Source organism: Ictalurus furcatus, chromosome 12, assembly GCF_023375685.1.
Source record: "Ictalurus furcatus strain D&B chromosome 12, Billie_1.0, whole genome shotgun sequence".
NCBI lineage: Eukaryota > Metazoa > Chordata > Actinopteri > Siluriformes > Ictaluridae > Ictalurus > Ictalurus furcatus.
This window is the reverse complement of record NC_071266.1, coordinates 25,290,653-25,434,831: the sequence shown is the minus strand read 5'-3', so window position 1 is coordinate 25,434,831 and position 144,179 is coordinate 25,290,653. Positions and strand designations below refer to the sequence as shown.

General features: G+C 40.9%; 6 protein-coding genes and 1 non-coding gene across 9 annotated transcripts in view; 3 read left to right on the top strand and 4 right to left on the bottom strand.

The window, feature by feature from the left end:
• Positions 1-5,741, top strand: part of kansl1b (KAT8 regulatory NSL complex subunit 1b) — a 61,616-nt gene extending 55,875 nt beyond the window's left edge. For all 3 annotated transcript variants that reach the window (XM_053638389.1, XM_053638390.1, XM_053638387.1), the window contains 4 exons: positions 81-138; positions 248-360; positions 2,605-2,869; positions 3,059-5,741. In XM_053638389.1, the coding sequence (XP_053494364.1) occupies positions 81-138; positions 248-360; positions 2,605-2,869; positions 3,059-3,283 (661 nt within the window). In that variant the 3' untranslated portion in view covers positions 3,284-5,741. The remainder of the gene's footprint in view (positions 1-80; positions 139-247; positions 361-2,604; positions 2,870-3,058) is intronic.
• Positions 5,742-12,810: 7,069 nt separating this feature from the next.
• On the bottom strand, positions 12,811-47,987 carry maptb (microtubule-associated protein tau b). Its single transcript, XM_053638392.1, has 15 exons — positions 47,687-47,987; positions 36,496-36,553; positions 32,256-32,426; positions 30,542-30,640; positions 28,335-28,364; positions 25,641-26,843; positions 24,020-24,051; positions 22,790-22,981; positions 22,488-22,542; positions 21,646-21,899; positions 21,298-21,390; positions 19,669-19,750; positions 18,799-18,905; positions 14,491-14,608; positions 12,811-13,293 (listed from the first exon to the last, which is right to left on the bottom strand). The coding sequence occupies exons 3-15, from the start codon at positions 32,407-32,409 to the stop codon at positions 13,289-13,291; spliced, it is 2,424 nt and encodes an 807-aa protein (XP_053494367.1). The 5' UTR covers positions 32,410-32,426; positions 36,496-36,553; positions 47,687-47,987; the 3' UTR covers positions 12,811-13,288.
• A 1,889-nt stretch (positions 47,988-49,876) lies between these two features.
• On the bottom strand, positions 49,877-55,575 carry myl4 (myosin, light chain 4, alkali; atrial, embryonic). Its single transcript, XM_053638701.1, has 7 exons — positions 55,173-55,575; positions 52,294-52,321; positions 51,312-51,461; positions 50,965-51,138; positions 50,362-50,439; positions 50,015-50,057; positions 49,877-49,908 (listed from the first exon to the last, which is right to left on the bottom strand). The coding sequence occupies exons 1-6, from the start codon at positions 55,272-55,274 to the stop codon at positions 50,029-50,031; spliced, it is 561 nt and encodes a 186-aa protein (XP_053494676.1). The 5' UTR covers positions 55,275-55,575; the 3' UTR covers positions 49,877-49,908; positions 50,015-50,028.
• Positions 55,576-86,378: 30,803 nt separating this feature from the next.
• Positions 86,379-119,245, top strand: scn4ab (sodium channel, voltage-gated, type IV, alpha, b). The gene is made up of 26 exons (XM_053637241.1): positions 86,379-86,737; positions 88,061-88,385; positions 90,751-90,871; positions 92,698-92,785; positions 92,945-93,073; positions 94,192-94,283; positions 94,791-95,009; positions 95,186-95,249; positions 96,950-97,091; positions 97,747-97,944; positions 98,367-98,486; positions 98,939-99,053; positions 99,226-99,464; positions 99,573-99,746; positions 103,130-103,486; positions 104,792-105,181; positions 106,588-106,705; positions 107,915-108,069; positions 108,181-108,354; positions 108,997-109,119; positions 109,754-110,038; positions 110,167-110,220; positions 110,464-110,601; positions 111,834-111,938; positions 112,090-112,360; positions 112,927-119,245. The coding sequence occupies exons 1-26, from the start codon at positions 86,637-86,639 to the stop codon at positions 114,015-114,017; spliced, it is 5,388 nt and encodes a 1,795-aa protein (XP_053493216.1). The 5' UTR covers positions 86,379-86,636; the 3' UTR covers positions 114,018-119,245.
• Positions 119,246-121,103: 1,858 nt separating this feature from the next.
• On the top strand, positions 121,104-121,265 carry LOC128616376 (U1 spliceosomal RNA). The gene has a single exon (XR_008387427.1). It is a non-coding gene; the product is annotated as a U1 spliceosomal RNA (small nuclear RNA).
• Positions 121,266-126,571: 5,306 nt separating this feature from the next.
• On the bottom strand, positions 126,572-132,133 carry LOC128616145 (C-type lectin domain family 4 member E). Its single transcript, XM_053638677.1, has 5 exons — positions 131,678-132,133; positions 129,409-129,615; positions 127,070-127,194; positions 126,843-126,949; positions 126,572-126,760 (listed from the first exon to the last, which is right to left on the bottom strand). Exons 1-5 carry the CDS (start codon positions 131,805-131,807, stop codon positions 126,610-126,612), a joined length of 720 nt encoding a protein of 239 aa, XP_053494652.1. The 5' UTR covers positions 131,808-132,133; the 3' UTR covers positions 126,572-126,609.
• Positions 132,134-135,580: 3,447 nt separating this feature from the next.
• The window catches only part of zfpm2b (zinc finger protein, FOG family member 2b), a 59,239-nt gene continuing 50,640 nt past the window's right edge, over positions 135,581-144,179 (bottom strand). The window contains exons 9-11 of the mRNA XM_053638857.1: positions 140,073-140,225; positions 138,437-138,661; positions 135,581-137,778 (exon numbers count right to left, since the gene is read on the bottom strand). Of these exons, the coding sequence (XP_053494832.1) occupies positions 135,581-137,778; positions 138,437-138,661; positions 140,073-140,225 (2,576 nt within the window). The remainder of the gene's footprint in view (positions 137,779-138,436; positions 138,662-140,072; positions 140,226-144,179) is intronic.

Sequence of the window (144,179 nt, the reverse complement as noted above, 5' to 3'; positions counted from 1 at the left end):
CACACACACACACACACTTCTCACAGATGTGATGTAGATGGATCCGTGTATTTAACGCGTGTGTGTGTGTGTGTGTGTAGTTGGAGGGAGGTGAACGTCACAGCCAGTCACATTTCTGAGGAGGACGATGCAGTGGAGGTGAGCAGTGCTCTAACACACACATTCTCACCCTAACCTATGGTCCATATGGTACATTTACACCTGTGTAACCTTTCTCTCTCTCTCTCTCTCTCTCTCTCTCTCTAAGATTGAGGATTTATCGGATGCGGCGTTCTCTCAGCTTCATCTCCCGTGTGAAGAGCAGGAACGTTCTCGCTGGAGTTGGACGTCCAGTTCGGTTGCCAAGAGGAGGGGCAGCCGGTCAGTGTCTCTCACTCATGCTCTCTCTCTCTCTCTCTCTCACACAAACACAGCTTTATGTAGAGTACTGTGAGATGGAGACTGTATTTGAAAGGTCCTGTGTGTGTGTATGTATATATGTGTATATGTATATGTATGTATGTATGTATGTATAAGTCCTGTATATAATGATTGAAGATGAATCGATTCTTCACCATGTGTTTCAAACATCATACAGAGTCGGAGATTAGTCCGAACAGAGTCTCAGCATTCCCAGAGTTTTCATTTCTATTCCAGCAGTTTCTTTAAACCAGTAATTAACGCAAGAAATCATTGTATGTTGCGGAGAGGAAATGGAGGAGCACCTTGTGATACTGTGCCAGTCACTCTGCTGATTCTCCTTCCTTTCACTGTTTCCTGTGTCACTGCTCAACATTAACCACTACACCGACCGCTACACTGACCGCTACAGTGTATATACAGTGGGAAAATACTGACTTGAGTTTTATAGTTCACACAGCGTCGGAGACGCACATTCACGTGACTGGTTCCGATTGGTGCTTTTGTAGCATTGCGGTTACTTCTCCCGGATATAGTTCTATAGCCCCGCCCACCTCAAACCATTCAGAAGAAAACATCAGAAAGTCTCTCAGCTGGGAAAAAGCCCCAGCAGTGTTCTTTCTTTTGCAGTCGGTGGTAAATTCAGCGCAGTAAGAAGATCATTATGAAAATCAGTTGCCCGAGGCTGTTCGTCCGGGCTATTGGGTTTAAAAATAACTTCTGTCTGCTGGTTTTAGTGGTGCTGTTACTATGGTTACAGCATGAACCATGCATGCAATGATTTCCCAGAAACACTTCTATTGTTCCAGCCCAAATTAAATCCAACACCCCCTACCACTACTTTCGCTCTGTCTGTCTCCCTCTCTCTCCTTCTGTCTGTCTGTCTCCCTCTCTCTTCTTCTGTCTGTCTGTCTCCCTCTCTCTCCTTCTGTCTGTCTCCCTCTCTCTCCTTCTGTCTGTCTGTGTCCCTCTCTCTCCTTCTGTCTGTCTGTGTCCCTCTCTCTCCTTCTGTCTGTCTGTCTCCCTCTCTCTCCTTCTGTCTGTCTGTCTCCCTCTCTCTCCTTCTGTCTGTCTGTGTCCCTCTCTCTCCTTCTGTCTGTCTGTGTCCCTCTCTCTCCTTCTGTCTGTCTCCCTCTCTCTCCTTCTGTCTGTCTGTGTCCCTCTCTCTCCTTCTGTCTGTCTGTCTGTCTCCCTCTCTCTCCTTCTGTCTGTCTGTCTGTCTCCCTCTCTCTCCTTCTGTCTGTCTGTGTCCCTCTCTCTCCTTCTGTCTGTCTGTGTCCCTCTCTCTCCTTCTGTCTGTCTCCCTCTCTCTCCTTCTGTCTGTCTGTGTCCCTCTCTCTCCTTCTGTCTGTCTGTCTGTCTCCCTCTCTCTCCTTCTGTCTGTCTGTCTCCCTCTCTCTCCTTCTGTCTGTCTCCCTCTCTCTCCTTCTGTCTGTCTGTGTCCCTCTCTCTCCTTCTGTCTGTCTGTGTCCCTCTCTCTCCTTCTGTCTGTCTCCCTCTCTCTCCTTCTGTCTGTCTGTGTCCCTCTCTCTCCTTCTGTCTGTCTGTCTGTGTCCCTCTCTCTCCTTCTGTCTGTCTGTGTCCCTCTCTCTCCTTCTGTCTGTCTGTGTCCCTCTCTCTCCTTCTGTCTGTCTGTGTCCCTCTCTCTCCTTCTGTCTGTCTGTCTGTCTCCCTCTCTCTCCTTCTGTCTGTCTGTCTGTCTCCCTCTCTCTCCTTCTGTCTCTATCTCCCTCTTTCTCTCCCTCCCTCTGTCTCTCTGTGTGTGTGTGTGTGTGTGTGTGTGTGTGTGTGTGTGTGTGTGTGTGTGTGTGTGTGTGTGGTGATTTAGTGAGTCGATGTCGTGGTTATAAATCAGGATTTTAGCAGAGCAGCAGTTTGGAGGTGAGCGCCGGTGAAGGTGTCGTCTCTTAACGCGCCGCGGTTCAGTCACTCGTTCAGAAGCAGAAAAATATGTAAAGAAGAACCGCTTTAAAATCCATCATGTGAGCAGAGAGAGTAGGAGAGAAGCAGACGGAAACAGCTGACACGAGGCAGAATGCAAATACCACGCATAGTGAATATGATAATGTTGAGCATGACATCATTTAGCGACTTTCCACTGGAAGTTGTTGGTAACAGTGCTCCTGTCACTCACCTGGAGTATTCTCTCTCTCTCTCTCTCTCTCTCTCTCTCTCTCTCTCTCCCCCTCTCTCTCTCTCCCCCAGGTCGTATAAGTCAGTGGATGGACGCAGCACTCCACTGCTGGGTGGAACGAATCCCTCCACACCTCAGCCTTCGTCTCCCGACCCGTCTCACTTTTCACTGCTGCAGGACTACAGCTCGGCCCCTTCGCCCTCGCCCTCCAGCCCTGCCAGCCCTGAGCTGCTCGCGCTCTCTCACACACACACGCCCAGCTCCAGAGACTCCCACCGGCTCCTGTCTAACGAGGACACGCGCTGCTCCACCCCTGACACCAGCTACGACGAGACGGTAGGAGCACACACAGCAACACTGCTAATATAGATATGTTTTATTACAGTAAACATGTCATTTACTCCTGCTGGTGCGAGTGTGTGTGTGTGTGTGTGTGTGTGTGTGTGTGTGTGTGAGAGAGAGACCGTGTACGTATTGCGCTGTAGCGTAAGCTCAGTTGCTCATTCCTCCTTCGCTGTTCTTCAGCCCGTGCAGCCGTGGGAGCGGCGATCGTTCCCCCTGGACGCAGATCCGGCGCAGGATCACGAGCAGCACGCGAGTCCGGGCGGCGAACGCACGTTTCGAACCGCGCGGCGAATCTCTGGCTGCAGGAGCGGCTCCAGGTCCGAGTGTGAGGGCGAGCCTCCGTCACCGCTGGCTGAAGACATGGGCCGGCACAGGAGCAACTCATACAGACATACACACTGCTGAAACGTTCTCCACACACACACACACACACACACACACACACACACACACCCCTCCAGCTCCAGCGCCGCCGTACAGAGCAGATTAAACCTCCTGCTGTTTGATATTCAAACATCACTTAGTTCTTTCACAGTTTTCAGTGAATTTGATGAGTTGAAGATTGGAAACAAGTAGACGACTTCTGTTTGTTTTTGTTTTTGTTTTGTTTCGTTTCATTTTGTTTTTGGGTCACTGGATATTAAACGTTGGTGGCCGGCCGTTCAGAGACAGAAAGCAGGAAACCGAGACTCGGTGGTGTCCTAAATCGCTCATGTGCACTTGCTTCGCATTGGAACGTATTGAATAGATTGTAAACCAGCGGGTTGACCACAAGCTCCCTATTGTTCTGATTTAGGTCCAACCCAAACACGCACATAAACGTCTGACCATCAGGCACGTCCTTATTACTATTACTATTATTATTATTATTATTATTATTCATTCATTATTTTTCTCAGCACTTCTCTTTTCATTCTCAGCGTCTTTAATCTGCGGGGCCAGCTTTAACAGAAATCCGTTTTAATCAGCTTCCTGTCCGGTCGATCGCTCTATCGTGTGAAAGTGCCCTGGTTCCGCGAGGTTTAGTAGAAAGCGGTAGGTCGCACGTTCGTGTACACGCCGGACGAGCGGCGTGTGATCGCGGGTCAGCGCTCGGGGGGTTTACGTCGTGCGTGTTAACTCGTACGAGCGGTTTCTTTACCTGAGAACGAATCGGACGCAGCACTCGATTCGAGCCGCTTTTGTTTAGTCCTGCTGTCTGAACGCTCGAAATGAGAAATCCCCCTTACGCGGGAGAACGTTTGCGCAGCTCCTCTTCTCGGTATTTGCACTCCGAAGCCCGGCACCGTTCTGTCCTCTTTCGTTGCGTCGCGTTTTCGTATTCCCTTTCTCGACTCACGCCACTCGAATCGTTTTGACGTGGACGCTGATCTGAGAATTTCTTTCCTCCGCGCCCTTTCTCTTCTTTTGCGAGAGATTATTATTCGGACCGAGGCAGGATCGCGGGATTGTTTTCCCCAGCAGAGAGATTTCATACGTTACAATCATACTACGTTCATAGCTACTTTATTGGATGATTATTTTTCATTTAATCATGATCCGAGTCCTCATTATGACTCCTATAATCGAATCTTGACTCTTAGCGTTTGTGTTGCGGTTAGCGATCAGTTTGTGTACAGCTGCCAAGCTGAAACGGCTCACGTCGCCGAGGGGCGTGGCCTCCACGAGCGTGGGACTCCAGAGAGACGAGGGGGCGGGACTAAAGCTTTTAACAGTGCGCAAAATGTCTACCTGTGTGAAAAAACCTACAGGTGTGATGGCGATCCACACGACAAGCGAGTGTCGAGATGCAGGTTTACCGTTTATAATCAAGTTTTGATTTTTGGACAAAGTCGTGATGAATTTTGACGTATTCGTGTACAGTATAATTAGGTCCGATCTAATCCAGTGGGGTTAAGATCTCTACACCGGCTCTCTAGCAGCGTTAGGATTTGAGATTCCAGCTTTTTTAGCTAATTTAGCACCGCGCCGCAGTTTTGTTTGTTTTCTTCCCCCTCGTGGAGCCGCACTGCGTCTCACGTCCCCGTCAGTCACGTCCAAGCTTCTGCTTTCAGTTTATTCAGCTCCCATACCTGCGCTTTCTCGCCTCCGGCACTCTCACGTCTGTCTGCCTTTGACACGCACAAAGCCCTTGTACCCTCGCCTTTCTCACGTTCTTGCCTCGTTTCTGTTTCTCGACCCACTGGACAGTCTGTAATTCCGCCTGTTACGCCATGAGAGTATTTTACGCTCGGGTCAGTGTCTACACGTTATTATACGCTCTCGTTAACCAGCAGGTTTTTGTTTAACCCTTTAAAATCATCACCCCTGAGTGAGTGTGTGTGTGTGTGTGTGTGTGTGTGATGTGTGGTGTAATAAAAAATGTTTGTTTTTTTTTTAAAACACCGTGAAGAATGAATCTCAGCTACTTGGCCCGTTTTATCCGTTCTCTTCCCCTGATTAATAAACACACCTCCTGGATGGCGATGGTCTGCTCTGCGCGCTCGTACAGTTCGATTAGCGTTCAGGATCCGATGTCGTGCTGTGCGAGAGATTTTCCTACGCTCCGTGTCCAACATGGTGAATTTGATTGGTGTTGTGGGGAGGGAGGGAGGGAGGGATTTGAGTAGGAGGAGTCTGGTGTATCATTTAGCATGTAATAGTTTGTATTATAAAAAAAAAAAGAATATATTTTGTAAATACATTGTTTGATTCTTTACCGTGTTCTGATTTTTGAGGCTGTAGCTGTCCTGATTGTATAGCGAGAAGACGCGTACAAAAAAAAAATATTTAACAACTTTCTTTACGGAAATAAAGGTGTATGGATCATTGGCAAATCTGACAGCGTTTGTGCTTCTCCAAATTAAAAGTGAATTATATTGTATCATTCTTGTGTGTGATGGTTTTTATTTCGTGTTTAAATAACCAGGGTCAGATTAAACCCTGTGTCAAGTGATCAGGTTCTTCAGATAAGTGCGATCTAGACGAGACCGGGAAGTTAAAACGCACCATCTTGCCCAGTGCCAGCTGTGATGGAACGGGAAGTGTTCATGTGATTACTATCCGAGACCATCGATTCAAGCATCTAATCAACCGTGTGCTAATAAACATGATCTAATAACCTTTAATAAAGTTATCCTGAGGGTCCGACTCTATGTATTTATTTATTTATTTAGAGACGGTGCACTGCATCTGACCACTAGAGGGCGTCAGACATTTAAGGTTTTGAGGATTTTTTGGGGTGGGGATGTGGGGGAGAGGAACTGCACTGCACTGCACCTCACTACCAGAGGGTGCCAAGTATTTGTTGTGGGAAAGTACATCTCATCACTATAGCGCACAAGACATTTATTTGTTTGTTGGTGTTGAGAATGTGTGCTGAATCTAACCATTAGAGGGAGCCAGACATTTGTTTGTTTTTGGAGGGTGTGCTACATCTAACCACTAGAGGGCGTCAGACTTTTGTTTTTGTTTTGTTTGTTGCATTTGTTTGTTTTTGGAGTGTGTGCTGCATCTAATCACTAGAGGGTGCCAGAAGTTTGTTTTTACATTTGTCTGTTTGTTTTTGGAACGTGTGCTGCATCTAATCACTGGAGGGCACCAGACATTTGTTTGTTTGTTTGTTTTTGGAACGTGTGCTGTATCTAATCACTAGAGGGCGGCAGAAGTTTGTTTGTTTTTGGAACGTGTGCTGAGTCTAATCACTAGATGGTGACAGACTTTTTTTTTTTGCTTTTGTTGCTACATTTGTTTGTTTATTTGTTTAGATGCAGCACAAGCTCCAAAAACAATCACTAGAGTGTGCCAGTCATTTGATTGTTTTCACATTTGTTTGTTTGTGGAACGTGTGCTGTGTAAACACTAGAGGGTACCATCCATCCATCCATCCATCCATCCATCTAATTCTGTTCAGAAAGGGTGCTGTATAGAGGCCGCATATATTTGGAAAGTACGAGTGAACTGGATAGGTCAAAATTCCTTCGGAGAGTGCTCAGGAACGGGATAAAAAAAAATTAAAATTTTTAATTCGCACGCCTCTAGCGTTGTCGGATGAAGGCCAGAAGACAATTTACTCACCCTGCGAGTGTCAGGAAACTGTACGCCTACAAGGAGGATCAGTGAGGTAAGAGTGTAATAAAGTGATGTTCAGCACCGTGTTTAAAGACTGAAGCAGTGATGTAGTGACCCAAAACTTGCATACTATTAATAGAATCTGTGAAAGATTTCACTTTTTAAAAAAATCTGTTCGAATATATCCTGTATATAATCCTGTACCGAACATAAATAAATAAAGATATTTACACACAAAACAGAAACTCATCAGAAATCCCATCACGATGAGATCATTTAGGCAGCTTTGGGATTTCTGAGTCTGAAATTATTACTGACTATCAGCATCAATCATAAATCTGTTATTATTCAACATAAAAGCTAGACGTGTAGAGCGAGGACCGACGGAGCGACAGTGCTGGTACCTGTGGGGAACCCTGTGTAATTACGTGTCTTGATGGATGTGTCATTTGAGAGAAATGTGTCGGTCTGGAGAGGGTTAAAAACACACACACACACACACACACACACACACACACACACACACACACAGAGCACTGAGGACACGTGAGAGAGGGGGTTTAATACCGACTTTATTTCCAAATCCAGGATCACAGCAGCGAGAATGAGTGTAAATTAACTGATAAAACACACAACTACAGTGAGGACAATCACAACCGTTAAACTCAGAGTGGACTGGAAAACTGCAGCGCAGGTTCTGGGTGAGAGAGAGAGAGAGAGAGAGAGCGCGAGCTTTCCCTGTCACGTTCACACGATCAAATCAATCAGCTTGCTTTACACAACTTGTACACATGCTTTTTTCACATACGGAAAAGGACCACAGTTTCCTCCCGTGTTCTGAGGACTCACGGGCATCATCAATCATGGGGAAAGCTTTAGACGGTGTATATATGTGTTTTTCCCCCCCCTCTATCATCTCTTTTTGTTCTCATTTATAAACATGAGATTGTGTCTGAACAGTTAGAGGAACAGCTCGATCAGCTGAAGGCTTCGGCGTACACCCTGCGGCTTATGAACAATACGACGTGACTGCGGCGCAAACGGGCAAACGCCCAAACCGGTTCAGTTCATTCCAAGATGGATGACTATGTGGCGTAGCAATGTTCTTCCTGTTGTCATGGAAATTTTAATTATCATATTTTAACAGCGCCGCCTGCAGGATTGGCGCTCTCATACACGACGACCAATAAGAAACCGCCGAGGTTTAAGTACGCTGAGACCTTAAAGCGCACCTATTATGGTTCTGAAACGTGCCTAATATTGTTTTAAACTCTCATACGATAGATTTACGTGCATCCGAGGCCAAAAAACACTTTAACGTGCTCATAATTTAAACTGCAGCATTACCCCCCCCCAGCTCCCACCCCCCACCCCCCAGGTTTCACAAACGACTCGTTAAATGATTCGTTCTAAAGGATTCGTTCTAAACTCCTCCATTCAGAGAGAATACTCCGTTCTGATTGGTCGGATGTCCCAGTCTGTCGTGATTGGTCTACCGCTGTCAGCGAGCAGCTGATGAAGACCAGAGGCGGGGCTTTTTGTTACGAACCTACGTAGGTTAGTACAGGAAGTAAAGTCCGGAATCACTAACGACTTGATTCAGCTGTTCAGAATCGGTTCCTTCTTTTGGGAGTGGATAACTCCGTTTATCGTGCGCTTTGATCTTTGAAACTTTGCAGACGTTTTACATTCACAAACCGCTCCGTATATAACACACTACATGAACGGGAATATTTGAAAAACCGTAATAGGTGCGCTTTAAGACATGTTCAGTGTCTCAGGTTTGCTTCTTAGGTTTTTTGTGTGTGTGTGTGTGTGTGTGCGTGTGTGTGTGTCGACACCGGTCTATCACTCACCTCAAAACACGAAGCAAACTTAATACACCGAACACATCCTGTCTGACCGGAGTTTATTGGATATTCACCCGATTGCATCACCTTTATTTTTGCCCGTGTGGTCACTTTAATCACATGACTCCTCAGAGGGAAAGAAGCGTCTCACGGTAACGTAGATACTCATTCACATCCATATTATTATTATTATTATTATTTATTATTTTAATATCAAAAAGGAATAAAGCTGAGGTGCATTGGAGATATAAAAAAGGTAATAAATATCAGGAAAAACAGGAACGATGCATTCTTTTCTAACACGTCTCACATCTACAAGAACACTATTAACAAATGCTTAGTTTGGATTTATTTAGAATTTTTTTTGTTTTGTTTTTTTTTGCATGATTTTGTTGTTCTTTTGTTCCCAGGTTGGTTTCTCGTGTGTAGGAGGAGTTCATCTCCGTGTGTAAGCTCTAGTTAAACTGTAGGTGATGAGTTGATGCAGATAAATCCGGACCGTTTAAACCAGATTTGTCTTTAATCAAGGCATCTTATCAGAACAGGTTTATAGCAGCTCCGCATGTTTTCTGTTGCGTTTTCTTTTCCCGAATCAAATCCTCAGCGTTCACTAATTTATCAGAGCGTTTTAGTGAGCGAGGAAAAGGGAGGCACTTTCTTCTTCTTTTTTTTTTTTTCTTTTTTTTTAAACTGTCACTCACATTTACTCCGTGTATCACTACCTTTATCACTACTGATTATTTATTACGACTTGAAATATTAATCTAGAACATGATCAAATATGGTGAAACTGGACCGGTTTTATATTCACACACACACACACACACACACACACGTCGGAGCCGGACTAGACGCGAAGACGGTTAATGAGACGGAGCGATGCGTTGTCATAAATATATCAGTTTAAAGAGTAAAGTTGTTCAACAGCATAACATCTACCCCCAATATAATATATTTTTTTTTTACTTTAAAGGAGTATTTGCATCCGCTGCTGTAATCGTAAAGACCGTCCTGAAGCTCATCCCAGGACTCTTCTTCACAATCCGCTCATACCGACCCTCCTGTAAACGCACTCAGTTCTGTACATACTGTAATGACTTCTACTCCACCTTTGGATTTCTGCACAGCTGCTTTCTAACAAATAAAATCGGACAAAACGCGACGTGTACACAAGGTTTCCTCTTCATTCCGAATGTAAACGATCAGCTAGGACATGTCTGGTGTCTGGAGACATCTACTGGAGCTACAAAGGGGAATCTTCCGGCCAGTCGAATTAATCCCCACGTGGTTTGGCGCAGGGATATTATTTGTACGGGTTATAATCGCAGAACGCATCTCTAAATGTCAGACAGGAGCTAAAAGATCAGAAGGCCACACCTCCTACCTGACGCTGAGGTGAAGCAGCATAGAACCATGCTGAGGAAGAAACTCGGGTTTCGTTTCCTTTTTTATAAAGTGTCAGAAACGCATCCGTGGCTGGGAGACCAGGAGAGTAATATCAGCCACGCTCTTTGCTTGATAGGCGCATTAACACTTCCCTGTCAATCACGGTGACAGTAACCAATCACCTACACCTGTGCGCTCGGGTATGCGGAAGAGGGCAGTCAGCGCTTTGCTCCGAGTGTGTTACGCCGTGCTGTGGCGCTGCATGAGCATCAGTTCGGAAAGACGCGTTTGGCTGACTGTCTCTTGGAGAAAGCGCCTGATCGATAACCTTCACTCTCCAAACTGGTAGCTGTCATGTGACAGCGGAGAGCTTCCTGCTTCCTGGGTGGGAATTAGCAGGAGGGGAGAAGAAAAAAAAAACGCCACATAAATGAACGAGTACGAGATACTAAACAACTCCGCAAAGCCGAAAGTGGCGTGTGGTGATTCTGATTTCGAATCGGATGGGGGTTCCGCTACTTAAAAATAAAGGGGGAAAGATTGAAGAAGAAACCTTTGTTTACGTTTCGTATTTGGTCGATGATTTCCCTAACGATTGATCTTAAACCCTGTGATCTACTCGGGTATTATTTGTCACATTCCCTCGCAGGGGAATAACGTATCCATTAGCGCAGCTCATCGGCAGCAAACAGGCGATCACTAATGTCTAGCATGTGGACGTTACTCAGCGTGTAGTCCTCCTAAAAGGATGAAAATGAGTTCTTATTTGTTTGTAATTCATCTTAATGGATTCCTGGTTGGCTGAACTGTACACTGAACATGTGAAGTATAAAGCTGTGTGTGTGTGTGTGTGTGTAATAAGTTTTTACATTACAGTACAGCAAAATGCACGAGTGCACATTTGAGGCTGAAGACCGGTAACTACTCACACACTGGGTAATCTTTCTCTGCAGTGAATTGTAATAAGGTTGTAAGCGGTACGGAGATCGCATGGAACGTTTATCTGTTGGAGTATTCTGTAGAGTAAGAAGCAGGGCTGCATGCTGTATGCTGTTTAATCGCGATCGCAGACCTGCCAACCCTGAAGAACAGCGTGTAGTCCTCCATTTTACAAATCGTTTTTGTCCGAACGAAACCGGGACGACGTTTTCGCCGCTGAACTCCTGAAACTGTTCGCCGTCACCAATAAAATCACTTCTAAAATGTCAGATTGAACAGTTTAACGTTAACCTTTTACTTATTTATTTATTTCCCCCAGTAAAAACGTTCATCCATTTATTTATTTATTTATTTTCCCTATTCCTGTGGTTCATTTTTAACCCACGTTCGGTGGAAGTCGTTGGGCGCGTCTTTACACCGCGAACATGCAACGCAAACAAGTGAAGATATCTCGAATATAGCGGAATCTAACTCGTCTTTCCTATTATAAGGACAGTATATCGAACACATGATTATTATTTCTAGACGTTTCAAGCTTGTTCTATTGGCAGATATTTGTCCTAATAATGGCTGGATAATCTTATATTTATATTTATAAATAATCTCATAACAGGAAATATTCCATCCGTTTGTCTATATTGAAGATATTTTCACTGGCTAAGAATTTTTGCCGGAATAAGACCGAATTGAGTCGAGAGGACCAATCAAAACAGGACTAACCTGACACGGGGGAAGGGGGCGGGGGATATCAGCGAGTTCAAAACTGCCGGTCGTTCCAGATTCACATGTCGATTTGTTTCCTGCGTATATTATTTGAGTGATAGCTCGTACTCCGAACGTAAATACGGCACTCCTACACAAAACTACGACAAGGCTGGCAGGTCTGCTATCACCATACCCGCCTGCAACATGGAAAAGATCCACGACGTTGTATTTTGACTTATTTATTTATTGGGATCTGTGAGCACTGTGACAAATCGCCGGTTCATCGGTTTAATATATCGCAAGGTTGTATCATAATCATCATAATCACGAAATGACGTTTTTTTTTATCTATATCACGCAGCCCTAGTAATAATAATCACAGCATCCATTGTGCACGAATGCAAATCTCACACATTGTTACTTTTTTGCTAGCTTAGTTTACGCACTAATGACGTTAGTATATCATTGTAACTAATTTAATCCCTAACGATGTTCCCGTGGGATTGCAAAGCTTCTGCTATATAAAAACACAGAGCGCGGTGTGTGTCTGTAGCCTGGTTTGTATATTTTATTGTCGGACAGTATAATAATGTGCATGAATTCCGCAGTGAACATGTGGATAATTGTCAGGATGCCAACAAAACGCTTAGTCATTCTCAAAGTCGGCGTTAAATACAGTCTCGATGCTTCCTGGTAGCTCATTTTGTTTTGTTTTGTTTTTGGCTTGTTTTCTCCCTCACAGTCCAATTTCAGGTAGTATCAATTAATAATTTAAAAAAAAAAATTGTACAAATTTCTACTAGTCAAGGTGAAATGAATTAATAAAGGGTAATGATGGGGCAGGCTTTCACAATAAGGCAATTAAGCAGAGAGAGAGAGAGAGATAGAGAGAGAGAGAGAGATGGAAAAGTCGGCTTACGGTATAAAGAGGACGTTCTAGGATTGTAGATGGGCTTCTACGTGCTGTGACTGACCGAACAGATCAATACAGCACCGCATGAGTTCAATTAATCAGACAGGACAGTACAATAACATTATTAATGATCAGTCCCTTGCAGTCAAAAACCAAAATTTATGAAGAAATCCAGCAAGCACCTTTTTTTTTTTTTTTCTTTTTCTTTTGAACAGACTGAGGTGAAATGCTTGTTATTTATGATTTTTTTTTTTAAACCTTTTTTTTGTTTGTTTGTTTGTTTTTTTTAAGTTGCCACGTTACAGCGTTGCATTTGTCTTGGTGTGGAGGTGGTTGAGGCGCAGTGGGAGGTCGAATCACAGGCCCTGTTTAGCCAGTGAGGCGGTCACCTGGTCTGCAAGCGTGGACAGTTGTGGTGATTCGTTCATGTTGATGCTGCCGGAGGAGGAGACTTTGCTGAGGGGGCGGGGTGAACCCTCTGCAGACATGCAGGGGGATTTAACCACAATGTCAGCGCCGTGGTCAGTGCGGGCCTTCGCCTGCTCACGGAACATCAGCTTGTGAGACTCAATCTGTGAAGAGGAGAAGAGGAGAAGAGGACGAAACAAAATTACAAAGAAAAACATCAGGAAAATCAGCGGTCTTTGATTCAGAAACTCGGTTCTGGTTCTCAGGACTTTAAAAAAAAAAGTATAGCTATGTTTAATAATGTGGCAGGGATGGGATGGGTGGGAGGGGAATATTGCTATGACAGGAGATAAGTCAATCTTAAATATCTGTACCAATAACATTCTGCTTTTCTGCAAGAAAAACAAAAACAAGAACGATAGTTTCCAGACTTCTTATGTACGACAACGAGACCTGCCCTTTAATTATATTAAAATCAGAGTTTCTACACTGTTCTGTAATGACTATTCTAGCACTTTCCATTACTACGCACTTAAACTCTGACACCGATGCTGCGCTGTTTATGGCACTTAATCTCATTCCCTCCGGAAAGTTGACTGACAATATATTTGTGGTCAAATGTGTGTGTTTTTTTAATCGTTTGTGCGCAGTGCTACCAGTGAAACGATAGCAGATCATAAATTAAATATAAGACTGCCCACTATCAACCAGCAAAAAGCGATTTGAGGGGCATGAGATGAAAAACTGTCGATGTGAGTCCCTCTTTTTTTCTCTCTCTCTCATTTTGTTGAGACTTTCCCAGGTCAAAAAACCTAAAGTTACAGCTCTGACTGTTAGGAAGCACTGACCCTGGAGACTCCTTCCGTAAAATGTTAAATAAACGTCTCCTTACAGAAAACTTCAATATACCAGTGATTATGGGGTTTTTTTTGTATTCGTTTAAGTCCCTGTAAATGAGTTGTTACTATAGAAACGATAATGTGCTAGAACAAGCGCATTAATATTAATATAAACCTGTGATTTGAAGCAGGAGTAGTGTCACAGACAATTAATTAACACCTTGTGACCAATCAGACTCAAGAACTCAACATCGCTACGGTATTAATCATAGTCGTTCCTATGTTGTAAATGTCAGTGAGTGTGTTCTGCATTAGATTATTAGGAACGTAGGCTTGCGAAGTGAAAGAAACGTCTGTTTTCTGTTTATATAATATACCCTGAATTATTCACAGAATTTCGATATTGGGAAAAAAATCGTGAGTCTTAATAATCGTGGTTTTAGCGGTTATCTTGCAGCGCTAGGTTTTTTGCGGCTGATAGAGTTTAATGAGGAGAAGTGCCTCAGTGGCTCGTACACTTACTGGAGTGGTTTGGGTTTAGGGCACTGACTTCCCCACACAGGGGGTCAGAGGGCGTGTCCCCATTTGGGTGGACGGAGGCACCTGAAGGCCCCGACTCTGCTTCCTTCCCCTTCTCTTTCTACGGCCATGAGAACATTCACAACAGGGGGCGGGATTACAAACAAAGTTAAACACAATATCAGTAAAATGAGTCCGAACAGAAACAAACTGATGAGCAAGAAAAAGCTAAAGAAATTTAATTGCGGAGTGCTGAAGCAGGAAATTAACGACAAAAAAGCAGGTAATGAAGCAGGGCACCATTGAATAGGAACAAAAAACAAAACAAAACGCAACAAATAATGATGAAACCAAAGCAGAACAGAAATGAAGGAAGCTACAGATGGTGTGTGTGTGTGTGTGTGTGTGTGTGTGTGTGTGTGTGTGTGTGTGTGTGTGTGTGTGAGAGAGAGAGAGAGAGAGAGAGATGGAGAGAAGAGGAAGGAAAGCAAGACACCACACAGCTCATCGCTCCAATAAACACCACTGCAGGTTTGGCTCAGTGTGTGTGTACATCTCTCTGAACTATACAACATGATTAAAATCTTTTTTTAATTTACCTGAAATGGTGCATTTCATAGTCTTTTATGTCTGTTAATATCTGTTTTTAGGGCCTAGCTGACAAGCTGGTTGTGGGGATATTTGTTGTGGGAGGATTTGGTTGTAGGGGTATTTGGTTGTGGGAAAATTTAGTTGTGAGGGGACTTGATTGTGGGGATATTTGTTTGTGGGGGTTGTGGGTGGACTTGATTGTGGGGGTATTTGGTTGTGGGTGGACTTGATTGTGGGGGTATTTGGTTGTGAGGGGATTTGGTTGTTGGGGTGATTTGGTTGTTGGGGGACACGGTTGTGGGAAGAGTTAGTTATGGCGGGATTTGGTTGTGGAGGGATTTGGTAATGGGGATTATGGTAGAGGGGGGTTTTGGTTGTTGGGGAGACAGTTGTGGGGGATTTGGTAGTGGGGGGATTTGGTAGTGGGGGATTCAGTTGTGGAGGATTTGGTAGTGGAGGGATTATGTTAGGAGGGTTTTGGTTGTTGGGGGATTTGGTTGTGGGGGACATGGTTGTGGGGGATTTGGTTGAGTGGGATTTGGTTGTGGGAAGATTTAGTTGTGGGGGATTTGGTTATGGCGGGTTTTGGTGGGGGGGGGGTTGGTTGTGTGGGATTTGATTGTGGGGGGGTTGGTTTTGAAGAGATTTGGTTTTTGGTAGATTTGTTTGTGGGGGGGGGGGGTTGTTTGTGGGGGGATTTTGGTTGTGGGGGGATTTGGTTGTGGGGAGATTAGCTTGTGGGGAGATTTGGTTGTGAGGGGAATTTGGTTGTGAGGAGATTTGGTTGTGGGGAGATTTGGTTGTGGGGGGATTTGGTTGTGGGGAGATTTGGTTGTGGAGGATTTGGTTGTGGAGGATTTGTTAGTGGAGGAATTATGTTAGGGGGGTTTTGGTGGGGGGATTTGGTTGTGTGGGATTTGATTGTGGGGGGGGTTGGTTTTGAAGAGATTTGGTTTTGGGTAGATTTGTTTGTGGGGGGATTATGGTAGAGGGGGGTTTTGGTTGTTGGGGGATTTGGTTGTGGGGGACATGGTTGTGGGGGATTTGGTAGTGGGGGATTTGGTTGTGGAGGATTTGGTAGTGGAGGGATTATGTTAGGGGGGTTTTGATTGTTGGGGGATTTGGTTGTGGGGGACATGGGTGTGGGGGAATTGGTAGTGGGGGGATTTGGTTGTGTGGTATTTGGTTGTGGGGGACACAGTTGTGGAAAGATTTAGTTGTGGGGGATTTGGTTATGGCGGGTTTTGGTGAGGGGGGTTTGGTTGTGTGGGATTTGATTGTGGGGGGGGGGTTGGTTTTGAAGAGATTTGGTTTTGGGTAGATTTGTTTGTGGGGGGTTGTTTGTGGGGGGATTTTGGTTGTGGGGAGATTATATTGTGGGGAGATTTGTTTGTGGGGGGATTTGGTTGTGGGGAGATTTGGTTGTGGGGGGATTTGATTGTGGAGGGATTTGGTAATGGGGATTATGGTAGAGGGGGGTTTTGGTTGTTGGGGGATTTGGCTGTAGGGGACACGGTTTTTGGTTGTGGAGGATTTGTTAGTGGAGGGATTATGTTAGGGGGGGATTTGGTTGTGGGGGATTTGGTAGTGGGGGATTTGATTGTGGGGGGGTTGGTTTTGAAGAAATTTGGTTTTGGGTAGATTTGTTTGTGAGGGGATTTGGTTGTGGGGGGATTTGGTTGTGGGGAACACGGTTGTGGGGGGGTTTGGTAATAGGGGATTATGGTAGAGGGGGGTTTTGGTTGTTGGGGGATTTGGTTGTGGGGGACACGGTTGTGGGAAGATTTAGTTGTGGGGGATTTGGTTATGGCGGGATTTGGTTGTGGGGGGGTTGGTTTTGAAGAGATTTGGTTTTGGGGAGATATGGTTGTGGGGGGGGTTGTTTGTGGGGGGATTTGGTTGTGAGGAGATTAGCTGGTTTGGTTGGTTGTGGGGGATTTGGTTGTGGGGAGAATTTGGTTGTGAGGAGATTTGGTTGTGGCGGACTTGGTTGTGGGGGACTTGGTTGTAGGGGGATTTGGTAATAGGGGATTATGGTAGAGGGGAGTTTTGGTTGTGGGGGACACGGTTGTGGGGGATTTGGTAGTGGGGGGATTTGGTTGTGGGGGATTTGGTTGTGGGGGACACGGTTGTGGGAAGATTTAGTTGTGGGGGTTTTGGTTGTGGGGGACAAGGTTGTGGGAAGATTTAGATGTGGGGGATTTGGTTATGGCAGGATTTGGTTGTGGGGGGGGTTTGGTTGTGTGGGATTTGGTTGTGGGGGGGTTGGTTTTGAAGAGATTTGGTTGTGGGGGGAATTTGGTTGTGAGGAGATTTGATTGTGGGGGGATTTGGTTGTGGGGGATTTGGTTGTGGGGGGATTTGGTTGTGAGGAGACTTGCTTGGGGAGAAATCGTTATCATCTTCAAACCTTAGCTAATGAGAAACGTTCTTTTACCAATTTTCTTTATATAAATATTGTGTTCAAATATTTTCAGAAGTATTACATTAATATTAATTAACACAATAATAATAATAACAATAATAATAATAATAACAATAATAATAATAATATGAATATGAATAGTAATAACCTTATTATTAATGCCTTTCATTTTGAGTCAAAATCTCAAAGTGCTTTACATAAAAGGTGAAAATAAAGACAAAGAATTAAACAATAAACAATACTTACAAGGATAGAAGAAATTAAATCAAAACAATTCTGTTTTTGTTCCTATTGTGGTGACATCGGCTGTGTCGTGTGTTTCAGCACAGTTACTTGGATCATAAGGGAAGGAGTGTGTAAATTCTAAGAAATAAAAATATGTAAGTAAATTTTACATCACAGGACCTTAAATGTTTTTTGTCCCTTTGGTCGAAACCTTACACAATCCATTTGATTTATTTATTCATTTAATTTACGATTTATATAGCACCTTTCTAACACCAAATGTGGCTTTACAAGAACACTAGTTAACACCATTGAGAGAAAAAAAAGTGTAAAGGAACAGAAAGAATAGTAATAGAATTTAAAAAAATAAAGGACCATAACTATCCCATGAGAAACCCCGTAGTGGATTTGTACAGAATCACACCTGTCCGTAGTAACACTATCAATCTAGCTGATTTATTCTGTCTACTGTTATTTGATCCACTGTATATACACTCACCTGTGCTTGCTAACAAGCTCGCAGAAAATATAACGTCACCTGTACATAAGGTAACTGTTGCAATTTCAAGTGTTATTTTTTTCTCCATCTTTAAAAGAAAGCTCCCAGTGCATTCTGGGTAATGTCTGATCCTGTGGTCTACACATTGATCCCTGTCGTGATCTCTCAGGCCTCCTCTGAACTTCACCGGAGTTAATAAACTACTCGGACGGCCCTTAAGACGACTGCGGGGATTTAAACCAAGGGGAAGTGGAGAGGGAAAGTGGATGTCAGAACAATCTGGACCGGAGCCCAAAAGGCACAAAAGACGAGGACGAGGTTTAGAAAGCTGATGCACTTAGAGGAGGACACAGAGACGCCTGTAATCAGGAGGAGATATGATGTGAAGTAATAGCGTTAACACACAATTAGTGCGTAGCTTTTGTTAGTTACAGCTGGCAACGATACCATGGGAATAACATCAGGGAATCAAAAACATAAAATACTATTCCCGTGTCGTTAATCTGCGCACGAGTCTTGTTTATTTTCTTCATTAGTTAAGTGTGTAGCCTGTAAACACGAGCGAGCCTACCTTCCTGTTCCCGCCTCCGGCCACGTGGCCAATGTTCTCCAGAGAGCCCACTTTCGGCTGAGCTTTAAACTCCAGCTTCTCTGATTTGATCTCCACGTTTCCGCCGCCTGCAGTCAAAAGTGTACATCGGTTTAAAACAAACAAACAAACACACACACACACACACACACACACACAAACACCTCACACGAATCTGATCATGTAAATATCTGTTTTATTTTATCTTATACACCATGTGTGTATGAAGTAAAACGTCCAGATCATAACATGTAAATGCAGGCTATATTTAATTCTGCAGCTGTTGCACTGTAAAAACAACAAACAACAACAACCATGTTTGCTGATAAAGAAAGTGTTCATGCATGGTTCACGAGGAGCCGAACTACTATTTACATACTGCATATAAATATGATTAAAATTTCTGTCACCAATGATTTATGAACGTCGCTGTAAAAGTTAGAACGATGTCCATTTGAACAAAGTCAGGCTTTGATGATCATAGTTTGAATATTTATTTTTATTTATATAAACAACAACAACAACAACAACAACAAACCCCAACAGGCTGATTTGTATGGGTGCTTTCACACTATGCTTTTTTCTTTTAAAAAAAAAAAACATAGACCTGTAGCTATTGTCCTGGGAAAGAAACGACTCACACGATGTGCACACTGTAACCATAACAACACTCATAGCAGTCCTAACTGATATTCAGTCCAGGTTTATAAAAAGGTCTGGAGTGAATTTATTAATTAAGCTAATAAAAAATAAAATAATAATAATAATAATAATAATAATAATAATAATAAACTCCTCTAGTGGTGTGTTCATTTCTAAGCTAAAATGACCGCCAGCATCTGGCTCGTTTACCTGGTTTATGGTGGATGTTGGCCTTCGAGCCGCACTTTGACTGCACGTTGCTCAGATCCATCTTTTTGTGCACAATTTGAACCTGGACATAACGAGAGACAGACAGAGCAGAACGTAGAGAGAGTCAGACACAGTCACAAGGAGGCTGCCAGGACACAAACAAACACATCAGCAGATGCAACATATCAACACAGGCTAACGTGCAGGAAAATGTTTGGTTCATTCCACACACTAAAATCCTGATGATGCTTGAGCGAGAGAGAGACAGACAGAGTGAGAGAGAGCGAGAGAGACAGAGACAGAGAGAGAGAGAGAGAGAAGTATTTTATGGTTCTCATCATCACACCCAAAACCGCAAAGACAATACTTTTCTAAAAAGTCTTTTACTCCATGATGAGTCATATTGATCGGTAAGGGGGGAAACTATGAAAATTTCATCTAAAGTAACGTCAAGTCGAAGAATTCCAGAAGATGAATTCATTCAGTCACCTAAAATTCTCACATTCACCATTTTACCTCTCGCATGCAGATGAGATCGGCCGTGCAAAAAGGAGTAGCCCAGGAAACTGACGAAACCCAGCAAAATAAAGTGCACACAGTCACCTTAAACATAAACCATAATAACTCCGATAATAACTCCTATCTCCGTTAGACAGAGCACGATAGCTCATCTCCATCACAGAGGTAAGACTTGCTGACGTAACATGCTTTAGAAACGTCATCAGAAGACGACTGTGGTTACACCTGTCTTCGACCCAGGAATTTACAGTATATACTCATTCACTAAACTCCACTTAACAGCTTCCTGTAGGGGTGTGTGATAGGACAAAAATAACATTTCTGAATAACATTTAAAAAAAAATTTCCCAGACTGGATCATGATCCACGATATAATCACAATTACCTTCGTGTTGGTTTTAAAGACTGTTTTCAACGATACTGAACAGAGCGACCAAACTAATTTCCTTATTGGTGTAAATACAGGTCTACAAGGAAACACAACAGAGACACCTTAGGCCTGAGTACCTATTATAACAAATTTTATTAAAAACAAAATGATTTCTAAAATGAAAACATGAAGCATCGTGAGCATATTTAAAAATGTTACATCACCACTACGAACGTGTTCGGTAAACGGAAAGGTGATTGACAGGAGAGTGAGTATTTAGACATGTTTAAACACCGAATACATTAGCTGAGTTGGTTTTTGTGTTTGTTTTTTTAAGTCACTTAAAACCCTTGTTTTTGACCGTTTTGATGTGTAGAGGTAAAACATCACAGCATCAGTGATGTCTTTCCAGTGCTTCCTTGTTTTCTCATAGCGAGTGCCTTGTTTCAAACACACTTGTTATTGTTGTTTATTGTTATAGGGAGGGAAAGGAGGTTAAACCCCAAAAAGAACTGGTCAGGAATGTTCTTGATATTGTCTCTGGAGCTGCACCTGGACTACAGAACAGTCACCCAGAGAGAGGCAGAGGAAATGCGTTAAGGGAGCGTTAAGCCCACAGCCAGAGGTGTGGTTGTGGAGCTGCTGCTCTAAGGATGGAGGCTGGTGTTTGAAACACACGTCCGAGGCACCCTGGCCTGCTGTGTATACACTTTTACAAAGGAGGGAGCTTGGTTACTCACATTGCCACCTCCTGGAGTGTACTTGATGTTGGCTTTGGAGCCACACTTTGCCTGCACGCTGCTCAGATCCATCTTCTTCTCCAGGATTTGCACCTAGGAATTGAAGTGAGAAGATTGACAGAGGCCTGGCTCAGACGTTCCCAGCCTGGGATGAGCATGTGGGCCGGTTCTCAGATTGACAGGTTGTGGAATGGGGCTGCATTCAGGGACGTAACTGGTAGAATTCACTACCGTTTTATAACTATACGGAGCATTCAGACATTTCCTCTGCCACTCTTTTCCAGGTGCGCAGAACATCGTTTTTTTTAATTGGAACCTTGGGTTAAAATCCGGTCTCGTTAAACTCACCTTTCCACCCCCAGGCTGATGTTTGATGTTCTCAGTGGAACCGATCTTGGATTTGACGTTCTTCAGGTCAGGCAAGGGCGCAACAGGGGCAATGGGAGCGCGGGATCTGAGAGAGCCGGGAGATTTGGGTGGAGTGCGCACCACGGCCACCTTCTTCACCTGCTGCCCAGGTGTGCTGCAGCGACTGGCTGGAGATTTCGGAGTGGCAGGGCTGCTGCAGCCGCTACGATCAGGAGTTTTAGGAGATTCGGCTGCTGGAAAGCCATGTTAATGCAAATTGTAAGCATCATAGATATTATATAATATGATACACAGTAAAAAAAAAAATTAAATAAAAAAAAAAAAAAAATTTGTTATTGATGATGAAGAAAAACTTACATACTAAATGTTTTAAAGGTAAGAAATGAAATCTCCTAGCCTTCATTTCGTCCTCAGGATACAAACGTGAACGGCCGATTAGCAGACCTCAAATTTTTTCTTATTTATTTATTAAAGTTTTCAAGTTTGATTTAATCAATCAGTGACATCAGTGTACAGCACTTTGTCCATAAACTGACTTGACTACATTACAGCTAACATGACACACTACAAACTCTAAAATACGTACGTACACTGGCACTATTTTAACATTTTATTGTGATTTCCCCCTTTTGTGTTATCAGCTATCTGTGCCATAATGACGTTTACAGACATATATAGTGCGTGCATGAGGCGGTGTCGCTAGGAACCCAAATGAAGTCACTAGTAATACAGTACAACATAACAGAAACTGGGTGGAGTCTACGTTTATGGCTGTCTAGAGTAAATCAAGTGAAAACAGAAACTCTAATGAAGCAACTCACCAGGGATTTTGGTGCCAATACCCTGAGGTTTAGTCTTCGTCTTAGCATCCCCGGCCTACATATGAAATAAATATGAAACTACAATTAGCATGCAGTAGGACTTGTGGCTAGAATTGTTTTTTTTTTTTTTTTTTTTTGAAAAAATATATATTTGTGATTCCCGGCTTACTTTATAGAACATCCTTTAAATAAACTCTTGGGGAAATCGGGAACAGCGTCAACGTGCCATTCAAATCTCCAAACTCAAACAGAGTTGAGAGGCGGACAGGGCAGTGAAAGGTCACAGGGTTCTGATTACTCACTGTGGCTCTGGACTCCTTGGCTCCTACAGTGTGTGGTTTAGAGATTAGAGAACTGGCTCTGGCTGAGGCACAAACTGGGGCAGAGGGCGAAGCGGAGGTGGAGGTATGTTTGGATGGGGGCACTGGGATTGACGAGGCTCTTTTAGTGCTGGAGGTGAGTCTAGCTTTGCCTGGTGTGGATTTGGAAGGGGTCTTTTTGTGTCATTGAGAACGAGAGGGAACACAAAAGAAGTGTTAAAATAAAGGGAATATAAAAGAGCATAATCAGAAAACTCAAAGATTGAAATGTTATGAGACAGTGAGAAAATGATACATAAAGTCAGTAAATTAAGATTAAAACAGAAAACAATGAACGACAGAAGTTACGAGTGGTCAACTTATAAAGAATAAATGACAATAAATAAAAAGATGAGTTCTCTCATTCTCAGATCTTAACATTTCAACCGTCATGTTTTACGACAGGTTTTAAGGTACCAGGTCTGACCCACACCACTGTCAGCTCTCTCTCTCGGCACGGCGAGCAGCGGTCACACTTGTTCGTTGTTCTTTATGTGCTTTTATTTATGTTTTGCCTTGCATCTTTGTTTCAGTTCTAGTCCTGTCATTGGTTGGTTGCTCTATTGTGCTCGCCAGTTCTGTGTCTATTTGTACACTGTTGTGTTTTAGTATCTTCGTGAAGCCTTGTTCATTGTATTGTGAAGTTCTGAGCCTTGTTCCATATTTATTCTGGCTTTCCAAACTGTGTCTGTGACATCGTTATTGATCATGGATTATCCATATTCGATGCTAGCGCTGCTATATGTACTGACTACGATTCTTGGATTTGTCCAAATAAAGCCCACGCTCACTACACTCCCACTGCGTCCTACCTCATTCGCCAGCGTGTTACATCAAAGTCCCAAGCTCTACAATCCAAGTACAGTTTTGAGTCCCAAGGATACTTTTGAGTCAGCCAAAATACAACTAGATGTTACAGTGGTAGTGGAAAATTGTTAGATAAGATGACAAATCTAAGAATCCAGTTCCCATCCTACGAATTTCCATCCAGGATTTGATGCCATATGACTTGTGACACCAACTGAAAGATTAAATATTTAATGGGCTAAAGATTTTTTTTTTTTTAATGTGAAATTGTAATATAAATACATTATTCCAAACAGTAATGTGATTGTGAAACCTGCATCATTTATTACATTTAAACACACCATACACAGACCACCTGTACTCTACCTTTTTATCAGCTGCTGCTGCTCCGGGCTTGGCTGTTTATAGAGAGAATGAGCATATTAATAAGTTCATTTTTATTACCACTGTACACAGGTTAAAGATCATGTTTTAGCAAAAGGATGCAAAATGACTTGAGCTCTGCAAGGCCAAAAGAGTGAAGTTTGTCTGTCTTTAACGTTTTAAATAACGCCCTTTTATGTACAGTACGTCTGATCAGATTTGATTAAATGTAAGTTTAATCAGATTCACTTTGGAAGAGTCGTAACGAAAACTCCCCTCTCATTTTAAAGGTGCTGTTTGTTATTTTGAAACCTATTTCTAGACCTATGATAATTACATCATTTCATAGACTCCTTAGAAAAACTGTGATTCGCAATATCGTTATGCAATGGATCTGGCTACTTTCTTCGTTTCAGACTTACGTTCATATTTTTCTGGACCAGAAATGAGCTCCACACAGAAGTACACACAACTCTGCCCTTTTTTTTTTTTTTTACTTATAAGGGAACATTAGACATACATAATTTCAACTGAAGAGGTACGAGTGGGGTCATCTGTGGGAAAGCGAGGACTTAATGTTTCTATTACAATTGCAGTTCGCCTCATAGGTGGCCGAAGACGCAAAAAATTACAGACTGCTTCTTTAAAATGACCAATATTTTTTCCACAATACACATGGATGGTCTCTCCCACCTAAACATATTGGGTATACATTTTGCTTAGACAAGAGGCAAGGTGTAATTTTGGAGAAAATGAACAACCGCAAACGACGTCATGCAAGTTAGGAAAATACGCTACGTGACAAAGCATATACATCTAACGGTATTCCGAGGCCTTAACAGAAAACCTTCTGGAAATACTGGTTTGCTTAACAATACTCTTAGGAGGTTACTTCCAACTCCACAAAAACTAACATTATAAAAACTTTGTGCTAATGTCCTACAAGTAAAAATGTTGCAGAAAGGGTTGTAGAAATTGTTTACAAATGTTAAAGGTAAAAAAAAAAAAAAAAAACATCCTCAGAACACAAATTTTGAAACTGGCCTGATTGAGATTACGCTTGCGTAGTAACGAGATCAATTTAAAGTCGGATAAACTGCTAAGCATGTCACTGACGTCTGTAAAACTGTGGACAATTTGTTGGAAGTAAAACAATCAACTTAGACAAGATAATGTGTGTGTGTGTGTGTGTGTGTGTGTGTGTGTGTGTGTGTGTGTGTGGTGAGGGAAGGATGTGACCCACACATAATACATTAACGATAGTCAGTAATGCACCACAGTCAACAATCATGCACAAGTGACATGCAAAAAGGAGGGTACGGTGAAAACAGTGCCAGCAACACAAATAATGCTCATAGTTAGTCACAGACACCGACGACAGTCACAGAAGGGAAGGAAAGACAGATCACAAAGAGTCACAAAGACAGAGAGAGAGAGAGAGATTTAGTGGCTACAAGCAGTCCGTTTCTTCAACCGAACACTCGTTTTGACTGGCGGTGTACGCTTATCAGAAAGGGCGCTGCTTAGCTTAGCTTAGCTTAGCTACTTGACAATAAAAAAGATCTGTGGAAGAAAGAAAGAAGGTGGTTTAGAGGGGGGTTGAGGAAAGGAAGGAAAAACAGACCTTTGGACGGTACACTTGTTTTTCGCACTGGCGAGGCGTCTTTTGAGGGGACTTTCTCGAGTTTTGGGGTGGATTTGGGGGCAGTGGTTGCATCGACCGCAGCAATGGGCTTCTTTGCTTTTTTAATGGCAGCATCTTTAACAGGTACTGTTTTTGTTGGTGCTGCTTTAATTGGTTCTGGAGGACAGGGTTCACCAACATCAGCTTCAACATCAGCAACAGCTGCTACTTCTGGTTGGGCAGCGGGCTCAGCGCTTTGTGCTGCCTCAACAGTAGCAATGAGAGCTTCCTCAGTTGTATCCAGGTACTTCTCTGGTTTGTCATCTTTGAAATCCTCAGGTTTGGTGTCTACTTCTGGCTCCATCTTGGGTACTATGACCTCCTGATGAGCTGTAGGAATACTGATCACTTCCAGGTCCTGTTCTTCCACTGGTTCGTACTCTTGGGCTTCAGTCTGGTGTTCAGTGATGGGTGACTCTTGGGTGTGATCAGGAGCAGTACTAGGGGAGAAAGGGGAACCAGGGTCAGCCCTGCAGGAATCAGGACTTTTGCTCTCTGGGGGAGTCTTGTCAGAGCCATTTTCCCAGCGGTCAGGGGTTCTCTGATGAACAAGCTCGGATTCGGTGTAGTCAAATGACAATCCTCGTTTCTTTGCTTCATCTGGAGTCATTTGCAGTTGGGATAGCATTTCGCAGGGCTTAATATCAAAGCTTTCATCTTTCTGTGGTGACACATCTGGGACAACAGTGCTGTGGACTGGAGGAACTACTTCTGGTTCATCTTGTTCTTCTTCTTCCTCTCCTTCTTGCTCCTCCTGTTGATCTTCTATGTTAGAACGACTATCAGGGATGGCAGGACTCTCTACTAACTCTTCCTCATGATCCGATCCGAAACCCTTGCTCTCGTCCTTCTTACCATGCTTCACGACTTCCTCTTCCTCTCTCTCATCTTGAAAACCACTGGGACCGTGTTTCCCAACCATCTCCTCTAAAGGACTCGTCTTCACCTGGCTGTCAAAGCTCAGCACTGCCGACTCTAAACCGTCAGCTGGGGCAGCTTGTGATGCTTGTGGGGACATAGGTGACTGCTGTGGGCTAACTGACCCAGCCAAGGCCCCGTTCAAACGCTCCTCTTCCCTGTCCATAGACGCCGCACTGCTTCTACCGCTGTGTGGCGGAGAGAGCCCCTCTGGTGTTAAAGCATCTGATGAGCAGGAGGTAGAGCGATAGGAACAGCCACAGACAACACTGCGGGATTAGCAACACACCAAGACGGAAAACAAAGGCACCAAGAAACCAAGGATTCAAAAATCATACCAAACAGATAAAAAAGACTGAATATAAAACAAAGGAGAAAGAAAGATATTCTTGCCAATAAAACAGTAAGGACTGAATTCAACATTCATTTCTTAGAAACGTAGCACAGGTCTGAGCTGCGGGCACTTTTATAATAAGCAATGCTTTCTCAATTTTTGGCGTGACTTAAAGCACCAGTAGGGAATAGCTGAAACAGCCTCAGGGCTTCGAACTTAAATGGATACTTCAGTTTGAAATACTACTAGGTAACCGATGTACTCAGATATCTGCAATATCCAACACATAATTAGAGCTACTCCATGACAGATGATGATATCGCTCATTTTGGAAATGAGTGCTAAATAAAGTGCTATAGAGGTGCAGTTTTAAATTCCTTGCAAAAAAAAAACCCAGTTCAGTATAACCTAAATATTTCCATTTACTTACCCTACAGATAACAAAAACTAATCACAGCTTACCAAAAATACTCAGAATTATTTAGTCCGTCTGGTGGCAGTGGACTCGGTTATTATGATATTATTATTATTACTACTATTATTTCTTTTTTTCTTTTTTTTACAAAAAGATCTCAAGCAAGGCACAAATGTCAGCCATTAGCAGGACTGACTTGCAATTTGTTCCTCAAAGGCCACTCAGAGCTGTTCCTGGCTGGGACTTTAAGTGCAAATAGCAAATGCAAAGCCGCAGCATGGACAGCAAGAGAACGAGAGAACACTGTAGTGGCAGAAATGTGGTTTAATGGCTTATAAAAGTACCTCACAACTCGTTCACAGAATCCGGATTTCAAACCAAAGAAATAAGTCAAAAACACAACAGAGAGAACAAAAAGCATAGCCGACATAAACAATACACCCACAATGACCCAGCGGCATTTCTGCCCCTTGCACCACGTGAAAAGCTTTGCGGGAACATGATTTGAGATGGTTGATGAATTGGCCACTGTGCTCAGTGATGCATTGTCCATTTGCAAATAGGCTTTGGTGCAGGGGATATGTGTGGGGGTTTATTTTTTTTAAAATTAGTGGACAGCTTGGTACAGAACAGATGATTTTTCATCCTGTCTGAAGTTATCCTGCATTTTTCGACTTGTACTCAACATGGTACAGTGCATATGTACAGGAAGAATCATTAAGGACATAATTAAACATAGCAATGAAATCTTCGAATCAACATCTGTCCCTTTTAAAGCCTGCCAATCGTGGCCCATTGACTAGAGACAAGCGCGAATAGTAAATTCCAGAGTGTATGCAGTAGCAGTTGAGATGGAGTAGCTGAGAATGAATGCTAGCGGCAGACTTGAAGTATGTGTCATATAGACATCTGTTTCCTCCAAAGCTAATCACTGAGGAGGGAAAATGAGGCTGTAAGCCCAGCATACCTTCACCTGCTCCTGCTGTCCCTGGTGCAGCTATCCGTCAGGTCACGATTGAATGACACGGGGGGGAAAAAGAAAAGACAGGAAAGGAACAGAAGTGAAACTAGGTTACAATCTTGGCAGGGTTGATTAGTCACAATTCTTGATTGGGATCGGAGAGTAGTTCCAGGTACAAGACAAATCACGGATTTATATTAACGCCCTCAATTGATCGTATACAAGAACTGCTATGTAGATGCTCCACATAAACAGATTAAAAACTCATGTAAGGAGACGTTTAATTAATGTTTTTGGAAGGAGTCTCCAGTGTCAGTGCTTTGTAACGGTCACAGGTAAAGCTGTAGTTTGAAGTTTTCCAACACAGGCTTATTTCATTTCATTTAAAATAATATCCATTCCACCCACATGTATACTCCGAGCCAGGATTCATTAAGGTCATAGACCTGCAAGCATCAGCAACAAGCTCTGTAACATTAAATATTTAAATCTCGCCTAATGGCACTCTAATTTTTCTCTTTCTGCTTCCAACAACCTCCAGTCATAGGATGTGAGGGGTCTAATGGGCTGAAGTCCATTATCTTTAACAGACTTGATTACTAGCCTTACCAAGATTGATGAGATTGCTTTAACAAAAGACACACCGAGTTTCCTACCACATCAAGACTTTCCCCCTTTACATTATGACAACAGGTTTTAACGGTCATTGATCACCGTGTCAGATGATCACTCAACCAATACCTCATGTGCTCCAGAAAGTCATTACTCTGACCCATTAGCCATTATCACCATTAAATTAACCTCTGTGGACTGACCAGGAAACCACTAGACATTAACAGTACCCTAAACCTGTATTAGAGACAGAAAGAAAAGAATAAATAGGGCGGCTTCTTCTAGTCACTTAACTAAGAATCATTTTCTTACCTTCAGATATACGAAGAGCTAATGCACTAGATGGAACAATAATGGCTATGTCTACACGGACAGCGGTAATCTAATTATTGACCTTATTCTGAATAAGACGTATAATATTGTGATTAAGGTGTGTACATGAGTCGCTTTTAGAATACTCCTTTCATGTTCAGGTTTTACATGTTATAGAACATAGATGGATTAACGTCGCACGTCATTACGTCACCACGCCACGCCGTCCGACGTTCAATCCAGAATTTCACGTATCGACGTACAGTTGGTCTTCGTTATGGGACCGTATACAGTTTCGGGTGTTTCATGTTTAATGTTATGAACGCTTCAAGTGCAGTTAATCATTTGTTGTGCTGTACGTGCAAATAGACGACTGCTTAAAGCTACGGGCTGCGTCCCAAACCGCGTACTTGCCTACTATATAGTATATAGAGATACATGTCTCTCTCTCTCTCTCTCTCCAGTATTGTACAATATAGTTACAGCTTTATTTACTTCTGACTATTACAAAGTGCTGACACTGGAAACTCCTTCCAAAAATGTTTAATAATGAGTGCATTTACATAAACCTGTGACTTGCCTTGCAGCCTGAACTACTGCCAATTAGCTGCCAATAAAATACGACAAAGCTTGAAATCTGAAAATAAATAAATAAATAGACAGGATGAATAATCTCATAATTACATATTAAATCAAATCGGCCATTTGCACTTGAGATATAAATCTTTGCAGTGATTAAGGAGTCACCATTCCAATTCAAATGAAAAGCTTTGTAGGAAACACAGCAGAAATCAATGCAGAATGTGATTACTAGGAAGGCGTAAGCGATTCCAGAGGGAAAACCTCTGTAGTCTCGGCAAGCAGCAGTGATCATCCCATTAAAAATGGAAGAAAACCGGTGTTCACATACAGATACTGCGATAAAACAGTGGGAGGATATGTTAAGAGTACTCTTTATCTGCGTTCCAGCCGTGGTCAAAAAGCCTGGATGGACAAAGGAGACAAACTGGGAGTACCATTTCTTTCATTTCACCTTTTACAGCTTTTTTTTTTTAAGTCCCGGGAACCACTGTCAGTGCTCTATACCCAGTAACAATAACACCTTCATGAATTGAATTCATTTGTCCATCCTCCACAAGGAAAAAGCTGGGTTAACACAGACGTGAACCCGAAAAGAAAGCTGAAGCAGCAGGGTTTAAGGAGGATGCTGGTGATGAAGCCAATTAAAGGGAGCAGCTCAGAAAAAGAGACGGCTGGACAAAGCAGTGATGTAATTCACAATGGCATACCAGACACCACATCCTCATGATCGGAGGCAGCTTTAGGCTCTGTACCCTCCGTCACATCGTCTTGAGAGGTCGAGTCAGGCTTTGACCCCGCTGTCTCCTCTTTGAAAGAAAGGCCGTCGTGGAAATTTGCAGATGAAAAGAAGATCCGGTTACATTTACTCATTTGGAAGCTACTTTTATCCATTTTTTAAATTTAAAAAAAAAAATTTTTACAGAAAAAGTGCTGATTGGAGCACCTGACTGGGTGTACGACCTCTCTTCCTTACTTTCTCCTCGTTATATTCTTTCCCCACTTTTATCCTTTCTTTTCTACTCGCTCATCTCATCGTTCGTTCGTTTCTTCTCTTTTTTTTTTTCTTCCCTGTCTTTTTTCTCTCATGGCTCGTCTCTCACGTTCTCCCTCTCGTCCTCTCCTTTTCTTTCTGCTTCTCTTACACTTTCTTACTCCGTGTTTCTTTCTTTCCCTTTCGTTCAAGAAACGCGAATCTAATTTCTGTTAATAATAAAAACAAGAGGTTCCTCGGTTGAGCACGGGGTGTCGGTTTTTATACGAAACTAAATGAAAAAGCAGATCCGATTATAATCTCCTCCCAGTGTTAACGAGGTTAATTATACAGGCCTACATGTCTGTATAGCACAGTAATACAGTAGTATAGTATAGTATAATACATCGTATAAAACAGTGTAGAAATCTTTCAGAAGTAATGTTTAAATGCTTTAAACCCATCTGTGAAGTCATTCAGTTGAAATAAATGAATGTTATGCAACGCCAGCAATCAAGCTGTTACTCATTTCTTCATTTTTAGAATTACACACAGATTATATTGTGTGGCTTTAGATTTTTCTCTCCGTCTGGCCTCCAATAAGAAAAGTGGTTGAAGTATGCGTATTATTTTAAAGCGATGACTTTTATACGTCTTCATGTCAAGACTTTTACACTAAAACACCCCGTGCTTTTCTAATCACCTTCACGCTGAACTGGCCCACAAAACTGATCTCAAATCAGCAGTAAAAAGAGAAGGAAATAAATAATAATAATCTACTGTTTGAGCGTCACAGGAACCCAGATATATTGTGTTGATTACAGTAAACACACTGGCATCATGTTTTGTGTTTTTAACGATGAGCTTGATGAGCCGATGGTGTTGTTGACGTCTTGGAGAACAGGTTTCCGAGACATCTTTCGATCGCATTACATGTGCACCCACCACAAACACCAAGCGCATCGCGGAGGATATATATTATAAACTGAATCTTGGTATATTTCGTTTTAAACGTACACAATGGACGTTACGGCGTTTTCTCCTTTTCAGCCAAACATTCCTGATGTCTGAAGTAGAAGTCTACGTCTTAGATTTGCACTAGTGCTATTCAAATCATTTTTACCAGAAGTGTCTATTAAGAAAAACAAGATTCGACAAAGTTATACATAAATAGTAGATGATTTTAAGGAAAACATAATATTTTTTTTTTCAAAATATTCTGGGATGCACAGGGAAGCCTCGTCTCCGTATTTATGACATTAATTTCACGTGGACTGTCCTGCTGTCTGATTGTTTTCTGCCTATTATCTATAAAATGTCTTACGTGAATAATCTGTATATGTTTTACATTATATATTCACACGTACAATAAATATATACACACACAATAAATTAAAGGAATAAGTGGTGCGTGTTAGCATTAAATAGGAAAGCCATGTCCTCTTACTGACCTTTTCCCGGGCCATGCCCGGGCCTCATGTGTGCCGCCGTCCCGTTCTTCATGTCCTCCCGAGGGCTGTCGTCGAGGGTCACGTCAGCCATGGCGGACACCACGACCTCCCCAGAGCCGTACTGTCCGGAATTCATCATGTCCTGGTGCTCCATTTCGAGGTGGATTCAGTCTGTGAGGATACAGGACGAGTGAAACGGTGACGATTCAGTTATCCAAGAATAGTCTCGACCTCCAATGTCTTCCCAATAACTCATTCAACATGGCTCCTCATTAGGTGACTCAAGCGAGGAAAATAAAATGGAAAACAATTTCCCCTTACACCTCAAATGTACAAGTTTGCTTCTTTGGGTTTCGCACTGGAGCAATTAGGCTAATGTAGCTAACAAATAAAGTTACAGCCACCAGTTTAACATCACACGCTCACCGCAAAAGACGTCATTTGTCTCAGTAACACTATTTGCACATAAATAGCTTCATGTTTCCATCATCTGCATCACCTTTAAATCATAACCGCACCTTCAATCTATAGAAATCCGCATGCCACGCCTCCTACCAAGGTGGTCACATGAGATTTTGGCTTCGACACGCTTCTGGTGTAATATTTTCTAATAAACACTAGCCACAATTAAGAAACAGAGCTGACTGAAGAAAAGGGGAAGGACGGCGTTTCCGGAGAGCTTCCTGTATGAAACCCAGACGCATGTGTGTTGTTTTTATTGCTCGAGCCAATCGGTAACTGACATATTTAGTGGTGTTGTCATAACAAGCTTTTTTTTACTCTGTTTTAAGAAATCAGCACTTCTGCTTATTCACTGGAGTTGTGCTGTGTGTGATGCATAGAGATTTACTCCAGTGTCCTCTAAAGGAAGCTGCTCAAAACACACATCAAGCATGACCATTTTCTGCTTGTGTAAACCAGCGAGTTTAAGTGTACCTCATGTGTGTGTGTGTGTGTGTGTGCTGCATAACGAACTTCCTCTTCTCTATACAGTGATACCGTATTCCCAGCAACAGTCACATCATGTTATTTACACACAAACACACTTTCTCTTCCTTTACCATACCAAAGCCAAGTTCCAATCTCAAAAAATTTGGGACTCTAAAAGCAGAAACTGCAGATAAGAGCAGAAACTAGCTGATCATACATAACCTGAAATTCTAAAAATATATCATCCAAAATTGACCTAGATATTGCTCATCTAAAAATGTTAATTATTAATTTACTATATATGTTGACTATATATGTTTACATTTTTAGATATAGTACCGAAACCAAAAATCCTCTGGTCTATATACTATGGTCTAAACCCTTCCCAGACTGATGTATTTCAATCCCGTTCTTCCTCATCATTTCTGGAATTTCTTTCAACTTTGGCGTAGTGTGTTATTGTGTAAGATCTTTTAACCGACCTCATACTGTTGATAAAGTTCTATTTAAGTGCTGATTTGATTGAACAGAGTTTGCAGTAATCAGGCCTGGTTGCGTCTAGTCCAGCTGAACCCCATAGATTTAGGAATAATAACTACTCCAAAAAATTTTCACACGGGCTCATGTGCTATTGGATAACCTTTTTTTTGCTTCGAAAAATAACATTATCATTAAAAACGTGTATTATGTGTTTACTCGGGTTGCCTTTGTTTTATCTTAGATTTTGTTTTAATTTCTGAAACTATTTAGTATGAGATATATACACACAAAAACAGAAGAAATCAGGATATCGGGGCAAATACTTTTTCACAGCACTGTATCTTAATTTTTTAAAAAGTTGCGTATATGTAAAAAAAAAAAAAAAAAATTAGTTGCATATACCTAAATAAAAAAAAATTAACTGAACACATTACATAATTGAAAAAAAATAAATAGTTGTATATATCTAAACCAAAAAAGGTTATACATATCTAAATCAGTAAATATCTAATAATATTGAAGCTATGTATTTTTATTGATGTATGTATTATCAGTAGTATATCAAATAGCAAACCATGAAAATCTCAATAGGTAGATAGATAGATGAATTGCAGTATATGAAGAAGTTGCAATAGAACAGTATTAATAGTAATAACATATATACACAATAAACACAAACAAAAATCAAAAGAAGATCCATTAAGCTCAGTTCCCAGAGACTGCAATGTAATTGTGATGTATGTTGTCATGTATAATGTATAGTACACTAAACAACCATCTGCTGCTCATTAGCCACTAATCAGTGTTCACTAGTGGACATGCTGCACTGCTGATTACTTCCTGAATTAAGGAAGTCTCATGCCACTGGATGATTTGGTTGCTGCTATGCAAAATATGGCCTCTGGAAGTCTGTGACCCTGATATGTCAGTTTTTCTGTTTGTCTCTCACTCTGTGCATGTGTGTTGATGTGTATACATGTCAGTGTGTATAACATGTCTTGCCATTTTGTCTGCATGCCCTTAGTCACTGTATATGAGGGAGTGTTTGTGTAAAAACTGTTTGTCCCCTACATGTCCTGCTTCAATCAGCTAAGGCACTTTTCCACATAAACGTACTGCGGAATAAATGAGTCTCCCCACAGAACCATACTGTACCCTTGATGGCCTGAATGTACACTCGAAGGCCAGACTGTATCCTCATTGGCCAGAATGTATCCTTGATGGCCAGAAAGTATCCTTGTGGGCCAGACTGTATCCTCATGGACAAGACTGTTTCCTCGAAGGCCAGACTGTATCCTCGATGGCCAGACTGTTTCCTTGATGGCCAGAATGTATCCTCAATGGCCAGAATATATCCTCGATGGCCAGAATGTATCCTTGATGGCCAGAATGTATCTTCGATGGCCCGACTATATGCTCGTGGGCCAGACTGTACCCTCATTGGCCAGACTGTTTCTTCGATGGCCTGACTGTATGCTTGTGGGCCAGACTGTATCCTCATTGGCCAGACTGTTTCCTTGATGGCCAGAATGTATCCTTGATGGCCAGACTGTTTCCTTGATGGCCAGAATATATCTTCGATGGCCTGACTGTATGCTCGTGGGCCAGACTGTATCCTCATTGGCCAGACTGTTTCCTTGTTGGCCAGACACAAAGTCTGAATGTATGATCGAAGGGCAGAATGTTTGCTCAGTGTATGAAACCTATGAATGTGTGTTGTTTTTAATTGCTTGAGCCAATCACTAACTGATGTGTTTGGTGAATGAAAATCACTTGCCACTGCTGAGGATGGCCCCTCATGTATTGCCTACAGCGTTTACTGTGGGTTTATTTTTGGTGCCCAGAATGTATGCTCAATGGCCAAACTGTATCTTCAATGGCCAGAATGTACTCTCGATGGCCAGAATGTACTTTCGATGGCCAAACTGTACCCTCGATGGCCAGAATATATTCTTAATGCCCAAGCTGCATGCTCAATGGGCAAAATGTATCCTCAATAGCCAGAATGTACTCTCGATGGCCAGAATGTACTTTCGATGGCCAAACTGTACCCTCGATGGCCAGAATCTATTCTTAATGCCCAAGCTGCATGCTCAATGGCCAAAATGTATCCTCGATGGACAGAATGTACTCTCGATGGCCAAACTGTATCCTCGATGGCCAGAATGTATTCTTAATGCCCAAGCTGCATGCCTAATGGCCAAAATGTATCCTCCATGGGTAGCTAGCACGTATCCTCAATGACCAGAACGTATCCATTGCTAGAATGTATCCTTAAATAATTGCCCTGCAAATATCAATAGGGTGTTTTGTAAGGCTGGGTAAAAAAATATCGATTCTCAGATTTTAATCGATCTTCAATTTATCGAAACGATACTGATTCGAGAAATCCCCGAATCGATTCTTGATGTGCGTGCTTTACTTGAGAGGATGCTTATATTATCTGTACTTCACCTCTCCTCCTGAAGATGTCGCCATCTTTCGAGTTGTTCCACAAAACAATTGAAGCCAGCACCAGCGAAATTAAAGCCTGATGTGTGGAAGTATTTCATGTTCAAAGGCAGTGACGGGGTAAACATGAGGTCGACAAAGTTGTTAATGAATTTCACTGTTGCACATTTACAATGTTTTTTTTATTTTTATTTTACAGTAATGTGCATTGTGCAGATTCCATGTGTGCAAAACTAACATTTTAAATGAAACACTGATAACTAATCCATATCGAATCAAAAACATATAAATAAGAATCGAATTGAATCGCCAAATTGGTCGCAATACCCATCCCTAATGTTTTGCTCTCGTTGGTGGACTATTAAAAATTGGAGCTTACCTCTATATCAGCAGCCTAACTGAATCTACTTGTCCGCCAGCCAACTATAAAGAAAGATCTGAAAAATTTGTAACGAATAAATTAGAAGAAAATTGTTAAATAACTAATAATTCAAATTTATAAAAAATCTGCTCTATGAAACCCTAGTGTTTAGGGGTGTTATAAATCCAATCCAGTCCCTCCACTGCATCCGTAATTCACATGGAGCCATGATTAGCAGATTCACTCAGCCATCTGTACACAAGGCTCTATGTTAGACCAGCCACAGCCCCTACAAAACCCCCAACACACATGTTTAATTACTGAATATTCCACTGATAGACCAGGCGGCATGTCAGACAGAGCGAAGATGGAACCAATAGCAACTCCCTCACCACCACTACCAGTCATACATGCTTAACTAGAAGTGCTAATAGATGAAGAATTTATTTCCTCTTAAAAATTGGTGATGAATAGCCATCTCACAGGTTTAATGTCTGTGTGAAGTTTCACATCTTCTCCCCATTTCCATGTGGATTTCCTCTGGTTCTCCGGTTGCCTCCCAACTCCCAAAAACATGCCGGTAGGCGGACTGACTACGGGGTGTGAATGTGTGTGTGTGATGCACGTTAATGAATAGGAGTCCAATCTAGGGTGTATTTCCATTTCACACCTAGTGTTCCCGGGATACGCTCAGGACCCTGACCAGGATAAAGCCCTTTATCTGAAGAATGAATGAAAATCAAATGGACAAACATGACTAGGAATAAGAGTCACATTACCTAACAATGAATAAATAAATCAACAAATTAGTTCAGAAACAATTAAAAAGGCTTTGTCTTCTGAGCTGTAGGTTGCTGTAGCTTTCTAGCAACCTAAACACGATACTGGCCCTTTAAGAGCCTCGGTCTGTCTGCGGGGTGGCTGAGAGCCTCTTCTCTTTGTGTGGCTAGCGGAACAGAAATGACTGATGAAAAGGAAAAAAAAAAGGGAAGGAACGCCGACATATGTTGAATGTTCTTACACCGATTTTGCAAGTCAAATCCTTGTGAACATTAACATTTTATGAATTACAGCGTTTCTGTTCTCAATTCAGACATTCACAGGGAAGGGTGTGGGGGCGAAGGTTTGAAGTGAGACGCATGAGGAGGAAAAAAACGGAGAGGTGGGAAGGATCTACGTGGCTAGAAGCCAGTGACCGAAACAGCCTCCTCCCTAATACATCAATATTTTGAACAGACATCACTGCAGCAAGAGAGAGAGAGAGAGAATGAGAGAGAGGATGGAAAAAGAGGGTGGAGGTGTTACAGCAATAATACACAGGAACAGCTTGACCCTGTATCCAGAAAATTTCAGCTGAGGAGGAAGTGCTGGAGAGGAAAAAGGGAAAGGGAAAGGGAGAAATAAAAAAGCGAGAGAGGATGGAAGGAATGTGTGAAGGGAGGCATGTGGGGGAGGAGAGACGCGAGTAATCAATAGAGACAAAGAAAACACTGAGGTAAAAGAATTCAGATGCTGAGACAGAGAACGCGCGAGAGATAGCAGAATGACAGAGCAAATTTCCGGAGAGGACACAAAGCGAGGAAAGAAAGGGACTAAAGCCGGTTTTACACCGAGCTCTCTTTTAAGATTATTACTCGTGACACTGTACGAGAGCCCAAATAAACTCTCGGCCGAATTCTACAACAGACCGTGTGATAGAGTGTGAAGATCCTCGAGAGGTAAACCTGCGATTAAAGAAAAATGACTACGTTCTCCTTACGTCATCCATCAGTGTGCAGAATGCAGAGTCTCATAAGAACAAATAAATTCTTTAACGTGAGCTTGAAGTAATAAGTATGTTCGGTCTGCCCATTAGCATGTTTGTTTTATGTTTCGCCGACGTCCATGTGGGTTTTTCCATCATCCGATGCCGTCCTTACTGTTGGCGGCTTTTAGACGAGGTGAGAGAAAAACCGGGCCAAACGTCACACGGTGTAAAGCCAACTTAAGGCAGGAAGGAGGCGAGACAGATACAGGATGACACAGGGGCCACAGTGAAACCATGCAGCAAATTCCCACCGCGGTCGTGTCCTCGATCATTACGCCTCGGGAGCGTACAAAGATTACATAGTGAACCACAGACCGTCATTTTCTTCAATCGATCAGGCATGGAGAAAAAAAAGCTCCAGTCTGAGAACACCCTAATAGATAACGGATTGCTGAGATATCCTTATCGGTTGTCATGGTAACAACACAAGCCCGGATACACTGTGTAGTATGAGGCGGGCGGACGCTGTCGGCTTAGCTTGCTCTACGTAGCTAGACAAGGTGAAGATAGTGAACAAGGTGGCGTGTGCATGTGTTTGCTGCTACTACATGGACCACAGTTCGACGATCTAATATAATAATATTATTTGTTTTTGCATATATTTATTAAAGAAATTGTGTCGTACTTTCATATTGGGGAAAAAATGTAAATATTGTTCCACTACTCATTTGGACCAAAACAGAAAAAGACGGTTAAGAAACCAGAAAATTGATTATCTACGCTGGTGTTATTTAAAGTGGCGGATGAGTGAGTCTGTGTGTGTGTGTGTGTGTGTGTGTACACTTTCAGCTCTCACTCCACCAGCGCCTGCTCTCTGTGTGCCTATTCAGTCAGAAAAACGACCATCTGTCCTGCCCTGCCCCGGGGCAGTGTGTGTGCGTTTGTGTGCGCGTGTGTGCGTATGTGTGTGCGTGTGTATGTGTGTGTGTGTGCGTATGTGCGAGTGTGTACATGCCTGAGGGGATCTAACAGGTTACGCTCATGAGGATTTTTTTATTATATCAGAAAGCGTATCCGTGTACGTTGATGGGAGCCGTCCATGAACCTCTCGATGAAAACAACGACTGTGATTTATTCTTTCAATGGATGCCAAAAAGTGTAGACACGCCCTTAGACAGAAGAAAAAAAATCATGTTGTAATAAAAAAATAATAATAATAATAGGAAAAAGAAAAGAAAAAGGACACCCTATAGTGCAGTTTACTTAAACCACTGACTAACTTGTGAACCTGCTTCAGAATTATCCAGGATAAAACACAGAAATGCACCAATATGAGCAAAATACAAAAAATGAAACACTTGGTGTCGTGCTGTAATTTACACAGATGAACAACTTCTTTCAGGGATGGGATGGTGCGACACTGCTATGATCACTGCTTCCTCCATCTTGGATTTTCGTGCCGTGACGTGTCGAGCTTCTATTGGTCACACGTCTTCACGTTCACCAGGCTTCTTCGCATGAAGCGTTCGCAACATTGGTAACAGCGTCTGGTCCGGGCACTGTAAATCGCTAGGGCGCACTGGAAATGTACGACTGTTTAAAAAAAAAAAAAAAAAAAAAAGGAAATGATGCGAGTACGTAGCCGAGCGTTGACTTGAGGCTACGTGTAGAAGATGAATTGGTAATGTCCTGATTGCTGAGTGTTCACTGAGCGAGTATTCCAGGCCAGACTCCCTCAGTCCACCTGACAGACTGCTTACATAACCAAGCCTCGGTGTGACGGTGCTGAAATGTCATGGAGGCATTCGTGGAGTTCAAACACACTCAACACAAACAAGTCCAGCTTCCTGACACTGGATTAACCACGACATGATCACGTAAATACCGAGAACAGCTACAGCTTCATTATAAAGACTGTAACATGAGAAAACACACACCATTATAACAGGCTGGGCAGCTACGGTCACATGACTTATCGTTTAACCGATCAGAATTTATAATCTGCCGTGTGTGTGTGTGTGTGTGTGTGTGTGTGTGTGTGTGTGTGTGTGGAAACAGTTCAAACCTCCCCTTCGAGACACAACTCACTGGTTCTGACCTAGTTTACAGTGTCACACCTATCAGAGAGCATCAACTGCAACATCACTGTTCTGACTTTCTCTAACCACCTCTCTCTCTCTCTCTCTCTCTCTCTCACACACACACACATTTGGTGCTGTCTTCTTCATCCACTCCCATTTTCCCATAATGCAATGCACCACCCGTGCACCAGATCAGCTAAAACCTAAGCTTCAGAAATGCGAACTGTCCCACTTACTGTAACACACATGCACAAAATTCTCTTCTTTGTTTTTCTCTTTCCCCTTCTCTGTTACCCCTCCGCATGTCTCCCTTTTTCTCATGTGTCCTTTCTCCTTTTGTCTCGTTTTCTATTTGTGTCTCTCTCTTTCTCTCTGTCTTTTTTATCTGTTTTCTGTATCTCTTTTCCCTCTGTATGCATCTCTTTTTCCCTTCGTCTCTCTTTTCTCCTCTGTATGTCTCTCATTTCCCCTTTGTCTCTCTTTTCCCCTCTGTATGCATCTCTTTTCCCCCTTTGTCTCTCTTTTCCCGCTGTATGCATCTCTTTTTCCCTTCATCTCTCTTTTCCCTCTGTATATGTCTCTTTTCTCCTCTGTATCTCATTTCCCCTTTGTCTCTCTTTTCCGCTCTGTATGCATCTCTTTTTCCCTTTGTCTCTCTTTTTTCCATCTGTATGTATCTCTTTTTTCCTCTGTATGTCTCTCATTTCCCCTTTGTCTCTCTTTTCCCCTCTCTATGCATCTCTTTTTCCCTTTGTCTCTCTCTTTTCCCGCCGTATGCATCTCTTTTTCCCTTCATCTCTCTTTTCCCTCTGTATATCTCTTTTCTCTCTGTATGTCTCTCTTTTCTGCCTGTATGTCTCTCATTTCCCCTTTGTCTCTCTTTTCCCTCTGTATATGCCTCTATACAGTTTCCCTCTGTATATCTCTTTTATTCTCTCTGTATATTTTTCTCTGTCTTCTTTTCTCTTATGTCTCCCTCTCTTTTATTCTCTCTTTCTCAGTTTTTCTTTTCATACTCAGTAAAAGGTCGTCTGACTTGTCTGATGTCATGTGACCGTATAAATCAGGTTTTGTTTTAAAGAGATAAACTTGCCTCATTTTCAGTGCAGATTTGAGACTCATATTTGACCTTGCAGTATCACAGACATGTCCCTGACTCCCACAGTGAGAGAGTGTGTGTGGTGTCTCCTCCATCTGTGTGTCCTGCTGAAATGAGTCCAAATTCCCAGCATGCTAACACCTCACACCTCGATACAGATGATGCACTGAGCATTTTTAAACATTAAAACTAAACGTGTGAGTTGGTAATCAGTTACGATACAAAGGACAAGAAGTCCAACTAAAAACTTGGAACCAAATCTAAATCTCAGTTTCTAACTGTGTATAGTTTCTAATACACAACTGTTGCTATGGTTACCTCCTATCTCTCTGTATCACTTCGAATTTAAAATCCTGCAACGGCACTTTAACTTATGAATAACTTCTTGAACTTAAACCTGTTGTCATGGTTACACATTGATTTGGTGCACTGATTAAGAATTATGATTACATTTTTAAACAATAGCAGCATCCCCATATAAGAAAAATCACCTGCAACCTGTGTAGCATCAGGTAGTAAGCTAGCTACGTTAGTTATATCCCTCTGTGATACAAGTCGAGTAAAAACACTAATGAGTAATGGTCCATGGTCGAAACAGCACAGCGGAAATGCCCTCTAGGCTGCCCGTACAGTAAATGAAAAATCACAGAATGCCCTCGAGGTGCCCTTACAGTGGAGAAAGTGTGATGAAGTGCCCTAATAGCTGCACTTCAAATAGAAAACAAAAATATGATGAAATGCCCTCTAGGGTGCTGAAACATACTAGGAAATGTGATAAAGTTCCCTTTAGATGAGATGGGCTCCACTTTGTGTGTGAAAAATGGGATGCAATGCCTTATAGGCACCCCTACATGAAAGAAAAAGAGAGCCCTCTAGATGTTCATATGTGCACCCTACGGTGCTGCTATGTGTGAGAAAATGTGAAGTGCCCTTAATGAGTGCCCTTCTAGTAAAGAAAACGAGAGATGCAGCACCCTGTAGGGTGTGTAGAAACGTGATGAATGCCCCAATGGCAGCCCATCAAATGAAAAAAAAGTGATGAAATGCCCTTCAAGAATGCCCTAGGGTGCCCTTCCAGTGGAGAAAATGAGATGCAGTGCCCTATAGGCTCCCCTACATGAGAGAACATGAAAGTGCCTAGCTGCTCCTACTGCAGGAAAATGTGCACTCTAGGGTAGGAAAAAAACCACAAGTTAATGCCCTCCAGTTTACCTACTGCATGTAGGTGGTTTCCTTTTTATTTTTCGCCCCTGGCCTGTTTACTAAGAATACAGATAAGGACACCAGTGTAATATATATATATATATATATATATATATATATATATATATATATATATATATATTTATACCCCCGCACCCCCCTCAGCGTCTTTTCCCAGGTGTGTGTTTCCGTTGTGTCTGTCTGATATTCCACTCAGATGCATTAATCCCTGGATTCTCCTTTCCTGTTTCTCTTTTTTTTAAACGACGTCTCCACACGTAAAAACGTCAATAAAACTGTCAGATCATAACTACAGGACTGTTCAAGAAGCGGTCCGTGCAGATTTATTAACTCAGCCACTAAAATCCCACGATCAATATTCATCCCCCATCGCTCCTCACATATCACTCCATGGGAGTCTCTCTCCTGCTCCTCCTGTAAGAGCTGCTCTCTGTTATCATCGATAGTTGTTGCTATGGCGGCGATGAACCTGAAACAAAAAAAAAACCTCACACATACTTTTATTATTACTGAAATGGTTTAAGACGACTTTAAAAGCACTTTATACACATGGCAGGGTTGCCAGATTGTGTCTCACATCATAACTGGGACCTTCTTAATCCACTCAGCCTGGAAACAAACAGCCTTGAGCTTGTGCTAGACAATGATTAAATGTGAAATCGTATCTAAATCAACTACAACTATCAAACCAAATCAACAGTAACACATCTGTGATGTGTCAATCACTGATCAAGACTGTTTCCCAACAACCAATCACTGATCAAGACTGTTTCCCAACAACCAATCACCCATTACCACTGTTTCCCAACAACCAATCACCCATTACCACTGTTTCCCAACAACCAATCACTGATCACCGTTGTTTCCCAATGACCAATCACCAGTTTCCCAACAACCAACCTCTGATCGGCGTTGTTTCCCAATGACCAATCGCTGATCGGCGTCGTTTCCCAACGACCAATCACTGATCGCCGTCGTTTCCCAACCACCAATCACTGATCACCACTGATTGTCCTACCCTTTCCCTTCTTCATTCTTTGTTTTATTCTCTCTTCTTGAAAAGATTTACAAGTAATAAAAGTAACCGTGTCCTTCACGACTCCTCACCTTTCATGACTGTTCACCGTCACTGCTTCTTTTTGTCTGTTTCTGATCGAAGGTATAGTATTTTGTAAATGTAAACTACATCAAGAAATACGTTATTTAAGACCTACAGTATACTGTATTATTTCCTATTCTGAAAAAAACTATTCTATTGTATTATACTCTAACTTTGTAATTTGCTATGCCAACGATTGTGACAAAAAAATTTACATGCAAATGAGTCTATGATGTCATCTAGTGACTTGTAAAGACCTTCTGAGCCTGCTTTAGCAGCTGGCGACACTGAATTAAATTACCAGTCACAGTTACGCGAATGAAAGTTGCTCGTCAGCCGAGTATTAGCATCTTTAACCTTCTACTTCATCATGAAGCACAGGGAACGCCGCGGCTCATTTACAGCCAACACAAGAAGCAGGAAGAAGAGAAATAATTACCCGGAGAATGCATTTGGTACAGAAACGTCTAACGAGCAGCGTGGTCGGTAAACTGAAATGTACTCCTCGACCTGTACTCTTTAATCAGCGTGGATAACCGCATTATGTACAGGGGAAATTAGGAAATGGAACAGAGCCAGAGCCTGATTTTAGGAAAAAATAATAAACTGCGTGCGTGGCTAAAGTTAAATCCGGCTGCGTCTCATTCAGGAAGGCCAAACTGATCTCAAACATATTACTGCAGATCATTAACCCAATATCCTATATATATCCTACATTGTATAATCAATTACGGAGCCAATCGTTTACCTTCACATACAACATCTAGTGGTTTAGATAAGATATAATGTCTAGGTATGAACCTGACATGTCAATGACCATATATCTAGACCACACTCGAGATGTCCAGTCCAAATACTCACTTAATCCACCGTGATTACAAAACAAGCAGTGTTCGTTTATAACTTACGAGAAGCTGTGAGGAGCTCGGTTTATATGGGAAGCTCCTTCATGAAGCTTGAGGTTGAGGAATACTCAGCAATACTGTTTAGAATGTTATATATATATATATTTAAAATCGTTTAGATTTCTTTACCGTCGTCTTCACTGCTGCACAACCCCATGTTATTGGGAGTTATCCCAATATGTTATCCCATGTTATCATGGGTGTTAATGTCTCCTCGATTATTATTATTTTAATGGTAAAAATGAAGACATATTCAAGAAGTTGGACATGTGTATACATCATGATTGATAATCCCACAATCTGCTGTAAGAGCCATTGGCAACATCCCAAACCGCACAACACCAAGCTAAACACTGGGTCAATACAGCAGGTCATCATTTATGCAGTCAATTCTTCATATTCAAGGGTAAAGTGTGGTGCGTTAGACATCGACAATCAGCATGTGGGCAAATACATGCAAGCTGAACTTCTACATCTATTAAGGCGCAGGTTTGTGAGGACAGGAACAAAATTATTTATAAATGCAGGCATGATGTTCTCTTTGGGTGCGTCTCAATCAGCTCCTAGTTCCCTAGGTGGTGAATCTGTATATGGTGTACACGAGTTGGGGCACTGGTAAGGAAAAATCCAGTGACTCAAAAATATTCAAATAAAGAATTTATAATACAGAAATGTCAACTTGAGAAGAGCTCTAATCAGATAATTAACTCAAAACACCTTTTAATTAAAAACACTGCTGCTTTGAAATTGAAATCAAGGTTCCAGAGAATGGAGGAAGAGTGGAACAGAATCCAAGCTGCTTGAAGTCCAGTGTGAAGTTTCCACAGTCAGTGATGATTTGGGTTGCCATGTCATCTGCTGGTGTTGGTCCACTGTGGTTTCTCAAGTTGAGAGTCGATGCAGCATCTACCAGGAGATTTTAGAGCATGTCATGCTTCATCTGCTGACGAGCTTTATGGACATGCTGATTTCCTTTTCCAGCAGGACTCGGCACCTGCCCACAGTGCCAAAACTTCTAGTAACTGGTTTGTGACCATGGTATTACTGTGCTTGATCGTCCAGCCGACTCGCCTGACCTGAACTCCATAGAGAATCTCTGAGAGACACCAGACCCGACAATACAGACGATCTGAAGGCCGATATCAACGCAACCTGGACTTCCAGAACACCTCAGCAGTGCCACAGGCTGATCGCCTCCATGCCACTCCACATCGATGCAGTGATTCATTCAAAAGGATTAAATCCCTGACCGAGTATCAGCGTATAAATGAACATACTTTTCACAAGGTCGACATTTCTGTATTATAAATTCTTTATTCTGATATTTTGAGATACTGGATTGTTGATTTCTGTGAGCTGTAAGCCATAATCATCGAGATTAAAACAAAAACAAAAAAAGGCTTGAAATATTTCACTTCATGTGTACTGAATCTAGAATATATGAAAGTTCCATTTTTTGAATTAAATTATGGAAAAAAAAATTCACTTTTCCCACGATATTTAAAAAACATTTTTTTTGAGATGCACCTGTATACGTCATGTAAATTCACGAGCTTAATCACACGCATTTCTGTCACTGTACTTCCAGCAGGATCGTAGGCTAGCTAGGAGATTTTTTTTTAAAATCATTAAACACTTAAAAGTCAACGGTTAAAAATCGCGAATGTAAGTACGCTTTTGAAAGCCACAACAACGATAACAAGCTACTTACACTTGACATTTGTAGACAAACTTGCCGAGGGTTTGTCCGCCTATTTTTTTTTTTTTTTCGAGCTGAGAGGCTTCAGAAAATATGACATCACTCCTAGTAAGGGACCATAGTGAGCATCGACGAGCCCTGGTTTTTGCGGTGCATTGTGGGAGCCCTTAAAATGGCCGACTCCCTGAGGAGTGCCCTAACTACTGAACTAGGGAGCTGACTGAGACGCATCATTTCTCTCTCTCTTCTCTGTCAATCACAGAGACACTAGCCAATCGTGGGCGTCTGTGAGCTCGTGGATGGCGAAGAGGGTGGATAACGCTTTCCTCCGAGCGTGTTACGCCGCCCCGTGACGTTGCTGGAAAAGATTCGGCGGCTTCACGTGTCTCAGAGGAAGCACGTGTTAGCTGTTGTCTGATGGGCAGAGTTAGCGGATGGGTGGAGAATATGAAGAAAAATGATGTCTACTAGGACTACCATCAGACACTGTGAAGAGTTAGGGAGGGGCAAAATTTTTGCTACTGATCTCGTTTTCAATCGCGCAGATCTCACCGATCTTCACATGCAGAAATATTATTTGAGACCCAGTCATGTAGTGTGTTTATCTAAGGAGTACGAAGCGTTTAGGACTCAGCCGAAAGGATGGGCGTGGAGGTGGAGGAAGTGACAAAGATGCCGAAATGCTCTCATCTCTTTATCCTTTACTCCCCCCTCACCCCTTCTCCTCTTTCTCCTTCTCTTTAAAATTGCTAGTTAACAACGACGGAAATGCTGAGACGCGCTAAAATTAGTCATGTAATCACTGACAAAATGGCGCATTTTTAAGGCGTAAAGTTGAGGCGGGTGCAGGAACAGGGCGCTCGCTCGCGCGCATCACCGCCAAGCCGCCTCGTGGAGAGCGCGCGCACGGCGCAGGAGGGTGTGTCCGTTGGAGGAAAAAAAAAAAAGAGAGAGAGAGGGAGAGAGAATACACTAACGACGACCCTCTACACATCTAGAAAGCATCTAAAAGACAAAAAGACATGAATATTGAACAGAATTGTGTCGTTTGGTGAGGTTTTAAAGCGCGCGAGGAAGCTTAAAACCAGAGGGAAATGTTTGTTTAGCTTAAAGCTAACCCAGCAGCACAAAGCACAGCGCGTGGAATAACCGCCAGCGTTTCAAATTACCTCTCAGATAGGTTATTACTTACTACACTGGGCGTTTTTGGACAGTTAAACCTTCACCAGAGGTCATAAATGGGATTTTATCGCATGTGAAGGGGGGAAAGGGATGAAAATCCACCTGCTCCGGGTGATCTAATCACATTTCCTGCAGTATAAAAGTCATATGAATGAATAAATATGGACACTGACCTGTTCCGAAGAATGAAAGGAAAGAGATTGTTCAGAAACTCCTCGATGACGGAAAACTTACAGCGTTAATACCTCAGCATTACAACCGGCAACCGCAGCATCAGCACCACCAGAAAAAACCCACCCCGTTACACCGACTGAGGCAGCGGCTCGCGCTCAATCCACTCCGCGTGCACCTCTCAGGGACACTGCATAGGGTGTGACGTCACAGGCTTCTAGAAGCGGTGTAGTGCGCACTATGTATTAGAAGGGGGGCGTTTGAGATACGAGCAGCCCCCCCCACCCTTTTTCTTTTTTTTTTCTTCTTTTTTTTTTTCCTGTGAACCAGGAGACTTGGCGTGGAACAAAAGCCAGAAATAAAATACAGTTTAAATAAAATAAATGATCATATATAAGTGCGTATGATGTGCAATTGCAACTATATAAATATATATATATTTTTTAATAAATATTTGACACGGGTTTGGCAGGCTGCTTGCTAATGACATCCTGCACCTGCCGATGTTTCTGTTAAAAAAATTAAAATTAAAAATAAAACTGAAAAAAAAGCACGATTGCTACCAAAAACTGAGATATTATGAATCTACACCGTACCTCTTAAAAAAAGGTTTGCCCGCTAGATTAGCTCAACATTTAGAGAAGTAACTAGAAGCAGCCCATCCTCTTTCTCTCTCTCTCTGTCTCTCTCTCTCTCACACACACACACAAACACGCCCAGCAACAGCAAATCCAGGTGCGCAGACAGTCAAGACACAGTTTCTTAGTCATAAAGGATACCTGTTTTTGTAAATGGTTAAACCGGACAGTGTTGCATGATTTGAAAGATATTTAACTCACCTGCGCGACACACACAGTTATTGTCTGTCTAACTGCAGCAGCGTGCATTGATCAGCGGTAATCAACTAAAATGCACTTCCTCTTATGGCCTGAGAAAGGTCGGGGCGCGAAAGAGACTGAATTACAAAAGAGTGCAGTTCCTCCTTTTGGCCTGAAGAATCGAGGGGGCGCTAAAGAGACTGAATTACAACAGACTGCAGTTCCGACTTTTGGCCTGAAGAATCGAGGGGGCGCTAAAGAGACTGAATTACAACAGACTGCAGTTCCGACTTTTGGCCTTGAAAAATAGAGGGGGAGCTAAAGAGACTGAAGTACAACAGAATGCAGTTCCTCCTTTGGCCTGTAGAATCGAGGGGGCGCTAAAGAAACTGAATTTCAACAGAGTGCAGTTCCTACTTTCTTCTGAAGAACCGAGGGGGCGCGAAAGAGACTGATACAGCAGAGTGCAGTTCCTCCTTTGGCCTTGAAGAAGAGGGGGAGCTAAAGAAACTGAATACGTCCCTTACTCACCCCGCTTCTGCTCAGCAGTGCTGTACTGCCATGAATGTTCCATTTCACATTATTGCCAAGCAGGTAATTCGCGTAAATAAATAAATAGATTGTAACTGGATCTGTGCGCACAGAGAAAGAAAGAGAAGGAGAGAGAGAGAACGAGAAGAGAGAAAGAGAACTATATTTAATAAAGTGCAAACTAAAAATTAGTTCTTGTAGTTGTGTCTCTCTCCTACGTTGATATCCAGTTCCTTATCTTCGGTTAATTGGCAGAAATAAGAAGTTTTTCTTGTTTTTTCCCCCAAAGTAAATCTTTCTTTTATTTTTATATGTTTGGCAATGGATATAAAAGTGCACAACATGGGATATAAAATATATTGTAGTTCCTGCTCTGGCCTGAGAAAGAGGGGGTGCTAAAGAGACTGAACATATTCAGAAAATATCAGAAAAGAGCTACAGGAAACTGGAGGAAACCCACACAGACTACATTACACAATTTATAATGAGTCTTTATTGGTCACATATACATTACAACACAGTGAAATTATTTTTCTTCACATACCCCAGCTTGTTAGGAAGTTGGGGTCAGAGCACAGGGTCAGCCTTGATACAGCACCTATGTAACAGAGAGGGTTAAGGGCCTTGCTCAAGGGCCCAACAGTGGCAGCTTGGCAGTGCTGGGGCTTGAACCCCCAACCTTCTGATCAGTAACCCAAAGTCTTAACCGCCAAGCCACCACTGCCTCCGTTTGAATAATTTATTCAAGACATCAAGAACATAACATAAATATATAATTTTAAAAGATTATGGGGAAAAAATACATTTGTATGCATAGATTTGTCCTCCAATTTTTTGGGGGGGGGGGGTTCCAGACACTGCAGGACTGATAAATCCTGAAAGAGAGACAGAATTGTGTAAGTTTTCTTTATTTATATGAGATATATGCACGACTGCTTTGCAGACAATCAGTGCTAACACACTGTAACTCCAGTGACTCACCTCTGATATCAAGTTTATCCAGACATGATGTATTTAACAAAAGCTGTGAGAAAATAAACAGACAGTAATATTAAATTAATAACCTGCAATAAGATGCCTGGGAATTATACAGATGTGCAGATCCTCCACATAATCTACGACTAACAGTATACTGATTAAAAATCCTTTTTATATAAAGAAGAAAAACATCATCCTTGATAGGATGAAGTTTTCTGCGAGGAAATCTTTGTTTAGAGATGATGGAAGGCGTCTTCAGTGTCAGCGATTGTAATAGTCAGAGATGTAAGTTTAAAGGGAGTTTTTTTTTAAGGATGTGATTCAGAGTATGGTTAAAACACTGATATTACCTTCGTAGTTGATGCAGCCGTTAGCGTCCTCTTGTCCTGCCAACACTTGTTCAACCTCACGTTCTGACATTTTCTCCCCTACAGGATTTATCCAGGACTCAGTGATTGGATTCACTACATCACAGAATTCACACCAACTACAACCTTTTTATTAAGCCTGCATAATGTTGCTGCAAGTAAAGGACGTCTGTCTCCCAGAATAATGTTAAAGAATAGATGGGGGGGATTAAAAGAAATGTTGGCTCAAATGAATGCTAATATTAATATCTGCATACATTTCAGCTTTTTGGAGCAATTCCACCTTCACTCATTTTTGGCAAGGGCTGGGGGGGGGGGGTGGCGGGGGTCGAAGGACACCAAATTGCGTTAAAAGAAAAACATGCAAGTCTGTATGAAATCAGTGAAGAACCTATGCACAACAAGAAAACAGCCACTTGGTAGCTGCATTAACCTTGTATCTTCAATTTAAAGCAAAAAAAGAACAAATGTTTTGGTTGATCGTCACATTTGGGGTAATCACCAATGTAGACGTCTCACTTGTAAATCATACTGGATAACAGCATCTGCCAAAAGAAATTGTAAATGTAAATGTATTTTGTTTACCTAATGTCTGTAGAACATGCCGAAGCTCTGCTCCCATTATGGTGCCATTTCCTTCTTTGTCAAAGACCCGCAACCCTTCCACGAAGTCCTCAAACGTGCCGCGGTCCTTTGACTTGGACACGTGCTGGAACATGGGCAGGAAGGTCTCAAAGTCCATGAGCTTGGTGTTCAGTTCTGAAGAAGATCAGGTGACAATCAGAAACACTGATCGCTTTAAACACAAGACCCTAAACGTGGATTATTTTATGCTGGATTAAATAATGTAGCAGACAATTAGATCATTATGTAAATAAAAGAATAACAAAATAAACCAAACAGTGGTATTGCAGCAGCTTTGAACCTCTGACCTTCAGGTTTTGGTTTACCCAGCACCCTCATGACTTCAGAGTTGGTAGGATTTTGGCCCAAAGCCCTCATCACATCTCCACACTGAGAGTAAGAGATCTTCATTTCTCCATTAGGTGTTCTATCAAACAGCATGAAGGCCTCTTTGAACTCTGTTAGGACAGAGAATAAACTCGTTATAAAATCCTATGGAATTTATAAAAGTTATAAGGACATTATTTCATCTATATTGGAGCATATGAGGTAGGACTGAGTGATATGATAATATGATATTAATACAGCAGTATATTAGGAGTAGTGTGGATATCATCAGATAGTACCTCTATGCTGTAAGTACGTAAGTGGAACTCACAGTACCAAGTGAACATAAACACATCATTTCATTTTGTTTTCCTCAATAAATATGAAATTTTTTTGTCATTTTAAAAATAAAACTTAGAAATCATAATTTCTTATAATATCATTCCACTGTTACGCAACCTCAGCAAAAGGAAATTTTGAGACCTTGGAATTGTGGGGGTGTTTTGCTTATATTCAGTGACATGTAATTAATTCACTTTCTTTGGTTTTTATATTTTGAAGGTTCTTTTGATTGTCCCTCTAAACTTGTTTACTTGTAAACTGTAAACCAAACCAAATTTAATTAAATTAATTAAATGAAATGTAGACTAATACTTTATAGTATAATATTTAGTACACATGACTTGGCCCAATATGTATGTTGACATCATGTTGACTACGGCTCCATTTGTTCAGGTTTAAATCACTGAAAAATTATACGCTATTTTTGTCTGGTGACCTTTTTTCTGACTGGAACGCCAAAATGAAAGAATGCTCCACATTCTGGCTGTTAATATTAATACATTACTTATATAGTGTATTCTGCTTTACTCCTGAACAAACTCACAGATGATTGAATCAAAACAGTATAATGTGTACTTGAGTTTGGCAAGATGAACCACAATTAAATAAATAAATCCTTACCTTCAATCTGATCTGTGGTGAACTCAATCTAGGACGAGAGGCAACAGATAGTGACGTGTCATTTACAAAGCACCTTACACCATAGCACAGCACACCACATATAATCTGTCTATATTGGTTTTCCTCTTGTGTGCCCCCTGTGGATTATTTGGTCATGTATGCTTTTAACATTGGTGATATTTTATGCTTTTTGATTTTGAATATAACATGATATTGTTAATTATAGCACTGGATCCATCCTGTCTTCATGTTACAACACATTGTTTATATTTGTTCTGACATTGAATTGTGTTTTTGAAAGGATTGCACGGTGGTTAGAATTGCCATGGGTCCCAGTTTGGGTCCTGCACTCTGGTTACTGTCTGCACAGAGTTTTACATGTTCTTCCTGTGTCTGTGTGGCTCCTTCCAGGTTCTCCAGTGTCCTCCCACCTCCCAAAAACATACCAATAAATTATCCCAGGTGTGAATGAATTTGTGTTTGCATGGTGCAGTTGACTGGCGTTCCATCCAGGTTGTATTCCTGCCTCACCACAGTGTCTCCAGGAGGGACTTTGGATCCACCAGAACCCTGAAAGTGCTTACCGAAGATGAATGAATGAAAACCATGCAATTGATAATTACTTAGAGAAGGCTGTGAAAAAAACAAGGTTTCATTTAGCATCCTAAAGGAAACTCTTAAAGGATGTATGCAGAAACCTACAACATAGGGTTTCCTTTTCAGAAAATATTCCAAGCAGAACCATTCACCATTCAAAGAACCCCAGAGGAACCCATTCTAGAAGACAGCAGCATTAATATAGAGTGTGAAATCACTGAGGTTCATATTACCTCCTGCTAACCTATCTTTTGTAGCTATCTCTTAATCTGTTGACTTTCATCCTCTTTCTAAACCATTGATAGTCCCTATAGCATTTCTTTATTCCCTAAATAGTAACAAAAGTTACCAAAGCTCTAAGGATTATAAAGTTGGTATAACCTTTGTCTTGATGAAAAATAAGACCTGGAATTCTTTTAATCGGCAGACACATTTATTAAAGTTTCTTCAGCTTATCCCTTGAAGGGCACCTTACCTGTTCTATGTAGAACACCACACCCGATTTTTTTTGCTAACATTCACTATCCATAGAAATCTTGAAGAAGCTTCAGTTTCGAGACGCAGACTACTATTGAAGCATAGAACTTTGCAGTTGAGGTTTAAAAGACCAAAAGTGGGTTTCTAACAGTTTTGAGATTTGAACTCACAGCCTCCCGGTCACTAGAAAGGAACTCTGAGTAACCCCTGAGTTTCAACAAGAGCAGCAAAGGAAGGACCACCCACACTAAGTTTGTACCAAATGTTACCCAACTGTCTGCACTCCACTCATCGGTGCTACAGATGCTCACCATACCCTCGAGAAGAAGCAGCCTGTTCGAGGTCATTCCTCTATTTCCACCACCAATTACAAGATCTAAGAATAACAGACAGCTGTTTCAGAACCAGGGTAGCAATGTGGAAACTCCATCCTTCTGTCCCATCCCTGGGGTAAAGGTTGGGTTAAGACTAGATCACAGGCATGTTGGGCTCCAACAAGGGAGCTCTAATGTAGAACGGCAATTGTGTAGAAGGATGTGAACATGGACTGGAAAGACATGAGGACTGCAGTGAGCATATTTAACGAAATGCTCATGATGTTATTTGGACTTGGTTGATATTTTTCACTTTCTGGAAAAGTAGACCTGTGGAAGCAGATCTCAAGATCGTACATTATTGGAGAGGAAAACTATTTCATTGTTTCATGGATTTCTGATGAAGAGGAGGTTTTTATGAGAAACAAATGGCCTCTGGCCACCACTACCTCAAGATATTACTGATGAGATACCTCAATAAAGAAATACCTCCTGTGTTACACACTATCTTTTCCAAGAAACAAAATGGGTACATATGTTGGAAAGAATGGAAATTCATTACCACGTCCCCAACTGTAATAGGAAAAATAATCAATAAACCAATGGGGTGGTGTGATGCGGCCCAAGGTAAAGTGGAATTACCATTACCATCATTATGCGATATTCCTCTTATACCACAGCAATTGACCAGCCATTTCATTTTTTTTTCTTCATTATTTAAATAATAAAACATCATACTTTTTTTTTTTTATCCATTTAGAGTTACATTTAATGTTGTGGAACATCTGCAAAACAAGTATGTTCCTGTTATCTCTTACTTTATATAATATCGATTTACAGTCATTCCTTAACCTGTGTCTCTTTTTTCTGTCTCTTGAAACCTAAATTTACAGCTTTACGTCTGACAGGTACAAAGCGCTGAAACCGGAGATTCCTTCCAAAAATTCTAAATAAAATCTTCACTGAAATCTTCACAACATCAATACACAATAATACATCTTATTTGTTGAATAACAAAATGATTTGTAGTCCATTTATGATTAATTTTATACTATGTGGAACATCCACCATAAAAGTCCCTGTGAAGGAGCTGTTAGTATAAATGTGATAACGTATTAGAACATACGATTGACCTTGCAGCCAAAACTGTCAGAGCAACCAGTCAGATTTGAGAATTTAGCAGCGCTGTGGTATATATACTAACATACACTGATGACCATGATTAAAATACAATCAGTACTATGGATGTGACATCATATCATGAAAAATAAATCTGAAAAAATTTTAATGTTACCCATATACTAGACTGGTAAATTTAATGATGTTACAAAAATATTATTTCCTTTCTGGTTGAAAGAAAAGAAAACAGCATTTTAATATCATTTTGGGAAAAGACACACAAATAAAGGCATAGAATAAAGTTCTATCTCTTTTCCTTAGTTCTTTAATAATTATTCTTTAATTTATCGCACAAATGCCTGAATTACTCACTGCAATGCTCTTTGGGTCAAAGTCAGGCTCCTTGGGCTTCTCTGGTTCAGATGCAACTGCTTTATTTGCCTCCTTCTTGGGCTCTACTTTCTTTGGTGCCATGTTAAAGGCAGTAGGAGAGAGAGAGAGAATTAGAAGGAAGCTTTGAAATGAGGCAGAGAAGAATGAGCTCCAGTGGGTTTTATATCCCCATCCAGAACCCCCAGCCTAAAACTAGAGGGACAGCCTGAACCATATGAGACACCATGATGAACCATACAAGGCCTGGAGGCTGGAGACTGAGAGCAATTAAAGCGGAGCCTCGTCACTGAGTGATGAGCGATTACTGAGTGATGAGGCTCCGCTTTAATCGCTCTCGGAGGAGAGTATCAGTATGTCCAAACATTGTTCTCACTATGAGGAGCACGGGTTAATGGCAGGGGTATTAGAGGTATTTTGTGGGATGGTGAGATGGTGAGTTAGAAAGACTGGAATAGGCAGATAGTGCTTGTGTTTGAGGATAGGCATCCTTTAGAGTTTATGAGAAGTAAACGTAGTCAAACATACATAGTTTGTGTCCAATACCAAGAGCTGGCTTTAATGAAATTATATCACAGCGCTTTTGAATTCTGGATACTGATTGGTCAGAAGGTGTTGACTAATTTTCAGGAACAGGGGAATCGAACCGCCAACACTACGATTAGTGGATAACCCACTCTACCACCTGATCCACAGCCACCCCAAGTACAATATACATACTTTAATTAATAAAATTTGGTTAGCGCTGGCAAATGTGGTATGAGAGGAATAAATCAATTCAGGAAGTGTTGTAATTAGAAAATTTGGGACTCCACAATAACTCCAATTCATCACACCACCCTGTCATTGGTGATTTTACTGTAACAGCATGCCCCCAAGTGTTTCATTCCTTACTCGATCAGGTAAACAATAATATATGTTTAAGAAATATTAATCAGTGTATGAATGCACACCAAAGTTTTTTTGTTTTTTTTTCCACCAAAGACTTATTTATGATGTCGCTACATCATTTATTATTTAAACAGTAACTTTGGTCATCTTATAACGATCACCATTTGGTACTGACACTCTGTGCAAACGTGTTAATGTCCCTGCTGCTTTCGTTTCATTCGAACACAATGACACAATCTTATTTGAATGATATAAAATTTCAGAAGTGTTTACATTTCTATAGCTGGAAATCTGAAAAGAATTCTCAGTGTCGGTTTCTTGAACCCTACTGTAGATGACATGTTCATTCCCATCAGCGTTCTTTTTTAAGACCACGGTGTGGCTTGTTTCGACCGCTGAACTCTCCAACAGGCTTCAGGAGGAATGCGCTCTGGGATCTGTTCTTATGGAGGAGAAGAGGACGGATGGACCACTAAGGAATTAAGCAGGATGTGAGTGGATCTTTCTCAGTACAGGAAGATGCTATAAAGAAAGGAATGGCATTTATAGACAACGTTGTATGGAGGATGTTGGCGACCTTCAAGCTTTTTAGCCAACATGGCTGATACACAGCTGACCTGATCACTACGTGTGGTCCATTTTGAGTTCAGTTTTTGCTTTTTTGTTTTTTTAATATTATGAAGATTTTGACTCCTGCATTGCAGTCAGTGCAGCTAGACTGTGTCTTGACAGCGACTGTGGCTTGATAATGCAGCCATTATTTTTATGGAAATAGATACCGTGCTGTGAAAAAGTATTTGCCTGATTCCTTCTGTTTTGTGTATATCTCATACAAATTAGTTTTAGATCTTCAAACGAAATACAACAAAGACAACCCGAGTAAAAACACAATAAAGTTTTTAATTTATATATTTTTTAATTGAAGCAAAAATAAAAAGTTATCCAACACCTGTCACCCATGTGAAAAACAAATTGCCCCCTTAAATTTAAAATCTGGTTGTGCCACCTTTATCAGCAATAACTGCTATCAAACGCTTCCGATAACTGGAAATCAGACTTTCACTTACTTCTACGGCTAGGTTTTACTCCTGTGCTTTGGATCATTGTATTGCTGCATAATCCAGTTCCGCTTGAGTTTCAGCTTATGGACTGAAGACCGGACATTCTCCTTTAGGATTTTCTGGTAGAGAGCAGAATTCATGTTTCCCTCAATTATTGTAAGTTGCCCAGACTCTGAAGCAGCAAAGCATCCCCACACCATCACACTTCCTCCACCATGCTTGACTGTAGGAATGATGTTCTTTTTGTGGAATTCTGTGTTTGGTTTAGGCCAGGTGTAACAGGACTCCTGTCTTCCAACCAGTTCCACTTTCAACTCATCAATCCACAGAACATTCTCCCCTAAAAAAACTAGGCTAAAGCTACAGTTATGTTTACTATGTACCACTGCGATATAGTGAAGGACAGATTTCAGAATGGCCTCAGATATTAAAAAGACAGATAAAAGAGCTGCTTATCTTCAGTGATTCATGTGAATAATAGTTTTACGTTCAACATTACGCTTCAAGTTAAATCTAAATATAAATGTAAATATTAGACATTAATCTAAATGTTAAACATAAATACTGAATGTAAATTTTTTTTAAATTGATATTTAACACTACATATAATTTTTAATATAAATTGTAAATGTAAATGTAACATTTACATATAATACCAATTACAATATTATAATACCAATTACAATATTTACATGTAACATTTATATTTGTATTTAACACTTACATGTATTTACATAATTTTGTTTTTATCATGTAAATCAAAACTTAAAACAGTTATTTTATATGACTCGCTATCTAAACATATCTGAATGGTCTCAGATGTTTTTTTAAAAATAGTCAGATAGAAAAGAGTAAACTGTTTACATTTGAAGACCAGCCATTTGCAGCTTCAAATATGAGACTCGTCTCTCTCTTTCTTTTTGTCTCCTTATGAAAATGACAGTCACTCTGTCTCCACCATACAGTCATATATACATCGATCAGCCATAACATTAAACCCACCTGCCTAATATTGTGTAGATCCTCCTTGGGTCACCAAAACAGCTCTGACCCTCTGAAGGCGTGCTGTGGTATCTGGCACCAAGACGTTAGCAGCAGATCCTTTAAGTCCTGTAAGTTGCGAGGTCGGGCCTCCATGGATCTGACTTGTTTGTACAGAACGTCCCACAGACGCTCGATCGGATTGAGATCTGGGGAATTCGGAGGCCGAGTCAACACCTTGAACTCTTTGTCATGTTCCTCAAACCATTCCTGAACAATGTTTGCAGTGTGTCAGGACGCATTATCCTGTTGAAAGAAGCCACTGCCGTTAGGGAATACCATTGCCATGAAGGCGTGTACTTGGTCTGCAACAATGTTTAGGTAGGTGGGACGTGCCAAAGTAACATCCACATGAATGCCAGGACCCAAGGTTTCCCAGCAGAACAGTGAACATGGTTCAGTTCTGATGCTCAGCATAGGCACTCTGACCGGTCTGCGGCTGCCCAGCCCCGTACGAAGCTGCCATGACCATGTCACCGGTTCACCAATTGTTCTTCCTTGGACCACTTTTGGTAGGTACTAACCACTGCATACCAGGAACACCCAAAAAGACCTGCTGTTTTAGAGATGCTCTGATCCAGTCATCTACCCATCAAATCTGGCCCTTGTCAACGTTGCTCAGACCCTTACGCTTGCCCATTTTTCCTGCTTCCAACACGTCAACATTGAGAATTGACGGTTCACTTGCTGCCTAATATATCCCACCTCTTTACAGGTGCCACTGTAATGAAATTATCAATGTTATTCACTTCACATGTCAGTGATTTTAATGTCATGGCTGATCGGTGTATATATGAGGAGTAAGGTCATGCATTGTAATTTTACAACAAAGTGTTTCCCTTATCCCTGAGGGTTCCAAGTAGTGATGAGAAATCTGCCTTTTCATTGAGTTAGTTTATTTGGTTCAGTTCACCAATAAGAGTCAACTCCTTCGGCTCCCAAATGACTCATTGCCATTTTTTTTTTTTTGTGTGTAAAACCAGACAATAAAGACCAAAATTTGATTTTCTGTTCCAAACTATGGCTGATTATTATTATTATTTTTTAAATTGAGGCATTTGTATGGGTGTGGTATTATATTATCTATCAAGCTGATCTGATCTGCATGGCCTATTATCTATCAACCTGATTTATTTTAATGCACAATAAATGACATTTCTGGAGGATGTAACACTTTTGTATAGTTAGGACTGTTGTTTGACCATTTTAAACCACTGTAGAAGCCCATAGTTGAAGCTCATTTCATTGCCGTATTTTAAAGTCACACACAAAAAAAGCACCACAATTGCAGTAAACATGCATTAACCAACCCAATTTATTTGAATAATCTGATAATATTGTCACGGGTGGCATTTCTGTGTGATGCACTACACGCAGTGACCAGCAGGTGGAGCTCTCATGCCACACACAGAAGCTGAACTCACGACATGAAATTGAGGTATAGCGGGAATGAAAGTTGCGGTGTGACAGGTGTGTTTGGAGCAGGTGGAATTGACAGCATATTTCTTGAACAGAGTAGCATTTCACACTTGCAAATACCACAAATACCGCTGACTAATATTAGGCTCCATGTCTATGAAACAAGTGTGCGATGATTCACACAACCAAACTGGAGGCTATAAGCGTCCCTTTCTTGTTAGCTGCATTAGCTTTAAAGCACCAGTCTATTACTAAATCAAAATTCAGACACCAAACATGTTGCTGATCGACTATGTTTAGTGTAAAGAGGAAATTATAGACATTTTATTTTAGATAATTGTGAACCTGTCCACGGTTAATGGGTGGCTGATCACTAAAAGAGTGAACTTAATGATTAATATGGATTTTAAAAAATGTGTGTGTGTGTGTGTGTGTGTGTGTGTGTGTGTGAGGGGACATGAGTTATAGGAAAATAATCAACATGGCTACCCCAGAGTAAATTATTTTCCCAAGAAAGCCTATTCTGAAGAGTTCTATTCCTCTTAAACCACAGGAATTTTCGATTGTTAAAGAACACCTTTATTTTTTATCCATTTATAGTTACATTTAATATGGTGGAATGTCAGTCTCACCTTAATTCCAGTTATCACTTTGGCTCCCTATAAACAGATGTCCTTTCACTACTCTCTCTCTCTCTCTCTCTCTCTCTCTCTAAAAAAAAAAAAAAAACGAGTTGTTGAACGAGTTATTACTATAGAAACGATAACATATTAGCACATTATGAATGCTTAAATATAAACCTGTGTTTTGCCGGTGCACTATTGTAAGAGCTGCTGTTATAGCAAACTAATCAACCCCATCTGACCAATCAGAATCGAGAATTCAACAGCGCTGTTGTATAAGAGGAAAATAAGGCATTACATCGAGCGATTGCAGCAGAAAACATCGTTTCAAGGGTGACATTCATCAGATTAATAAGCTCTTGAGTTAAACCGTTCAGACTGGGTGATCTGATTTGTAAAAATTTTTTAGAAGCGTCTGAGAGAACACATTCAGGGCATGAAACGGCTTCTTGGAAATCCATTTGTACATGAAAGCACTCTATTCATTACGCATCCTGTTTTTGTCCTCCGACAGTCAAAAGCAAAAAGCTCTGATCTGCACTTGTGCATTCAGCATTGTCTCATATTCACCAAAAATAGCGTTCAGAATGTGTTTGTTAGTTTCAGACCAGTCCAGTGGGGCAAAGGAAGCATGGAGGATGATCAACGGCACATGTCGCAGCTTTAGAACGCAGACTATTATGCTGACCTGTGATAACACGGACGGATTTTTTAAACGTGTGTAATTGTTGGCATGGTGAAATTTTCTGTAAGGAAATGTTGATTTAACATTTACGTATGGAAGGAGTCTCCAGTGTCGGCGCTTTTTAACAGCCAGACCTGTAGCTTTAAGTTTTCTGACATCTCCAGGACAGAAGAGTTTACACCTTGCAGTTTCTCTGTAACACAACAAGCTGCGATTATTATTATTATTATTATTATTATTATTATTATTATTATTATTATTGCCTTACTGACTTCAAAATAGAGAAAGAAGAGAGTCTGGTGAGCGAAAGGCTGTTTGTAGCTGCTATAACATACGTGAGATCAGGAACTAATTAACTAATGTTCAACAGTTGGAATCGCTGTGGTATAAGAGGAATAAAGCATGCTTTTTATTGGTTAATTAATGATTTGGATATGGAATTTTATTTTATTTACTTATTTTATTTGTCTGTCGAAAGACGTCTCACCATTCAGTAGATGGATCGATAGAGCAGATAAAGAATTACATAAACCATTTCCTGTTAAACATTTCCCCCCTGTTTGATGAGAACATCAGGCTTTTAAAATGATGAATTATTGCTATTTTATTTCATGTATACTTGTTGACAGTGTATCTAAACGGTCTAGAAAATACTCTAGCCCGAAACCTGCACGCAGACCGAACAACATTTGCTCGAGTTCCACATGTCCGCTCCGTCATGCCCGTGTTCTCAGCGTGTGCTGTAAGCTGCCATGCCACATAAATTAACACACACATTAACACGCTGGGAAGTGTACTGATGATCCTGCAATAGAAGCCGTAAGGCGCCATGTCTGTGCAAGTGTCTGCAGAATCACCATACACCTCCCAAACAGAGAAGTGCCTGACATGTGACAACACACACACACACACACACTTTCCTGTTTGGGAGGTGTATAATATTCCCTGTGGGCATGGTGACTTAGTGGTTAGTACATTTGTGTAGCCCCTCAAGTGTTGGGGATTTGAGTCCCACCTCCACCCTGTGTATGTGTGTGTGTGTGTGTGTGTGTGTGTGTGCATGTTCTCCCTGTGCTTTGAGGGTTTCCTCAAAGTACTCCGGTTTCCTCCCCCAGTCCAAAGACATGCACTGTAGGCCGACTGGCATTTCCAAATTGTCCGTAGTGTGTGAGCGTGTATGTGATTGTGCCCTGCGATGGGTTGTTACCCCATCCAGGTTGTCCCCCGCCTTGTTCCCCGAGTTCTCCAGGATAGGCTCCAGGCTCCTCGTGAGGATACGTGTTGGATAAGTTGTACAGAAAATGGATGGATATATCCTACACCGTGATACTGCACACTTAGGTCTGAAGGCACACGTAGAAGACACTTAGGAATAAAACAAAGCTACTGTAAGAAAATAATCACCTGGAGTGGTGTGATGAAGCGAACTACCATGAAGTTGATTCTTTTCCAATAACAGCATGCCATGAACTGCTTTATTCCTCTTATACCAACGCAACGTGTAGGAGATTCATATTTTAAATGTATTAAATGACACGTTGCACTTTTCATACATCTAGAGTTACGTTTAAGGATCTGCAAAGGTTCAGCGCAGATTCAGCTTGTCACGTAACCAAGAAACCGTGGCGGGGGAAAAAAACTTTCTGACACTGGAGACTCCTTCCATTAACGTGAAACACATGCCTCTGTGCATCTTGTTTTTCTTTGTTAAACACTTCTAAAAAAATAAAATAAAATAATAAGGGGTTATCTAGATCGTCGTCCATACAGGTGCCTTAAGTGGTTACTATAACAACTTTTAGAACCATTAAAACTAGCGCAGTCGTATGAACCGGTGATTTGCCCTGCAGCCAGAACTACTTTCAGAGCTGCTGTTATAGAAAAGTCATCAACACATTCTGACCAATCAGAATCGAGAATAATTCAACAGCAAAGTCTTCAGGGCCCCAAAGGTTTGAAGGAGGCATCCTTTCTCTTCTCTTTTAAACCGCGTGCCTCATTGTTGACATCCATTAAGCCTGGCGGTGTGTGTGTGTGTGTGCGCGTGTGTGTGTTTGCTGATGCTTGCCGAAAGCATGGTGGAGCACATGCGTGTGTGTGTGTGTGTGTTATCCCTGAAGGTTATCCCAAATGGACACGTTCCTAGATAAAGTGTTCCTAACAGCAATCTAACCTTCCCGTTAAGGGTTTGCGCGCGCGCATCTGTTTGTGTGTGTATGTGTGTGTGTGTGTGTGTGTGGGTGTGGGTGGGTGGGTGGGTGGGTGTGTGTTTGCGCGCGTGTAAGATGGTGATGGTACCTGAAGTAAACTCTCAGGTTTCGCGCGCGCGTGTGTATGTGTGTGTATGTGTGTGTGTGTAGAGCAACCGCGCGCGCACTCGGTGTAAGCTCAGCGCGAGCGTGTAGACACGGAGATTTGAAGAAGCCTGGGCCTTAAACACCGCTGTTTAACGGAAACTACGGGTTTAACGGACAAGGTAAAGAACGAGAGGAGTTTCATTTATCTAAAGAGCGCGCTGAGGTTCAGCATGGAGCTGCTGTGTGTGTGTGTGTGTGTGAGTGTGTGTGTGTGTGTGAGTGTGTGTGTGTGTGTGTGTGTGTGTTGAGGACACTATAATAACCCCTTTATCACCAAATTACACATTACCCCCTTTAGAGCAGATGGGATCTGAAAGTATTGGCACCCTTGAGCTCCCTAATGATTAATTTTGCACTGGCAGTTAGGAGAGATTCAGTATCAGGACTGGCATGATTCTTGAATTAATAGCCTACAGCTTTATTAATACACTCGCAGACACAACCCCCCCTCCTCTCCTCCCCCCAAAAAATCATGTGTATCTTATGTGTATCTTTTACCTGGAAATGTGCATTGGGGGTTCTTTTAACCCAATTAACTGTTTAAAAAAAAAAAAAAAAAATCACAGACCCATTCAGTACAGATTAAATTAACAACCAGGATCCTTCATATAAACTCTCCAAGTGTTAGATTAATTGATTAAACGTGTACAGAGATATCGTGGACATATTTTGGAGCGTTTTATTCACGGACTTTCTTTGTTTCTTTACTTTTGAGTTATTGAGCTTTGGATTAAACTTATTCGCGTCACGTCACCAGTTAAATAGGGCGATAACTATAAAAAGTCAACAAATATAGCTGGCATAAAGGCGGGTTGTGATTTTCACCACCACCAGGCTACACTTCACGGACCCCTGGGGGGGTTTTCAGACCCCATATTGATAACCATGGACTGTAAAAGCAGTACGCTAAGAATTAATTAAGCGATGCTTGAGCGCCAATAACTTACCTTAAATCGATTTAAAGGTGCACTGTTTCTACATTTCCAAGTGTTAAAGTTAAATACATGTTAAAGGAACAAAAGAGGCACTCTTGATCGACAGAATCACCTCAAGGTACAGTTTAGTACCCTTTTTATTCTGAGAGCGTATACTATATGTAATCAAATAGTAAATAATTGTACTCTTTAGTCTTTTATCCTTAAAGAGCTACACAGAAAAAGCACACAGAAATATTCCCTACGCACAGATCGCTTTACGTAATTAACACCTGCGCTATTAAATGAACTGTTGCACTGAATTATACAGTGTTCATTAACACGATTGGCATAACTTAATTATTTAAGTGTTCAATGAACCTCACTGTGTCCCACAGCATTAACTCACAACTAATACAGTGTTAGTCTAATTCCTAAGTCATGGCTTACATTGTTCAAATAATACCAAATGATCTACTACAGTGTTTATTCAACGCTTACATTGTTCAAATAATACCAAATGATCTACTACAGTGTTTATTCAACGCTTACATTGTTCAAATAATACCAAATGATCTACTACAGTGTTTATTCAACGCTTACATTGTTCAAATAATACCAAATGATCTACTACAGTGTTTATTCAACGCTTACATTGTTCAAATAATACCAAATGATCTACTACAGTGTTTATTCAATGCTTACATTGTTCAAATAATACCAAATGATCTACTACAGTGTTTATTCAACACTTTAGTTCAAATAATACCAAATGATCTACTACAGAGTTTATTCAACGCTTACATTGTTCAAATAATACCAAATGATCTACTACAGTGTTTATTCAACGCTTACATTGTTCAAATAATACCAAATGATCTACTACAGTGTTTATTCAACGTTTACATTGTTCAAATAATACCAAATGATCTACTACAGTGTTTATTCAGCGCTTTCGTTGTTCAAATAATACCAAATGATCTACTACAGTGTTTATTCAACGCTTTCGTTGTTCAAATAATACCAAATGATCTACTACAGTGTTTATTCAGTACTTTTGTTGTTCAAATAATACCAAATGATCTTCTACAGTGTTTATTCAACACTTGCATTGTTCAAATAATACCAAATGATCTACTACAGTGTTTATTCAGTACTTTTGTTGTTCAAATAATACCAAATGATCTACTACAGTGTTTATTCAATACTTTAGTTGTTCAAATAATACCAAATGATCTACTACAGTGTTTATTCAACACTTACATTGTTCAAATAATACCAAATGATCTACTAAAGTGTTTATTCAATACTTTAGTTGTTCAGATAATACCAAATGATCTACTACAGTGTTTATTCAACGCTTACATTGTTCAAATAATACCAAATGATCTACTACAGTGTTTATTCAATACTTTAGTTGTTCAGATAATACCAAATGATCTACTACAGTGTTGAACAGCGCTGTATTTTAAGTGTTGTAATTAAAATAATTGACCCTGATATTGCTGATTTCACTTGTACAGCTGATGTTTATACTGTACGTGTTTTTATTTGGACTAATGCATGTATTATATGTCTTAATTAAACACTAGAGTTTTCGCTGTGTATGTATTACAGGTAGTGCTGAATAAAATCAGATTGTGTTGTATTATCAGCTGCGGTATTAAATGTACCATTACAGTGTTTAGTGTTTAGGTAACGGTTGTGTTGAATTAACACCTACTTACTGTGCTTACCGGGTTAACTTTCCTAGAGATAACGAGAAATCAAAACAGAAATCGAAATGAGTGTTTCAGAGAGTTCTGTAACCGTCCCTTAGTGCTACGGACACTCATACAATACTATAATATATCAAGGAAAAAAGGTTTTGGAGAAGTGCGTGTTTTAATTTGACAGGTTGCCACTTCCAGAAAAACAATACCTTTCTTTTGATGATTCATATTTGTCCAAATCTTCATAATTATCCAATTAAAATGCCCTCTAGAACACTATATGCCCCGCCTCCAGAGGTGTGCCTTGCTCTACAGTAGCAACTTACTAACAACAAACATGGTTTATCTGTGTTTTTTGGCTGCACACTATTCCCTTCTCCAACCATCGCTTGTTTGAGGGAAAAAACCCCCCCAAAAACCCTTGAAGTTCATCGTTTGTATTTTGAAGAGTGTGGAATTTGGAGGAGGTCTTGATTACGTGACCGATGGTTTTCAGAGGTGTTCTACTGACTTGGGGCTTGGGTGGAATATGTTGCTTTCTCAGACTGTGCAAGAACGTGATTATACACCGTTGAGGATTCTCTCGGTAAACACTCGTTGAACTGTTCTCCAGATTTAGCTAGCCCGCCAAGCTACTGTCAGGTTTGTTTAGATTCAGAAGGGGTGTGTCATGGTGTATCTTGAAGACTACCGGAGGTTGTGTAAGTTACTCAAGCACTTCAACAGGATACCGCTCTGACTTCCTGTTCAGAAGGACTAACACAAGCACTATAGGTTGTTTATTATAATTATGACACTGACGATTTTTGCTGCGTTTTGCCATTTGTGCAGCTGCATGCAGTATTTCTACAGACGTTTGCTCATTTGAAGGATTTCTGAATGATTTTCAAACGTAATCAGACGGAGAAATGAAAACATACGGTCACAGGCGTGTTTATTTGCAGACGGGGGGTTAAATCTGTATCATTTCCTCAGAGCTTCTCGGTATCTTTAAGACATGATGTCATGTCCTGGTTGCTGTGTTCTTTGGTATATTATAATTGCTTTAAATATTACACTCTTGTCCAAACCACAGGGAAAGATGTGTGAAATGGAGTCACGGAGTGCGCACTGGTACATGACCTCCTTTTAAAGGTCTCACATGCATAAGATGTCTCACACATTCCCGCCGTCCGTTTCACCCCGTCTGTAACTTTCACTTGTTTCACTGTAGATTCACGGACAGGTGATCCTGAGCGACAACTTTATCCAGGGCTGTGTGTGATTTTAAGGTGTCAGCCTCTTATTTCCCCCCCGCCATGTGAGATATGAATACGTGATCTGGTAGCCTGGCATGCAACGGAGCTTGGCATCATTAGAACCGGAGATCTACAGTAACATAAGACACACAAGGCACAGAGGCACTCGCACATGGTAAAGACATTCACCTGTTGCAAAATCGAGCCCTGCTGAGAAAGACGCTGCTATTTAGGCGTATTCAGTAGCTCTTAATCGGGAAATGCAGATTGTCTAGGAAGGAGTGCTGATGCGATGAAATGTGAGCTGTGATTTCTTTTAAGAGCAGGTTTGGGACAGTTTTTACTCTTAGCCCTTAGAGGTCTCTCTCACACAGCACACACCCTGTGGTCCAATGGGATTGTTTTTTTTTTTTTTTTTTTTTACAGATATCACAGAGCAGAATGTATGACCTGTTTACATCAGGTATCTTCATTAAATATTTCAAGTTTTGTTCAGATACTTACTTAAAATTCCTTTAAAAAAAACCCTTCATGCTTGCATGTTAAAGCTTTGAAATGGACTCAATTTGAAGTAAATCACCGGAGAATACGTCAATCATAAAGATCCGGCAGTACAATCAATGAAATGCATAAAGATTTATCTTCATATCTTATCGTAATGTAAAAAGCCTTTCATAGATATCACAGATTAGAAAGTTTCCATCAGGTTTATTTATTAAAGGCGCATTAAAGGTGAATTCAGTAAGATTAGGTGTGTAATGGTTAAGTCTCGATTTTTCACTCCGACATTCCCGCACATGCTCACAAAGCTCCGCCCCCAGGATCTATGGGGACCCGTCGAGTAAAGTGTCTATGACATGACTTACAGGAGGCGCATCCAAACACAAACAAGCATTTCAAACAGTAAGTCAAGTTAAGATTTCTAAACATGTTTTCTCAGCCACTTAATATACGTTTGCTGAGGTCACGGCTTAAACGGGTTTTTTTTTAAAAAAAAAAAAACAAAAAAAACACATTCTACATATTTTCCAGTTATTTTCCAGTAATCAATCAGTCAGTCAGTCAATCAATCAATCGACCAATCAATGTTGCACCTTTAAGTATTTGTATTGAAGTATTTGTTCAGGTATTGTTTCAAATTCTTAAAAATAGCTGATTTCTAAATTCAAAGTGGAAGTGTTTACGCTTTGAAATGGGCTTTAAATAAATGACGTCCTAATTCCTAATTTCCTTCAGGATTAATTAAGATCAAGTTTTGTTCTCTTATCTGATCTTATCTCGAGATAAGAAGCACTGGACCAGTTTTTACAGTTATCACAGAGCATTTGTATTTGTATTTAGGTATTTAGGTATTTGTACATATACTTGTCCTTAAAAATGGCTGATTTTCTGTATTAAAGACTTCATCTTAATGGGCTTAAGTGTGCTCAATTTTAAATAAATGACCGGAGAACAATTAATACTCAAATCTTCCTTCATTCTTGCAGTAAACTGATGTAGATTACACCACCTAACTGTGTGAAGGTGTAGTTTAAAGGTGTATAGATACAGGACTCCTTCTAGATAAAAATTTCGCTACTTCCTGTTTTTTCTTCTTCTACGTTATCCACCTTAAAAGTGCAGGGGAAAAATGGCCAAGTTTCAATTTAGAAAAATCAATCATGCGCCTTCGCTTGCTAACTTGTTGCTAAGGATTATATTTGATCCACAAGCCAGAAAAGTGACATCACTGATATGACTGGAAAAACTGACCGTTTAAATTTAGGTCTCGGAGACCGAATTATCTTTCACTTGGATCTCGGTCCGAATTATTTTTAATCGCGTCGCCCTTCAGACGTCCCAACAAGCTATTTATAATCTCGCACATGATTTCGAATAACGAATAATTTTGATATCCTTGCAAAAAAAAAAATGTTAAGAAGTCTTTGTATTCAAAGACGTGTTCATTGTCCTCTGTCAGACTCTACTCTTATTACGGTGAGTGTAGGCTACTTGTTGGATGAAGTGGCCTTATCCAGTTACATCACGACAAACATTTCACAAGAAGTGTGACGTGATGGAGACAAGGAAGCTTTTCACTTATTTTAAGATTAGATTAGATTAGATTAGATTAGAATATAGGCAGAATAATGGCGCAGCTCTAGTTACTGTCTGAATGGAATTTCTCTGTGCACGTTCTCCCCGTGTTCACGTGGGTTTCCTCCAGGTCTCTCCGGATTCCTCTCACCTTCCCAAAAACAAACCGACGTACCAACAGACCAGGATACAACACTGACTTTAAGATGACCATGAATGAAAACAAATAGACTAGATTAAGCGCAATGTATAGAACATAAAAAAGGAATAGATAGATAGATAGATAGATATACTGTAGATAGATACTGTAGATAGGCCAAGATTGATTGATAGATAGATAGATACTGTAGATAGGCCTAGATAGATAGATAGATAGATAGATAGATAGATATACTGTAGATAGATACTGTAGATAGGCCAAGACTGATTGATCGATAGATAGATAAATAGATAGATAGATCACTTTATTTATCCCAGAGGGAAATTCACCTATTACAGCAGCACAGAGAGTTAAAAGTATATTAAAGGTAATTTAAGGGGGGGGGAGAGAAAAGGTAAATGAATCACATGAATATGAATCACATGAAAATGAATCACATGAAAATGAATCACATGTAAATGAATCATATGAAAATGAATAAATACATTAAAACATAAAGGTAATTTAAAACAAAATAAGAATGCATATATATAAAAAGAATACAGTGTAAGAGTGTGATGTGGTATTGCGGTGTAGTGCGGTGTAATGCGGTGTAGTACGGTGTAGTGCGGTGGGGTGTAAACACTGTAGATATAAGCAGCAGACTTATGTGGAATTCAAATGGCAGAGCACTGCAAACATTGTAAACGACAATAAAATGAACAGGATATACAGTATTGTACCGTGTGAAGATGAGAAAAGGAAAGAAGGTGGAAAGTGGCTCCGCTTATGGATATGAATAGTGGAATGGTGGTAAAGTTCAGCTATTGCCCAATGAGCTTATCTTAAGAAAAAAAGAGGATAAGGGAACAGTTCAGGACTTCAGCGGAATAGACTTCATGTTGAGACTGTGGTGAATTTCCTGATTACACACTTGCACTTTTTGTTTTATCGTGTAGCACACAGTTATAGAAGGGAATTATTTATAATCACACTATCCGGTGTCACCCAGATGAGGACGGGTTCCCTTCTGAGTCTGGTTTCTCTCAAGATTTCTTCCTCATATCATCAGAGGGAGTCTTTCCTTGCCACTGTTGCCTCTGGCTTGCACACTAGAGATACATTTATCAATTTAAAATTTAGATCTGAAATTTATATGTTTCTGTAAAGCTGCTTTGTGACATTGTCCATTGTGAAAAGCGCTATAGAAATAAAACTGAATTGAATTGAAAACCAGAATGAAATGGATGACAGGTGTGTATAGGAAATAGTATTAATGAAACAGAATGGAATAGACTATAGGCTATAATAGAATATAGTAACGGAGTAGTAGTTTTTTTTATTCAGATCGCCTTTTTATTAAGAACGCCTTTGACAAACGAAGAACGTATTCGAATCATTCTCATGGCAGTGAGAATCAGGAAGCAGTCGCAAGGTTGCGATGGATCATGCGATGACATGAATCATTTCAGACGTGTTAACACGAGTTCATCATGAGTGTGAGAGATGACGCCGTACGCTTTTACAAAGAAATGGCATAGAATCACGTAGATGTTTTGTAAATAAAGTTACATTTTGCCCAAAAGTCTTCGTTTATATATTTATATTTACATTTAAGCAAACAAAACAAGACAGAATCGAATAAAAGAACATTATAGAACATTCCTTAATGAAATAGAGTAGACTAGAATAGAGTAACAGAACGGTGCATTCATTGAATCGACTATGAATTCTGCATCATATCAACGAGCGCTTGAAAATATTGTGAGGCCGTCTGTCCGAAAGTTGGAATGGAGAAAAAGAAGGAACGGAGGGTTATGGAACGGCCTAGTACAAAGCCCGGATTTGAATCCCATTGTAATGTTGTGGGGGGGGGGGGGGGTTTGAAACGGGCAGTACATGCAAGAAAACCCTCAAAAAAGAATATTGCATGGAAGAGTGATCGGAAATTCCAGTGAGACCGGTGGACAATTATGCAAAACGTTATTTTTGCTGAAGGGGGCGATACTAGCTTCTGAGGCCAAGGGTGTACTTACTTTTTCCACAGAAGAGTATCGTACCTGTTGATATTTCTGTTGAATAAATGATCAGGGAAAAAAAAAGCTTTTTCGATCATTTATTCAACAGAAATATCAACAGATGTGATATTCTTCTCTGGAAAAAGTAAGTACACGCGGTGCTTCTCCGACTTCATTAATAGGCACTGTTTCAGAGATGATCAAATGTTTTTCCAAATATATCAGAAAAAGCCGTAGCTCCGGCTCCCCTTTACCGAGGCATGGAATCCTGTCCTAATTGCTGCCCTAATTACAACTTCAAAGAAAATTCCTCTGGCTCTCACTCTGTGTGTGTGTGTGTGAGAGAGAGAGAGAAGAGAGAGATGAAGGGAGAGAACGACTGAACTCACTTTCTCCTTCTCTCTCTGTGTCCAATCTGAGTACGAGGTTTTCAGAGATAATCAGACTCAACCTTTCAGCTCATGTTACGCGTGTGGCTCTCCTTCACATGTGTGTGAGGTCAGTGTTTGGAGCAGTGCAGTGGGGATTCGCTCTCAGGCTCACATTCTGTAACTGTGTACATGACAGTAGTGTTGTAGTGTTTTACTGTCACTGTGTTACCCACTGCGCTACACCATCTCCCTCAAAGCGTCAACATTTCATACAGCTGTATATGCGTACATACTTCGTGTGTGTGTGTGTATATTTATATATGTCTTATGTGTTTAGGTCTATACTACAAATCTGCAGCATGGTCATTATGATGTATCTCTCATTATTATACACTATATCGCTAAAGGTTTGTGGACACCTGACTGTCTCTGTGCGCTGTAGCGTTACAGTTTCCCTTCACTGGAACTAAGAGGTGCGAACCTGTTCCAGCATGACGATGCGCCTGTACACAAAGCGAGCTCCATGAAGACGCGGCGTGTTAAGTGTTAAGGTTAGAAGAAGGTGGAAGATCTGGAGTGTCCTGCACAGATCCCTGACCTCAGCCCCACTGAACACCTTTGGGATGAACTGGAACTGGAGTCTCCTCGACATCCCAACATCAGCACCTGTCCTCATCCTCACTTACACTCTTGAAGCTGCACTCTTAACAGCGCAGCCCTCCACCTGTCCCCACCCCCTCTTAACAGTGCAGCCCTCCACCTGTCCCCGCCCCCTCTTAACAGCGCAGCCCTCCACCTGTCCCCACCCCCTCTTAACAGTGCAGCCCTCCACCTGTCCCCGCCCCCTCTTAACAGCGCAGCCCTCCACCTGTCCCCACCCCCTCTTAACAGTGCAGCCCTCCACCTGTCCCCGCCCCCTCTTAACAGCGCAGCCCTCCACCTGTCCCCACCCCCTCTTAACAGTGCAGCCCTCCACCTGTCCCCGCCCCCTCTTAACAGCGCAGCCCTCCACCTGTCCCCACCCCCTCTTAACAGTGCAGCCCTCCACCTGTCCCCGACCCCTCTTAACAGTGCAGCCCTCCACCTGTCCCCGCCCCCTCTTAACAGTGCAGCCCTCCACCTGTCCCCACCCCCTCTTAACAGTGCAGCCCTCCACCTGTCCCCACCCCCTCTTAACAGTGCAGCCCTCCACCTGTCCCCACCCCCTCCTAACAGCGCAGCCCTCCACCTGTCCCCACCCCTTCTTAACAGTGCAGCCCTCCACCTGTCCCCGCCCCCTCTTAACAGCGCAGCCCTCCACCTGTCCCCGCCCCCTCTTAACAGCGCAGCCCTCCACCTGTCCCCGCCCCCTCTTAACAGTGCAGCCCTCCACCTGTCCCCGCCCCCTCTTAACAGCGCAGCCCTCCACCTGTCCCCGCCCCCTCTTAACAGCGCAGCCCTCCACCTGTCCCATAAAATGTACGAGTTCTTGTAGTCAGAAGCCTTTTGTGATCATATGATTATGGCAGTGAAATCAGTCATTTTTGTAATATTGTAATATTTTGTACTTTGTAATATTACATTTACTTGCAGAATTGCAGATCTGATTTATCTAGGATTATTTTTTTAGAAAAATGATTGCCATATTTTTGCTATTAGACAGCATGTACTGGTAGAATGCAGCAGCCTGGACGAGTGTGTGAGGTGTGTGAGATGCGCGTGCACATCAATCCCTTGGGTCCTCATTAGACTGAGAGATCAGGTTGGAGCTTCTTACTCATATTAGCTTCTGTCAGCAGAACGACTGCTTTAATTTACTGTCCTCAGGATGACTCTTCTCCAAGAACAGGGTGAAAAATAACAACAAGAAGAAAGGACTTGTGTTATACGAGTGTATCGTTCTCGTCTCAGATGCCAGTGACTTCATGTGTACAAAAGTGGAGAAAACAAAATGGATGCTGTGTGCGTGAGAGACATTCTTGCGCTTTATCTCAGTGTGATCGCTGGTCAGACGGACGACGTTCACAATGGTGTGTCTGTTGGACGAGTGTTTTTTCTTCTTGGCTCCCGGATTGTGACATTTAAGAAAGGAACAGCGTTCATTGTGCATGAGTCGGGTTCTGGCAATTCTTACGGAAACTCTGAGGAAGGGTCAGTCGGTCTCATTGTAGTACTAGATGATCTTCAGACATGATCTGGAACATTGTATATTAGGAATTCAGAGATAAATGAAGGTGCTCAACCATTAAGAGGTTTAACAACTGGACTAATTTGATCTTGTTTTCTAGTGCATGTTAATAGCCTCACTCCTGCATTTTGCTTGAGTTGTAGCGTGTTCGTTGTAGTAGTGGGGAGTCCGGTGAGCAGTGCATTACCGCAGTCAAGATGAGAGAATAAAGATGAGTGTGATGTGAGTGAAGGTAGAGTTAGTGGGGAAAATAAGGACAGCGAGTCAGACACATGCTTGAATGCAGGAGGCAGGAGATACAGAGAACACGAGAGACAGACAGAGAGGTGAGTGCGATGTGAGTGAGACAGGCAGATTGAATAAAGGAAAGAGAAACATAGAGAGAAAAGCAGAGAAGGAAAGTCCTCTCTCTATCCTCGGCCTCTTCACATGGCGTCGCGCTATCAGCACCGAGTGATTCTCCGACTGCTAATGGAAGGTTCTGGACGGAGCTCATATCTGTGAGAAGCAGTTCAGAGCAGGAAAACATCTTCAGCTTGGATGCGTATGCAATAACTATGGCTTAGTGGTCTAAAAGATTAGGATGAATTATTATCACTTCCCTTAAAAACCTTTTAAAATCCCAGCTTACTGTTCACTTATTCATTACGCATATTATTCAGTAACTACTGTGAAGCTAATAAGAAAAAAAAAAATACACAATGTATACAATGCCTCCTGTATTTGTTCAGTGCTCAGAATAATCACGTTTGTCTTCATGCTCAGATTTAAAACGCAAGTGGGTGTGGTCTGTATGTCAACCCTACCACAATCCCTTAGAAACACTGGAAAACGCTGAAAATTAAAATAGGGCTGGATCATTACTCCTTGACAAATTCTAAGAACAAATAGCAGAACTTTTCTTGTTCATCTCCTGAACCTGATGCCCAGTGGAACCTTCTGTAAAGCTTTCTATATTCTGTCTAATGTGACTGAGTAAGCAATCTATCCGTGTTACAAAACAACAACGTACTCTTTATGTATTTCTACACTTGACAAAAGTAGCCGTCTAACTTGTGCAGGTTCTGAAATGTAGTTGGAGGGAATTTCCTGAAACATGGCAACTCTGACCATAAGCTTCCGTGAGCTGTTCTTTAAAGCACACCTATTATGATTTTAAAACATGCCTAATTTTGTTTTAAATGTCTCACACCAAAGATTTACGTGCATCCAGAGTAAAAAAAACACTTTAACATGCTCATAATTTAAATTACAGCATTAACTCTTTCCCAACAGTCACAAACGACTCGTTAAATGATTCATCCTAAAGGATTCGTTCTAAACTCCTCCTTTCAGAGCGCATACTCTGTTCTGATTGCTCAGACGTCCCAGTCTGTCGTGATTGGTCTACCGCTGTCAGCGAGCTGCCGATGAAGACCGGAGGCGGGGCTTTTTGTTACGAACCTACGTAGGTTAGTACAGGAAGTAAAGACTGGAATCACTAAAGACTCGATTCAGCTGTTCAGAATCGATTCCTTCTTTTGGGAGTCGATAACTCCGTTCGTCGTGCGCTTTGATTTTTTAAACTTTGCACGTTTTTACATTCACAAACCGCTCCGTATATAACACACTACATGGAAGGGAATATTTGAAAAACCGTAACAGGTGCACTTTAAATCTCAATATTAAAGTAGAAACTTTCTTCCCCTGCTTTGTCGTCCTTGAAGTTGGCATGCTTTCTAAAAAAATAAACAAAACAAACAAACAAAAAATCTGAATACTCCGCCTATTTTTAAAAATATTTTTCCACATCTGTATAGTTTTAAAGTATTTTCCTTATGAGTGTACAGTACGTTCATTCCAGTGTTCAGTGCATTTTCCCCCCAAAGATTATCCACATGTTTAACTTCCACAGTTAGCATGAAGTAAGAAACAAAACAGTTGGGGGTGTGCCGCTACAGGAAAACAATCAGTGACCAGTGTGATGAAGTGGAGTTACTGTTGCAACACTGACGGTAATTATTTTCCAACAGCAGCACGTTACGAAGTGGTTTTTTTGTTTGTTTGTTATTAAAGAATGAATTATTTTTTATCCATTTATCGTTATAAAGTTAATGAAAAAAGCTACTTCCTGTTATCCCTTACGCTATAGCAGCTATAAACAGTTGTTTCCTCAGCTTTCTCACTTTTTCTCTCTCTTGAACTTAATAAGACAAAAATAAACTCAGCTGACACTGGAGACTCCTTCCCTAAATGTGTAACATATTGACTGAAAGCGGCTTGTGTGGATGTTGATGTGGAGTACAACCGTGTTTATCTGATTTTGCTGAGCTTCAACACTATAACACTTCAGTACATATTATCAGCTGGGAAAAAAAAGACTTGTTCCTGTGCAGACCCTTGGTGTGAAGGCAACAGCATTTCCACAGCATGATAGGGTTTATGATGTGCGGAAATAGCAATACCATAGTTTATTTCAATCACAACACACACCGTAACACTACCCACACTCTCTATTCCTTCTCTAGTGACCAGCGTTTCCACAACAAACCCTTAACCTTTCCTAAAAATGCTGTTTTTTTTTTTTTGCATACTGTGTGAACGTTTCTATAAGATTTCTGCTTTCGGCAACATTTATAGTTATAGCGACGTTACCGTACACAAACTTGCAGGACACAAGTGCGTAAAATCGGCGCGTTGTTTATTTTGAGCAATCCATGAATCATTATCCAAGTCTGTAGCATGGGTCGAATGTCAGACAGACAAGATTAGACTAGAGCAATTCATGTTCACGAAATTTGAAAACAGGCGAGGTCTATAACCAGGAAGTACAATTTTGAAAACAAGGAACTGGGGGAAAACAGGCTCGGTAACAGCAACGCTTCGGTCTTCGTAAAGAGACAAGATACAGGTAAACAAACTAATCAGGAACTAATACGAAACAGGTGCACACAATCAGGACACAATTAGGAGATAAATCAGTGCAATGAATAGGACACGGGTGGAATGAAAACAAAGAACACGTGGCTATATATACAATACGTGACAGGAACTCGAAACAAATCATCAACTGCGCGTGCCGTGCTGAGGAGCGTGATGTGTACAGGGAGAGGGAATTCGACGCTCAGTAAAGTCATGAACATTCTGATGACATTCTCTGCTAACTGGGATCAGGGGTGGAATAGTACCGAAAGACTGTAATGAAGTGAAAGTTTGGGTATTGTGTCAACATCTTATCATTAAAACTGTAAGAATCTAGTTCAAATTATACTGTTGTGAATGTTGCATTGCATATCTTTTGTGCAGTGCTCTAGTGAAGATGTGATAAACCTGACGAAAGCTTCAAGTGCGGTTAATTATTTGTCGTGCTGTACGTGCAAATAGACGACTGCTTGAAGCCGTGGGCTGCGTCCCAAACCGCGTACTTGCCGTCTATATAGTATATAGAGATACATGTATTTCGCCTACTAAATACTGTAGCAGGTAAGTACGCGGTTTGGGACGCAGCCGTGCTCTCTTGTTTGCCGTCAAACGGTTGAGCGCTGCCGTGTGTGATCGTGTCCTGTCTCACAAAACTCTCACACGAGGTTAATAGTGTGATTAAGGTGTGTACATGTCTGTAACGCACGTCGATAATGCGACTAAAACAGGAATACTCCACACGTCTTAATTCTGTCTGTGTTTACTTCGAGTATGACTTTAATCAGATTAAGGTCATCAATAATCTCTGTTTACATGCTAGTTTCTTAATCAGAGTATCGTCTTAATCGGGTTCATATCGGATTATTGTTGTCCATGTAAACGTCCTGATTGTTTCATTAATTATTGTTTACTTTACTTAACCAAATGCACATGCTTTCATTTATACAGTATTGTATTTTGAGCTGTTTTTTTAACCTGACTCACTGCCTTTAGTCGAGTTTATAAACTGTTTTGTCACTTTGCAGATGACGTCATTCCCACAATTCTTCCGTGTATATTTGTCCCACTGCACATGCAAATTTGCCTTTGTGAAATATGATCTTATAAATTGTTCAGTGACAAACTGATTTCTTTTTCTAATCCTGTGATTTGTGATCTTTTTTGATTACACCTCTGGTCGCCTCTCTTCCTCTGTATGTCCATGGAAGTGTGTGGACTGAGGGGTCATGCTACGTGGCACGTTGGTCGGCAGTTACTGACCTTGCGACCTCCTGCCTTCTTCGGAGGGTGACATTGTCAGCACAATGGGGTTCTCTAACTGTCACCTCTGATGCATTTCCTCTTCTCAAGTGACTGGAGTGAAAACACGCTGTGAGCATGCTGCCATCTGGCCTATTACTCATCTGTTTATTGTCAGGCTGGATGGATCAGATTTTTCCAGTTTTTAATGGCATGCTTTGGATTTCACTTGGCAAACATCACACTTTGGGCCCAGGCTAAACAAGGTGACGGGCTCCAACAGTATATAACACAGATACACAGAGCGCAGCTCCTGTGTCCTCGCAGAGTGCTAGCAAAAATGAGCTAACACTTCGGCTAATAGGAGTAGCGATTAGTGCTTAACTCTAATTTTGACGTCATTGGTCTATGCGTGTTACAGCCTCTCTGTCTGGTCAGTAGAGTAGAAAGATTCCTGGAGATGACATGAAGATTAATGAGGAGAGCATTAAGCACACAGATAAACATAAATATCTACACCAAAATACACAGGAAGTGTATAATGTGGAAAGCATTGTGACAGCACATGGAGAGAGAGAGAGAGGGAGAGAGAGAGCGAGAGAGAGAGAGAGAGAGAGAGAGAGAGAGAGAGAGACAGACAGAAATAACTTGAAGATTAGCAAAGTTAGCATTTATCAAATAGTTAGCCACAAGCTAGCTAGGTAAATAGATAGAGATATAGATAGATAGACAGATAGATAGATAGATAGATAGATAGAGAGATATACAAACAGACAGAAAGATATATGTACTGTAGATAGATTGATAGATAGACAGACAGATAGACTGATAGAGTGATATATGTACTGTAGATAGATTGATAGATAGACAGACAGATAGACTGAAAGAGAGATATGTACTGTAGATAGATAGATAGATAGATAGATATAAAGATAGATAGAGAGATATACAAACAGACAGAAAGATATATGTACTGTAGATAGATTGATAGATAGACAGACAGACAGATAGAGAGATATATGTACTGTAGATAGATAAATTGATAGATAGATACCGTAGACAGACAGATAGACCGATAGAGAGAGAGAAAGATGAACGGATGGACAGATGGATGGATGGAGTGGGATGGTAGTAGAGCGTGTGGCTCAATGAAGCCCAATAGTTGTGGGAATCTGGTCAGTCTTCTATCTTTGGCAGACAGGATGAAAGACGATCCAACACTGATGTTTTTAGAGGAAGGGGGTGAACTCTATGTGTCACTCTACCTCACTCACTCCTCACACTCCTCGCAGTAAACCCTCCTGACTAGAGTGATTCCATAACACTTTTTAATGGCGTGAGAGTAAAGTGAAGGGAAGTGCTCCTTTACTACAGAAATATATTTGAACCAAGCTAACTGAGAGGAAGAGCTGCTGAGGAACAGTTAGCGTGCTACAAGCTGCATAATGCTACATAATGACCACATTCCTCTTCAGTTTGGTTCTTCTCTGGTTCCTCTCATGTTTTTTTTTCCTCCCCACTGCCATCTCTGGCTTGCTCATTAGGGATCTACGTCTACACCTGGAATTCTGTAAAGCTGCTTTGTGACAATGTCTCCGATGCTAAAACTGCTAAACAAAATAAAAAACTAGAACTAAATGATCCTTAATAAAACCTCTTCCTGGTTAGAACTTTATATATATTTTTAAATATTAGCTTAAGGTGTGTTCTCAAGGCGTCACTTATGGACATAATGTACTAGGTGCTTAATGATTACGATATCCTCATGAAAAAAATGTAAAGCTTCATAGAGTTTGTATTAGCAGCAGTGCTGAAAAACATCAGCGTACCTTTAAAGTCTCTTCCTGATGTACAGTAGGACCAGTACTTACTTCTAAAACACATTTTTACTGACAAATAAAATTCTATATTTTTAAATACCACTACTAATACTACTACTATAGTAGTAGTAGTAATAATAATAATAATAATAGTAATAATAACTATTTTATTGTTATGCATATTATTATTATTATTATTATTATTATTATTATTATTAATAATAATAAATAAGAATTGTATAACAAATGAATAGTTGCATATAGTATATAATAAATATAATATAATGATATATTTTATAATAAAATAATATTATAATTAAGGCTGCACGATTATGGCCAAAATGATAATCCCAATTATTTTGATCAATATTGAGATGACGATTATTTATCACGATTAATCATCGATTTTAGGGACAACATATTTTTATCGCGCTTTCACATTTAAATAAACAGACCGCTGCTTTCACCTCCATGTTCTGCTACATTCCTGCTAATGTACAAATCTTTGCATCAAATCAGACTGATCCTTAAAGTGCATCATCTCGTAGATTGTACCCAAAATATAGGATAAGTAAAAATAAAAATGCCATCAACCAAATGAAAATATGCATCAAATATAACAATATGCAACCAAATCAAAACAATTCAGACGAATGCAGGAAAGTCAATAACAGTGTTTACAGGAGGAGAGACGCAAGACAATTTCTTTTATAATAATTACAAAAAGTTGAGGGTTTTTATTTATTTATTTTTTTTAGAGATGGTAACATTAATGTGCCACATTATAACACACAAGTAGGCATGAGAAAACTTGAGCTGGTCAATTATAACAGAATTTAAGAACATAGTGTGAGCCATGACACATTAATTTACCTTCTGATAAACTACATTTAATATTTTCTGTTAATTTTACAGACTGTGGAAAAAACAACCGTTAACCTGTTCCACCTTGTAGACAAATGCAATAAACCTCAATGTTCAGTGTTTGAAGTCTGCTCTTATTAAATATATTTAAAGCTACACTATGAGACATTTCCCGCTGTCATGGTTCTGGGCTGGAGTCAGTTCTCGAACCGCTCTGTGTATATTGTGTAGATATCGGAATAATCTCATATAGGATGTGATTGGGTGATTTCATTTATCCGTCAGATGCAAAGCGCTTTAGTTTAATGGTGTTCATTAGGGATGCTCCGATCAGGATTTTAAGACCGATACCAATCCAGATACCAGTCTTTTTTTTAAGCTTTAATCAGGAGGTCATAAACAGTGAAATGTAAACTCTCTGCTCATGGTCACTGTTATTCGAATTAAAATAATAGCAATGAGAAATACTGTTGGTTAATTGATAAATAAACAAGCATAAAATATTTATTTTTAAATATCTTAAACAATAGAGAGTCCTAATTAAAAGTAGATTAACACAAGCATGATCCATATTAGGAAAAATGCTAATAGCCTTCTAAGGAAATAGTGAACTAAGCTTAATGTCAGATTGATATTAAATGCAACCCATAGTAAGTAAACATTATTTCATTTCTCATTTTATTTATATTTTGTGAAGTTATTATAATATCTGTTTTTTATATTAAATGATTTATTTGTAACGAAGCACATTTTCTGTCTTTACATTTTATTAGTTTTCTGTTTGTTTGTTTATCAGTTTGTTCCTTTTAGATCGGTTCCCCAGTACGTCTGCTGATAATATTGTTTTTTGGGGGACTAAATCAAAACATGGAAACTGAAGTTGACTTTTCTGATGATATCTGGCAACCTGATGACGTGACTACACCATGTATTTGAGTTAGTGAAGGACAGCAGCAGCGTACTCCTTCTGAACAGTTGCTAATCTTGATTATTAAATAATTCCTCACCAATCATAAAGAAGTTTGAATTAAACCCACGTGGAGCGTTAGCATTATTATTAATTTACTCCGCCCGACACCGCTGTGTCTACACGAGCAGGTGAAAGTTCAGGTCATTTTGCGGGATCACTAAAAGATGGCGGTTTGTGAGATTGGGAAGTTGAGAGAAGCAGATGATGTTCAGTGTTACTCTTGTCATCATAATGGCTTCTCTGCAGTATTTCCAGTGTGAAAGTAACTGTTGCGCGGTGTAGATGCATTTTGGACTTCCTGTAGTTTTTATTCCGCTTGTATTATACAACTCCGAACAGGTCACTCGCACCGGTGCGAATAAATATTTATTCACAGTCACACAAAGTACTTTTCAGTCGTAAATGCGAGTGAAATGGTCGCACTGTAGAGCCCTGAGTTTATCTGCAAAGTTTTTTCCTGTTTGGCGTGATGATGTTTAATGTCCCCGACAACCTCTGTAGTGCCATTTAGCATCATGTTAATGTCATGATTTCTCCTCGCGCAAGTGCTGGAGCTCGCAGCGAAAGTGGCCGCTCGAGCGCAAAAATGCTAACTCCATTTCCGGGTTTTGGCATTACAAAATGACGTCATCCCTGCGCCGCTCTATGGTGATTGGCTGCAAATTTAAGAAGCGCTTGATTTGATCTGTAGTGGAGTTTTCTATGACCGGAGGACGAACTTTAAACGGCAATATCGCAGTCGATCATGTTCATTTAATCGTGGGCCGTCAAAATCGTAATCGCGATCGATATTCCATTAATTGTGCAGCCCTAATTATAATGCTATATTATTTTTAAAAAAAATATATTTACTTTTTATTTGTATCTAAATCTAGTTTATATTTTGATATACTATTATATATTTTGGAATTTACACCTACACACGTCTACAGAATAATCTTCAGGTGTTTATTTTGTCAGCTGTTATTTGTTTGTATGTTTGTTTTTGCAATTTTGGCTTTGTAATATTGGTACATTAAAAAAAAAAGAATTATAGAAAAATATAGAATAAAAAAAGTATTTCTTTCTTTCATTCTTTCTTTCTTTCTGTATAATATTTCCTTCTTGTCACATGACCCTCATCAAGAATTGCGCCCTTGTAATCTCTCTATGGAAAAGAAAGGCATTTTTGTGTCCAGATCTCTGCATTTTATCATTATTACACCATATTTCATTTTTATTTCATTTTATAACATTTTTATTTTATAAACAATGATTTAATCTTAAATTCCACTAATTTTAGTGAAAGATGGTGATCGTCCCGCAGCATCCTGATAGTGGGTGGGAATATACTGTTATAGGCCAGTGAGAGAGTGACAGCGAAGCGGGAATGAGCCGAGTCATCTGTAGAGGTGTAACTGAACACCGTGCCGGAGTGTGATAGCCCGCAGCAGCTGCTCCTGCTCCAGCAGATGCCTTGATTGTCACTACACGATCGCTTAGTCTTAATCTAAATTTAGTTTGAGACTATTCAAGACTATTTCCTAAAGATTCACATTTTACGATTTCCAACAGCACTGGGACATTCTCTGAAACGTTCTCAGTTATACTGTCCTCATGAAGCCAGCACACACTATCCATATCTATACTTTCTTTTGATTTGATATGATTTTTTTCAAGACATCTCACCACCATTAAATCAGCGTTATACCATACTTGACGAGTACTTATGTAAAAACGAACCCACTGAACGGCTTTCAGAAACAATTAACACACATAAAAACCTCAACATTGAACTCATCTGCGTCATAATCTGGTTTATACGACAAAGGGATTATTACTAAACATTAGTGCAAAGCAGGTTATGCGCAGAGACGATGGCAAGCATAAGGACTAAAAAAAATGACTTCCCATTCCCTCCGTCTCTTATTCACCTCTTCAATCAGGATGATCGCTGAGTATGGGAAAAGCTTTTACTTATGTCAGATATATTTAAAAAATATGTATATATAGTAAAGATATATAACTAAATAGGGAAAAGTGATGCAGATTCAACTAAGCAGGGTTGAGCCTGGCCAGAAGCTGGATGGATGGGAGACCTCCTGGGGAAAACTAAGGTTGCTGCTGGAAGTGGTATTAGTGAGGCCAGCAGGGGGCGCTCACCCTGTGGTCTGTGTGGGGTCTAATGCTCCAGTATAGTGACAGGGACACTACACTGTAAAAAACAGCACCGTCTTTCGGATGAGACGTTAAAGCGAGGTCCTGACTCTCTGTGGTCATTAAAACTCCCAGGACACTTATCGTAAAAGAGTAGGGGTGTAACCCCAGTGTCCTGGAGAAATTCCCCCATTGGTCCTTCTCTATCATGGTCTCCTCTCCACTAATAGCTGGTGTGTGATGGGCGTTCTGGCGCACTTTGGCTGCCATCACATCATCCAGGTGGATGCTACACAGTAGTAGTGGTTGAGGAGACCCCCCCCACCCCCACCCACACGTTATAAAGTGTCGTGTTTGAGTGTCTAGAAAATATACGTAACTGTAATTATATGATATTTACAGTATATATAATGCAATGCATAATATGCAATCAAGCGGTTGAAACTGGATCTGAGAGTTTTCTGACCGTGCTTAAAGGTTGTGTGTGCAGTGCCACATGCGGTGGGATTTACTGCATGGAGAAAAAACACACTCAGAGACAAAAAGCAACAGAAGAGCTGCTAAATTGCATTGATTTAATGCGTATTTAATATAGACAAGCTGCAATGAAATTTGGAAGCACAAGGATCCCAGAGGGAAGAAATTATGAAAAGGACATGAGCAAATATTTGGAAGGCAGTTATAAAAGAAACAAATGGTGCCCTTTGTGATAGTAAAATCAGCTTAATCAGCTTAAACTAAGCTTAGCCTTAGTAGTGACTAATTAATAACGATCCAAATATCTCCACAACAACAAAACTGCCTTGTAATCTTGTACTTCTATCATTATGGGGACTTTTTAAATCCTTTCTCACACCAGATAAACTCGATGTTTGGACATAAACATTTACTATAACTTATAACTTACTATATCCTATAATAGTTTTACCCTAACAGCTTACTGTAACATATAGTGAATAGTAATTTACTATAACTCTGACGTGTTGTTTGTCGAGGATCTGTAGAGGCGTCGGATACAAACGCAGAAATGTAGCTCAGCGTCCCTTTGGTGTTACCATGACATTGTTACTCAGAGTGGGAATTTCTGTCCCCCTCTGGTTCTCGGATTATCTGCTCCTACAGCATGCATTCGCAGTAAGTCGTGAGCTCAATGAGAGAGATTCAGAACATTGACTGTCCTGAAACGCCTTTCTCAAGGAACAGAAATAAAGACCCCCATTGATCCAGTCCCGGGAACTTGAGTTGTAAGAATTTACCATTGTCAAACAACAAGGAAAGGGATTGAAGTAAAAAAAAAATCTCTTAATCTCACCAAAATGTCACAATTGAAGTATTTGATTCTATCTATCTATCTATCTATCTATCTATCTAGCTGATCTCATGAATCAGAAGAAATGTTTTTTTAAGATCTTTAGATTTGTATTGTTTGCACTGATCAACCCATTATTTTAGAAGAATATCTAGATTTATAGTTTACATACTAGAACCACTGTCATCATATACCAAGCGTCGTGTACACAGCTGTATACTTAATGACATGCAGCACAGTATTTGCCTGTATGAACATACAGGATTGCATGTATGGTTAACTGTAACGCTGGGGACTCAGCTGGAGGTCAATGTCGAGGATTTGCAGAGGTCTCTATAAAAAAAACAAAAAAACCAATAACATCAAATTCAAACCAAACAAGGCTAGACTTGGCCAGAATCGACGGCAGGTGATCATGGGAATACTTGGTGTGAGGCGGGAATATAACCTGGGTGAGATGCCAGTCCATCACAGGGCAACATGCCCTCACACATTCATGGTGTTTTCACACCTAGTTCGCTTGAGTCCTCCAAACGCTCTCGGAGAGGTTCAGCGTGTATATGTGAACAAACCAAGTGATCTCAGACCCCCCTAACAGGATCCAAAAGTGCGGGTCCGTTTGTGGTTCGATTTCTTCGTGATATGTGAAAGCAACGAGGTCCCGGTCCACTTTTCATTTCTTTTAGACATTTGTACCTGGAGGTTTGCCGTACCTGCAACCATGTTCCGTCACTGCTGAAAACAACACAAACCCGAACCCTAACCCTAACTAACCCCGAGTACCCGTGACAAAATGCGTCGAAGTGGAGAGTCCACTGAAATGGAGGATCCCTGGCCCTTCTATGATGACGACTTGGATGAAATTTTTGGTGCAAGCTCGGGTCTGAGTACTTATGAAGTTGTAGTGTGAACAAGAAAGGCTCTTGAGATCGCTTCATTGCTGAAGAGGACCAAAAAAAGAACCGGGTTCTCTTTTGAGTCCACTATACTCTGAACACCAAAAAGGACTGAGGACTAAGGCCGCTTCCCTTTCCGGTTCACTTTAAGTCAGCTGGGTTTCATTCTTTTAAAACGAACTACATGTGAAAACACCCTCATGCTCTCTATAGGTGCAATTTAGATGATTCTGTTAGATGGTGATGTTTTTGGGAGGTGGGGGGAAACCAGAGAACCCTCAGGAAATCTGCGCAAACACAGGGATAAGGAGATGGAACCGGGTACCCTGGAACATCCTCTAAACATACCAAATAAAAAATAAGGCTATTGGAGGCATTTAATTCCCCACTAGTGCACGTCCCAGACTTTGCATTAAAAGAAAAGAAAAGACCAATAGAGTCATTGTCCTCGGGACAGTGTTCTGACTTTGTAAGTCGGGGGAGGGTGGAGGTTCAGCAGTACAGGCAGGCTAAGCATGTGTGTCAGACACGACAGGGTCGTATAGTTCTCCAGCCTTCCTCATCAGTGCAGGGCAGTTCACCGCAATCGAGCAGCGACTATGGCTAAAACGCGGAAGATCTCACTGTTGGAGGCATGGCTCCGGAATCGGGCCGCGCAACCGAAGAAAGCAGAAAAGCTGAAACTATGGCCGCAACAATCGTAAGTGAGACAAACCTGTGCTGTGGCAGGAGTAGGGTTTTTAATGTGTTGGCAATTGATCGACTGTGTATCATTTACTGCTTTCTTGAGATAGCAATAGCAGCAGTGTTTATGTATTTGTATGATTTGGACAGTTATTTCGGATCTATCTATCTATCTGTCATTGATCTATCTGTTAGTTGTCAGTGCTTTCATTTGTAAGGGATAAGGAATAAAACACCTGTGTTGATTAATCAATGTGGAGTTACACGCACAACACCGAAGTTGATTATTTTCCAATAACAGCACATCCGGAGGTGTTTTATTGCTCATGCAACACAGCGGTTTGCCAGCAGTTACATTGTTTTATTTACCGGGCGGCTGTGGATCAGGTGGTAGAGCGGGTTGTTCACTAATCATAGGGTTGGCGGTGTGATTCTCGGCCCACGTGACTCCACATGCCGAAGTGTCCTTGGGCAAGACACTGAACCCCAAGGTGCTCCTGATGGCAGGCTAGCACCTTGTGTGAGAGTGTGTGTGTGAATGAGAAACAGTGTAAAGCGCTTTGTAGTCCTGTTAAGATTAAAAGGCGCTTTATAAGTGCAGACCATTTACCTTTTTATTTATTAACGATTGACATGTCTTCCTTTTCTTTTTATTATCATTTAATCTTGTGGGACGTCAGGGAGCTTTCCTGAAGTTGATAAATATTTAAAAAACTGCAGCTTGTCATGTTACCGAGAAAGCGCAAAGTGCAACCTCGTGTCATGAAGACGTCAGAAAACGTAACCTTACAGCTTACTTAACTGTTACGAAGTGCTGACACTGGAGACTCATTCCGTAAATGTTTAAATAAACGTCTCCTTAAACAAAACAGCTCCATGGCTACAGTTGTACACATTTTAACATAAATTTGATGTTGAGTGTCAATAATACAAGTCCTTTGTGTAAGTTGTTACTATAGAAACGATAATGTATTGGAAAGCGTGTGTTAATATAGACCTGTGATTTGATAAATCATATACTCTGTTAATCTAATCAAAGGGGTCATAACATGATCAGTCATGTACATTTTAATGCAATTACATTGCTGTTTTTTAATCCATGATTTCCTTTGTTAGTTGTAAATATATATTTCTATGATGCAGTGTCAAAAAATATCGAGAGTGCAAAAAAATCTTGTGTTTTAGATGAAGAACTACAAAACTGTAAAAAAAAAAAAAAATTAAAAAGTTAACACTGGGAAAATATGTATGAAGAGACTTTTCTCTTCTCTTCTCTACTTTTCTTTCCTTCCTTCCTTCACTCACTCACTCACCTCTGCTCTCTCTCCTCTCTCGGCAGGGCGTTGCTGAGAGACCCCGAGCTGGTTTCGTCTCTCGTCCAGCAGAATGTGAAGATGGCATGTTTGCTTCTCCCCGCAGGCACCGATGTGTTCCGCCGCTTCACGCCGGAGTCGCTGGCCGAGTGTGAGCGACTCAAGGCCGAGGCAGATGCCGAAGAGGCTCAGAGGAAAGCCCAGAACATTGAGATCCTTGAAGAGGACCTGCCCAAACCCTCCAAAGACCTGGAAGTTGGAAAATCCTTACCGTTTATCTATGGAGACCCTCCACCTGAGCTCCTTAACATCCCTCTGGAAGAGCTCGATCCCTACTACAAATCCAAGAAAGTCAGTCCTGGCTCCTCTGTGCACAATGCGTTTTCACAAAGCATGAGAAATAGCATATGAAGTGGTTTTTACGGTTCCTTTTCTTCAGTACGTCCCTGTGAAAAAATCATTTTAGTGGGTGATTGACATGCGAGGGCCCTACATCCCCTGTGACAGCGGGACCCCTCGTTATTATTATTTTTTACAGTTAAAGGTTGTTTCTTTATTTAGTTACTTGTTTTTGTTTGTTTGTATATCTATCTATCTATCTATCTATCTATCTAGGCCTATTTACAGTATCTATCTATCTATCTATCTATCTATCTATCTATCTACAGTGCCCTCCACTAATATTGGCACCCTTGGTAAATATGAGCAAAGAAGGCTGTGAAAAATTGTCATAAGTATTGACTAAAAGGGTGCCAATAATTGTTGCACACCTATATTTAACAAAGGTATATTTTTTTTGTGATAAACCTGTGTTTTGTTTGCAATTGTTTGAGATCCATGAGAGCAGAGTGTTTTTGTGAAAGATCGAAAGGTTAAACAATAAAGACAATTTTTCATAGCCGCCTTTGCTCATATTTACCAAGGGTGCCAATATTTGTGGAGGACACTCTATCTATCTATCTATCTATCTATCTATCTATAATATATTTATTTACTTTTGTGTGTTTGCTTGATTATTTATTAATCTATACTTACTTACCTATTTATGCATTTTTGTTTGCTTGCTTGCGTACTTATTTATTTATTTATTTATTTATTTACTCATTTACATGTTTTTGTGTCCTTCCTTCTTTCCTTACTTGGAATGTGTTTCTGAAATTCCCCCTGCCCTGTGCTGTAGTGTTGTACACAGAAACATTCCCACGTTTTGTGTCCCCAGAGGGACTAACTGAAGAACACTTAGGGGTGCTAGATGTAACCTGTGTAAGGGCGCGTACTGCGTTAAGAAAACCTTTGTGTTAAACCTTTATGCAAATATCAGAGAAGCCTGGACAAATCGTATCATGTCATCATGACATCGTATCCACTGGTCACAGTCAGTTCCTCATGTCCCAGCGTCTTGCAAGTCTGAAAAAGAAAACCACTGTTCACGAAGTGTCTCATGTCTAATAGAAGCAGGCAGCAGTCATTCACAGGCCTTTTACTGTTCCGACTTTTCCGGGAATCATGGTCAAAGTCTATAGCAGGGGTGTGACATCAGACAGCCAAGTCAAACACAGGCAGATCTGTTACTCAAGGTCATAAACAAACAGAGCGTCCCAAACAAAATGTCAACATACCGTAATATCAGTCTGGAAAAACAATAAACATGGAGCCAAAAATGAAATGTCATGAGGCTTAGCGAGGAAGTATTCAATATACAGACGTAAGATTTATACATAAACCTATACCACAGTGCCACAGAAGATTTTATAACGTAAACTAAATCACAGGTTTATATTCCTGTGCTTGCTCTAATATCGTATTGTTTCTATAATAAAGATGAACTCAAAGAAACGTGTACGGTGGACATTCCATATAAAATAATCATCGCTATAGCTTTCTGAAGTTTTCTGTACGGAGTCTCCGGTGTCAGCGTTTTGTAACAATCAGAGATAAAGCTGTAAATTGACGATTTTACGCTTTTTTCCCACAGGTTTCTCAGTGATATGACAAGCTGCGTGTTCTTTTGTATTATTAGCTTCAAGGGAGAGAAGAAATTTTGCACCAATACGTTATGAATACGAAATGTTTTGCACCAGTACGGTAGCGACGGTCTTGGGAGAGCTCTTTGCTTTTACCCATCGTGAGATGATTCTTGTGTGACACCTCGGTAACGAAAAGCCTTTTTATAGACCATCGATTTACTAACCCAGCTGATATTAATCTGCACAGATAGGGGGTATAATTACTTACGGATTCCTTGCCTTACCTTACCTTGGAGAACTGCTTTTTCTTAACGTGTTCAGTACTTTTTTCCTGTGTCATTCCACTTTATTACACATAACTTTATTTACAGACTTTAATGTTGTGAATTCTTTATAGGTCCAGATTTCTTGAGTTAATACCAATGTCTCCATGTAAATAGCCTCATTGGAAATATATGTGTTTCAGTGTGTTTCATTGGTTGGCGAATCGCTGCGGCGTAAGAAAAATAAAACGCTTCAGGACATGCTGTTATAGGAAATGAATCAACCTCGAGGTGGTAAAATGAATGCAGCTTCCTCACGCAACCCAGTAAAAACATAAAAAGTGTTCAGGACAGTTATGGCATGGTGAATGTCAGTCCATTTGAAATAAAAGACAGTTCCTTATCATGCTACGGTACGTGTTGCTGATTGTGTTAGATCTTTAGATTTTCATTTGCTTTGATTAATGCTTTTTTTGCGTTTTGCAGACTTTCATCGTGATCAGCAAAGGGAATACAATCAACAGGTTCAACGTGGATCCAGCCTGTTACGTTCTCACCCCCTTCAACCCCATCCGCAGGGTTGCCATCCGAGTACTCATACACTCATATCCTTTGGATGCACACAAGGTTTTAAGGGGTTATAAAGACATCCCATTCACTTAGACAAATAAAATTATGAGTAGAAACATTTCTAAATGGGTTCAGATAGTTGATAAATGTGTGTCTGTGAGATGGTGACTGATCAGCGAAGCTTGTCAGAGGTTCATGATCTATATCAGTGTCGGTACCCTGATATTATGTGCGAAAGAAAGTTAATCCTATTGAATTGGGGTTTTTTTTAAAAATAAGTAATGTTAGCTAAGTTGAACATACAGTACACTGATAGATTTGGTTTCACATTACCTTGCCAGAAAGCGCGAGCGCACTATCTGTGTATTTTCCGTTGTTTTTTCATAGAGATGGGAAACCATCTACTACATCTTTTGGAATTTCTGCTCATTCTGCATCACATATCACACTCGCAGGAAAGTGCTGTCTGGCATCTTTCGCGTACATGAGCTTTTCACATCTTTACTGAACACATTGAGCAATCATTCGCAGTACAGGTTGGAAAAAGTAAGTGGACCCTTGAATTGAGTAACTTGTAGACCCTCTTCTACCGGCGGTAGCCGCCTGGCACAATGACGAGGAGGAATCTGGGAGCGTTTCTCGCTAGAAAACCGTTTCAGTTCATCAATATATTGGGCTTTCTTGATTGAACAGCCCTCTTCAGGTCATGCCATAGCATCTCAATTGGGATAAGGTCAGGACTCCGACTCAGCCATTCCTAAACATGATTTACTTGTGTGCGTCGGGTCATTGTCATGTTGCATCATCTAACCTCTATTAAGCTTGCGATCATGCGCGGTTGCCCTGACATTCTCCCATAAGACATCGTGGTTTTGAATTGTTCCCTCAATGATTGCACGGTCTTGAGGCAGCAAAGCAGCTCTAAACCACGATGCTCCCTTCACCATGCTTCACAGTCGCATTGAGGTTTTTGTGTTAGCGTGCAGTGTTTGTTTTCCCTCCAAACATAGCGTTGTGCATTCTTGCCAAAAAATGAACCTTTTGTCTCATCTGTCCACAAAACTTTTCCCATCACTGTTGTGGAACATCCCCATGCCACAGTGTTTTTTGTTGGGTTTTTTTTTATTTTTGGACAGCTGTGGCTTCCTTTATGGTGTTCGTCCATTAGCGTTTTCTGCAGGTCTTTTTCTGTTACCCTTGGGTTCTTTTTCTTTGCAGACCGCCGACTCCTAGGGAGAGTTTCAACAGCCTGAATTTCCTCCGTTTATAGACAGTGGATCTGATTTTGGATCGATGAACACGCAGGTCTTCAGAAATGCTTCTGTAGTCTTTTCCAGCTTTGTGCATTTCTCAGGTCCCGTGAAAGCTGTTGGGCTCAAAGCATGGCTCACGCTAATCAGTAGCCCTTGAGTTGAACAGATATGTCAGTAACTAGACTTTGCGTGTCTTTATTTATTTAAAGGGCAAATCACCTGTTCAACCCACACGTCCGATCTCATCTCCTTAATGTAAACGCCCGACTCCAATTAGCACAGCGGTTTACTTACTTTCCCAGCCTGTACTGTGAATGATTACTCAGTATGTTCGATAAAGACCCGAACACTGCGACTGCACGTGGGTTATCCGTTTAGTCAAATCGCGTTTGTCTATAATTGTGACTTTGATTGAGACCACATTTTACGAGTGATCAATAAACCCCGGACATTCCAAAGTTCGCAAAGGTCACAAACTTTTTCTTGCAACTGTATCTAACTTCCCAGACAGCAAGACTTTGGTACAGTGAGTGATTGGAGCTGTGGACATAACTTTATTGAGATAGCACACACACACACACCCACAGAGCTCCTTGACTGTTCAGTAAATTATTCAGCATGTTCATCATGGTGACGATCCTGTCCAACTGTGTGTTCATGACGATGAGCCACCCGCCAGACTGGAGCAAAATTATGGAGTGAGTCTCAACACGAACAGCAACGAGCCTCCTTTATGATCATATTTATACAGACAGACAATAACTACATCATAATGTATAGCACTGTTACCTTGGTAACTCATACACGACTGTGTTTTCTCACATGCTCAGTACACTCGCGTGACTCTTGTGTGTCAGGTACGTGTTTACGGGGATCTACACCTTCGAGGCTCTGATTAAAGTCTTGTCCAGAGGGTTCTGTATCGGAGACTTCACATTCCTTCGAGATCCATGGAACTGGCTGGATTTCATGGTGATCAGCATGGCGTGAGTATGAGATGTCATACATGGTACTGAAATAGTTTTGCAGGGCATACACACACACACACACACACACACACACACACACAACGGACACGCCAATCAGCCTACATTGCATGTCTTTGGACTGGGGGAGTACCCAGAGGAAATCCCCACAGCATGGGGAGAACATGCAAACTCCACACACACACACACACACACACACACACACACACACACACACACACACAGGGCCGCAGCGAGAATCGACCCTCAACCCTGGAGGTGTGAGACAAACGTGCTGACCACTAAACCACTGTGCCCCCATTTTTATAAATATATTTATACTACCATGATGACACACACACACACACACACACACACACACACACACACACACACACACACTGTTTGTTTGTTTGCTTGCTTCTTTCATTCATTATTTTTTCTTTCTTTCTTTCTCACTTTTTCTTTCATTCTCCCTTTCACACTCTCTCCATATCAGCCTTTGTTTGTTTGTTTGTTTGTTTGTTTGTTTGTTTGTTTGCTCGGTTGCTTCTTTCTTTCTTTCTTTCCTACTTTTTAATCACTTTTTTCTTTCATTCTCCGTCACACTCTCTCCCTATTAACTTTTGTTTGTTTGCTTCTTCCTTTCTTTCTTTCTTTCTTTCTTTCTGCTTATTTAATATTTTTCATCTTTTTTCTTTCTGTTTTCTTCCTACAGTTCTCACGTTTTTCTTTCTTGTGATCAATTGTTTTTTTTGTCACATTCTTTCTCATCTCTCTCACTTACCAACCTTGATTTCTCTTTCTCTGTCCGTTTCTTTTTCTTGAAAACATCCCGATATTCACTATTAGAGTTACTCTCTCTCTCTCTCTCTCTCTCTCTCTCTCTCTCTCTCTCCTAATTTTATGAGTCCATATTATACACTCCACAGTCCACTTTATTAGGAACACCTGCTGATTCGTGCAAGTATCCTCTTAGGCGTTCTTAGTAACGTTGACAGTGTGTGTAAATATTCAGTATTTTCGTCGCAGTAGGAACACGTAGAGCAAGTTTACACTCTGAATTGGAATAAGCGGTTGAAGGCTGTGATGAATGAGTTTGGATGTCCTGAGTGATTCTGGATCATGTGTGTCTGCAGGTACATCACTGAGTTTGTGGACTTGGGAAATGTCTCAGCTCTGAGGACCTTCCGTGTGCTTCGAGCCCTGAAAACAATCACCGTAATTCCTGGTGCGTCCTGGACCACAGTCCACATCACATCCCGAGCGCTATCATGAACGACCATGTCTAAGCATGTACAGCTGATGATTACCACAGAACTGTTCTCAGTTCTCAATTCTGATTGGTCAGAAGGCTTTCTCTAACAGCAGCTCTGACAGTAATGTAGCTGCGAATCACAGATTTCTATTAATGTGTATTAATATAAAGGCTAATACGTAGAAAGGCTTTGAAACGGATTAACAACATGCGTCATCGTTGATATGGTGAAGTTTTCTGTGCAGAGATGTTTATTTAACATTTATGGAAGGGGTCTCCAGTGTCAGCACTTTGTACGGGCCAGAGGTAAAGCTTACCTTTAAGTTTTCAGACATGAGAAGAGAGAAATCAAGGCAGGAAAAAAAAAAACAGAGAGAACGACTGTTTCTAGCTGCTATAATGCACGCGAGAGCAAACGAATAAAATGACAACGTTAGTAACAGTCGCATGATGGTCAGAACCCCCGTGTGTGCCGTGCAGGTCTGAAAACCATCGTCGGTGCGCTGATTCAGTCTGTGAAGAAGCTGGGAGACGTCATGATCCTCACCGTCTTCTGTCTCAGCGTTTTCGCCCTCATTGGCCTGCAGCTGTTCATGGGAATTCTGCGCAACAAGTGCATCCAGTGGCCTCCTGCAAGCATCAATGACACCATGGATACCAACAGCACTTTCGACTTTGAACAGTACTTCGACAATCAGGGTAATTGGAGATCTAGATCTATTGATCTAAACAAGTTTAACATCAACGGTCCGCTTGTCCAGGCCATGTTTCGATAGAAGTATATTATTAAGTATAATATTATATTAATCTGACAGGTTTACCACGCGCTCATTTGTCACTTTCGAGAAGCTGATTGCGAGTTCTTTGTTTTGCAGAGAATTACTACCACCTGGATGGTAGCGCAGATCCACTGCTGTGTGGAAACAGTTCGGATGCTGGGTGGGTTGGCCAGCCACGTATTTCCCCCTTCACTGGTTATTAAATGATACATAACAATGGGACAATGATCTGGGAAAACCTACACTGTAAAACCGGATAAGTTCATTTAACTCAAAAAAGTCGAGGAAACTAATTACCTCAAAATTTTTAAGTCGATAAATGAATTTCTTTAAGCCAAACACACTTCAATAGAGTTAATTGAGTTCATTTTTTGTTATATTGAAGTGTATTTGGATTAAAGAAATTGATTTATAAACGTAAAATTTCTGAGGTAATTAGTTTCCTCAAATTTTTTGAGTTAGATGAACATATCCGGTTTTACAGTGGATTAACGTTGGCATTTTCTGATATATATATATATATATATATACACACACACACACAGTACTGTGCAGAGGTTTTATGTGCATACAAAGAAACACTGTAGAGCAATAATGACTTCAAAATAATGAAATTTTTCTACATTAAAAAAATAAGATAAAGTGCAGTAAACAGTAGTAAATGAAACAAAGTCAATATTTGGTAGGACAAAACAATAAAAATAAAAATAGTAGCCTCCGGAGCAGTTTGTATAGTTTGTATTTATAATGAAACGAGCTGTAAGTGTTATTGAGAGTCTTACAGAACCAGACACGGTCCTTCTGGAGACTTCGACCATCGTACTCGCGTCTTATTTCTGCACAGAAACCCGGCAGCCTTCATTGTGTTTTTTTTTTCTCTGAAAAGTCTCTTACCTCTTAATACTCTGCTTTCTTTACTGGACTTGACAAGCTGGACCATCCATGTTGGAGCGAATCCGGTTCAGAGTGTCGTCTGAACACGTGCTTCAGCTGAGATGAGGAAAATCGGACATTTTGTGGTCAATATCGCATATGTGCTTAAATTTAAATAGTGACCTGGAAATAGCTGAATGATAGTTGAATCCTGAATATTTCTTCGTTATTTAACTCTTCGTCACCATTTTTTTAAAATTCCAAAATGCTAAACCTTTCTGTTTATTTCCAGTTTAAATAAATAAATAAATAAATAAATAAACAACAACGACCTCCTCTTAGACTTTCGCACTCCACTGTAGTTGTGAAAACTGCAGTCTTCCCTGAACTGAAATATCTTCGTCTTTTTACGCAGATACAGCATTTTTTAACCCCGCTAAAAGAGAAAACAGAGAAAACCTAAAGAAAACGCACTTCTCGTTTTTCACCAGCTTGATCAAAGTGTGTGAGGAAATCCTACTTAGCTAATGAGGTTTCAGACATCTTTAGGTAGACTGAGTGGTTTTAACAGTTAAACTGCATCTGTACCTGATGTTATCTTTGCAGGAATGTAGCCTAGATGATTATTCCCAAAATGGAAATAATAATAATAATAAAAAAAACATTTCCACGATATTTAAAATACATTTGTTGCAGGAAAAATACCGATTTAACTGATTTCATATCAGCCACAGCGACAGATGATGGGTTTTCCCAGACCGCCACACGTACATGATGCTTTACAGAGGTGTGCGTAAACAGAAACTGTTGTACTTTGTGGATTAAAGTACTGAAATAATAATAAATAACTTAAAAAAAAACGTAATAAGAGTACTGAAAGTATCTAAAGAAATAAAATCCTGAGTGTGTACAGTATTTATTTATTCATTGTTAAATCCCCATGGCGGCCTTTGTGTGTAACTGAGCTGTTGACTATAATACTGACAGGCGATGTCCCGAGGGATACGTGTGTATGAAAGCAGGGAGGAATCCGAATTATGGATACACCAGCTATGACACCTTCGGGTGGGCCTTCCTTGCCCTCTTCCGCCTCATGACACAAGACTTCTGGGAAAACCTGTTCCAGTTGGTTTGTACATTCACGATTTTTTGAGTCTTATACGCTAATATGCACACATTATTCAGCTCACCTGTATCTTTTCTGTCGCCTTGTCATGCTTCACTAATGGAGCTGTGCGGTTACTAAGTAAGTACCGGACCATTTTCACATTTACTGTAAAAGCCTGGGCACATGAGTGAAAACTCACGTCAGACAACAGATAGAGATAGTCACCCTTAAGGAAGAATCACGTCCATTTCACGTGTGATTATGTGAGCAATATGTACTCACACATGGAAAAATAACCTGAACATCTGAGTATTTGACTCTGTTATGCCCTAAAATTGGGAATAATGTGGATATAAATAAATCCTGATAAAAAAAATAAATAAATAAAAATCTGTAAACCAACATGCCCCACATGTAAAAAAAATAAATAAATAAATAAATAAACTAACGTGTGAAAAAAGAATGGACTGTGTGTGAAAACACAAGCACAAATAAAAGCACATGTCCTACATTATAAAAATGTTTTAAAAAAAGAGTCCATTTAAAAAAAAAAAATGACGTGAAAATATCACTGTGGTGGACTTTGCAGAACAAACACCTGAGAAAATCTGATTATAAAAAATTCTGATGCAAACTGTCTGGAGATCGCCAGCTGATGCCGTCTTGCGTATTTCAGACTCTCCGGGCAGCAGGGAAGACCTACATGATCTTCTTCGTAGTCATCATCTTCTTAGGCTCCTTTTACCTGATCAACCTGATTTTGGCGGTGGTGGCAATGGCGTATGCGGAGCAGAACGAAGCCAATATAGCTGAAGCTAAAGAGAAGGAGGAAGAGTATGCCAAGATCATGGAGCAGCTCAAAAAGCAATCTGAGGCAAGCGTGCTCTCTCATTACGCCTTTAGTTTCATTCACTGTTTTCCTAATCAGCACTGCGTGCATGAAGCTTGCACTAAAGAGCATTCCCAATGGCGATTCACGACTGAGAAGACGTTTTCAGTTATTAATTCATGATTCAGGAAGTTTAAGTTTAAGTATTGATAAATCCTAATAAGAGTGTGTAATTGTGCAAATCTGGAACGAGAGAAAAATTCTTTTGCATGAAAACAGGAAAAATAATATAATTACCAAGATTAATAAGTTTACCATAAAATCATCACACGCTAAAACATGTTGAATATATGTGTTGGTTAAGGTACGTGTTTGCATATATGAAATGCAATGCTTTAATATTATACAAATAAAGCTATTTTATTTTTAACGGCAGTCCCATCTAAATGTTTCATTCGTCCGAGCAGCTGAAAAAAGCGATGGTGAAAGAAAGCACGACCTCGCTCTCGAGCGAAAAGAAACATGACGGCGGCACTGAGTATGATGAGAATCACGAAGAGCATGGCACTGCCCTAAAACACAGAGAGGTACTGTAATGCACGAACACCAATGAATCCATCTGGGATTTTACTACATGACGCCTGTATTAAATTCAGTATTCATTTCAGACCTGTACTGAATTCTGATTGGTCAAAAGGTCTTGATGAGCTCTCTCTTAGGAGACGTATATTTAACATTTAATGGAAAGGGTCTCTAGTGTAACAGTCAGTAAGAACGACAAACTTGTTGGATGTTCCACAATCTTAAATCTAACTATAAATGGATAAAAAGTACAACATATCCTTTAATAAATTTTTCTCCAATAACATAGCATAGGTTTCATCCCATACTTGTATTCATAAAGGTTCAACTGATCGATTGCAATGTCAATAGCTTAAAAAAAAAAAATTCTAATGATTGCTGTAGATCGATATTTAATGCTTTCAATCCTGCCGAAGCGTTACAGTCCAGTTTTATTTCTTTTCTGCTGTGTCTAAAGTCTACCGAGGTGTCCAAATTAAATGGATCCAAAGGAAGTATGGACTTAATAGAACTACCCGGCCAGCACAACAGGAAAGCCAGTGCAGTGAGTGCTGTAAGCCATACACTAGAAGGTGAAGTCTTTAGTTTATTCATGAGTGATTCGACAAATTTAACAGAATAATGAACAACTAGATTATATGTATTGTAACCGTGGGTTAAACGTAGGTCTTGTTGGATGTTTCAGTTGTTTGCAATGAAATAAGACGTTAATATCCTGTTTATACCTACTTATTATATTTTCAGAATTAGAAGAGTTGGAAAGACCATGTCCACCTTGCTGGTACAAGTTTGCAGACATTTTCCTAAAGTGGGACTGCTGTGCACCATGGATCAGATTCAAAAAATGGGTGTACTTTATTGTGATGGATCCTTTTGTGGACTTGGGCATCACCATCTGCATCGTACTAAACACCGTGTTTATGGCCATGGAACATTATCCGATGACTCCTGAGTTCGAACATGTGTTGTCTGTTGGGAATTTGGTAAGGCACTAGATACAAACCTACACGATATTTCACTGGTTTATTAGGCTTGCATCTTCTAAACTGCCCTCAAATACAACCCACTAAGCTAGGAGCATGTCTTTCTAGGTGTTCACGGGCATCTTCACGGCTGAGATGGTACTCAAACTCATAGCGATGGACCCATACTACTACTTCCAGGTCGGCTGGAATATATTCGACAGCATCATCGTGACCATGAGTCTTGTGGAACTCGGCTTGGCTAATGTACAAGGGCTGTCTGTGCTCCGGTCCTTCCGACTTGTAAGTAATTGTTTATCCGCTTACCAGAAATATATGTAAACAGATGCATAAGAGAATTGCAGAGAGTTCAGGTTATCAGTTTTTGCTAATGAGGGTTGTTCATAGATTGTCTTCCTGCAATCGCTTGAGTGTATGCCAGCTCTGCTACTATACTGAATATTAAAGTTAAGATGATGGAAGCCTTATTGCTTCTCGTACCCAAACATCTGAGATTGGACACTCATTACACTATTTCATGTAAAATAAAAGCATGGAAGCAAGAATGAAGAATTTGACCTACAATCGGCGGACGTTTTAGTTGGACATGTGACATTGGAGCACAGCAAACCTATTGGAGGACTTCACACCTTTGTTTTGGTAAATAGCTGACATCACACTAACTGATTCTTCTCAGAGTTCATAGGATGCATAGATCATAGCCTTTTCTTTTATGTAATATCTCTTATTTATTGGCAAATTCAGTTCATCAAAGAAAGAGCAAACATATGAATGCCAAAAGAAGCGTGAAACTGGGAAGAATCATCTAGTGTGGTATTGGCATTTCTGGAGAAAAATTGGAGAGTTTTTGCACTTTGCCCTTTTATTATGTTTATGCGTGAAGCAATAGGCCCAAGCTGCTTTATTTTTTGAGTGACTGAGTTTACAAAAGCTTGCAATACTCAGCTTCCAATGTGCTGGAATGTGCACTTAGTGCTTGTGTGCTTTTGAACCAATTTCTATTTGAATAACCCATTACATAAAGCAGGAAATACTGTTGAAATTATTTTGCCTGAGTAGGTAACATATGATTATATCGTTGCATGTTCATGTAAGAAAGGGAAAAAAGAAGGGTGTAACACATGGCAGCCAGAATGGGTCAGGATCATGAGCCTGGGTCAGAGCTTGAGACTGACTAGGTGTGAGGGCCTGAGAGAAATTGTAAAAGAGAAAAGGGACAGTATATACAAAGAGAGACCAAAACTCAGGCATGATGGGTGATGCAAGGACAGAATCTATTAGAGATACTGGTATTGGGGCAGAATGGGTGATGAAGGGACAGGTTCTATAAGAGATACTGGTACTGGGGCAGAATGGGTCATGCAGGGACAGGATCTATAAGAGATACTGGTATTGGGGCAGAATGGGTCATGCAGGGACAGGATCTATAAGAGATACTGGTATTGGGGCAGAATGGGTCATGCAGGGACAGGATCTATAAGTGATACTGGTACTGGGGCAGAATGGGTCATGCAGGGACAGGATCTATAAGTGATACTGGTATCGGGGCAGAATGGGTGATGCAGGGACAGGATCTATAAGAGATACTGGTATCGGGGCAGAATGGGTCATGCAGGGACAGGATCTATGAGGCAGATGAAACCCGGGGCAGAATGGAAGACGGAGGGGCAAGATCTTGGGAAACAGGCCTGATACAAATTGTGAAACAGTGCCACAGCAGCATATTGACAAGAGTCATGATTGACCAGAGAGACCAACACAGAATGGATGATGCAGTAGCAGCATTGATCAGAGAGATTGACACTGCGGCATGATGAATAATACAGGGCCAGGATTAATGTATGATCAACACTTGTGCATAATGCATGATGCAATGACCCTGTCTGATGCAAGAGATCAAACTGGGGCATAATGTGTGATGCTGCACCAGAATTGATGAGATTGAACAACACAGGGGCATGTTGGGTGATGCAGGGGTAGGTTTGAGGAGAGAGATTGACAGTGTTGCAGGATCGGTAGTGCAGGAAGTGGAATGAGGACAGACATTGACACTGGGGGCCAATGGATAGTGCAGGACTGACAAGAGACTGAGAAAAGACAACAAGGCAGCTTATACTATTTAAGCTTAGGATTAAGTACCTCGGCTGCTATGGAATCGCTTGCCTTAACCAGACAGACACGGGCATGGGTTTGTCAGAGAAATCCATGTGTATGGAACTATTGATCCTTTATTTGGGAGAGCAGGATCCCTGGAAGCCAGCAAGAGAGACGGATTTTTAAGGATGGGTGGGGAAAGTGACAGATGGCTGAGAGGCCATCTTGCTGTTTCTTGCTGTTTCCCTGAACTTTAACCTGGGGTCTACAGCCTAACACTCCCACAACAAAGCTAGTAGCTAGTAGGCCAGATGATCTGCTGATAATTGCTTTTTAGCAAGCTTCACTGTTGCTGATAGCTGAAGCTAGGTAACAAGAAACCATCTCTCTCACTGTGAAAATCTCACAGCAAATCACTGTGAGATCATAATGGGCGTTCAGGCAGTATACTCAACATATACTCAGTATGCACTGGGAACAAAACCCTTGCAGTACCATCAGAAATATTGACACGTCGTTAGACAGACCAGCTGTATCAGCTTGATCTACTTGAATGGAGTGAGACAGGACATCTCACTGCTTCTCCTCAAACTCCTGCTTTTGTCTCAGTAGCTCTGTTATTAAATCCACAGTCTTCTATAGCACAGGGAAGGAAGAGAATGGCAGATGTAATCCCACAGTGTATTTCTCAGGGGTAAAATCAAGCATCATTGTCATCATCCATCAAATCTTAGGCAGAAGCTATAAAAAGGCAACAAATTAATCATCCTTCAGACCTAGTTCTAAAACACCCCATTCACTAATCACAATAAGGATCTTGTGGCTAATGCATTTAGAAAGTGTGTGAATTCAGAAGCACTTTACTTTTTAGCCATGGCTTCCAGTTGACTCATGACAGCTGACTCATGGCTTCAGCTAACCCTCGCACTGACGTTTGTTGCCAACCTGTTGTGTGATTGTAGCCTTCTATGTTGTGTTATATGCAGTGTTATACACAGTGTACAAATACACTGTGGTATTTCTACACACATGCAGGATATAAACGTTTTTATTCATTGATGCTAATAAATGACTTATGTTTTATCAGAATGTACATATGTGTTGCTGCAGTATTTTTATACTTTATAAATGGTATACTTGATATATATGATTTTTGGACCAATTCCCAGTCATTGTATCCAATAGACTCTTGTTGTCTGGATGAAGACTTTGGTAGTGCAGAATGGGGTGGTGGTGTGTTAGTGTTAGCATAGACCATGATCAATATAGCTATCTATATCTATCATGATAGACATAGAGAAAATTCTTGAGTGGGTCACATGAATTTTACAGTGAGTAAAATAATAAATGTGCCACAAGTAGGCTATTACGTAAACTCCTCCCTCAGGATTTATTATAAGCAGTGGCTGAATTATTATCCAAATATTGCATAATATTGTTTCTACCATCTCCAAAGGATTATTTTCACTGCTAATTAAGTGATGTACCATCCCACTACAAATCGTCGTTTCTTGATGGTTCTTGTAAAGCTAACTATTATATAATCATGTTGTGACTAATATTTAATACAGATGCGTGTCTTCAAGTTGGCAAAGTCATGGCCTACCCTGAACATGCTGATTAAGATCATTGGTAACTCTGTGGGTGCCCTGGGGAACCTGACCCTCGTCCTGGGCATCATCGTCTTCATCTTCGCTGTGGTGGGCATGCAGCTGTTTGGGAAGAGCTACAAGGACTGTGTTTGTAAAATCTCTCAAGATTGTGAATTGCCACGTTGGCACATGACAGACTTCTTCCACTCCTTCCTAATTGTGTTTCGGATCCTGTGTGGCGAGTGGATTGAAACCATGTGGGACTGCATGGAAGTGGCAGGCCAGTCCATGTGCATTATCGTCTTCATGATGGTCATGGTGATTGGAAACCTGGTGGTGAGTACCGCCTCAGTCATGTACTTACAACAGGGTCTGTCTGAATTTTTTGTTGTCTAGATCCATGGTTCTTGATTTAGGGTCCGGGAGCCCTGAGGGGTCAATGATGAAAAGCCAGGGAGTCCACTATTTTTGAATTTTATTCCAGTGGTGCAAACAATAAACCCACCATTGCCAAAGTTATTACTCCTACAAATCATTTTAAAAGTAGCGTTTTCAAATCAGCACTAGAATCACTAACCACGTCAAGAATATTTTACCATAAGAAACCTTTACACACACCGTTCAACATCTTCTGAGGCCTGTATACTAATTGTGACATCCATTAGACTGAAAGGACCAAAACATTGGACAGATCTCGCTGAGATAATTGACTTGTGACGTGCCACTCGTGCTTGGAACTCTCCGGCAAGTCTGATATCCCTAAGTGCACTTGAGTGGATGTTGGCCGACATGCTTGAGGAGACAGATCTGTCATAGACCTTACATCCTGTAGAGTAGATCATGTGATCCTCTGACTAGAAGTTAATTATACATAGGACATATTTACTTTGAGTATCAACCAGCCATTTACTATAAATGTAACCAGGAAGATTTCCATTTCAGCTATTCATAGAGCAAAGAGGAAACGGCTCATACGACGAGGAGGTGAAACCGACTTTTTCTGAAATCCTTTGATGGGGGGATCTGGGGGATGTCGAGATATGTATTTCAGTTAATAAATACTGTTTTCATCAGCAAAAGAACAGGAAAATTTGCAGTGTCATTTATGAATTGCAACAATTTCTGGAACTGTTGGTTGAGCTAAGCTAACCATAAAACCAAGAACCATAATGGTCATCAGTTGGAATAATCCACAATACAAATGATAACAGATCACTTAGTGCAATATATATATATATATATATATATATATATATATATATATATATATATATATATATATATATAGAAAACATTTTTATATATATAGAAAACATTAGAAAATTGTATATAGAAAACATTTTTATATATATAGAAAACAATGTGTAATAATTTTGTAATAATATATATATATATATAGAAAACATTTTTATATATATAGAAAACATTAGAAAATTGTATATAGAAAACATTTTTATATATATAGAAAACAATGTGTAATAATTTTGTAATAATATATATATATATATTATTACAAAATTATTACACATTGTTTTCTTTACACAAAAATGTGCTACTGAACTGTATTCTGCTGAGAATGTTGACTTTAAGGAACAGATTAAAAAAAAAAACCTTAAAACACATAGCTTATGGTTCTTATAGGTCCTGAATCTCTTCCTGGCATTGCTGCTCAGCTCCTTCAGTGGAGACAACCTGGCATCGTCAGACGAAGATGGTGAAATGAACAACCTGCAGATTGCCATATCAAGAATCACCAGGGGCATCGACTGGGTCAAGGCCTATATTATCACGCACATAAGGCGCTTGTTGGGCTTGAATCCGAAGGAAGAGGAGAAGAAAGGAAATGATCTAGTCCTGAACCACGTGGACACAGTTGAGTCAGAGGACGAGACCAAGGAGGAGCTGAAGCAACTTGATGGTGCTCTTAGAATGGCCGTTGTTCCTATCGCAAAGGGAGAGTCTGATGTTGAAAGCCCTTATGATGAGGAAAGTTCTTCTGAGAACGAAGAGAATATCGATGAAAAAAAGAAAGTGAGTTTTTTTCCCCCCCTAGTTCACAATTCAACACATCAAAAAAAAAAAAGACCTACTGTTAACATAAACATTAATAGTTTTATTCAATAGTTATTTTCTTTCAGTTCCCAACACCTTCTGACCAAAAGTAGTCGAGAATTCAACAGCCCTGTGGTATAATAATAGTGGATTAGAAAACGACTATGAATACTCTTACACCTGAAAACCTCATTTAAATTCACACAGAGAATCTGCGGCTATCATGGTCAGTATTTGGCTGGACAGAGAGAAACGTAGCCACTCTGAGTGTTTTTATGGGTGCAGTCGAGGTCGGGTGTCACAGTGACGGAGCGTGGGAAAGAGCACCAGCGCAGCATGATTAGTTTACCTGTACGTCAACCATCAGACCCCTTGGGTTCCTCTTTCAATCATACTTCCTGCCTAGAATTTTGACTTTGTGTAGCACAGCCGTGCATCTAAAAAAAATGTGTCCGTTCATGCATTTGAGTAGTTTATGAGTAGTAAAGCTAAGCAGAGCCGCTCGAGGTCAGATATTTTGTTAAACATTTGTTTCAATGAGTCGCATAAGCCCTGACTCTTTAGGCAACTGTTTGTTGGTATGTCTGCAAACCGGGTTGAATTACGCGGCTCACATAACATACTCTCGCGTGTCTAAATGCTTGGCATAACACCGGCAGCCATGTTTCTCCACAGGGAAGGGGATACATAACATAGCTGAAGTGGAGGCAGTGGTACTAAGCAATCCGCTCTACTTCACTAGAATTTGACCAGGCGAAAGCCAAAGCCAAATAACCTCGAGCGATATTTATTCATTCCATGTTGTCTAGATGCCATGTTGTCTAAGTTCAGAATTTTACTTCACATGGAATTACACAATAAAATGACAGCTGGAAATACGCTAACGGATAAACAGCATGGTACTCTGCTTTATTAGACAGATCTGTTTACTCCTTAAGCTTCAGTTACACGTGGCTACGTCAGTGAAAGAAGAATACCGTCCAGATCCGAGGGATGGATTTAAGCAGCACACTTATCATTCACAGTGTCTTCTTCATGCTGCTAAATATAACTCCTTTTGAACTGCGGCTGTAAAGCCAGATATATTCTTGTACACGATGTCCTGAGCGCTCTAGCTAGGAAATCTAGACAGAAATAGTACAAGAAAAACACAGTGACACCTCAAAAATAAATACAAGAGAAATATCTGGTTCGGTTGTTTAGCATGGGGCGTGCTAGTCATTTAGGTTGGAAGTACGTGAGAGAGTGTTTCAGCAGGTTTCGCCACAAATGCCCCTTTTTTCAATAGAGTCTGCATCCAGACCCTTCAACATATTTTGCACCTCTGACACAGCACACAGATGTTCTGATGAGTATATCTTTAATTTAACACCTATTTCCGACAGCTGAACGATGCAGACGATTCGTCCAGCTGCAGCACCGTGGACAAACCTCCAGCGGCGGAAGAGGCGGATTCAGAAGATGAACCAGATCCCATCACCCCAGTGGACTGCTGCACAGAGAGTGAGACTCACTAAGCTCTGTTTTCTTTCAGTGTCTCCAAATGGGAAGCGGTTTACCCTAGATACCATACTATAAAAAAAGAGCCTAATGGCTGCTCAGTAGCAAAGATAGCCCTGCTATAAAAAAAAAATCCAGCATGGTCTGACCAAAAATTGGTAAAACATAGGCAGAGCTGCTCAGACTGGTCGGCCATCATTGCCAGGTGATACATTATTATTCCAGGGTCCTAAATTGTTGATTAAACTGATCAGTAAATGTTTGAAACTTTGTAACTGCCGTACCGTTGACCGAAGCTCAGGTTACTGTCTGTGCAGAGATTTGCATGGTTGGTTTCTCTGAGTACCACCTCCCTAAAATATTCAGGTGGATGGCCTGTGCCAGATTGCCCCTAGTGCCACACATGATGGTGTGTGCAGGGTGCCATGTGATGGCCTGGCATCCCATACAATTCAATTCAGTTTAACTTGTATAGTGCTTTTTACAATGGACATTGTCTCAAATCAGCTTTGCAGAAATATATAAACACAGGATACGGATTTTAAGTGTGTGAATTTATCCCTAATGAGCATTCCTCATGGATGATATGAGGAAGAAACCCTGAGTGGAACCAGACTCAGAAGGGAACCCGTCCTCATCTGGGTAACGACGGATAGTGTGAAAGTAAAAGAAAGTTCATGATGGTTTAATATGAAGTCTGTTTGTTGAACTAGTCCACTGTTCACTAAAGGAGACCTGAGTGTAAAACTGCATGTGGTAATTGCAGTCCTAAGGCCATCGCAGCAACCGTAGTCCCAGCAACCACAGCGAGAACGTCCATGTGGAATTGAGGTCCATACAGGGTGTATTCCCATCATGCACCAAGTGTTTCCAGGATCCACTGCCACTCTGACCAGGAGAAAGCACTTAGTGAAGATAAATGAATGAAAAATTACTTTACTGGAGGCAAAGTGGTACAAAATGGTGGTAAAAATAACTTACCTATGATGTAGAATGAGTAGCGGTAATTCAGATATTATTTTCTATCAGCCCGTCAGACTACACTGGATTTTTCAGCATGCATCTAAAGCACTGTTTTCTAAAGTAGCGTCGTGTAACGGAATCTGTGTGTGAACGGAATTTTTTGAACGTTTAAACATTTTAAAATCATAAAATTGAAATTAAATTTTTGAATTGATCCATACGCTTTATCTCCTTCCCCCTGCATTAAAGAATGCATTAGACGCTGCCCATGCCTGGATGTGGACATCACCAAGGGCAGAGGAAAGACATGGTGGAACCTCCGTAAGACCTGTTTCGCCATTGTGGAGCACAACTACTTTGAGACCTTCATCATCTTCATGATTCTCCTCAGCAGCGGTGCCTTGGTGAGCTGAAGGGGAACGTGTTGATACGCTGAAACACTGCTGTTGTTTGTTTTTTTTGAGAGGTGGTACAGCTTTGAGTTCTGAGCTCATGTTCTCTTCTTCTCTGATCAGGCGTTTGAGGATATTTACATTGAGCAGCGACGAGTGATTAAAATCATTCTCGAATATGCTGATCAGGTCTTCACCTACGTTTTTGTCATTGAGATGCTCCTGAAATGGGTTGCGTATGGCTTCAAGACCTACTTCACGAACGCTTGGTGCTGGCTGGACTTCCTCATTGTTGATGTATGTAATTATGCTTATCATGTCCAAGTAAAACCTAATATGCAATATTTATAGACTGACCAAGAAAACTATACTTATAATTATACATCCCACTTCCTGTGCTCTCAGAAATAAAGGCACCCAACTTTTCCTTGGCCTCGGAGTGACACTGGAATATCAAGGGTACATGATTTGTACTTATAATATGTAACTTTATGTATGAAGGTGCATATGGGGTACTTTAAATTAGCTTTCAGTGTAGTTTTCCTTAATGTCGAATTATGCTCCTTGGCTTCCCAGGTAAAATATACATGCTAAAGGTACAAAATACATCCCCTTGATGGTACCACTCCAGCAACCAGGAAGTGTACAGTTTGGTACCTTTATTTCTCAGTGTGGACAACTGATACGCCAGATTGTGGAAAAATGCACACAGATATTCAGAAAAAGAAATGTGATCATCTGGTTGCTATGGTTAGCATTTAAAATGATCTCATGCTGTCTTTTAATTGGCTTACAGTCTTCTGGGCTTAAATATATTGCACATTTGATTATTTATTATTCAAAAACTCCAGTAAAAAACGATAAGGTTTGACATGTAGCTTCAGTGTCAGCATTTTTGCTCAAAAAAATTCCTTTTGAAATTGCGAAATTATCACACAGGTCTCGCTGATCAGCTTGACGGCTAACATCCTGGGTTACTCCGAGCTCGGACCCATCAAATCCCTGAGGACCTTGAGGGCTCTGAGGCCGCTTCGCGCCTTGTCCAGATTTGAGGGAATGAGGGCAAGTACATGATTAAACGACGTTATATTCGGTTTTATTTACGTAGTGATTTAGCTGACGATAGATATCGAAACAAAGTGGCTCTACAGAAACCCGGTTGCAGTTTAATGAACTATCCAGAGGCGACAGTGTTGAGGAACAATTCCCTGAAATGACATGATGAAGAAACCTTGAGAGGAATCAAAAGGGAATCCCGTCCTTCTCTGCGTGACGCCGGATAGTGGGATCAGAAATCATTACAGTATAAGATGCGGAAGAGTAAAGACGCACAGTGAGTGTCCGAGTGTGTTGGAAGGATGTTCAGTATGAGCAGTCCTGGGATGCGCTTCAGGACAGTCTTTATGATTACAGCAGCTACAAATCTACAAAGGTGAGATTAAAGACTTAAGCAAGAGTGTGAACTGTTTTTTGGAAGCGCAGACCTTTAAGATGCTCATGTGGAACCATCCACGGCAGCAGAGGGGGATTCACAAGTGTAGGTTCAGTTTAGTGAATACTACTTGTACATGAAGTACCTGATCCCAGTGCAGGGCTTGCATTTAAAGGCACTTCATAGCTATGGCTTTTATTGACTTGAATGAACTACTTGTATTTAGGTTTAAAAGTGGTTGTGTATTCTTGTGAACGTCCTCAGGTGGTGGTTAACGCCCTGGTTGGAGCCATCCCCTCCATATTTAACGTGATGCTGGTGTGTCTGATCTTCTGGCTGATCTTCAGCATAATGGGCGTGAACCTGTTTGCTGGAAAATTCTACTATTGCTTTAATTATACCTCTGAAGAGTATTTCCCAGCTGATGTGGTGAACAACAAAAGTGAATGCTTGGATCTGATCAATTCCGGTATGCATGAAACGCGATGGATGAACACAAAGGTCAACTTCGATAACGTGGGAATGGGCTACCTCGCCCTGCTGCAAGTGGTTAGTGTTCATACATGAGAACGAATGGATGGATGGTTGGATGGATGCATGGAGGGTTAGAAAATAGCATAAGATGCAAATTGCTTGTTTTGTTTTGGTATATATCTTAATTTCTTGTTGGTACGCAGGCAACATTTAAAGGTTGGATGGACATCATGTATGCTGCTGTGGATTCTCGTGAGGTAAGGTTCATTCTTCAGAGTGAACAGAGAAACACTGGACTTGTTTCCTCAAGTGCTTGCCATAACCTAATGATTAATAATGAATTTATACACGAGACAAGGTCTAGGAGTGATATCAAACAAGTTAATGTATGTTAACATTCTGTGGCCAGCTCTGCAATAGATATTATCTGACTAAACCGAAATGTATAAACAATTCATACAGCTTTTCCATGCTCTTTTCACTTCTGCCTCTTAAACTAGGTGGAGATGCAGCCATATTATGAGTCAAACCTCTACATGTACCTGTACTTTGTTATTTTCATCATCTTCGGGTCGTTCTTCACACTCAATTTATTCATCGGTGTCATCATTGATAATTTCAACCAACAAAAATCAAAGATAAGTATCATGAACACGTCGGTTGCAAGCTGAACCGGCCTCAGTCTGACGTATAAGTCATTTTATTTCAGGTGGAATCGGTGGAACGCACTGAGAAGTTTCAACACAAGGGTTTATATGTAATGAAAAAACACACTTAGGGGTGTGCTGTTGGAGGATAACAATCCATGAAGGGGCGGTGTGATGAAGTGGACTTAACACCACATCCCACGTAGTGTTTCATTCCTCCTGTACCATGGAATTTTGCAGATTCTTTTTCTTTATTTAAGAATGAAAAATTGTACTTTTATCAGTTTATAGTTAGGTCACCTATATCATAGTACCTGTAAACAGTCGTTCCCTCTCCAGACTCTCTCGTAAAGACAAAAAAAAAAACTAAACAAAAAACACAACATAAATTCTTCCATTCTGAAGACCTTCCAGTCGAGGGACATACTGACACTGGAGACTCCCTCCATAAATATTAAATATTAATAACATCTCCTTAAAGAAAACTTCACCATATCGACAATTATACATGTGCCTTTCTCAAACAATGAGGCACATTTGAATGCCTTTTTGTTATTATATCATTCTTAAATTATGCATTAGCATCCCTATGAATGAGCTGTTACTATAGAAACCAGAACATATTGAAACAAGAGCATTAATTAATCAACACCTTCTGAGAATTCAGCAATATTGGGGTATAAATATGAATAAATTAATCTAAGTCACTGCCAAAAGCATATAGCTTCATGTATATTCACATAGTGTGTGTGTGTGTGTGTGTGTGTGTGTGTGTGTGTGTGTGTGTGAATATATTTAAATTTGGCAGATATAATTAATGCAATGTACACATAATGTGCAAACTGTAATCGGCCCATGGCAGAAATAATAATAATAATAATAAATTAATTAAGTAAATAAATAAATAAATAAAATCTTCAAGAAGTGGTAACATTAAGTAAGGCATGTTCATGATCTTGCACTGTATAAGTTAATGCCCCATTAAGTCATGTGAACTTATTTCTGCTCTTTAACTCCAATTGTCATGACAAGTTTTGGATACTGAACTCGAGTGTATACGTTTTCCAAAAATGAAACCTAAAGTAATTCAGTGTCTTGGACTTTCGTTTCTAAGTTTAACCACCTGAAAAGTTTTACAGTGTCAGTTGTGTAAAAAGATATTACATAATATGCATTTGGGAGTTTAAGACATAAAGAATAATTATCTTTCTGTGTTTCCTTACTTAGGAGGGCAAGACCTCTTCATGACAGAGGAGCAGAAGAAATATTATAACGCTATGAAGAAACTCGGCTCTAAGAAACCACAGAAACCGATCCCACGCCCCCAGGTAGGTTCGGTACTCAACGCGATGGACGAATAAATACCTACCAATGAATGCATCCTTTTAGCAAGATATCTGTTTGTAAATAATCACTAAGTGTATTATTTCCTCAAGTTGAAATCTGTCTCCTCAAACCTGCTGTCTGAACTTCCTGCAGAACTGCTTGCAAGGCTTCATCTTCGACATTGTCACAAAGCAGTTCTTCGACATCCTGATCATGGGCTTGATCTGTCTGAACATGATCACCATGATGGTGGAGACCGATGACCAGAGCCAAGAAGTTGAAGAAATCTTGTACTTCATCAACTTCATCTTTATTGTCTTATTCACTGGCGAGTGCGTGCTCAAGATCATCGCCCTGCGACAGTACTACTTTCACATCGGATGGAATATTTTTGATTTTATCGTGGTCATTCTTTCAATCCTGGGTGAGAACCAGAGTTCGTTTTAGAGTGAATCTCATGCGAAGAGGCATTTTTAGACTCGTGCCTGATTTACTGACCTAAGTAACTGAACAGTCGGACTGAATACAATGAATGTTTGTTCATTTATTATGAAACATACTGTTGGCATTGGAGGCATGACTGTATATATATATATATATATATATATATATATATATATATATATATATATATATATATAACTTTTCTTTTTCAAATACCGGGACATTATTTAGTGAAACTTCAGTACAATTATGGTTTTACACAAATTTAAAACCTGCCCTTCTGTTGTATGAATCTACACATATCCCCATCGTCGTGTATGTGTATTTTGCACTTTTAGATAGAAATGGCCCGATCCACATATTTGTTAAGGCGAAGATCCTGTTAGTGAATCAGCTTCGACTCAAATTTTCACCTATTTTTACACATTCAAGCCTTCATTAAATCAGCGCCAGGAATGTCGCTTGCATTTAAATGTGTAATTCTATTTAAAAATGCATATACAATCACTTCTCATATACTGTACTGTTATTGTCAACTTTTTTTAGGTTTGGTCCTAGCAGACATCATTGAGAAGTACTTTGTTTCACCCACGCTTTTCCGCGTCATCCGACTTGCCAGAATCGGACGTGTTCTGCGTCTGATCCGAGGTGCTAAAGGCATCCGGACTCTGCTGTTCGCCTTGATGATGTCCCTCCCTGCCCTCTTCAACATCGGCCTCCTCCTCTTTTTAATCATGTTCATTTTTTCCATATTCGGCATGTCCAACTTTGCCTATGTGAAAAAAGAAGCTGGCATTGATGACATGTTCAATTTTGAGACCTTTGGAAACAGTATAATGTGTCTGTTTATGATCACGACCTCCGCCGGCTGGGACGGGCTTCTGTCCCCTATCCTCAACAACCCTCCCGACTGCGACCCGGACGTCGAGAATCCCGGCACGGATGTGAAGGGTAACTGCGGAAACCCTGGAGTGGGAATAGTGTTCTTTTGCACCTACATTGTGATGTCCTTCCTTGTGGTGGTCAACATGTACATCGCCATCATTCTGGAGAACTTCAACGTGGCAACGGAGGAAAGCGGCGAGCCTTTATGCGAGGAAGACTTTGAGATGTTCTACGAGACCTGGGAGAAGTTTGATCCGGATGCTTCGCAGTTCATTGACTACAACGCGCTGTCCGATTTCTGTGACACCCTGAAAGATCCGCTGAGGATCCCGAAGCCGAACATGGTCAAGCTGATCAGCATGGACCTGCCAATGGTACCCGGGGAAAGGATCCACTGTCTCGACATCCTGCTGGCTCTCACAGCCGAGGTGCTCGGCGAGTCTGGGGAAATGGACATGCTCAAGTCGAGTATGGAGGAGAAATTCATGGCGAACAACCCCTCTAAGGCATCATACGAGCCGATAACCAGCACTCTTCGACATAAGCAGGAGGAAGTGGCTGCTAAGGTCATCCAGAGAGCCTACCGCAAATACAAACTCAGGTGTTCTCACACAAAGGGAGCCCACAGCATCAGACAAAAGCACGAGAAGCCTTTATGTGTAGCTCTGCAGAATGAGGTGGTCTTACACTCTGCCCCTTTCGCCATCCCTGACTCGACCTATGTGGACAACTTGAGGGAGTCCACCGTGTAACAACATCTTGCAGGTTTTTCTGGTTACATATCCATCAAATTAACAATGTTTTCACAAAACTGCTTGTTCACTTCCAAAGTTATCACTTCCCTAATACGGAGGGAATGTGAGCGTGAGCCGCTTTAGCGTTCCCTATAAAGAAGTTAAGAACTAAAATCAGTGAAGAAGCCAGTGGCGTGAATGCTTTAAAAAAAAAAAAAAAGAAAGTCAGTCTGTCATGTAGCTCCAATTAGCGTTAATTGGGCTCCAATTTCCTAGTCCCAGAAGAAAAGTAGAAAGAAGTACAAATGTAGCATGGGACTTTTAGATAATCTGTTAATATTGTTAGCATGGTGCAAATGAAGAAGGTTTTTTTTTGGGGGGGGGGGGGGGGTAAATTGATATGAAACAAAGAAAGGAACCTAAGGAATCTACAGTGGATATAAAAAGTCTACACACCCCTGTTAAAATGGCAGGTTTTTATGAAGTTTTTAAGAATGCCACTAAGATAAATCGCCAGATCTTTTCTCACCTTTAATGTGCAATTACAAAGTGTACAATTATACAAAAGTTCATTATGATATTAGTATGCCTTTTGGAATTGGTCATCAGACCATAACATGTTGCCACATGCTTTGGGGTGATTTAGTTGGGCTTTTTTGTTTTTTTGTGAGAAAGAGCCACCCTACCCCATAATGATAATGAGTCTTTATTGATGTTGATACATTACAGCAGAGTGAAATTCTTTGCTATGCATACCCCAGCATGTTAGGAGGTTGGGATCAGAGTGCAGGGTCAGCCATGCCCTGATAGCCATGATACAGCACCCCCTGGAGCAGAGAGGGTTAAGAGCTTTGCTCAAGGGCCCAACTGTGGCAGCTTGGCAGTGCTGGGGCTTGAACCCCAGACTTTCTGATCAATAACCCAGAGCCTTAACCTCCAAGCCACCACTGCCCCACCCATAGCCCAGACATGTGACGAATACACACTAAAAACACTGGGTTAAAGACAGCACAAATTGATTTATTTTGAACCTAACGGCTGAGGTAAATATAAGACAGGACACATTTTGGGTTAAACTAACCCATCAAGGTAGGCTGTTCATTTTAACCCAGCAAACGTGTTGTTTTTCAACCCAAAGGATGGTTTCATTTTGACAAAAACACTGGCTTCATTTTATTTCATAAACAGGTTCATATTTTCAGGGTTATTTTTACTCTTCGAAAATGTCAAATCTACCACATTATAAACAAATATGTCACCATGGTACCTCCTTTATTTAAACACAAGAAGGTGTTCAGAAATGCATCGCTAGAGCTGCTAAAGTGGTGTTTATGTAAAGACTTAAGTAAATTACTCAAATAAGTCATATATTTAAGGCCAAAACATCTGATTTAAAACGTCATCAAAGAAGACGTTTAAAACATCCAAAAAAAACAACAACCTGAGGAACAAATTATGATCCAGTGGGCGTTACAAACAACTCAACCAAAGCATTATTATAGAGAATTATAGAATCACCTCAGTCCATATTTCACATCCATACATAAACACATGACACTAGTAGTGTCAAAACCGCTACCTCCACCTGAGGCTAATTCAAACAGGTCATTTGAGTTCATTTGTCCCAATGGGTTGGGCTGAGGCTTCAGGGTGGGGGAGGGGTGCATTGATTCAACTGTCAGTGAAAATGACCCCGCTAATAACCCAACGATTGGGTTACACAGAACTACAAATAAACCACCCATGACTGAGAAAAATGAAATGACCCAAAAGGCTTAACCCAACGTTTGGGTAGAAAAAAATAACTCGACATCTTTTAGAGTGTACGAGAGATCGTTGTCAAATGTAGAGAGCATCAATACTTGTCAGATGTTCCTGTAGCTCCCTTAATGTTGCCGCAGGTCTCTAGGCAGCCTCCCTGGTACGTTTTTGTCTTGTGCTTTTACACATTTTGGACAGACGTCCAGTTCTTGGTGTTGTTACTGTGGATGTAACAGTTGTTACTGGATGCTCCATTTTCTCCACTTGTTTACGATGGCCTTCATGGTGTTCCATGGTACATTTAATGTTTTGGAAATATTTTGTACCCCTCTCCTGATCAGTACTTTTCGACAGTGAGACCCTGTACATGCTTTCTAAGCTCTTTGCGGACCACGTCTTCAGCAGTCAGATGAAACCAAGAAGATGTGGAGAAAATCCGACAGAAACAGCTGGTCTTTATTTGGGTTTGATCACAATCATTTAATTAAAGACAACTGTATGATAGTTACTTTGTAACACGAGATCGAATGTGATTGGTTCATTCTGAACACAGCCACATCACCGATTATAAACGGGTGTGCACACTTGTGCAATCGGGTTCTTGAAAAAAGTTTTCCCCCCTATTTTTCCCTAAAATGTTTCTGTTTCAATGTTTCACATTGAGGGTGGGAAAAGTTCTGACATCATTTATCCTGATTTTTTTTTTTTCCATCACAAAATCTTGCCATTTTAACAGGGGTGTGTAGACTTCCTATATCCACTGTATTAGCTGGCTAGTTTATTGCTAGTTCATGAGTTTTTGGTGCTCGAACACAGCAAACAAAAACAAGCTTTCGTGAAGGCTTCCTTGTTTCCCAATCAATTTATAGTGCAGATAAGCAGAGCTTGCTTTGAAGAGGACATTGCGTCAGATTGAAACGGCTTCTGTTCTGGTCTACAGTCTAGCAATGATGATGATTTGATCCCTCGTGGCTCAGTTCACTTGCTTGAGTAAAGGAGAAATAACGAAGTGTGCTGGAAACAGTATTTGAACGCAACTTTGGACACGCTAGCAATTTTACATACCAAACCTGCAGTACTGTGAACAACAACAACAACAAAAAATTATTGACTTTATTTTGACTTTACTTTCTTGGCTGTAGATTATAAAAGCTATGCAACATTAGGTTTAAAAAACAAAAAACAAAAAAACAAAAAAAAAACAAAACCATTTATCACTGTATTTTGGTTTTCCTGAGACTTTCTTGGAATCTAAATTTTAATTTAGATCTGAACCAGTCCAGAATATACTTATATCTGGATCCACAAATTGTTTAAAATGGAATAAAATACAGATCTGCATATTATTAATAGAGTAGTTTAATTGTATGAGCCAAGACAGATACATTTGAGGTCTTAAATGCTTTTTACTGTTCAACTTGTGAACTTGTACGAATGTGCACGAGCCAACTTGCATGAAAAGTTACTGGCAGTACAAAATGAATGCCTCCTATGAGTTTGCCGTAGGTCTGTTTATCCGTTTAAAAAGTTCATACTGCTACAGTCTTAGAAGCTAGCTTTTCATTTGACTGATTTATTATTGTAAATTTTCCTTTATAGATTTTGTGCTTATGTTTTATTACAGTTTAGTCGGTGTTATTGCCACAGACCAAACAAAATGATACAGAACAGCAATTAAAGTAGGCAGATCAAAATCCTTGAGGATCTGCTCAGATCCTAAGGTGACCCTAAAGGAGTGTTTAATTAAATGCACGAGCACTTAGTGATTAAAGCTGTTAAGACTCATCGATAGCACCAGTATTAACTGTTCGACATAAAGCATAAATATGTGGTGTGTGCTAACTGGCTAAGTAGGGTAATAAAGATTTTGGCCTTTTTTCGATTACGATAGATTTAACTGAACCTAATTCGACATTCAATTACATCACGGGATTACATTACATTACTGTCCCATTTTTTAGTTCATGTAATAATAAACATTTCTTTATTCGTTTATATTCCGTGGTTATTCCAATTATTACCGATTTGTTGGAGTCTTGATATAATTTAAACAAGAACACGACTTAAAATAACGTTACCAATTTTGATGGGCAGCGTATATATATATATATATATATACGGTTTATTTGTTTAAAAAAAAATAAAAATAAAATAAAAAAATTGAGACCCGAGGTCAGATTTTTCCCTGTTTATATTTAGTTATGATCAAAAGTTGTAAAAAAAAAAAAGATGTAAAAAAGATCTTTAATCTTTCAATTATGTTGATAACGTGTTTACAATGAGTGCACTAAAAAGCTTCTCTCGCTCTCTCTCTCTCTCTGTCCTCTCCCTCTCTCTCTGTCTCTCGCGCTCTCTTTCACTCTCTCTCTCTCTCTATATCTCTCTCTCCTCTCCCTCTCTCTCTCGTTCTCGCTCTCTCCTCTCCTCTCCCTCCCTCTCTCTCTCTCCCTCTCTCTGTCCTCTCTCTCTTTCTCTCGCTCTCTCTTTCACTCTCTCTCTCTCCTCTCCCTCCCTCTCTCTCTATCTCTTGCTCTCTCTTTCACTCTCCCTCTCTCTCTATCTCTCTCTCTCCTCTCTCTCTCCCTCTCTCTCTATCTCTCTCTCCTCTCTCTCTCCTCTCCCTCCCTCTCTCTATCTCTCACTCTCTCTCTCTCTCGTCTCCCTCCCTCTCTCTCTCTCTCTCTCTATCTCTCACTCTCTCTCTCTATCTCTCACTCTCTCTCTCTCTATCTCTTACTCTCTCTCTCCCTCTCTCTCTCGTTCTCTCTCTCTCTCGTCACCCTCCCTCTCTCTCTCTCTCTCTATCTCTCACTCTCTCTCTCTCGCGCTCTCTCTTGCTCTCTCTCTCTCTCTCTCTCTCTCTCTCTCTCTCTCTCTCTCTCTCTCTCTCTCTCTGAAACCTCTGTCTTAAATACCCCCTGCAGGAAGAGTAAAGATATTGGGTTAATATTTTACTTTTCACATCTACATAAATATTAATGCAGTATACAGGAAGGTGAAGCTCTTAAACCCATCCTTCAGCTTCACATTCTGTCTGAATTATTCATTAGTGCTAATAAATATGTGTAGCAATAGTAATAATAATAATAATAATAACAACAACAACAACACTACAAATATAATGTAACATACGTAATGGTACATAATGCTCATGCTACATGATGCAAACACTAACAGACGCTTAATAGCAATTCTAAAATATAAAAAGTAACTGAATCGTCGTCTTGACATGTTCTTCGTATGTGTGTAAAGTCTTCACTGGCAGCGTTTAAATACCTAATAGTGTATTTCGATTAAACATCATACTCTGAAGGGGATTATTCTTCTATAACGGCACTTCCTGAAATGTCTTATTCCTCTTATACCACAGTGATTATAACCCCAACAGTCACATTTCTTTCATTAAGTAAAGAAGAACTTGTACTTTAAAAAAAAAAAAAAAAAAATTCCAAAGTTATATTTAATGTTGTGGAATGTCTTTGAAACAGGTTACTTACGTTATAGCGGCTATAAACAGTCATTCCCTCACCAGCCTATCCTTTTCCTTGCGCTAGAAATTAATACGATTAAAAAAAACAACAACAAATAAACACCTTTTTCTGTGGCAGAAAACTTATAGCTAAAAAAAAAAAAGCTCTGCCACTGGAAACTCCTCCCATAAAACGTTAAACAAACATCTCTTTACAGACTACTTTGGCATATATGTGTTTCGATCTGTTTATGCGAATCGGCCACCATTTACACAAACTGATACTAGAGAAGCAATAACGCATGAGTTACAGCTGGAGTACTGTCAGACCTGCTGTTTGAGAAACTTGAGAGAAAGCAACACCTCCTGACCAATCAGAATCAAGATTTCAATATAAGACCTGATCTTTTCTGCTTCTCGATCCAGTTCCCAAGAACGCCACATTTTTTTTTTTTCTAAATTAAAACCATCTACAGTAATATCTGGTTCACATGCGAGGATATGGGAATTCTCTGTATGATCTCTAAAACGTCCCAATTACCAATCACAACCATGAGGCACTTTCATTTACATGACAGAACTGTATCTCTGTAGCACTGTATTCTGTATAATTTGTGTATAAAATGTATTTTTTGATGATTTAAAAACTAATAAAGTAGAAAACATTTCTTTAAATATGCTGCTGTCATTTTAGATCTTTTATTTATTTATTATTATTTCTGTTACCTAAGGGGCTGTTTAATTTATTTGTAGTTTTCTGTCATTTGATTGGCTCCTGTAAGGTTATTCTGGGACTTTGCTATTTGAGGACACCTTTAGGAGTTGCCCATACGCCCTCTACTGAGCTGGACTAGGGGTGACACCAAATACGGTACATTATTCAGATTGAACAGACCTAAATGAATACAAACACATAAGAAGAATCAATTTTTTCGTTTTGTTTTTGTCAGGAAGTTTGCAGAGACTACAGGTCTAGCAAGATGTTTTTACTTTCATACTTTAAACACATTCATGCTTAGAGCATGAGCTCACAAGCCAAAGACAACATGGGCGGCTGTGGATCAGGCGGTAGAGTGGGTCGTCCACTAATCGTAGGGTTGGCGGTTAGATTCCTGGCCCATGTGACTCCACATGCCGAAGTGTACTTGGGCGAGACACTGAACCCAAAGTTGCTCCCGATGGCAAGTTAGCGCCTTGCATGGCAGCTCTGCTACCATTGGTGTGTGTGTGAATGGGTGAACGAGAACCAGTGTAAAGCGCGTTGGAACCACTTTTTTTTTAAAAAAAAAAAAGCGTTATATAAGTGCAGACCAGACTAACATTCAATTATGAATAGATGGCACATGAAACTTTTTTTTTGTCTTTTGTCAGAGGTTCATTCCAGTAGCCCAATCTAAACAAGCTCCAGAATAACACCGGATTTCTACCATATTTATATACAAACTTCCCGAAATTCACAGCAGAGATGGATGCAGGTGCAGGCTGATCTCAGGCAAACAATCCAAAACACAATCAGACAATCAGTGAATGGGCAAAACCAATCAAATCTAAACAAGCAAACTAGCAAAGTAAGCAAGATCAAGACCAGAAACACAAAGAAGCACAAAACAACACTAAAGATACTGGGATGAGACCGGTGCGCTGACTGAGTGACGGTCCAGGTTAGTTATAGCGTGAGTGTGATTGGAAACAGGTGAGTGCAATTAGAACTCTGGGGATGCAGCAGTGAGTTCTGGGAAAGTTAGTTTTCAGCCAAAGCTGAACGTGACCTCTTCAACTTCGAAGTAGATTCTAATAGTGTGACCAGTGAAACTTTCTGATCTTTCAGGAATGTAGCATATCTAAAAACGTGATAAAATATTATTGAGTGATTACTACATGCCTGGCAGGGGTGATACCATGATCAAGAAGGTGGTACACCCAAGGCGAGGCTCAGCCATTGCACTCCAGATTTGCTGACCCTAGAGTTTCCCCAGAATGTAGGAATATTGACTGCACATATTCAGATAATAGGAGACTGCATTCACGCTCTCCGCTGACAAACGTTATGGACAGGGGTGGTTCAGAGGTTAAAGGCTCTGAGATACTGATCAGAGGGTCTGGGGTTCAGCACCTCCAAGCGGACACTTGATTGACCGAGGCCCATAACCTTCTCTGCTTAAAGGACACTGTATCATGGCTGGCCCTGTGCTCTGACCCCAACATCCTAAAAGTTCAAGAGGTATATAAAGTTCTGTCCTGCAAACTTGTAAATGAACAATGAGAGTGAGACGGTGAGAACAGGTTGCTACACGGATGTCTCAGGGTTTTAGCCGAAGTTCGTCCTGTCATCAAGAAGAGCCTCCAGACCAGCTCATAGTTGCTTAGAAGACGCAACATGAGAGGACGCAAGTGTTGTGACGGAAATGACGGCGGTCGGTGTGAAAAGGCATTGCATTTCAGAGTCACCGCGGTGTCTGACAGTCACCGCGGCTCACTTTGAAATTGGAGTTGGCAGGAAGGCATGAGGAACACAGTGGAATTTCAGTGAAGGGAGAAGAGAAGAGTGCCTGACGAGTGCGAAGACCTGCTTCACATCGGCAGAAGACCAGCCTCTGCCATTAGCAATGGCATGCTAAAACTGATCTCAGATCAGAAAGTAGAGCCGCTGTCTTCCTTTAGACGGAGTCGGGGTGGTGTAGTTCCTCGATGTTAAAGGTCACTGGTGAGATTCTAAACATCCCACGGATGCAGATTGTTCGGTAGTAGCTTAAAGGAAATGATGCTGGACCTCCTGGAGCTTATAGATCAGGATATAAGAAATGCATGGACATCAAACACCAAAAAATAAGGAAGGTGACAAAGTTTACGTTAGGAAAAAAGACACTGTTATGAGAATAAAATCGACGACACGGTGGTGTGATGGAGGGGAGTTACTCTGACAACCCCTACGTTGATTATTTTCCTAAAACAGCACATCCCAACACGTTTTAATCTTCTAATACTACAGTAATTTGTCAAGCGTGACAAGTTTTATTTCTTAAAGATTGTTTATAGATACATTCAATGTTGTGGAATATCCATGAAACAGTTGACTTCTTATATGCTACATGTTACATTATAGCAGCTATAAACAGTTGTTTCCTCACCTCTATGACTCTTTTCTCTGTCTTAAAGTTAACAAGACACAGTCTGTCACGTTACTGAGGAACCTGAACACGGAAACCTCCTCTTTCACATTACACCCTTTCTGCGGACACTGGAGACATTCAGTGCTAAATAAATAAATAAATAAATAAATAAATAAATGTCTCCTAACAGGAAAAAAAATGTCACTTTTTCTTTGCCAAATATAAACACAGTTTAAAAAGCTCTTTATAGATTTTATGTGGCGCGTCCGCCGTACTTCCTGTGAATACGCCAGGTCCCCGTGAACGAGCTGTTACTATGGAAACGATGCCGTATTAGAGTTAGAGTGCATTAATATAAACCTGTAATTGATCTGCTATTGTCAGAGCTGCCGTTTTAGAAAATAACCCCAATAGTGTTGGGGTATAAATATACGAAGATGGGTCATTTCAGTGCAGGTCAGATTAAAAACCCTTACATGTTGTGGTTTTGGTGTTCTGCAGCCTTAGATGCCTTTGAAATAAACGAAGTAATTAATACATCCAGCCCTTAGAGAGACTACTCCGTCTATATCTTGGCATCGACATGAAAGGATTTAGTTATTTCGGGGGGCATCAGCCCCAGCGGAAGTAACGGATGGGATTGTTAAAACGAGAGTTACATGATAGCGCTTTAAAATAGCCGTGGCGGTCTCGTCCAAGCCGGGTACCATACGTTTAACACTGAAGACAGAGACAGAAAAAGAAAAAGATAATAAGTAATAAAGGATAATGAGTCTTTATTGATCACGTATACATTACAGCACAGTGAAATTCTTTTCTTCGTACACGCCAGGATGTCAGGAAGCTGGGGTCAGAGCGTAGGGTCGGCCATGATACAGCGCCCCCTGGAGCAGAGAGGGTTAAAGGCTTTGCTCAAGGGCCCAACAGTGGCAGCTTGGCAGTACTGGTGCTTGAACCCCCGACCTTCTGATCATTTAACCCAGAGTCTTAACTGCCAAGCCACCACTGCGTCTGAAATGTGTCTGTGGATCTGGATGTTTGTGTGCAGAGGCAAGCTGTATCCACCTTCCAGGAGAAACTGGGTATAAATGTTAAAGATATCAGGGCATATCTACCGGATCTTTCTTTACGCATACGTTCCTTAAACGCGTTACCATTTCTTTATTCCGATCTCTCAATTCCTCGTTCCGTTCTCTTGAGTATTATTTGTGAAATAGCAAATTGACGATGGAGAGGCAGGAGTTCTGCTCATTATATTCCTCCGAATCAAGCGAAGGACTCAGGCTTCCTCTTATTTTCCGTCAAGGCTATCACTTCCCCAGCCGGGTTTGAAGGAATGGACAGAAGCCAGCGAATACCACAGACAGTCCGTCCTCCTTGAGACACGCCCTGCATGCCTCTCATACACGCAAAATTCATCAGAATGTGCGCACACACGCACGCACACACGCACACAGCTAGCTGCCCTTTAGATGGGTACATAGCGCTGGGAAGATGATCAGCTTCTGTAATGTTAAAATGTACATTCATACATTGCTTCAGACTGCTCTGAATAAACCAGACCTCTATACGGATCCCAGAATCCACAGGTGAATCCAGGTGTGTGAGCAAGACTGAAAGACAGAGAGAGAGACGATTGCGAGACAAGTTGTGAGAAAAGGAGAAAAGCAGGAACAGGTGGTGTGTTATAACAGGTAGAGAGAAAGAATGAATGAGGAACATGTGGTGAGATGTAGTAGAGGAAGCTGGTTGGGGAGTAATACTACACCGTGGAGCATGCTCACCCTCCTACTCCCAGCAGGAAACGAGAATAAATGCCTGTCGGTGTTTATCTGATGAGTCATGAGTCATGGGAGATGGATTAAGAGACTCTTCCATGAAGATCAGAGAAGCAACATGATCACTGCAACATAATTCTTTAGGAAACCACTAACCAGCTTTTTCCGACAATTCCTAGACTTATCTGCGTTCTTATAATGCAAACATTCCTGGATTCAGAAAGATCTGACTTACACTACAAAAAAAAAAAGCTTAGCAAAAAAAAAGTGCATGAAATGTAGTGTTTATGGTTAATCGATAGCACAATGATATACTGTAGCGAGTGTCGTGGTGCTGCCTCACAGCTCCAGAGTCCCTGGTTCAGTGTGTCTGTGTGGAGTTCCTGTGCATGTTCTCCCCATGTGGGTTCCCTTCAGGTTCTTCACTTTCCTCCCACCTCCCAAACTAACCCCGTTTTCATTTGGCTTCATTTCGATTTCATTTCGAACTGCTTCCCCGTGTGAGAAGTTGAAGAAAAGCCTCCTGGGTGAAGCACCTCATGAAGCAGATTGAGAAGATGTGTCGAACGTTCAAACCTTCATCTGGAATACTTATGAATACTTAAGGATTTTAAATATAATATAGTCGGGCTTTTTCAGTGCCATTGCATATACGTGTTCCTCCATAGCGCTAACGCCTGTTTTGATTCTAAAACAAAAGGAAATCATGAAAACCAAGCTTTCCGCTGTAGGAGCAGGAGTGTACAAACTTTTGACTGGCAGTACAGGACAGGTGTTCTCAAACTGTTAGCTGTTAACTAAATTCCATGGACCCTATCAGTACATATCTATTTCAATATTTTTTCTAGTTATTTGAGTTTTTTTTTTTTTTTAAATTCCTGAACTTTCCATTCCACAGGTTTTTGAGTTTTTAGTTAGCTAAATAAATTTTTAAAAAATGACAGACCCCCGGTTATGCTTCACAGACCCCAATTGGAGAACCTTCAAATAGTAGTGTCAAAAAAGTAGTGTCTACTTTTAAAAGAGTTCGAGTTTTAATTTAAAATGAGTCTGGATATCCATCCTCAGAGAAATGTGGCTGCTTCGCTTGAACTTGGAGCGTTTGTTTGAAGAGGCAGAAGGAACAGATCAGTAACAGTGCACTTGGTGCCATCGTGTGGCTGACGGATTTAAACATGGGAGGATTTTTGAGTTAGGTTAGGTTTTTGAGTTAGACTGCTCGAAAGCTTGGCATGTTTTGAAAAGTACTTGTTTTTGGGGGGAAACCATTAGATTTAAAGTCAAATGCAACTTTCACAAATTAGATTCTAAGATCAAACCACTTGGCGTCGTTATCTGAGTCTCCCTCTGAAACCTCTCTCCGAACAGAATACTAAAAATGCAGGGACTCACGAGACAGCGTTCTCCACCACCGTCGTCAAACACCAAATGAAGAATAACGTTCATCGCCCTGTGTGTGCGGAGTTTGCGTGTTCTCCCCATGCTTCGGGGGTATCCTCGGGGAACTCCGGTTTCCTCCCCCAGTCCAAACACGTGCGTTGTATGCTGATTGGCATTTACAAAGTGTGTGGATGGATGTTCATCACTCCAGTACAGTTCCAGAGATTTGTAGATCTGACGCCTAGGTGCACTGACGCTGTTCTGGTGGCATGTGGTTGCCAGACACCTTACTAACACGTTTTATGTTGGTTAGTCTTTTACTTTTTCACCATTTGTACGTCTATGAAGCTCAACAGTATGGTTTTTAAACTGAACATTAACAGCAATGACTATATAAACAGCCTATGATGAAGAGCGGTTGGAGTACGTTGGAGTACGTTGGAGCTGTGTCCAAAAACTTGGGTTTGAATGCAAATCCAAGCAAAAAGCCCAGAAAAAAAATGTATTGCATGATAATGACTTGACTGGTACATGGGGAATCTGATTGGCCAGAACAGCATAGCAGTGGAATCATTTTGACTCTTCACATAGTCATTAAATGTGATGTTGGATTTGCAGTGTGTGGTAAAAACAGGGTTGCCAGGTCTCCGCAGAATTTCCAGCCCAACTACATCTCGCACAATTACGTCTTGCGCAAAAAGACCTGAAACCAGCCCCAAAAAATCAGACGTCGGAAAATCGAGAGACTTTTTCTTCTTTTCACTGCGGTTCACTGTGTCGCAATTCTGAGTTGAAGTCGAATGCAATTAGCAGTTTTAGTATGGCCATATCCCCTTTTCCCGCTCCCGATGCTTGCGAAATATCTTACATTTCATGCTGCTTCTAGAAACTGATTAGGTTTATTTCAGTTTATTTGCTACAAAATCATGGTGGCCACAGTCAATCATTAAACTAGCCCAAAAAACCCCTGGCAACATCCCCGCCCTGAGACATTCTTCCAAAACTAGCCAGACTCGGCATAAAAACCGCAACCCCGGTTAATAAACTGCTAAATAAAATATAGACTATGTTGAGTTATTTAAAAAAAAAAAAAAAAAAAAAAACCCGCTCTACTAATTTGCGTTCATCTTGCAAATCGCAAGTACAGGATGATTACAGGGATAATCCGCCCACGTCATAACTTCAGCTTTAGCAAATTTGCTGCCAGTTACAACACAGTCCTCCTCATTATTGAAGTCATTAGGTTCCCCGTCCCACCAGAACCTGAAAACACAGTCAGAATGTCCTCTTTATTTCACATGTAGAGCTATGGATTAAGAAGAAGAACTGCGTGGTGAGCATTTACCCAGTGGCCAGTTCTGTGCCGCTCACCCACTTCCACTTCCCCTCTTCAACGGTGTCGGTCAGGCCAATCCAAGCCTCAGCACCCTTGAAAAGTTTACTGATGAACACCTGTAATCGCGACAGAATGATGCATAAGGAATAAAACCTAGGTAGAAAGGTTGGTCTGTCGTTAAAGACGAGAAGTGAAAAAAGTGTGATGAAGACTGGCTGGTTTGAATAAACGATGACCTGTTCTTCTCGGCTGTTGATGATCACAAGGTCGGCTCCTCTCGAGCTGCAGTACAGTCTTGCGTCTCTCCAGCTCTTCTTCTCTGTTGTGATGAAATACTGCTGACACTGCAGTATGGAAATATCTGCAGAAGGTTATATGTGCAGAGTCAGTACATTTATCGATGAAATAAGCACCAGACAAAAATAAGCTGCATGCCTCGTTTCTTTCCTGAGGTTCAAGCTTCTCACTTTGCTTGTTAGTTTATATTTCAACTGTTGTGTTAAATGATGTCTTTCTTCGAGTTGTGGTTTTTCTTATTGCCGTTTGTTTCTTCTACTGTATGCTGTAAGGGTGCTTTACCTGGCATAAGAGCTTAAACTAGGAAACAGATCCCCAAGTCCATGAACAACTTAACAATAGAACTTCACAGTAAGACTTAGGGCAAAACGGAGGACCTAAATACACAAAGTGTTCAAGAGGAAATAAGGAACTGGTGACAATAATCAGAGAAACAATGGAAGCAATGACAAACGATGAGTGGACAATCCTTAGCCCAGTCTTCCAGTGAAAGGATGCAATTCAGCTAGATTTCGTGGTCTATTTTGGTGTTTCATATGCTGACCAGATTGAAGGAACTCACAGTGTTCCAGTTTTCCATCAGATTTGTAGTACAAGTCATACACAGATTTGGCTTTATGCTCTCTACACTCGTCTTTCTGGGACACCGGAGAGTCAGTGTTCTGTTCTGCAAACTGTAAGGCTCAGAGCCTGACCAACTGATTCCTAACTTTTATGCTGAATTAGGTTCATCCGGGTGTACAAACTACTGACACTGTACAATAAGATGCTGCTGCTGCTGGTGCTATATATGTCTTTGTCTAAACCATCAAGAATCATGCCAATTTGCCATCTGCAGTGATCTTCTCATGCCACATAATGTCATGAACACTATGTATATATATATATATAAATATATATTCCCACCGTGGCCCTGTGTGTGTGTGTGGAGTTTGCATGTTCTCCCCGTGCTGCGGGGGTTTCCTCCGGGTACTCCGGTTGGATACTTCATTAAACATTTCACCTATGGTCTACATTTGCATCCGCCTCAAATTCTATATGATAGCATGGCTAATGGTAAATATTGCTTTAGAGGAGATTTTATTTTCTGATTGATTAACAAACTATGTGGCATGATTCATGTTTTCTGGCAAAACGGAATAGTCCTAACAGTTTTATACAAGTAATAAAATGTACTTTTCACATGACAACATGACTAACTTAATTTCAGATCAAACCTTTACATTTATTTATTTATTTATCGTTTAGTTTTACTAGAGTACAGATTTGGCTTTTGATACTTCCACACTTAATTAAGTAAGCTTTTGACACGTTATCGATGTTTTCACATACAGTCAGTATCACTTCTCATTATTTCCACCACCACTAATTGCTTAGTTTCTATATGTTTAATTTTTTTTCCCATGCCTTAAAAGTCAGAAGTGAAACTTTCCATTCCACAGTTTCACTTCCACATTTGCCAGACTAGTTTAGATCATCTTTATTTTGCATGATCACATTGCTTGTCTTGCAGTATCGTTCTCATCACTGTGAAGAAACCCTTGTGTGAGGGTTTGTTTGTCGTATGGACTTTCATTTCTATACAACGAATGTTACACGTCATTAAACACACGCCCATAATGGGGGGTCAAAACATATAGAGAGGGGGTCACAATGAGGTGACCGAGGGTAGCAAACTGATGTTGGACCTGATGTAATTTTGTACGTTTGGCACCCGTCAAAGTTGGTGATGAAATATCAACATCAGCAAGGTGGATGCAGCGTTATATAAGGAGGCCAACAAAGCCACCCAGAATGGACACCAGAACAGAAACTACTTTCATCATCAAGAATTGAACGTTTACTTTATTAATACCTTTTGATAACGTTGTCAGGCTTGTTCTGAAATGTGCTCCTTTGTCAACTTTTGTTCAGGTGATACGTCAATGGGAGAGTTGTTATGAAGTCATGAAACATTTTTTTGCCACCATTGAGACAGCATAGGGGCAGCCATGAAAAGGTTATGAATAAAATATTGACCTCACCTAGGCTGGGCCAACATCACAGTGGCAGATAAGGAGGGTACTAAACCAATTTCAACAGCGACAGTACTAAACATATTTCAGAAGCAGAATCAGTAGGTAATTTATTAATTTATAAGTTTGTCGATGTTGGTCCAATGTTGGCATGAAAAGGAAGGAAGGAAAATTAAATGCAATAAAAATTCCACAGGTTTGAGATTACTGGGTAATTGATGTTGATGAGAACATGTGACAGTTGGTAAGAGCCAATGACTTACTCAGCATCTGGAATCCATCTTTCTCAGCGAGTAGCTGATCTCGCTCTGCAGTCATATTGTCAAAGCTGATCTGCAACTGGTCTCTTTCACTTGTCGTGTTGTTGAGTTTCACAGACAACACTATAACGCCGCTCAGCAGGAGAACGCACAGCAGCGCGACACACACTGTGGACCATATGGAACATCTCCTCCGTGCAGTATCATCTCCTACAGCAGGGTCGGACACAGACGTGTGACTTTTAGTCCAATATAATCTCCACCTTTTTAAAATATCTCGGACTAGACGTGGAGCCTAGGGGGTGAATGGTGTCAGGGTAAGCTGCCCAAAATTCCTAATGAGAACCCTGCAATAGCTTTTACATTATACTTCCTGAAGCTCTCTCTTAAGTGTAACAAAAGAAATCGGTAGCTTCTTATTTTTCTTTCTTTCTTTCTTTCTTTGGATTTGTGTTGGAGTGACCTCTTAACACTGATACTGTACCTTGCCATGTGCCTTAAAGGCATTCAAACCCAAGTTAAGCCAGATCGGCAGCAGTTTTTTTTTTTTTTTACTCCTGTTTTCCTCTCAAAGGCTGAAAGAAAACACAATGAAAATGTCTTCAGGATAAAAGCTGTGTGTAATCGCAGTTCCCTGAACAATGTCATCACTCACTCATTCATTCATTCATTCATTTATCTTATGTACCCTGGTTATGACTGCAGGGTATCAATTTGGAAAAAAGGGTGAGACGTGCGAATACACTCTGTATTCCAGTTGAGTCTAGATTGTGGTTGTATGAGGAATAAAACACTTTGGGGCATGCTGTTATAGGAAAATAATCAGCGACGGGGTGGTGTGATGTGGCCCAATGTGAAGCAGACTTACTCTTACCACCCTAATGTTGATTGTTTTCCAATAACAGCATGTCCTGAAGTGTTTTATTCCTCTTATACCACAGCAATTTGACAACAGTTGCAAACAAACTTTTATTCTGTTATTATTATTATTATTATTATTATTATTAATATTATTATTATTTTTAATTAATTGCATTTGCAGTTGCATTTACAAATCTGCCAATTCTGCAGAGTAACACTACGGGAAAAAAAAAAAAAACGATGCTCTGTATTTGGACAGCTACAACAGCACCATCATCAGAAAATAAACATTACATCATCCACTTTCCATGGTTGTGATGATACACATTACACATTTAGCATGAACGATAGCTTTATATTAATGCACTCGTTCTACCACATCATCGGTTCTACAGTTACTGCGGTAACAGCTCATTCACAGGGGAAACAATCTTGGCTGTTGGTCTGCCTTTCTGTTAAATTTTCAGTCTCTCCTCGGTTTCTCCTCATAAGCACAAGCATCAAAAGACTTTTCTAAAACCGGGTCAACGTTAGCAGTGCCGGCCATTTTGTGCCGAAAACAGCTAAGCTGCTAGCTGAAGATGGATGTGACCTGGTAGCTAATTGGACTTATAAACAACAAACTTCAGAAATGAATGCAAATAATCAAACAGAACTTTATACTTCAAGTAAATTTACAATATTTACAACCTACAGCAGACTCCAAGCGATTCCAACCGGTGCCGATACATATCAGTATGAGACGTCGGTCAAGTTCATAAACATCTCGGTATTTGGCAATTAGTTACGTGGTTCCGCCCCTTTTGAGAGCTCTATCAATCATCATAAAGGAGAAGCCGTGCGTCTAGATGCGGGACGGACGAAAAGTGCACTGTTCAATAAACAGTGAGACATTCTTTTTTTTTTTTTTTCTGTGCAAAATGGTCCAAAGGTGAACCTGTTATCACCTACGTTATAGCATCTATAAAGAGTCGTTCCCTCACATGCCTCGCTCTCTCTCTTTTTTTTTTTTTAATCTCACTTGAAGCGAATAAGACCAAAAAACAAACATGATGTTACAGAGAACATGGAAAGCACAAACTCTTCCGTCTGGAAATTTTGCTGCTTTGGAAAGCTACATTCAATAAATGTAAAATAAACGTCTCCTTTCGAACAACTTCACCATAACGAAAAACAACTATAGGTTTTTCTATAGAAAATGAATCAATACCTACTGACCAATCAGGATCGAGAATTCAATGGTGCTGGGATATAACTGTCCTGTTTCAACATACAGTTTTCTTTTCTTAGAATTTTACTTCACACTTAGGAGTGTAAAGAGAGACTACGGTTATACGCAATAAAACATGTCCTCATAGCATTGTGCTCGTAACCACGTCCATGTTGGTGCGTTTGAGTGTGTATACTGCACCTGAGTGTTGAGGTTCCTGCTCGTTTATGTTCCTGGCGTTCCTCGGTTTCTCCCAATTTGCGTATTCGCATTCCAATGAAACCTTATCTTCCGAATTCTCATATATATCTGAGCTCCTGTTCCTGTCCATTATGCTCTCTGCAGCAACGCTGGGTTACAGTGAAGTGTGTATATTCTCCTCTAGACCGGTCAGAACGTGAATCGGATTAGACTCGAGTTTCTAACTCTGCACAACATTGTAGAGCTCTCGCATTGTCGATCGCACGTGTGTTTGTGTGCGCGTGCATCGATGATATATTTATGTAGCACATGGAGGAAGTGCAACTTTGGCGGTAGATTCTACAATAGCCCTGCAGTGTGATGTGGTATGTGGGTGGGCCCTGCTCCACAGAGGCGTTGTTAACGAGGTTGAGAGCGTGCAGACTAGATGATGGAGAACAAGGCTCTGTAAGAGTCAGAGGTAAAGCTGTTCCTGTAAGATCGGCCTTTATTTTATGGTCTTTGTGTGCGTTGAGGACGCTTCCAAGGCAAACCCGCTAAACCAAAACCACCAGAAAGGAACAAAGCTAATTTTAGACATTAGAAGGATGCAAGTCTGCAGAGTAAAACGATAGAAGAAACGACTTCCTGTATTTGTAAAGCTCGGACAGTGCCGTCATCAGAAAATAGATGACACGATCTATAAAATTCATCATTCAGACGTCTTCAGTAAGCACTTTCTCCTGGTCAGGTTTGTGCTGGATTTGGATCCAGTCCCATATGGAGCTCGGACGCTGACAAATGTATTTGAACATGAATTTCATACGTTTGAATTACATGTCAGAATTATATGTCACGTTCATTTTTTATTTTTTTTTCCTGTGCTGCAATTAATAAATGTACATTTTTGCCAGTGTATTTTTTTGTTCTAAACTTTGCTAGAGGGAAGATTAACTCTAAATGACTAAATAAACAATCAGGACCCTAAATACAAATCTAAAAAACAAACAAAAAAATCAAATATCAAAAATTCAGATTTTCCCTAAGGCTGAAGGTGAAGCATTCGGGATTCTCAAGGGGAAAGTACATACGTTCAGATCTGTCAATCAAATAATAATAAAAAAAAAGTTTTAATGTAACCCAAAAAGGTGAGAGGTTCATTAAACCCAACAGTCTAAAAGGCAAAAGGAAATTTAATGAACTTGTATGAAGTGTTGTACACAGCTAATCGTTAATCGTAATTATGTATATGACCATGATCTTCCAAAAGTTCATGATTGTCACTGGACTAATCCAGTCTGTATTAGTTTAGTGTTATAAACAGCGCTGTACTAAGCACTGGAAAGTCTACAGGGTCATAACCAGTTTTAGTGAGCGCTACTTTAGCTAGTTATTGTGAGTTATAGAACTGAGATGTTCGTTATTTTATACGTAATATTTACATGAAATCGATGAATTTAGTTGAACAAACTTGCAAAATGAACGGAAAAAAAATGTTACGTAATAAATAATAATAATAATAATAATAAGAAGAAGAAGAAGACAGTGTTTTAATTAAAATTGACAAGTGGCAGCTATTCCCCCCACAAACACCGCCTGGTGTTTAGTGTAAAACCCTGTACATACACACATTCCAGTTGACCAGGAAGAGAGTTGAACATACAGCAATGGGCAATTCATTCTATTAAAGTGTCCTCCTCAGCTGCTCTGAGGCCAGAGAACTGAATATCACTGCTGATTTTTGTTCTGCACGGTAGGCTACCTCCTGCCACCACATTATTATTACAGAGACTCACTGTTTGCGTATTCAATTTGGCAGCTGGAGATAGTTGTCCATTTCCTTCCGAAACTACCACTGCCTGACCTCGGTGTCCTCGTAGCTAGTTACGTTGATGTATGTGCATTCTGAAGATCAAACACTTCTTAAACATTCATACTTTGCTAGCCCTTTAGTCTAAGGACAGAAAATTCTCCAGACTATGGATCGAGTAAAAGAAGGAAGGTTGGATGTGGATAAGGAGAGATGCAGCACTGGATGTTTGCTACACGAATGTTTGTGGCAAAATGTAAAAGATGTAAAAACACGAAGATAAAAACGAGTTATTTTGAGTGTTGAATTTCTTCTGATCAAAAGTTTACATAGACCGTTTGGTAGATCATGAGTATGCTAATATAATATCAGTATTCTAAATCTTAATACTGTGAAGTACTTGAAGAGAAATTGTGTCTTCATAGCATGAAAAAAAAAAACCGTGTATATTTAAGAGAACCACCAGGGGGAGCTAGTGTCTTAATACAAACATAACTTAATCTCATACAGACATAAAAATAAAATAATAATAATAATAATAAAAAAACAGCTTTATGCATATTCCCAGTCCTGAGATTAGAAATTTAATTGAGATGCCACAAAATCAGAAGATCAAACATGTGGAATTACATTCCGTTACAGGTACATGCATAGTAACACTTTTTTTTGTTGTTTTTTTTTTTGACGACATTATTTTCCTATAGTCAAGATGAAAAGATGAAATTCAGTCCAATGTTTCAAGTGTAAATCCTATTTCCGTCATCTTCAGCAAGACGTGGAAACGCTTCAACAGACGATTCCTGGGGGGTCTGAGTAACAACAACAACAACAACGAAAAAACAGTCCTTGTCTTATAATACTGCTAACAATCTGTTTTCTAAAAAGTATTGCATTAGGATCCAAGTGTCAAAAAGAGAGAACAAAGAACTAGCAAACACACGTACAAGTACTTTCTTTCCCCGCGTATGCAAAACATAACCCTAAGGAAATGAACATACTGAAGTGTAAATAACTGTAAAAACATCAAAGACAAACTAGAATCTATTGAAGGTTAATAATTATGCCTGCATTTGTTGCGAAAATGTCCGTAACGCTTAATTTTCTGCCTTTTGGATCAAATTCACAAAGTAAATCAGGCTAAGGCTAAATCAGTAGCCTTGCTGCGAGTTTTGCGCTGTTGTCAACATGACTGTTTAAGAATCCGTAGAAAGCCGGTTTTACACTGCACGTAATCGGCCGTCTCGTTTAAGAACATTACTTGTCGCACCACACGAGAATTCTATAACAGGCTGTGTTCGCCATGTACGATTATACGATGAAGATCCTATAATGGCAGAGCTGTGATTCAAGAACATTACTACGTTCTGCCTACGTCATCGTTCAGCGTGATCCGGACCCGTGCAGTAAATGAACAATAAGGTCACATGAATACATTAAGAGCCAGGGGGGTGTAAACTTTTGAACAGGATGATCAGTGTTATTATTTTGTCATCTGGGAGACATGTAACTCTATTATTTAGAGTCTGAAGGGCGGTACTAAATGAAAAAGATCTTTAAACAAAATAACAATTCACACCGATCATCCTGTTCAAAAGTTTACACCCCCCTGGCTGTTAACGTATCGTGTCGCCTTCTCGAGCATCAGTGAACGTTTGAGCCTTTTGTAATAGTCGTGTCGAGTCCCTCAGTCGAGTCCCTCAGTTGTCCTTGACTTTTCTGTGAAAAGACAGGTCCCGACATCATATAACCGCTGTTGGAAAGGACTCAAATATGCAGAAGATGCTGGAAAGGTAAAGAATTGGTCTCAATGACAAAGACCGTGTCATGTTACGTGTTCGAAGACTTACAACCAATGGAAACGCACGACAGCAAAATCAGCCAAAATACTGTACGGTGTAAAGCCGGGTTTAGTTCAGTGCTTACGATGTTGTTGTTGGTTGTTTTTTTATTTCTCTTCATTTTAAATAAATAAATACATAAATAAATACGTCACAAACCGCCAAAAATACCACACACGACAAATATATTCACTATTAAACCACTGGAAGATAAAATCTCCTGATTTGATTGTCCTCTTGCTCTCATATAAACGGCTGAGACACAGTATCCAGGTCTCATTTCACGTGCTCAGTAGTGTGTGCCGAGCAGTAAAACTTTTTGTGTGTTATAAAGTTCGACAGGTTGTTGAACTGGATGTCGCAGGGACGGCAGTATTTGCCGTTAACCGCTGCCGAGATCGATCCGTTCGTACTCCTTTTCAAGCTCGAGATCTCCTCCACGTTGGAGGCTGGCGAAGGAGAGACGCTCTCTTTGGGTTTTATGGCACCCTCTTGATCTGGGGTACAAGCCGCGTAGTGGACGTTTGGGGTTGAAGTGCTACAAGAATCGTTTCCTTGCTTGTCGTCACCCTGGATACCGGAGTCGAAAGACTTTAATTTTGGGTTCCCCATATTCTCCGAGCCAACATGGCTACCGTCCGGCATCGGTTGCTCTTTTTCGCCTTCGGTGCCCTCGTTTGGGCTTTGCCTCCTCTCACTCTGTGGAACGAAAATCCCTGTGGCGTAGTCAGCGGGTTTAATCTCATAGTACGGCCAGATCTGCTCATCTGGTCTGATTTTCTTAACACCACCCGGATAGTTATCGGAATCCATCATGCTGTGTTCATCGTTTACGGACGGTTGCTTTTCAGCAGATGCAGAAGTATTGAAACTATCAGGGGCATTTCCGTTTCTAGAACCTTCTTCCTTTATGCTTGGAGCATTGTTCTCCAAGACTGCACCTGGGCAGAAGTTCTGCTTGTGGCTCAAGTAGTCTTCAACTTTGTTGAAGCTAATTTTACACATCGCGCATTCGTGATAGTCCATGAGTCCTGAAACTTTACCAAACTGCAATGTGCATTTTTTACTCAGATCTATCGGTGCGTCACCTTCCTCTTCGGCTATCGCATTACACTTTGATACGAGAGCTGATTTTGTAACTGTCAAAGAAGGTTCAGGATGCTTCGGAACCAAACCCTGGATCATGCTGTACCGCTGATGAAGCACATCCTTGAAACTCTCTACTGTGATATCCTGGGACATATAGGAACTATTGATAGGATAGGACTGAGACACCGCTGGATCCGGACTTGGCATCTTTCTTCTCTTTCGGGTCCGAAACGACTTCTGAACGTGTTTGTTGTTCGCTGCTCGTTTCGCGGGCGGATCGTGACGGGTGGCGCAATAGTACTGCTTGTGCACCATGTAGTTCTCATGTCGGCCGAACGTGATCTTGCACGCCTCACACGTCGTCTGATTGTTGTCCAGCTCACTCTCTGACATTTTCGGACTCTTCGAGTCTAACAGGATGCTGTTCGGTCTTTCCTCCGCAGCGTCACACGGGGTCGACGCTTTTTTGCCGCAAACTGGAAATTCCTCCGGTGCTTTCCCTCCTGTACTGAAAGGCTCGGCTCGAGAAGTACTGAACTGAGTGGCATTATGACCTTTAACCTCAAACGGATGGCCAGCATTCAGCATGCTAGCTAAACCACCCCCAGTTTTAGGGCTCACTGCGGCTTTGTCCAAAATGCTGTAATCATGAGATTTGCTCATGTGCTGCCAGCGACCGTTACAGTAATGCTTCTTGTGCACTAAATAGTTATCAAGGTTGCTGAATGTGATGTTGCACTCGAAGCACGTTGCTCCTTTTGGAACCAGTGTGCCGTACATCACTGGGGGGAAATTGGTGCCTCCGTGACGTAGCCTGCGATGGACCAGCTCGGACATTTTAGCCAGTATTTCAGAAGCCTGTGGGACTGCGGGTATATCCTGCGAGAATGGCACATGAGGCAGGAAGGGTGGCACAGGAAATGCTGGGGTCATATGATTCTGGATTGGAGAAGAAGCCAAACGAGGGCTGGAGGGCTCTGATTTTACTCTACTGTGTGATAAACCAGCTTTGATTCCAGACCCAGCTTCGGCCTTGCTAGCGCCTTGCGCTTGTTCGCTGTTCTCTTGCTCTGCGCTCTGATGAACCGGACTGTCTACGACGCGTTTATTATCCGTCGGACTTGTAACACCGAGGGACTCCGAGTGATCAGATTGGTTCTCTTTAGTAGTCGACTTGCTATCCAGACCACCGTGTCTGTGCAGCTCTTGGTGTTTTGATAGCTCCCGAGGCGTTTGGAAGGTGAAGTGGCACTGACTGCACCGGAATCCTGTTTGAGACAGGTGAGTGAGGATGTGGGGCTGCAGGACCATCAGCGTGTCAGCCGTGTAGTCACAAATCGTGCATTTCAAACTGCTTCCAGGAGATGTCTCCGCAGTCTTGAAAGCTGGACAGGCAAAAGAAAGGACAAACTATCAATACCTTGCAGAATATAGAATCAAGAACTCATCGAGTCTCCCACACACATTTTGGGGTGCTTTCTGCTTTAACACACCTGAGAGTAACAAACTCTATATGAGTTAAAGCTAATATTTTAATGTTGGAACATTAAAGTATGCAGTGCGGTAGCACTAAAGAGGAGGAATTGGGAAACATGTACACGTAACACACTGAATTTACCCTCATGATTCAACCAACCCATCACAGGGCACGATCACACACTCATTCACACACTATGTACAATTTGGAAATGCCAATCAGCAGCCTACAGTGCAAGTCTTTGGACTGGGGGAGGAATCCGGAGTACCGGGAGGAAACCCCAAAGCGTGGGGAGAACATGCAAACCCCAAACACAGAGGGCGGAGGTGAGATTCGAACCCCCAAGCACAGTCATTCCCTCATCAGCCACTCTTTTTCTCACTCTCTCGAAGAGCTGCTCTTATTGAAACTTAATCAACACCTTCTAACCAATCAGAATTGAGAATTCAACAACAACAACAACAACGCTGTGGTAGAACCCTGTTTAGCACATTAACGAACACTGTCCTAATCCTTCTCACCAATTCTACCACTCTATACGTTGAACAAACACAAATACTCCTCACCAGAATGTGTGGACAGGTGCATTTTTAGAGCCTGTGGACCCAGGAAGCTCATATTGCATTGTGGGTAAGTGCAGGTACGGGACATCTGATGGCTGGTGTTGGTCTGTTTCTCTGAAGCCAGCTCGGTTTCCCTCGGCCGTCCACTGCAGTAGTACATGAGGTGAGCTTGGAGGTTCCTTTCACTCCTGAACCAGATCCCACACGTCTTACAGGGGAAAATGTCTTCTACAGAAAAAACAACAACCCCAGCAACAACAACAAAGACATACAGGCAAAGAAATACTGGTCAGAACTTAACAGGTTAAAAAAAAGAGTCATCTTTAGTAAGTTAACAACTTTTCTAAAAAATAAGTTGAGTAAAACTTGATCTGTGCTGATATGAGGCAAAAAATATTGTTTGTGCTGGTTACATTTGAACATATGTAAATTGTAAAACACTTCATGTCATGCTGTTGTAGGGAAATGATCAACATTGAGGTGGTGGGATGAAGTGGAGAGACTGTTACCACAAAGATTTATTTCTGTAGTGTTTTAATCCTCTTGTACCACAGCAACTTCCCAATGATTTTTTTTATTTATTAATGAATGACACGGGGTGCACGGTGGCTTAGTGGTTAGCATGTTCGCCTCACACCTCCAGGGTCCGGGGTTTGATTCCTGCTGGGGCCATGTGTGTGTGGAGTTTGCATGTTCCCCTGTGCTGCGGAGGTTTCCTCCCCCAGTCCAAAGACATGCATGGTAGGCTGACTGGTGTGTCTAAAGTGTCTGTAGTGTATGAATGGGTGTGTATGTGATTGTGCCCTGCAATGGACTAGCACCCTGTCCAGGTGTACCCCGCCTTGTGCCTGATGCTTCCTGGGATAGGCTCCAGGTTCCCCGCGACCCTGAAGAAGGAGTAAGTGGTAGAAGATGGATGGATGGATGGATGACACATCATACTTTATATCCATTTATCCACCCATCCATTTTCTATACTGCTTATCCTACAGGGTCGTGGGGAACCTGGAGCCTATCCCAGGGAGCATGGGGCACAAGGCGGAATCACACCATGGAGAACATGGATGGGTGCCAATCCATCGCAGGGCACAATCACATACACATGCCAATCAGTCTACCATGCATGTCTTTGGACTGGGGGAGGAAACTGGAGTACCCGGAGGAAACCCCCATAGCATGGGGAGAACATGCAGCGGGAATCAAACCCCCAACCCTGGAGGTGTGAGGCAAACGTGCTAACCACTAATCCACCATGTGTCCTATATCCATTTATAGTTATATATAAACAATCGTTGTCTCACCAGCAAAGTGCAAACCGCAAAGTGTTAACTCCTATGTCCTGAGTACTTGTTGTCTTATTATTCCCTCAAAGCCAGGACATGGGGTTTTCTTTTTTACCCAAGCTCTTTAATCAGCTTGCTTATTTGTCTGTCCCTGATAAAGTGGTACAGTGGTATCTCAGTGGTTAAGACATTGGACTTATGACTGGAAGTTCAAATCCCAGCACCACCAAGCTACCACTTCTGGACCCTTGACAAGGTCCTTAACCCTCAACTGTTCAGTTGTATAAATGAGATAAATGTAAGTCGCTCTGGATAAGGGCGTCCGCCAAATGCCATAAAAATAACTCCACACTCACTGTTGATGATAGCATTAGGGAGAACGGACGCCATGGAGGCTTGTTGAGGTAGGAGCTGGATGGATGAGAGTCTTGAGGTTACGTCCACCACGCACACTGTGAGTTCTTCTCCCTCAATAATGCTTCTCGTGGTCGAGCACCACACATGTCCTCCTAATAAAATCACAAACATATTCGCATTATCTACACAATGCACATAAACACACAAAGCAAACAGACCCGACCACATACACGTAACATGATTATACAAAACTACAGCATGACTGGATGAGTGTAACGCAGCATTGTATAATAAGTACAGAAGATTTGAGTAGAAGGGATTTAGCGAAATCTTAACTTGACAACTGGTAACCACAATATGTCACGCTGCTGTCGATGTCTTGGACTGCAAATACACTCAAAAACCATGAAATGCCATTTGTGGCCAAGGATTAGATACATATACATGACTCTATTAATGAATTAATACAATCTTAATGACTTCATTTTTTACGGAAATATTATTAACAGCACTGAAAGTGAGCTGTAAGTATAGCATATGATTGCTGGGTCAGCTTATCCTTCAAGCCTCAGGCACATTTTCTCTACAGGAAAGCACATCAAATTGCCCCCCAAAAATTGCCATTACTTTATTCTTCCAACAAATCAAAACCATGAATGAAAAGAGCGATAGAATATCCATAAAACAAAACATTTAACACAATGTTTATTGGAACTAAAAATAAAAGCAAATAGTTGCCAATTTTCATAAAAGCCAATTTTGCTGATTATTTTTCAGCGTAATGCATCTAGATTAAATGAACTTTACTCCCGACGGTTTATTTGTGACTTCATCTCCATCATTTATTCAAGTAGATGGAACATGATTAGATGTAGTTGGAGTTACTTGCTTGTAGTAAACTGCACTTGATATAATTAAGCTGTTACGAAGCGTAGACGGAGACAAGCGCGGGCGAGCGGAGGAATGACGAGAGGAAGAATCCAGAACGAGAATCGAGTCGGGCCAGGACAGGTAAGCTGTGTATCAGGGACGTAGGCAAAAGCGTAGTGAGAGACGAGCGTGAAGTCGAGCACTAGGGAAAACACTTCTAAGGATATCGGCTTGGTAAACAAACAGAGACGAGGCTGCTGAGCGGTTACTTCGCAAGCGGCTCATGCTAGGGAGGCCCTTATATAACCTTAGGTGTTTGCAGGTGTTCGTAATTAGAACCCCGCGAACTCGAGCGCGGGTATGACTGGGAAGTGTAGTCCTCCTCCGCCACGTCCCTGGGCGGCACTACACTTTGTGAGCTGCCGCGCCGAGTTCGCCGTGTCGTAACATAAGCTAATAAAACTTAAAAAAAAAAAAAAAAAAACGGTGAGTAAGTGTTACTACAAATATCCATCTGCATGTAGACAAATGAAATTCATGCACTCGACATAAAAAAAATGTAATTAAATTCAATAAGAACATTTTTGAAAAACGCAAAATAATAGTATCTGCTGGATCAAGTGTTATTTTATACGCTGCTGAATAAAGTACTTGTGTCTATAGATGGTGATCTAAAAGCTATTGAAAAACCACTCTAAAGTCAGGGATTTGAACGGGGAGTCCCCCAACTTCAGCAGGCGTGTAACCCGACACTGAATACACAGAACTTTTCCCATGTGAACATTCACGTAACGTTTAACCTTGAGTCACTGGCTCTGAATACGGCTCCATGTACTTAATTATGCACGTAAAGTTTCAGTGATTTTGCTGAAAGTTAAGATAAATAGCACTTCCTTTCGGTGTTCCTGCAAAAGCCAAAATCCACGCCCACAATCTGTCCCATCACTCAAGTAGACACCTCCTTGTTCTGACCGGTCGGATGTTGGTGGTCCATGATTGTCCACATTTACAGCCTGTGTTGCTACAGAGTAAAGATCCTCCTCAGGCAGAGAGTTCACTGACTGGTATGACTCTAGCAAAAAATCAAATCTGATAAATATCAGAATTAAAGTAGAAGGACACTAGTCTCGTACATAATCTGCTTTTTTTATTTTATTTTATTTAAAAAGCATAACGCACATAATACATCCTCATGAAACTGAGAGATTATTGTGGACTAAACATCTGCCATATAAATAATCACACTTCAAGCTAAAAGCACGTGGGAAAGTGAGAAAGAGGTTGTGCTGCTTGTATGAATGTTCCACTAAATAAAGTTTCACCTTACCGAATCCGAGCGCTTTTCTTAATTGGTTTGAACATTACAATATTTCATATTCGCGTGGATATATCTCCCAACCGAAGTTACTGAGGTACATTAGAAAGTAAAGTTCCAGTTTGCCTTTAATCTGCCAGTTGGTAAATAACGCGCGGAACAACAATAAAAAATCCCCGTGTCTTTTATGAAGAGCCACGCTGCGCACCGCTCTGAGCTCATAGTCTACATGCTCGCTTGTCTTTGAAGCGATGAGAAAACAAGCAAAGGGACGATACAGTGTGTGCGTGTGTGTGTGTTGTTTTCGTCCGTCCTCGAGAAAAAAAAGGGAACGGACATCTTGGGTAGAAGCGGCGGCGTTATCTAATTGAGGTGCCGCGGATGAAACATTCCACTGGAGTCCTTAAGAACAAACTCATTAGCTTGGTAAAAAAAAAAAAAAGGAAGAAGAGCGCTTTGTGGCGGAGATAACATTTATCTCGGTAAATGACGGGCTCTCTGTCTGCCTTCATCTTCCATTAAGGGGATTAAAGTTTTAAAATATGACTATTTACAAAAGTCTGGAGGGAGAGATAACGAGCGGGAGCATGATACACCGCCTCTAAACGCTGGAATTAGGACACACACTAATTAGGGTGTTGGACAATGAAAACGCCGCTCGCGCGCTGCCACCGTTCAAACACACGTCTCGTGCTCTGACAACATGTCAAACAATTCAAAAATAAAAAGAGTGACCCGGACTTGCTTTTTGTTCTGGTTCACTTAAAAACGCTCAGCATTTGGAAATGTTCGCCGCGTAGCAATGCGACTTTAATATTTGTTGTATTATGTCCAGGCTGGGTTCTCGTTCTCTGTGTGAAGAATAACATGAAGCTACCAAAACATGGACATGGGAACCTGGAGGAATGCTGCCTTCAGGTGCAACTTGAAAGTTCAGAGGTTGTGATTACGAAATGGCGTGTGTGTGTGTGTGTGTGTGTGTGTGTGTGTGTGTTCAAGTGGTTTTGGTTGTAAAATTGGATAGTGTGCGGAAAACAATGAAAACTCTTGTGCGTTTTTTTTTTTTTTTTAAATTGCACGAGGTTTATTTTCTCTTACTGAAAGAACTGAACAGTTGACATTGAAAAATCTTGTGCCGTAAACGTCACATTGCGTCGCGGACACCGTGGACGGAAACGTGGGAGAAAAGTATGAGTTTTGCTACCGCGTTTTTTCCTTTCCAAAAAATTTGCGACGCAACGTTGTGTGTGTGTGTGTGTTTTTTTTTTCTGGTGGGAAACTACGTCAATTTGGCGGAATCGCAAACGCACGGAATTGTCTTTCGCAGTGACGTCGGTTGGTAAATGCGACCTTTCTGATGAACTCACGTGCGACGAAGAGGGCTTCGGTTGAACGCGCGTCCCGATGACGTCACACGGCACGTCGTATGGCCCAAATCTGCGGGAAAATTATCTGCGGGAATTTTACGAAATTGCAAGCTCCCTTGATTTTGCATCATTCATTTTTTATGCATTCATCGCAAAATTGGACTATTTTTTTCACTCGGACTTGTATTTTCTTTTTCTTGTAGATTAATAATAGAGATGCACTACCACCCAATTAAAAAAAACCCACTGGGGATGCAAACTTTTCCACAGAACTCACAGCTGTAAGAGTACAGTAGCAGTGTAACGATTAAATGATTTAGTCATGGAAACTTCTAGAACGGTCTTTATACAGGATTTGTTTAAGCCTCAGTAATTATTCCTTATACATAAGCCTTCGGTGTGAATACCATGTTCACTTATTTAAATATTTGTAAGATTCGACGCTCTTTTCACCTGTAAACCGTTTGAGAACAAGTTCCGATTTGCTTATCGCGGCAGCCCTGATTTTAGACGGAAACTTTTGGTCACGTGTTCCATGATTCTGTGTTCATGAG

What these genes read in the sequence shown, in the direction of transcription:
- maptb (XM_053638392.1), bottom strand. Translation starts at nt 32,409, where the DNA reads ATGGAGCACCAGGACATGATGAATTCCGGACAGTACGGCTCTGGGGAG. An exon ending in CGGGCATGGCCCGGGAAAAG is followed by an intron (nt 30,641 to 32,255) that starts GTCAGTAAGAGG and finishes TTTCTTTCAAAG; the next exon opens with AGGAGACAGCGGGGTCAAAG. An exon ending in CAACATCCACCATAAACCAG is followed by an intron (nt 18,906 to 19,668) that starts GTAAACGAGCCA and finishes TTTTGACTGCAG; the next exon opens with GCGGCGGAAACGTGGAGATC.
- myl4 (XM_053638701.1), bottom strand. Translation starts at nt 55,274, where the DNA reads ATGGCACCAAAGAAAGTAGAGCCCAAGAAGGAGGCAAATAAAGCAGTT. An exon ending in CACCACAGATCAGATTGAAG is followed by an intron (nt 51,462 to 52,293) that starts GTAAGGATTTAT and finishes CTGTCCTAACAG; the next exon opens with AGTTCAAAGAGGCCTTCATG. An exon ending in GCATGTTCTACAGACATTAG is followed by an intron (nt 50,440 to 50,964) that starts GTAAACAAAATA and finishes TAAATCCTGTAG; the next exon opens with GGGAGAAAATGTCAGAACGT.
- scn4ab (XM_053637241.1), top strand. Translation starts at nt 86,637, where the DNA reads ATGGCTAAAACGCGGAAGATCTCACTGTTGGAGGCATGGCTCCGGAAT. An exon ending in CCTACTACAAATCCAAGAAA is followed by an intron (nt 88,386 to 90,750) that starts GTCAGTCCTGGC and finishes TGCGTTTTGCAG; the next exon opens with ACTTTCATCGTGATCAGCAA. An exon ending in GGAAACAGTTCGGATGCTGG is followed by an intron (nt 95,250 to 96,949) that starts GTGGGTTGGCCA and finishes TAATACTGACAG; the next exon opens with GCGATGTCCCGAGGGATACG.
- LOC128616145 (XM_053638677.1), bottom strand. Translation starts at nt 131,807, where the DNA reads ATGGACAGGAACAGGAGCTCAGATATATATGAGAATTCGGAAGATAAG. An exon ending in AGATGGATTCCAGATGCTGA is followed by an intron (nt 127,195 to 129,408) that starts GTAAGTCATTGG and finishes AACCTTCTGCAG; the next exon opens with ATATTTCCATACTGCAGTGT. An exon ending in GGCACAGAACTGGCCACTGG is followed by an intron (nt 126,761 to 126,842) that starts GTAAATGCTCAC and finishes CTGTGTTTTCAG; the next exon opens with GTTCTGGTGGGACGGGGAAC.